General features: G+C 38.7%; 2 protein-coding genes across 3 annotated transcripts; one reads left to right on the top strand and one right to left on the bottom strand.

Moving 5' to 3' along the window:
• Positions 1–17979: 17979 nt before the first annotated feature.
• On the bottom strand, positions 17980–63285 carry LOC146307994 (pre-B-cell leukemia transcription factor 1-like). 2 transcript variants are annotated; one of them, XM_084746294.1, is made up of 10 exons: positions 62545–63285; positions 58993–59066; positions 37519–37760; positions 35640–35830; positions 34265–34400; positions 32123–32152; positions 25772–25937; positions 23332–23409; positions 20579–20632; positions 17980–18744 (listed from the first exon to the last, which is right to left on the bottom strand). In XM_084746294.1, exons 1-9 carry the CDS (start codon positions 62724–62726, stop codon positions 20589–20591), a joined length of 1143 nt encoding a protein of 380 aa, XP_084602420.1. In that variant the 5' UTR covers positions 62727–63285; the 3' UTR covers positions 17980–18744; positions 20579–20588. The 2 variants fall into 2 exon arrangements, with proteins under 2 accessions (XP_084602420.1, XP_084602421.1); XM_084746295.1 differs by lacking the exon at positions 32123–32152.
• A 6616-nt stretch (positions 63286–69901) lies between these two features.
• Positions 69902–94588, top strand: mapkap1 (MAPK associated protein 1). Its single transcript, XM_084745888.1, has 12 exons — positions 69902–70082; positions 73922–74416; positions 77216–77305; positions 78412–78560; positions 78810–78982; positions 79064–79240; positions 80887–80996; positions 86601–86708; positions 86873–87013; positions 90569–90706; positions 91417–91514; positions 93561–94588. The coding sequence occupies exons 2-12, from the start codon at positions 74134–74136 to the stop codon at positions 93681–93683; spliced, it is 1590 nt and encodes a 529-aa protein (XP_084602014.1). The 5' UTR covers positions 69902–70082; positions 73922–74133; the 3' UTR covers positions 93684–94588.
• The last annotated feature ends 17214 nt before the right edge of the window (positions 94589–111802 follow it).

Genomic DNA, 111802 nt, shown 5'->3' with positions numbered 1-111802 from the left:
TTTTACTTTACTTTTACTTAAGTATTTTCTATGTACAGTAAAAGCTATTGCCCAGCTATTGTTCTATGAATATTTCCAAAACTACAAACCATGATTCTACCAACAGGCCATTTACAGTAAAACATTACTCCAGCAACACAGTAATTTTTCCTTCTTTCAGTGGCATCATGTTCACTGTAGGTAGTGTTATGTTTTCTATATTTACAGTGAGAGTCAGTGTGCCTTTTTATGCTGTATGACACAACAGAGCCACCATAGTTTAGAGGTGACATGCAGCTCTGTGTGCTTTAGCTGTGAAATGTTTCACAAAGCACCAGACGAGAGCCTCAAATAACTCACATTTAATACAATCTGTACAACAATGTATTAAGTGCCAGAAGAAGTGCTAGTTTAAAATATTCTATTTCAGCAAATAGTTTTTTGCGTTTTTGCTTTGCAGAGCTCCGGGGAGTTCTGGAGGAGAGAGCCAGAGGCAGAACTTCAGGGCTTCATGAGGAACAAACACCTTGAGTCACATCGGATTCTGTTTTGATCCAATGTATTCTACTTTGTGAATGCACAGACATACAGTGAGGAGAGGAGGAAAAAGAAAAGGAAAGTAACTGGAGGAAAAGAGTCTGTTGAGTACGCCCCCAGCCCAGCATTTCAGAGCAGATAAAACTTCAGATTTGTTCATGATTTTGAGACCTAATTTTATATACTTGGCAGTTTCTTTTAACCATTCCTATTTGGCTGGGTGGTTAATGTTTCTGTGCTGTGACAAACTCAGAACACATTTATTGCTGCTTTACACCAGGCATGTCCAAATGATTCCATAAAGGGCCATGTGGCTGCAGGTTTTCATTCCTACCAAGCCGGAGCACACCATCCTCGACTCATTTAATCAACTGATTTCAGTCTCAAACAGCTGATTAGTTGAAACAGGTGTGCTGTTGACTGGTTAGAACAAAAACTTGCAGCCTGTCTGCCCTTTATGGAATAGTTTGGACTTGCCTGCTTTATACAAACTATGAACACTTTGGACGATCCCATTCCGAGAGCAGCAAAATATGCACAAATAATTCATATTTGAATGTTTATCATCAATCATGTCCACATCAGTCCTAAACCATCCTCTGCGCCTGGTATACACATTTGTTTTCAGTGTATTGAGCTGAGTTTTTGTGCACCACAACTTCATACATCTGGAGACAATTAATGTCTGTTGAATCAAATAGAAGCAGGGACAACACAAAGGTCAGTCATTATCAGCCCACTTTAATGATAAACAAATCTACTAAATGCCATGACCTCAGGCACCGTCTCCATGGAAACTACCTATGGTATGAACCTCAGTGAAAAAGGCTCACAAACAAGATTGCGTGCATGCAAGGCTGTGAGGAATTTAGAGACAAGCCCACAGAATCAACAGAACAAGTTTCATGTATTGTGAATGCAATGTGGCATCAGTAAAATGTTAATATGAGTGTTGGGTTTAAGGTCAGTATGATATTCAATCAAAAGCATTTCTTCATTAAGATGTAGTATAGCAACAGGAGCATGAATCTTATTATCTTTCTATTAGCAGTTTGAGTTGTATGATGTTTTATTGATTTTAATCTAAGTTTTGCCAGTCTTTGGTGGATGAATTTCACTGTTAACTTAAATTAGGTATTTGCTTATAATTGTGGTGCTGAAACTGTGGCAAGAATGATGCTGTCTTGCAAAGAAGAACTATGGTAAACATGACAAATGTGGATGATCTTGTCTGCAGACCTCAGGATGAGATGCAGCATCTTAAGCCAGCTGCTTGCTGTCAACATGCTTTTTGGTGTTCAGCTGTTTGGTGACAGATTTTCTGCTAATACTTGATAGCTCTTTATCACCAGGCAGTTTTCCTATTACCCTAAAAACTGCATTCATCAAGCCCGTCCTTAGGAAACATTCACTGTTTAACTGAAAAAGATGCCTACCAGCAACTAAGAAACTTTTTTATAACAACTCTGTATCTGTATTTCAGCCCCACCACACCCCTAAGACTCCTCCTGTGAGCACACGACAGACACACTGTCCTAAACTGATTCAGTTCCATCTTCAGGACCATAACTATTTTGTCTTATCTGTCAACTCTCCATCCAAGTGGACCATCATGATCTGGGGAGTTCCCCAAGGTTCAATGCTTGGACCTCCATTATTTAACATTTACAAGCTTCTGTTTGGCCAAAACAAAGACAAAACAAAGATTGTCACCAAGCAAACTATGCTGTAGATTCCCTCTGCAAATGCAGGGAAGAATTCACTGAATGTATGTTTCTGACCTTCTTTCAGTTAAACAGAGACAAATGTCTTTGAACAATTTTGAATCTTATTTTATATCACAAAACCCCAAAATCTTGGTTAAAATATAGACTCTTTGTACTTTTTAGAATAGTAATGGTGAGTTACATTTGTATTTCAGTACTGATGAAACAAAAAACAAGAGGGTTGAGAAATTGGAGTCATCCATGAGTTGTATATTATGACAAAGGGCAGTTTGTTGATCATATCTGAGTTAACTTTAAGGTATGTGTCAAACAGACATGGCTGGTCCTCAAAGAAAAAGTAGCAGAAGTCTACACAGTCTTTAATCCAGTAGAAGTACAGACAGCTGTGTAAAAAAAGACTCAACAAGTTCAATTTGTTTATTGCAGTATAAGAGTAAAAAAGTTCAGGCTCTGAAATGTACTCAAAGTATAAAAGTAAAAAGTCGTCCTCTGAGGGACATTTGTGACTGCTTCTGTGCAAAGCTAACAGAACCTTTTCTGCACACAGTCTCCTGTCTGTTTTGTGTTTTTACGTCCTCTATGTGTCTTTGTCTTGTAATTTTTTTTGATTGTTACATCTATTACATCTTGTTATGTCTGATTCATGTTTTTGGTCTTATGTCCTTTTCATCTTTTTCATGTCTTGTCTATCATTTTTCTCTTGTTGTTTCTTTTTCATCTTGTTTAGTAGTTTTTTGTCTTGTTACATCTGTTACATCTTGTTACATCTTTCATCTTGTTATGTCTTTTTCATCATTTGTACCTTCTTACTTCGTTTTTGACTTGTTATGGCTTTTGTCTTATATTTTTTGTCTTGTTACATCTTTTTCATCTTCTGTTATAATTTTTTGTCTTGTTTTGTTGTTTTTGCCTTGATACACGTTGTTACATAATTTTTCACATTATTATATCTGTCATGTACTTATGTAGCTATATCAAGAAATTGTCTTTTCTATGTGATATTGTAACATCGCTTTAGGTTGATATTGGTCTTGATGCTGGGGAGGCAGCACACAATGATGCACAATGAAAGTAGTTGACAATTCCAATAAAAGTTAAAGTAACAAACCTGTTTTGAAAATGTTATGAGTAGTAAATACAGATATTTGTGTTAAAATGGGGAATAAAAGTAAAGAATTGTCAGGAACATAGATATTCAAGTAAAGTACAGATACCTGAAAACTCAACTTATATACAGTAACAAAGTATTTGTAGTTTGTTACTTCCCATCTCTGAAACAAACCAATGATTCTGTCTTTCCTCCGTCCCAAACTGCCATTTGGACCAGCTGATGGTTTGTAACCGGTTTGACCAGTTGTCTTCACTATGAGCTGATTGGCTGTCGAACCAGGTGACGTTCCTTACATTCTAAAATCAGTAACTGGTGACTTGACAAGCTGTCACAGATGACGCCAACAGAGACAAGAGTGGAGCTGAGATGTCCCAATTCATGACACGGCAACTTTCCCAGCCACGTTTGTTTTTCCACCCTGACCCCCTTCACTTTCAACCCATTTTACACCTGCTATTAAAATGTGTTCTGCATCCAGATATGTTATCCAGATTGTTGTACAGCTTGCGTTTACACCTACCTAAGATCTGAATACAGTACAAGCCAGACTATCTCCAGATGTGGTCTGACAGATCTGATCACATTCTGGTCACCAAGCATTAGCAGCTCACATTAACAGGCATTTTTCCATATCTGGATGACTGATCTGGATACAGATCACATTGTAATACCAGGTGTAAAAGGGGTGTTTGATGACCTTTTTGCATGTGTTTAAAGGTAATTTCTCTTACCATTACAAAAGACACATTTTTCCTCATTTCCTGCGTGGCATCTGTCCCCAGGTTGAGAGTTTTGAGACATTCTTTCCCCTCACACAACACAAACTGCAAAGTTTGAATGTGATGGGATAATGAGCTTGCTGCTTGTCGGCTCACTTGTCATTTTGTGTAATTAATGCAGCGGAAGAGGCCTTCCTGATGGTTCCTATTACTCATGTACAGAGAAGACTTCACCAGCAATAATAATTTATTTTAATTATCTCAGTCTGGTATATTGTGGTGCACTGGCAGGATAATTTATTGTGCCGCCATTTAATGTAGTGATATTAGTCACTCAGCCGCTGTGTGATTTATTTATTCTTGGTTTGAGCCTTTTGCTATTAATGTTTCAAGAATGAGTACAACAGTTTGTGGAGTACACTTATTTTTCTGAGAGTGAAATATTCAGTTGGATATCAATCTCATATCGATGTGTGAAGTACAGGGCTGGAGTCATGAGCTGGATAGCCTGAGCTTAGCATGAAGGAGCAGGGAGAAACAGCTGGATTGGGGCACATTTCACAAAAAGTGATTTGTGGGCACTGCTTACATGCAGATTCAGAAACATTGCTACATTTTTGTTTTAATCTTTTTCAGCTTTGTTGCTGAAACACATATCATCTATAACAAGCACTCAAAAATAAAAAAAAAACATGGGATTCAGGTTAAAGCACAGCAGACCTTAAGATGATCAACAACAACACTGCATCTTTTTCAGCGACCCAGCCAGACCAGCACCCAAGCAACCCAGCTGGGACCAGCAAATATCTAGTCAGAAAAATTAAATGGACAAAATGGGAATCAGGCTGGCCAGGCAATGGGAAACCAGTGGTTGTACTGGTTGTTTCCACATCTTTACAGGGACCTGCTCCACCACATCCCTGATCAAGTCTTTGACAGAAGAACTGAGTTCTGAGCCAACTCTGGCAGGACTTGACAGGACGGGGGGAAGCAAACTCTCTGTTTCTGTTTACATCAATGATGTTTGACTGAACTTTCTGTCATTACAGAATTATTTCCTGAGTGTATATGTGCATATGTGTATAAATAATTGTATATATTATCTTATTTTAATTGATTCCAGTTTATCCTTTTCTATTAATTATCTGCATCTATGTTCTATGTGTGTGTAGCATGGACTACAACTTTCATTTCGTTGTGCAACTCTGTGTTGTGTGATAAATAAATTACCTTGCAGTTTCACAAATGATCAGACCATTGGAGCATCAAGAGAATTCCCAGAGGACTGGCCAGCTGACTGTCCTGACATGTCGGGCCAGTGTCAAAAATGCAAAATGAAATGTATGATTGGTCGCATTAACTACAGATTGGGGTGATGTTCAACTAATGTTGTAATATTGAGGGACAGTTAGGAGACACTGAGTGAATGTTAAGCCTCATTTGAGGAGACTAAATAAACAAAATGGTTATTTAGTTTCCTCAAATGAGGCTTAGCATTCACTCAATGTTAATTTACATACTATAGCCACATAAATTTAAATTTAAAGTTTCTGTACCCCTCGATTCAATTTCGACACCAAACAATGCTTAAAAATCAATAGTTTAAAGATCATATAAAGCAACCACAGAAACATGTTATTAACCAGCCAAATTCAAATGATAAAAAAATTACAAAGGATCTAAAATTAGGTCTCAAAATCATGTACAGTGTTTCTGCTTCGAAACACTGAGGGTGTGTCCACTCCGCTGTCTCAGTGTCAAACACCACTATGGCCTGAGAACAACCTGAAACATGGACGCTTCATCCAGCAGCTTTATTGGACATGTCCAGCCATGTTTGAGCCACCAGAGCCAGAGGATGGTGACAGGATGGTATTTTTTTTCTTCAGTGTCGGGTTGTTGGAACTGAAGTGAGCTGAAGTGAACTGCTGGGCTGATTTGGACTGAGAAAGTCACTGATATGTAACGGATCATTAGGAAGGGTGAGAGGAGGTGGAGGTGGTGTCATCTGTCGTGGGGTTTATATAGTCTTGGTGGACCACAGCTCCAATATGTCACAGAGCCATGTTTCAGGTCTGCCCAAAATGTTCATGGTGCTCTATGACACAGATAAACAACATATAGCCTATATTATAAGGATTTGATTATGTACACTGTACTTGTTAGGATACTTTGATGGGTTTGATCTTTTCATGAGATTTGTTGACAAGAAGAAAAATTCAGGCTATCATCAGACTTCATTACTTTATTTTCTATACTTCTACTTTCAGTGAAGTAACAAGTTTTGACATTTTTTCTGTTATCAATCTTTTCTACACATTCTGTCTGAGTCACAGCCTGTTGTACTTCTCCTTCTTTAAACTGTGTTTTGCTCTCTTCTTCTACTAAAGGTTGTTTGAGAGGTGAGTGAAGATGGTAAACCTGGCCCTTAAATGGACCAGAACTTCCCATCAGGAGCTGGAGTAATGGAAGACACTCAGCTCATCTTGAGATACGGATCTTCCCTGGCTTTGAGGACTGTCCTGACCTGATCTCAGGCTCTCAGGCAGTTCTGCCTCCCAGACTGTGCACAGCTTACAGCGACACCCAGCAGTCACATGGTTATGCTTGGATGTATTTTTTCAGAGATGCTCTAGTTGGTGTTAGGGCCATGGTCAGATTAGAGTCTTCTAGTTGTATAATGATGAGGAATTTGAAAACAGCCTGAGAAGCAGAGCTGCCTGAAAGGGGTTCATCAGGGCAAAAATGTTCCAGTTTTTTACCCTGCCCACCCAAGCACCAGCCGAGCCCAACAGGCAGGCAGTAATGAGATTCATAGGGCAGCTCCACTGCACTGTGACTGATAGGCCCTTCACTTGGGGCCTCGCTGGTCACTCCTCTCAGACCCCCTCCCCTCAGCTACATTATCCCCACCACCCCCCCAGGGACCTGGACCAGGAATGCTGATCCAATATAAATGATGCTGTGAGGAGGCCAGAGAGAGAAAAGACTGAGAGAAGAGCAACAGCAGCAGGTAACGGGTCAACGTTACCATGTCACTGTGCTGATTTACTGAACAACTGAGCATAATGCATATATACTGATTGGATTATTTTGAGTGAGCTTGTATGAGGTCCTTATCCATAGTCAGTGTGTTACCTACAGTAGAAGGAGGTCGACACGCCCCAGTTTAGAGAAGCACCATGGATGCTACTCTGCTATGAGCTGGGTCAGCAACAAAACATGTTTTAGCCACTAGAAAGGTCCACTGCTTTACTTTGCCGTCTGACAGGAAAACATTGGTATATAAGCCAAATATTGCTCCCTACAGACCAGCTAAACTTCATAGGCGAAATTAGTCATTTTACCTCAGAGAACATGGGACTTGGGTGTCTACTGCAACTTCAGTCTCTTAGTTGTTTGCTGTGTGACTTCAGTGAGTCCAAACTATCCTTTTAAAACACTGAAGACACACAACAACACAAACAGACTAACCTGAAATTCCTGTATTCTGTGAGTTAAAATGACTGATTTTGGAGTTTGGTTGGGTTGGAGAGAACAATATTTGTGTTATATGTAAAAGTGTCAGCTGGCAACTACTGTAGCCAATGTACTGACTAAGGATAAGGAACTCATGCGACCCCACTTTACACGATCCAAAACTATTCCTTTCATCTGTCTTGATGGAATGACACTTAGATGCAGCAATTCTGCAGTAAAAAGAATGTGGAGGAAAGGCTTGTCACCAGGTTAACACCACATCTAGAAATCAATAGACATTTCTATCTGTCAAATGCAGGAAAAAATGTATAAATATGAAAATTAAAACCCACTGCTTGTCATTTAGAAGGTTTCCATATTGCACATGTGACATTTTAAAAAATAGTATCACCAATCCACAGACTTATCACTTTGATGAATCGACATAAACGTCATTTAGCCTGACAATCCTGACATGGGATTTTGAAATATTGCTCACTAATCTCCCAGATTTATGGAGGCATATCAGGTCCATGGAGAACTGTGGCAGATTTATGGTCCGGCAGCTGGAATTATTAATGACTGTCAATTTGGTGAGGGTAACGATAGTGCACAGCTGTTCATGTGTTGTGGAATCAGCAGAGGTGGCCTGAAGCTTTCTCCTGGATTACTCTCTTTATATGTTGTGATTTATTATTTTTACTAGTTACTATAAAGACTCAGTTTCACATTCAACACAAGATAAACTTATAACTAAAGCTTATAACTGTCAACAAATCATTAACTGCACATTTCAAACAAAGAGATCCCTTAAAATGTTTTTTATTTAAAGGATAATTACAATTTTCAGACTTATTCTTGTAGATTTGTCCATCATTATTGTCAGTAATTAAAACATTGTCCTTACCAGCTCAGAAAGTCATCAGTCAAGGCGGATTTATCAGTTCAATATTTGACTGTTTGTTCCTTCTTTTCACAAAGACCAGGGGGGGACAATTATTTTTCATGGGGGGCCACATGAGAAATTGATCAGGCTGCTGTGGGCCAGACACAAATGACACAAGGTTCTAATAATGGCTAAATCTCTAATAATGGAATGGTCCATTATAAGGAATATTCTATATGGGGAACTTGAGCTGTTGAACTGTGGACTAAAATTTTGTTGGCAATGTCCAAAACTTGATGTTTTACAGTGTACCATGCATGCTGCATACAGGTTGCAACAATAGTCACAGCAAAAGTAGAAGAAGAACAACATACATACGGATACAGTTCATTATCATTATTAATGAACACAGCACTAAGCCCTTTCAAAATAAAGGTCTGATAATGGTTTAATGGTAAGCAAAATGCTACTGACTGTCTTTGCTAGATTTTTAATTTTTGGTATTTCCATGATGGCTTTGCGGGCCACATGAAACCTTTCAGTGGGCCACATCCAGCCCATGGGCCCCATTTTGCCACACTGAAATTGAATTGAATTGAAATACCAGATTTTACAGCAGAGTTCAGGATGACATTAACAATCATGTAATATAGCAAAGAAGCCAAGTTAGCCCTAATGTGCACTAACTACAGTAATGAAGGCTCCTAAGTGCAATATTTTTTGCTGACACTAGATATCAAACAAAAGCAATATTAAACTCTCTTCTCCAAGCAGCTGGCTCAGTCTCAATTGCTGCATGTCCATTAGTACAGCAGATAAGCAAACAAAAAAAATCTTTCAAGAACCACCTAAATTTCACTGATTAAACCTCTTTTGTTACTCCTTTGGATTTTTTTTTTTTCAGCCACCTACATTTTTAAAACGGTCGCCAGTTTAAAATGGCTTCCAGCCATGGTTCAAATTACAGGGGAGCTAAGATGAGCTCATCTCCCCTAAAAAGGACATGAGCTCCCCTGAGAACCTACTTTAAGATATTCAGAGAGAGCTCTAAAACATGATGTTCCTGATATAAATAATCATGATAAAATTAGCCCATGATGAGTGTTGGTTCGCTCATTAAATCATTATTCAAAAACATGTCTCTTAATTAATGAACACAATGTTGTGTGTGCTGTTTGTGTGCCACCGATGCAGCTGCGCTGTCCATGGTCCTGACATGAAGCGGAGGACAGGTTTAGCCCTGCTTGCTTTTTGTGGTTGTATATAGAACTTTCAGCCCTAATTCCATTTCCCCCTGATAATAACAAAGGGACAATATACATGAATGAACATGCAAACAAATATAAATGCACCTAAGGTACCTAAAGACTAGTTTTCATTATTAGTCCCTTTGCTAGATGTTGTTAGGCATCCTGGAATAATAAAAAATTATACATTATATACAATAATTTACTTCATTGTGGTAAAACACTGCCTGTGCATGTGTGTTTGGGAGTATAATCCAGGCTTCACTCAGACTCACCCTCAGTTGAGCCTGATCTGCAGCTGCCTGCCTGTCGCAGACATCTTCACCAAGCAGACAGGATGACTTGACATAGGAGTGCTCACTCTGCAGCTACTTCTAAAGCAAGTAGAAGCAGCCTGCTTGACTTTAAGAGTTTCAGTGGACTGAGGCTGTCTGATTGATGATTATAAACTTTCAGGGGGCAGCCCAGGTCCATACCAGGTTAACTGGTTAGCTCTGGGAGCACAGCCACATTCCTAACAAGAAGTCAGACAATCAGACTGGAAACAAACCCTCTAGGTTAGTTCAACTTTAGACTTAAGACTTAATCATTTAAAATCTTTTTTTTTTGGTAAGATATGATTTGTCCATTCTTTTTGTCTATTCTCAAGAATGGATGCTGGATCAACTATTGTTTTTTTTTCTTTACATCATGTGAGAATTTTTAAGAAAAAAAACAATATTATGTGTGTGCATAAAATCACACAATCATAAAAGTATATGGAAAAACAATAGTTAGCAAATACACTGATTTCAGGAACATTGTAGTAATGATTCTCACACACTGCTTTATAATTCTTGAATCTTGACAAGCATCTAACCCTTCTGCACTCTGACCATGGCCATGGTCTCATCTGTCCTCCCCTGGGACACAGGACCCAGCAGCTCTGAAAATGGAACACGGGCTGCTACACTCTCACATCAACATGACCCGAGGCAGCCGGGGGTTTGTGACAGGTCAGCACTCCAATCCACCCTTTCCCTCTCAGCTCCTCGTGCTCACAGGGCTGACTCACTGGAGAATTTACTTGACGTGAAAGATCTTAGACAAATTGTTTACTGCTGGGCTCAGACAGACATGAATGGAGGTGGCACTTTGCCAGTTTGCGGCAGTGTCTCCCTGCAGAACTGCATCGTTTTGACGCTGCAGCAGAGATATGCTCCTGCTGAGACTCATGCTATGTTTTGCCACAGGCGAGGGTTGTAAGTTTGCAACTATCCAGTCAGTGATTCTCAGAGTAAAAGTAACCCAGAACGCCCCGGAGAGCTCTCTCAATTCAGTGGCTTCAAAACACCCTGAGAGGAAAGATTTCTGTATGTCTGTTTCATGTGAAGTTACACGACAGCTTCTTATTTCTCAGATCTTCCTGCTAAAACACTCCCACATAATTCTGCTAACATACTGGCAGTTTTATCTTGATCTGCTTAATCAACACACTGGCTGGTGGATTTTACAACAGCCAATCACAACACAGGGGTTTTTACAACAACCTGTCACAATACAATCTTTGGTAATGACTGTAATAAATCATTCATCCTTGAGAACTGGGACAAAAACAAAATGATTCATATCAACACTTCAATTCTAATTATTTTGGTAAAAATTTATTCTTTAATGATTTATATGTTTGATATGTCATGTATGACATGTTCTGGCTTTCTCTGCACCTGAAAACAGCCTTGTACCGGACAAGAATTCACAATTTCAAACAATTTTAAAATGTGTTAAAAGCCTTATAAATCTAAAAAACATTATCTACTGATAACACAGGTGTAAAAATGTGTTATCATAATCATCTTTGTTTTAAACTTGAATATTTTGAATGAAAATTTTGGCCCTTTAAAGTTTTGTCCCAGATTTCTGTCAACTCTGTCAGACTTTTACAAAAAACATGAGGCATAAAAAGTGTTAGCTATACCCTAAGGACCCCTGTCTCACTTCCTGGTTTAAAAAAGGCAGGAATACTGTTCAAACACTGGTAAAATTTTTTGACAAATTCAGTAAAAAATATTGCTGTCTCAACCATAACATGTTGACTCTGTAGTCCTTCTAAATCAAAGCTAAACAAGAATTATTGTTTTAAAATGTGTATTTTGATTAGCATTAAGAGAATGTAACATTTTGTCAACTCCATCAGATAGAAAATCTGTTAATGTCTACATTTAATAATAACAACAAAAATAATAATTTCATCACTAGGAGGTTGGCTCGTTACAAGGTTGAATATCCAAGAGTTTGATCTTTTAAGATAATATATTTTCCAGCATAATCAAGATCAAGATTGAGTGAAGTAATGTCAAAGATTGATCATTTCTAACTCAAAAAGATTCCAAAATAAGTACTTTTATTACAAGTTGTTACAAGATCATTGCTTCCTCATCATTTTTGTCAGACATACCCACAGCTCTATGGACACCAACCATGTTCATCAGCACATGTTCCAAAGTTTTAAACATGACTCAAGACAGTCAAAGACCAAAGTCCAACATCCAGTGTGAAACCAAAAGCAAAAAGAACACCGCAACAAAATTCAGAGAGGAATTACATCAACATGACAAACACATACATGTTTGTATTGTTGGTACTTTAATAGTATAATAGTAAAAGACCTACCTTTTTAAGAAGGTAAACAAACCTTCTCTGCAGTTTTTGGTATGTAGCATATTTGGTTCGGGGTATTTTTCGAAATTATTTCATTATTATTGTTCTCAAACATTTGATATTGGTAATTTGTTGCTGTTTTCTGAAGTGCTCCATCTCTGTGAAACATATTAAACACAGTTATTATTATTATTATTATTATTAACCTTTGATTTTCCTTTGAAGCTGTTCTATAAATCATTGCAGCATGTGCCTACACATAAATTAACACAGCTGTCATCCAAATTCTCAATATTTGAAAATGTGCCCAGGCTTTAAGGCTTTTATTCAAGAGTTTGCTCCACTCCCACCGCTGACAGAAAAATCAATACACATGCCACCAGCAAATAGCTCAGCCAGAGCAAATTGAGAAGTGACATCTTGTAGATAAGAGGCTTTGAGAGGGTGAAGGCTGGCTGATTTCTCCAGAGAGAATGGGCAGTAGGGCGAGGAGAAAGAGACAAAGACAGAAGAGCTAAGAGGAGTCAGAATGGATTTAAAAGGAGGGAGAGTGGAATGGTCAGGGGCAAAGGAGCATCAAATACATGTCATGAAGCTGCTGTAAAGCTTGAGGAGAAGATGAAAGCCTGTGAACGTGGCTTCAGCCAGGCTCTCAGCTTCTGACAAGCAGATGAAGGCCTGCCAGGAAACTTGATTAACTTATTATTGACACTTAAACGGTACATTGGCAAATGAAGATGAGAGCTTAGTGGCAACACTCGCATTCATTCAGGTATCTTTAATAAGCCAGCTCCACTCACCAGAAAACACACACTGTCTGAAGAGAATCACTGGAAACACTCAAGGCTGACTTGTGTGGACTTACAAGGTAACCCAGAATGGATTTTGTGCCAACCAGTGGTGGTGGTGGAGAATTTGGGTCAGGCTCATACCTAGTTAAAAGAACTTTTCCTTGTATTACAACACAAAACTTATTACATCACGTGTTTTGATGTTTTTTAATGCGAGAAAGGCACTATTTACATTTAAAGTATGTGGCCAGTTTATCCAAATAATACCTGTTTGAAAATTTCCCCTGGTGTTTTAAGAGATTTTATGGCCTGATTTACACCAGGTATGACTGTCACATTACAGCTGCGCCATGTCAGCTGGAACTGCTCGCTGTTGTTCTACACAATGCCCATGATTACAGGAGCAGTGCATCCCAGAAACAGATCTCTGCTCTGCTTCAAATATGCACCAAATGTATTTTTGACAGATCTGCATCTATCTACACAGAACAGATAGAGCAGGCAGGAATCTGGTAAATTTTTTCAAAATAAAAGACCCTGTGCTGATTCATGATCGTAAAGACAGACAGTGCATAAAGTATTTCACTACATAACCTGCTTATCCATGGTAAAAACACATGAAAATAGAGTAAATATAATCAGGCAGGCAAAATGCTCCACTGCTGAAACACCTGTGAAACACCCCATGTGAAGGATGGATCAAACCCGTGATGCAGACATGCAGTGTCCAGTGGAATCAACTGTTTAGGATCTGCCAGACAATTTGGACTGACAGGTAGCAGCCTGGCTTATAAGATCCAAGTCCAAACTCAATGTTCTCTGTATTCAGAAAGGACCATGGTTTATTCTTAACACATTAGTACCTTTTTTCACCAACTCAACATTCCTTTCACAATATTGTGACTCTTGCTGTTGGAAGGAAATACAGTGTAATAACTTCCTGCTGGCGTGTCCAAAATATTCCATGAGACTTCGGTCATTTGATTAGTAGAATTATTTATGTTCTTGTACTGTAGTTGCAGTGTATTCTGGTTACCAGTTATCTGTAGTGCACATCTGTCAACAGTTGGACTTTGCTTGCCTGAAATACATGTTTGTACTTCTGGCTGTGAGACTCTACATAGTTTGAAGGATGTCTTCACAGTGGATTAGGTTTTGGGGCCACCAATGGAGCTGTATTACCCCTGGTGTTAGAAAGTGCAGACCCTACTGCTGCCTTTTATTCTATCAGAACAGAAACCTTCCTCTATTCTGCCTGCTGTGACTCAGACAAGCAGAATTAAAAACAGCACCATGATTCCCATGATCTTCCAGCAGGTAGTGGACGACTGTCCCCACCACATCATGACTACAACACACTATAATGATACAGATTCATGAAGAGTGTGTCATTCTGTGTGAACTATATGTTTCTTATCCCTGCCAGCTGGGAGGGGACTATGCGATCGTTTCTGTGTGTGAGTGCGTGATCACTGGACCTACAGCTTGTCCGGAGATAATCTCCAATAACACCAGACCGATGAGCCTATATTATTCGTGCTCATTCATGACTGTATGGTGAAGGACCTCTATAATTCAAAATTCTTGGAAAATCTTTTTTATGACTTTTATGTTTTCATGGCTGGAGGCATTATGTTTTCAGGTCATCCCATTCTTGATATCATGATATCTCAAGAACACCTTGCGGAAATTTCCTCTTGACATAAATGTTCACTTGGACTCAAACTAATTAGATTTTGGTGGTCAAAGGTCAAAGTCACAGTGACCTCACTAAACACAATTTTTGCCTTAAATCAAGATTTAATGTACACAAAAATCTAATAGGATAAAATAATGAGGTGATGATATTTTATGTCCAAAAGACCAAAGGTAAACTTTACTGTGACACTATATTGTTCAGCTCTTGATCAGTCTTGTAAATAAATATTCTCTAAGCGAAGACAGCATGTTTTCTGAGTTTGAAATCTTGTTTAACTATTTATGGGGGTCATGTTAAGTTTTACCTTGCGAGGTAGCTGGATTTGCAAGGTCACAAGATCACATGAGAATTCATCTTGCTAGGCTTCAAGTTATGGGTTTGTGTCAATCAGTGTCCTAGGAGGGACCAATGACAGCTTAATGGCATGGTCTTCAGTATGACAACAATGAGAAGTGTCTTGTCTTGAAGCGACTTGTCTCAAACAAACAATGTCGGCTCCTGAAGAGGTTGGCACAGTTACTGTGATAGCATCAATTATATGAGAACTGGAGAGTATTTCTTCACTGAAAGAAGAGCAAAGAACGGCGCTGAAGGCCTTTGTCCATGGAAAAGATGTTTCCATTCTTCTCCTGACCAACTTCGGCAAGAGTTTGATTTACCAACCGGCTCCACAGGTAGTAACCTGACATGCCAGGTGGTTTGTTACAAAGAAACTGAAGGATTCTCATGTGATCCTGCAAATCTTGCCACTTCGCAATATAACCCTCCTACTATGTCATATAGTTCATTGATATGATTGGTTGATGTTAGCCTGTGTTAGATGTGATAGACAGATGGTTCATCCAATCACCTGCCAACTGTTTTTTGAAAGTACCTGCCCTTTTCCAAACAGTTTCTAAGGATGGTTCTGTGTAACAAACCATCTGGTCTGTCAGATTAGTTAATGTTGGCAGAACTTTGCTAATTTCAGCTGGTTGCATCTGACAATTGTGGTGACATTGCAGTAGGTGCTTCACCATCTGTTGCTTGGTGGGGATCTGCACTCTACAGAGTGCTCTCTTCTAGTTTAGTATGATATTTGGCATCTAACAGCACTCTTCTGATGAGGCTGTGAACAGACAACAATAACTCCCACAAACTAATTAAAGTATTTAATACTTTTCACATTTGCACGTTTCACGAAACTATGTGTAAGAATGATACAAGTTCTTCAATGATATGTTAAACTATTTTTTACCTTTTCTGAGAGATAATAAAGGTATTCAGAACATTTAAGAAAAAGTTTATTTAATGTTTGAAAATACATGGTGACTAACACAGAGGACTCTGGTGGTTTTTAAGTTCTCCATAAGACAGCATAAAAAATGAAGACAATATATTTACTTGAATACAGGCACAAATATTCACTCAAAATGATGTACAATAAAAAATGAATTGGAAGAAAAAAAACAGTTTCACTCTGTCAAACAGAGCGTGTATTTACATGTTTGGTTAGTGAAACCTCACAGTTTAGTTCATTTATGAAAGAAGTACAAAAACTCAGCAACATTCAAAATGTTCTTCAGTATTTACAACACTTTGATTGAATAATAAACCCAGAAACAAAACCTGACAACAAGATAAAAGCAGCCACTTTCAACGTGTTGTATCTAATGGCATTGTTTTGTCTTAAAGAATAATTCTGGTTTAAAATGGCAGAGAGCTGCATTCCCAGATTTCAGCAACTAACCCGGTGGGATTACTGATACAATAAGAACAAAACTAAAATGACTATCCTTTGCTGAAGTGGCTAAATTGACCTGTAAGCCCACTAACAGGCTTTTTGTCAGACTGCAGTAATGCAGCCATTTGTATGAAACTGAGACTTTGCACAGTGAGACTGTAATACAGTTGGGATTTAATACAATCCTGGCGTTATTCAGTATTTTTTGAGTTTTGTCAACAAATACATGTAAAATGTCTCTCTCAATACTCTGTGGCTGTCTGCTATGGTTCCTCCTGTAAATAATTTTTCAAAAATACATGGTTTTGTTTTTAAGAAAGACTTGATAATGTCCCAAAACAGCTGTGTACTAGTGTTTATCCAACATTACTCAGGAGGAAGTAGTCAAATTTGTTGAAGACTATTTTCACTGGCAGCTTAATCTACATTTAGGACTGGTATTTCTGGTGGCAGGACTGTGACTTGAAGTAAATTACAGTGTGTTTGTTAAGGTCAGTGTACTCCATGGTGGCACAAACACATATTTAAATTAAATGTAATGTATTTCTTGGATCATTTAGTGCATCATTAGAAATGCCCCCATGGCTCCCTTATCATTTCAACACTGATCGTGGTTCACTGATGTGTTTTTTTTTTCAACATGTTCTCCCAATTATTGAACACAGCACACTGGTCAGCGGCCCACGGCTTCAAACTATGATTCTGTAGGTATCCCTCTGGCGTCAGTTTTGCATGTGCAGGGTCTGCACCAGGGTTCTGAGCGTTACTTTAAAAGTGTATTCTGATACAGTTACTAATTACCTGTTTTTAAAAAAAGCAGTTGAAATTCTAATCCAAGTAGTATAATTTTAAAGTAATGTAACTTGATTAATTTCTGATACTTTTGGATTACCTCAATATAAAATATGGTTAAATCGTTTACCCCAATATAATGTCTTAGCGTCATTGTTAAGTTTTTTAGTTTGTCCAACTATGCCTTTCCCCGTTGTGTGTAGTTTATTGATTGATTGATTGATTTAAACACCAAAAAAACAAAGCAAATTTTCCAGCCACAGCATTTTTTCACTAGAGCCCATGATAATGACTTGGCGACAGAAAGATTAGCTATGGTTTCACACAAGATTTTAAAATGCATTTTAAAGTTGTAATCCTGCTAATAATCCCCATTTTTTCTAATGTAAGGCACATGTTACGTTACAGGGTATCTACAGCATGGCTTGAAGCACAGGGCACTGACCAGTGTATTTGACATGGGAGTGAAAACATGCTGATTTTCTGTGACACAGAGGCTAGAAATAAGATGTATCAGGCCTTAGATATAAACACAATACTTGTTAGTGGATATACTGGTTGTTGGCTTGGCTCTGCACATGGGAGAAGAAACATATAGAAATAAATAGAAAAATATCATCAGTTTTAAAAGAAATGTAAATAGTGATACTTGATGAAGAGAAGAAGAAGAGGTAGTATGAGTATTAAAATGGAAGTGAAGAAGCTTGATGAGGATGTTGTAAACAGGAATATAAATCATGATTTATTTAGACTTGTTCACTTTTATGTCAGTGTAGTTTTTGTTTTGAAAGATGTTTTAGCCATCTTTTCAATGTTTCTCAGGGTGTGATACTATTAAAATTGTGTAAATTCCTCTGGAGAACCTACTATTGAATGCCATCATGTCAGATTTTTCAGAATTAAACATTTCACCATGAAACCAACCTCAAGCCTGATAAAAGCTCCTGCTAAAGCACTCATTTATTGCAGAATGATGCATCCTGATTTGCTGTGCTGTTTCAATCCATACTGTGAGTGGTGCAACTCAGTGCATTAAACAAAATGCAGGTGGACACATGAGGCGAGGTAAGGAAGGTGAGAGTTTCCCTTGAATCGAAACTCACTTCTGACCTCAATCCTTCATCCTAAATGTAAAAAATCAGCTTCCGTAGTCTGTGTATTCAGTCACTGTAGTTTCAATAATGTCCTCTGATCCATCCAGAGAACACCAGACCTGAAATATCCAACTGTTATCACCATCACAGCTGAGCCTGTCGACTGCTTCAGCTGGACATTTGGTTAGTTGAGGCGGAGAAGTTAAAGGTTGTGGTCCATGATGACATTGTGCCGAGGCTGGAGAGATCAGTTTGAGGTATCAGAATCCATACTGGCTGGCAACTTGTCAGGGCGGGTCACTGAAGGAAGTCCTCAGGCATCATGCCAGCCCCCATTAACCTGGCAGAGAAAGAAAGTTCATGTTATTAACTTGTCGTATTCAAAGTGCTGGCTCTGTTCTGGTCTCCACCAATTCCTGAGAAAAATTTCTCAGCAAGCATCAGGAATATCAGAGAGGTGAGGTGGCAGAACCCACAGAATACTAAAAGACAATAACCATCCAGGGCCTGTTCACCCTGCTGCTGTCTGGAAAGAGATACAGAAGTATCTGCTGCTGCACCATCAGTTTACAGAGCAGCCACTTCTCTCAGGCTACTTCATTCATCCCCAGACCTCCACCTGATTTTTTTTTTTTTTTCGTTTTGTTTTGTGTTTAGCATAACAGGATTACAGCTTGCATTTAATTAGCTTTTTGTTTGTTAGCTCATGCAGGCATACAGTTCAGTGGTAATTAAATTCCTACACCAAATGGTGCAGCAGTGGTTAGAATTTCTGCCTCACAGTGCTTGCGTGGGTTTAGTCTGGGTGATCTATAAATTTAAAACAGTCCTTAGTTTTCCTGCGATATTTGCTGCAATCACATTACAGTGCATATGGAAATGGTACTAAAAACAGCCTCTCTGATCCTTAAATCATCTTTTAAATGATGCTGAGCAGCTGAGGTTGTCTGCTGATTGTGTTGTATGGCTATATCAGTGTGTAATACACATGCACCAAATACTTTAGACCACACATTATAGATTGTTTAAATAGGGCCCTAAATCTCACTGTACATTGTACTCTGTACGATTATTTATATATATACATATATATATATATATATATATATATATATATATGTATATGTATATGTATATGTATATAAAAACTAAAAACTTTACCAGTTACTACCTGTGCCATGACAATGGTCTAGGACATAGAAAATGTAAGTTCTCTGTGGTAAAGTTCAGTTAATTCAGCTCCTGTAGTTATTGCAATGGTGGTGTCTAGTGATCAACTAATGAAACTTTTCATTCAAGATGCAGAAATGAACTGTCCATCTAGTTGTCCCTGTCATCAAGACAATCCTTAATTGCAGTCATTAAAGAACCTCATCTCAATTGGTGTGTCATCTGCATATTAGTAAAATGATCTAGCATAAGAACCTAGTTTTACTTTCTCCTATGTGTAGATATCTAACTTTCCATAACTTGGACGCCATTTGTTGTATTCCTGCTATTAGAGAGACTAGCTCTGAGCAGTTACCTTCTCTCCATCCCTCCTCCGCTGTAGCTTTATGAATCAGCTGTGTGACCACAGCACATCTTTCTTGCTCTGTCTAATCCTTGGATTAAATAAGAAGTTGTGAGTCCAAACGGCAGGAAAAGAAAGCCAAACTATGAACTTGAAGCTGCTTGAGCTTGGCATATTGTCTCCACTGCTCAAGGCGAGACGGGGCACTCAGTAAAACCAAAATGACACCATGGTGTCCGCATGCATCAGATCATATGACTTTATTCTTCTCTTATTGTTGTATGAGGATGTCTGCTGGCATGTCAGCTTAGTTATTGGGTGACAACAAATAAGGCTGAAAGGAGAAGAGGCCAGGGTGATTTATTTATTTACTTCTGTTTTGAATTATAGCATCAGCACACACCCATCATTTTACTGTAGAATACTTTATGAACAATAAAAAATCATCAGGATTGACTGTTGTTGTTTCTCTGTGTCCCCTGTGTGTTGTACTACAACATACTTCACTACTCTGTTTTTTCTTGCTACTACTTCCAGCTCCCCTCAGTATGCCATTATCATCATCATCGTCATCATCATCATCATCACCATCACCACTGTCATTATCACACTTGTCATCTTTGCAGTGCAGAAATTTGTTGCTATAGCTACTTGTACTTACGTTGAGGCCATCACTGTATCCTGTCAGACTGATAACATGGTGTATGATACCCACCTAGAGAGAGGACAGAGGAAATGAAGTGTATATGTCAAAGGTTACATGTTATACAACCTGTACTTGTAGGGACAGTTCACCCCAGAATCAAAAATACATATTTTCCTCTTACCTCTGATGGTATTTATCCAGGTGTGAGTTGGAGAGTTTTGGAGATACCGTGGTGCTAGCTCACACAGTGATACGGTTGGTGGGTGTAGTTCAGTGCAAAGAAAATAGTTCCTATGTGAAGCTGCTAACAACAAAGGCCATCTAGTTCCATTATATTGACGAGAAGACATCTATACACATGATATCTCCAAAACTCTGCAACTCACACCAAAACTATCTAGATGGATAAATAGCAGTACAGGCCAGGGGAAATATGTGTTTTGATTTGGCTTGAATTGTTCCTTTAAAATAAAGAAAGCACACATGGGTGCAAAGGTCAGACATTGCAAAGGAGCACCTGACACCAAAAAACAAGGGAAAATGAAAATGACATGGATCACAAAAATGGGAATTTCCAGGCCAAGAAGGACATGAGTCACAGCCGAGTACAGCAACAGTCACTAGTATTGTCCCATGTTGGACAAGGACCAGATTGTTCACTTTCAGTGTGTCAAATATGCCCTGTGCTTCACGCTCTGATGCTGTCCCTTCTCATGTCATTTCTGCAGGCGTCCATCTAACATGATGAGTGACGTAAAAAAAAAGAGTGAGAAAGTCTACATATGGAGGAGGTGGGGTGGATGGATGTGTCAAACAAATACAGGACTTTCATCCACTAGACCGGGGTTAATATCCCATACAATGGTGGATAAAAAGTGACCCGTGGCCAGTGGTGGACAAAGTACTCAACCACAGTACTTGAGTCAAAGTATAGATACTCCTGGTCAAATATTACTCAACTACAAGTGAAAGTTGCTGAGTCAAAATTTTACTTGAGTTAAAGTACTAGAGTTCTTGCTTTTAAAAATACTTAAGTATTCAAAAGTACGTTTTTAAAAATACTTAAGTATTCAAAAGTACAAATTACAAAGTACATTTTCAAATATCAATACATGCTGTATTGTTTTCATGATGCATTTACAGAAGCTTGTAACTCTCTGAAACCATCTAATGATGCACTGATGCTTGTAGAACCACTCTGCTACACAAAGCCTATAGAAACACCTATAAAAACTTCAGCATAGAAATACAATCAAAAACTAAAAGGACAGCTGTTGTCAATTCCTCATGTAGCTGTATTAAAATCACATCATAAAATTAGATTGAAGATAACTGTGAGGAGTTCAACAGGTCTGTTAAATAACAGATTTCATTCTGTCTTCAGAGGCAGTATATATACATGAATTATGTGGTATTTTTCACTCCAATAAAACAATCCAACTCTAAAAGCTACCTGGAATAATGAATAATTCTAATAACATCTTGAGATTTAATTTTGTCTTTCTCCTGCCGTCACCATTACTGCTTTTTGTTTGACTGACAGAGGGAGAGCTTGCTTGTGCTTGTTAGTGAGCCTGGACGTATTTCTGCTTTTACATCAGTCCCATTTGGGAGGAGCGACTGTGATTGGTTTCCTTCTGTGAGGAACACAGCATGTGACCAACTGCATTTTAGAAAAGAAAAAACACCAACAGCTGACTTCAAAGCTCAGTCGAAAAGTAACAACAACCTTCCTACAAATGTAGTGGAGTCAAAAGTACAATATTTGTCTTTGAAATGTAGTGGAGTGAAAGTCAGAAGTTTCCAAAAAACAAATACTCGAGTAAAGTACAGATACTCAAAAAATGTACTTAAGTACAGTACTCAAGTAAATGTACCTCACTACTGTCCACCACTGCCCGTGGCTATAGGTAGACAGTGGACCAAACCACTGTGAGGCATGAAGAGGAGGAGGACGCAATCTTTCAAAACTTGAAAACATTGTTTTACTCTGACAGAGCAAAAATAATTTTCATTATTTTTTTAATCAAAATTATTGTGAAGGACAATTCAATAATACTTGGATATTGATAAGGACATGTCCCTACCTGATTCTACGCCTTTGCTTATGTATGTATGTACTTTACGTTCACAAGATGCAAAAGATATGTTCGTAATAAACATCAGTTATGTTGTGTACCTTTATTTATATATCTAACACACTTATTTGAACTCTACTGTGATCTTTTTTTAAACCTACCCAATTTGTTGTTGTACCTTTATTTTTCAAAGTCTGCATGGACACTGCATATTCATTATTGCTAACTTGACCTGCACATGCAAAACTGATGTTAGATGGATACCTACAGTGTCAATTTGAAGCATAGGGCCACTGACCTGGCTGCTTTATTTGATGAGCTGGGAGTGAGAACACGTCTCAGGAACACTTATATTTGAGGGAACAAGTTCAAATTTTGAGTTGGCATTTCAACATGTTCTACCTGGGACTGCACACTGGCTCCAACTCAAGCCCTTGTTAATACCCTGTATGCTTGTGAACATATTTAGGAGGTAAAAAGAACCAGGAGAACCTGTAGAGGCTGGACATGAGAGCCATGCACACACAACATAACAAAACAGGCATATACAAATGAACAACCAAACTACCACCTCCAAAATGAAAACAGAACCAACATGAAGTGACTGCGCTGGAATCAGCATGGAGCAGGGACAGATGGGTGTTGTGTGGGCAGGACATGTAGGATGTTGTCTTTGTAAAGGGACAGTACCAGTGAACATGCTGGTTAACAGGGAGGTTTTGCTGTCAGCAGCATCCAGCTGGAAATCCTCATCTTTCATTTGGAAGCCTGGGGAAAGAGAAAGAGAAATCGTGCCGGCTAAAAATCTCTGCACTCAACACAGTGATGGAACATTAGTGAATATTTTTTCTGTACACAGAGAACATGAAGACAGCAGACAGGTCAAATCTTCCATCAGAAGTTAAAACAAAACCACAGTTTATTACTCTTGGCTTTTATATTTGTAGCTCTGACCAATGATAACATTGCACTCTTAGGTTCAGAATTGTAAAAATAAAATTGCAATCAGTAATTCTGTTTGCTTTTTGATTTGCTCCGCTTTATAATTAGGGACCTTGCATATGCTTGTTGTTATTTATATTATTATTTTGTTTTTGTTTTTTAATATGTGATTAATAAATCAAAACATAAATAAATAAATTTAAAAAAAAAAGGCACATTCTGGGATCTGGGAAAATGGCAACATTGCAAAACATACATACCATAGAGCTAAAAAGATATTTGGAGTAGTTTCTGGTGTGTGGACCTATTTTTGTATTTTTGTGTTCTTAGTGTTCGACCTGTGCTGTACTGACTGTAGTTGTACACGCACAGCTTTCCTGGCTGTGAGGGGTTACTTTGAGATTTTAATGTCCGGATAAAGAGACTCTGATGATCTGGACAAACTGTTGTTTTCCTTTAAATCCAAGTTCTGGATGGTATTGATTTTGTCACTGAAATCACAAGGTGATCTGATTTCTATGTTATAACCAGATATTTTCATATTATTATAATATATAAACTTATCACATTATAACAAGAAACTCTTCTTGTTGTTACAATATACTATTTACCTTTTTATGACATTAACATAGTTTGTGTTATGACATGACAACGTATATTGTTTGAATTAAAACAATTTCAGTTATCACATTATAATGTGATAACTACTATTGTTATAACAAGTTGTTACATTATATCATGAAATGTTTGATGGTTGCAACAAGATAAATAATAGATACTCAGTACTCAGTATCATCATCTGTCAGATACTAAGCACAATGACTGAACTGGACTGGACAAAAAAGTGTGATCCAGTAAGATCCATTAGCCTAAACAATCACTTAAATGCTGAACTAAACAGTAGGAGTGTCACCATGTCAGCTGTGTTGAGTTATTCTCAAGGAAGAAAAAAAGTAAAAAAGCTCATTCATGTCAATTGTTGAAATGTAATTTTGAATGTTTGAATGGTGATGACCGATTGTAAAATGCTGCTTAAGGTTGAGTGACAAAGTTTCAATAACAAGAAGCAGCAGTATTGATAAGTGAGTCATGTTGTGGCTTTGTGTATTTCTTCCTTTAGGTTGAGAAAAGTAATGTATTATTAACAGATAGATATGTACTGGCAGATCTCAAGGTCTTTGTACTGGACATAATAAAGTGGTATCAAGCCATCCCTACTGAATAGTATTTCAATAACATAAATACTCTAACAAGAAGTTTTTTATTGGGGTGCTCCTGTAGTTCAGTTGGTAGAGTGTGTGCCTCACTGCACAGAGGCTGTCAGTCGTCTGCAGCAGCTGCTGGTTTCACTCCTGCCTGTGGCTGTTTGCTGCGTGTCGCCTCCTCTCTCTACCTGCTTTCCTGTCTGCTACTCAACTGTCACTATTCAATAAAAGCAAAAACCTCCAAAATATATATTTTTTAAAAGTTTTTTATTATAACGTGACAAGTTTGTATGTTGTATGATATCTTGCTATATCAATAAACTTTTTACATTGTAACTGTGCTGATCCATCTTTCTTTTTTCTGGCGTGGCAGCTATACACTGCTGCAAACAAGATACATTTCATTGAGAAAACAATATTAACATGATGACAAGACAGTGAGGCCAATGTGATAACAATAAATAACAGATATGACAAAAATCTATTTTAAAAGCAATTTTTTTGGCTTTTATGTGATGTTGTTGCTAAACCATTTTCATCTTTCTTTTCTTTCTTTATTCCTTGTATTTGTGTTTATTTATATTGATATTTCTCTTTATTTTTATTTATTCAAATTGACATTTTATTTCTATTTATCTTACTTACATGTTTGTTTTTTTTCCTGTCCTGTTTTACTATATTTTAGTGTCTACTTCAATTTTAGATTCTGTTTGCTTCTATTTGGCCTGCTTGTTTTGGCTTTGTGTTGCCTTGTCTGTCAAAGCACTGTGTAAACTCTGTTTTTAAAAGATGCTATTTAAATAAAGTTGTTATTCTTCTTCTTCTCATTATTATTATTATTATTATTAGATCCTTTTGACAAAAATAGGAAACAAAAACAGAAAAACTTACTAATCTAAAACATATATATATGAGTCTATGAAATATATGAAATTATAGGGATAAAGACATTAATTGGATGGATGATTATTTTGCTGACCTACCTGAGTTGGGTGTGGGAGGAGAGTGGTCTTGACTGTTGTGGACAGCAGCAGCTGCTGCCTGGGCTGCTGTCACCGCTGTCTTTGCTGCGTAAAGGTTGGCCTCCTCCTGGAACTTGCCAATATTCTTCTTGTACCGGATCCTCTTGTTACCAAACCAGTTGGAAACCTGGTGTAGAAGAAAGAAAGAGAAGAAGAAGACAAAAAGCAGCTTTCTCACATCTGTCATTTCAACACAAACGCAACTTTGTCTCATGGTTTTAGCATGTTGACAGTGTACTCCCTGAATTCAACTTAAAATCAAAACTACACTGGAGACGTGTACGTGTGTGTGTGTGTGTGTGTGTGTGTGTGTGTGTGTGTGTGTGTGTGTGTGTGTGTGTGTGTGTGAAAGGGAGCATTGTGGTTAAGAGAGGGCCGGTGTTGAGGAGTCAGAGTATTTCAGGTCATACACACAGGGCTTGTAAAGAGCAACCAAGGGTAGACAATAACAACACACGACAGCTTAAAGGTCACTGGCCACTATGCATGTGTAAGTGTGTGTGTGTGTGTGTGTGTGTGTGTGTGTGTGTGTGTGTGTGTGTGTGTGTGCGTGTGTGTGTGTTGGGCTGGTGGCCTTTGTGTGGATGCAGTGACATTTACTGAACAGTTCTCCCTAGAATGAAATTGCCTCCACTGCCTTTTACAAAACATCCCCATTGTCTTGGTGAACGGACGGGTTACTAACTAATCAGCAAAGATATCATAACAATATAGAATAATACTCTATAACAATAAATGTCAATCTTTATTAAAGGGACAGCTCCGCCCAGAATCAAAGCTACATATTCTCCCTCTTACCTGTAGTTCTGTCTATCCATGTAGATTCTTTTGGTGACAGTTGCAGAGTTTGGCAGATATCAGCCACCGAGCTGTCTGCCTTCTCTCCAATATTATGAAAGCAGATGGCACTCAGATTGTGGTGCTCAGTGCACCAAAAGAACACATTTGAAAAACTCACCAGAAATGTCTTTCCAGAAATCATGATTTCAGTGTGAACAGTTTCATGCAGGAACTACTTTTTTCTGCAGTAGAATCTACTGGAACTACTTTCTTTTGACTAGAAAGAAACTTGTTCCTATATGAAGCTGCTCAGAGCAAGGTCTGTGGATTATCTTGAGGATCATGTGATGAATGTTTCAAATGTTTTTGGCACTTCAGACTTACAAGCTGAGTGCCATTTTGTCCCACTGTATATGAGAAAATGCACCAAAAGAATCTAGATGGATAAATAGTACTACAGGCAAGAGGAAAAATGTGTTCTTTTTAAATTTTAAGCCCGATTCACACCCGAACGCAGCACAGTCTGTGTCCTCGTGAAGTACCTGCTGCTAGAAACTTGTGACAAACTGTACTGACTATTTGTGGCGCTCGCTGGCAAACTACTGCAGATGGCGAGCCAACCACCAACATACCAGTTAGAGACAGAAGTTCACAGAGTTAATTCAACATGTACTTCCATCAAATCAACTCTTATAACTGTCTGTAAACTCTGCTTCTCTTGTGAAGCAGTTTATACTGTGCAGCACAGCTAATATGCCACATCAACTTCCTCTGTATTGGACTTTACTGCTCTGTTCCCTAAAGTTAATCACTGTTAAGACAGTTTGGAACAAATTTCACCAAAGTTGAACTTAATGCATGAGTTAGTTCACCCTGTGAGGGTGACTGTTTTGGACAAAAGACTTTTTTTTCCCTGGAAATGACATTTAAAAAAGTGAGTGTTATATAAATATTTGAGGACTAGATAATTCTGTCTTCACAAGATCGCACTTTTTTGGAGAGAGTACTGGTGTAACTTCTACAGAATGCATTTTAAGTTGTTTGTGTCCATAATGTTGCTAGGCTTGTGAGGGTCTTCAAGTCAGTTTATAGCATGTCTTTTTGCAACATGTCCTCATACCTTAACTACAGAACAGGTTGATTACCATGAGTGTCAGGGGATACTTAGATTACATTTTTATTGTAATGAGCATCACAACATGTTGAATTTGCAACTCAAGGACTGTTATTTAGTTAAGTTTTCAAATAGGTAGTCCATTACTGTTAAATTTTCATCACTGAAAGAACTACTACTAAATGGGACAGACAGCTTATAGTCTTTGAGGACACTGAAATCACAGAGTATCTCCAGTCAGGTCTCCAAATGGATCTATAACAAATTATTCATGATTAAAACTTTCTTTAAGTCAATACTTCAGCATCATTCAGACTAGTGCGCTTGAGGATAAGTTTTTCAGACTTGTAAGTCTTGTCGGAGGAGCTGACTATCTGTCATGTTTTGAAAAACGTCTCATGTGTTCTAAAGCAGTAAATTACGAGGAACATTGGTTGGGTGAGTCTACGTGAACTGAAAGTCCTGTGCACTTTTAGAATTTGTATGTAGGCACATGTTTTAAGAGGCTAACTGCTTCATTAGCTGCATGATGAAACATGATGTTCTGTACGCTGTACAAGCTGGGTTTTATTGTTTTCATAGAGGCAGCTGTGTAATATGTCTTTGCCTAGTTTGCTCTTAGACTGGCATGACAATATAACCAACATGTGCAAGGAATTACAAAGTGGTTTTCACTTTTGGTAACGCAAAAGTACTCCAATGAGTTACTTTTCTCTGTAGGCAATTCTGTGAGCTAGTGAGTCACTTTTTAATTGCAGTAATCTTGTAATTTGACAGGTTACTTTTAAAAGTAACACCACCCAACCCTGATTACTCCTAAAACAACATACTGTATATCACCACTGGAGAATAACGACAATAAGCGACAGGCGTACCAGACCTTAAGTAAATGGCATAAATCACATTATATTAAACATATAGTTGATGTGGTAAAACAGCAGCAGTTTGATTAGATTTAGGCTTATTACACCACTTGGTTAGGTTTAGGAAAAGACCATGGTTTAGGTTAAAATAAGTATGTTATTGTTGGTCTGTGTTACACGACAGAACTGACGTAACAAAACTGAACTTAAAAGTTTAAAAACTCCAAACTCCACTCTCCTGAGTGAAAGTCCTATGTTTGACTCATCCATCCACCCCGATTTCGTCCTTACATGGATTTTCATTTTCTCGTTCTTCATAGTTCTCAAGTCATAACTCCTATGGCCACTAGAGGTCACCACCTAACAATACACATAAATATGAGTTGTGATAAGATGCTTAGAGTACCATGGAAAAAATAAATGAATTGAACATGTGTTCAAAGCATCTCCTGGCATCTAATAATCAAATGTGTCATATATTCAGGTCAGTGCAATAAATTGTTTTTTAAACGCTGATGTAACTGGGCCTTCAGGCTGGAGTACTGAACTTAACCTTTACTGTCTGTTATGATCTATATTCTTTCTTACAGTTATCTGAGATGTCTTCCTCCTATAGTTGATGTTGGTGAATAATCCCTGTTGATCCTACTGATATTATCTCTATCAGTGACACAGTGACACACAATTGGTTTGCATCAAAAATCTCAACTTGGTTTGCTTGAGTTCCTGTCAATAGTCTTTGTTGTATTCAAATACGAGGGCTTCCACAGAGTCAGTCCTCAAACCATATCTCCTTTTAACTTCTACAGTTTTTTTAAGGACTTTATAAGAGCGGGTATTTATCAAATCTTGCTTCATCACTATGCAGATGATAATCCAATAAAAACATGGACAAGGTCATTCCACTCCTTAGCATAATCTCAGAGCACTGGGCCTAATGCAAGAACATTTTCATATTCTTATCTTAAATTCTCTTACTTTTTTGGTACAAAGGGTTTGTATGAACACACTACGTTAGATTCAACAAACACTCGTAACTTCAGATAACTGTGTTAATCATCCACCTGTGTGTATTTGAGTGCATGTGCATGAGACTTGTAAATTAGCATAATTAAAGCCCCAATAATACCACATATGGCTGCACTTCCTGCCCCATATGTCAGGAAGTGTTCTTCATGAAAATGGTATCAAAGAGAGTTTGAACTTTGACTCCCTGCTTTCAGAGATCTATAAAGGAAAATCTGGTTCTCTTTTAAAAGCATCAGCAGTGAAATTAAAAGACCTGCTAAAGCAAAGAAATGGGAAGAATGAGTGCTGTAATGCTGTCGAACAGGGTCGGACTGTCACTGAAATAGAGTCTTGTCTCGATAAAGAGTCATGTCTCAATATGAAAATGACTTCAGAGAAAAAAACAGCGGACAGAATAAGTGAGGATGTTCTCCTGGACAGAGACTTCATAAACCTGCATGTGCAGATATACAACAATACACCTGACAGCAGGTAATAACAGATCATTGAATCTATGATTATAGACTTTATAAATAAATTTGCAACTACATTATAATTTGAAATGTGGTCAAACAGGATAATTATGAAGTGTAATTTATTTTTCAAACTAAGAATGTCTCCAAACTAATGAAATATACAGTCATTAGTGAAAAACTTTAGTTTGTATAAGAGCAGACTGACTGCACATGACTCTAGAGCAGGTCTGGACCTTTTGAATTGTGTTTGTATCTGAAAAAAAATTCAAAATACAATAAAACTGGTGAATGCAACAAGTTCTCCTAAATCACTTATACGCATCACTTAAGAACAAATCTTTTTGTATGAGTGGTTCTTAAAAGAGGCCCACTGTCCAGCTATTACCAGTAAGTTGAACTTGACATGATTATATTAGCTCCCTGTAAACCGGCAGCCATTCTAAACTTTTGGTCTGTTTGAAATGCGGCTTTAGGGATCCAACTGATTCAAAGCAATGAGATCATATTTGCCCCTTTTTTTTTGTAAGTATATGTTTCAGGGCCTTTCTCATTATTCCACAATATCATTGAATGTGTTCTGAGAGCTAATTTGAGTGAGGAGATACTTTTGATCGACAAACACAACAATGTATTTACTATGTATTTTTTAAATATGTAAATATGTAAAATAAATATAAATGAGACTACTATTATATTGTATATACTAAAGACCAGTGTATCAGAAGACCAGTATGAAAACACATAGACACATGAATAAAGGGGGGGCAAACAGAGACGGAGAACCATGGAGAAACTGGGTGAGGTGAGGGGATACTAGACATATTGTGTCATACTGGGACCTGACAGCTGTAACCTCTCCACTTCTCTGCAGGAGAGAAACCACACAGCTGCACTTAATAATTTAGGTGCATACACTCCTCCTTAATATTCTTCTGTCCTCTTCACACTCCCTCATCTGGGGATAAATACTCACACCATGTACCAACAGCATGATGGCCTGAGGTATTAGTGTTGCTCCTGAGATTTCAGCCTGACTGATACATTTTCGAAAAGTCTGAATGAGAGGACTGTGGTTGTTGGTATTAGTTTAGCTACAGAATTTTAGTCTTTTATTAAGTTTATAGAATGGAAAATGGACAAATCCATGTTTGTCAAAATCAAAACGATGGGCAGAGGTGCCTTTGGTGAAGTGTGTGTTATTAGTGTTCAGGGAAATAAAGTGCAATTGATTTCAATCAATCAATTTGGCCAATAATTAATCAGTTGTGAGCAATTCATTTGAAACATTAGCATTGTTAAAAAAAAAAAAAAAAAGAGCAGATTTTAGAAACAACTCATATCATGATAAAACATGTAAAAGTGACCTAATATTTGTTCTTTGAATGTTCTAAGGACCAGTCAGTCAAACCACTGGGTTGTGACCCAAAAGTGGGTCACAGGAGCTTTTATTTGGGTTTCCAAATAAAATAAAAGATTATGGAAGAAATTCTGCAAATTTAAAAATTATATTTGCAGTTCACCTTTAATAAAGTGTTTAAAATGTGTATATTATATAAATGTATTTATGTATGTTGGTTTCCTGATAAGAGGAAATAAAAACGATTAAAAAATTATTATTCAATTATTAATCAAGTATTAAATGATCGCCAACAATTTTCATAAAGGATTAATCAGTTTGAGTAAATTTTTAAGAAAAAACATCCAAATTCTCTGTTTTCAGCTTCTTAAATGTGAATATTTTATGTTTTCTTTACTCCTCTCTGACATTAAACTGAATATCTTTGAGATGTGGATGTGGATTTTGATCAACATTTTCTGACATTTTATGGACCAAACAACCAATAATCAATCGACAGGTTGATTGACTATCTATAAAGTATTTTGATTTGGGTCATGATGGTTTGTCATTTAAAAAAAAGGGTCCCCAGAAAACCTTTACATATATACAACAATGAGAGAATTATTATTGTGATTGTTTGTGTTTGTTAGGTCAGGGGCTAATATGAATCTGTTAAATGAAACGATCAACATTATAATAGACAGCAGATGATGAGAGAGAGTTGTGACATACCTGTGACACTGTGATGGTGCTTCCCCCGCCCTGAGGGCAAAAAAGAACGGGCTTTTTTACAGTACTGGACTCTGCAGACCTAACATTTCACACCCCAACCCCAACACAACAGATACAACACGTAACACTGACACTTGTGTTGACAGCAGGGACAGGCAGTGTATCACACAGCAGGTGACATACTACATGTGTAATTCCTGTTCACATGCCAAGACAGACCACCCTGGCATCATCAGTAAGGTGTGACTGCTGTGTGTATATGGTTGACACAACACACACAGATACACACAGTACAGCAGGATAGGTGAGAGTACATTTACAATGTAAATCACACTTTGATTGCCACAAGCTTATGCACTGTTTTCTAATAAATTCTAAATTGACCTGTGATCAGTTGTCTATAACTGGCCATAAAAAAAGAAAGAAAAATCCTATGCAGCAGGTGATTTGTTCATTTTTAACAGGCAGGGGTGATGAGAAGACTGGTTCTTTTAAATAACCTGCTATATAAGCTATACAGTTAAGAGAATAGATCCAAGATGAAACTGAGAGAAGGGTGGGAGTCAGAGAAAAAGTATAATAACAAATCTGTCTGCTACTTTCAGCACCACAGACAGCTCCATGGATTTCTCAACAGCACAGTTACAATGCTGATATGTCAGAGCCACAGATTCTAAATGTTATTAACTGCAGTCAGATAAAGTATCAGTAAGTCAGGTCAGACTAGAAACATATTCAACTAAAAAAACCTCTGCCCTTGCATTCTCTCTATTACTAAGGGATGGAGAGGAGGGATGGCAGTTTAAGTGGGATGTATTTTGGTCATTTCACAAGATTGTGAGATCACAAGATCAGGTAATAATCTATATTGTTAGTTCTACAGAACTGGAGATTATTTCTTTATTGAAAGAGGAGAAATTGGTTGAAGTTAGCCCATGTTAGACATGATAGACTGATGGATCACCCAATCACCTGCCAAATGTATTTGACAGTGCCTGCCCTTTTCCAAACTGTTTCTGAGGATGACTTTGCAGACAGTTCTGTTCAACAAATCATGTGGTGTGACAGGTTAAAGCCTTGTGGATAAAGTACAGTTTGGTACATGTCTGGAGAGTCAACGTTTAACAATCGAAGCCCAAATCCAACAGACCACAATGGGATTCAAGATGACATGTGGTCTAAATGGCTGTTGGAGGGTCTTTGGCAGACCGAAGTTTTGTGTTTTGTTTGGATGTTTTTTTCTGTGACAGTGTTGTTTGAGTGCGGTGGTCTCTATATGCTATCTTATTTTGCTTTTAATGCATTTTTTTTCTGCTGTCTTACTGCGAAAAGAAGTTTTACCAAGTGTGGAAAATAGGTGTGAAACTGGTTGTTTGTAATACCATCTGATGATTTAAGCTTCATTTTGAGTATTCACAGAGTTTGGAGCAGTGAGCCCAACATGGAAAATAAACCTGGATAATACTAAGAGTAGAGGCTTTCTGTGGGATCATTCTGTAAGGACAAGAACATTTATCAGATTGGACAGTTCTAATGACAGTAATCATAGAGCTGCTAATGTTAGACTTTGATTATTTAAACCTGTCAACAGTTAGCTGCCCAGTGGATCCACAGATTCCTCCTTGTGGCCACTGAACAGCTCTGGGGAGGAGAGTTTATAGAGGGAGCCAACACAACCACCTTCAACCACCAGCCCATATTATATACCAATAACTAAAGTTCCAATGTATAGACATCTAGGCAGACTCTTAATTATCATATTATAGTTATTATAATATATTAATGAACTATTTTGTTTTTGCAACGTATAAAGCCATTAAGAGTTTTATTTAAGACTATTCATTATCCATTATCTTTGCATATCAAATAGATTTTTTTAAGTGTTTAATGTGTATCATTGTGATGTCTCAATCACAGTATCACAAGACACCTTGGTCATGATATTATGAGATGAGAATATTGTTATCTTAGATTAACAATGTATTTGCCTAAATAAATCTAGAAAGTTCTAACCGTGAGATAACATGCCTTATAAATATATTAGCGCACATTACTTCCATTATATTGTTAGTTTGGAGTGTGTGTGTGTGTGTGTGTTTACGTCTTTATTTTTTTCCAGTGGTTATTATGATTTTTTCTCACCTGGGAAACAGTGATACTGCACTTTTTAGCGAGCTCCTCTTTGGCCTCCTCACTGGGGTACGGGTTACTCAGGTGTGAATAAAAATATTCATTCAGGATTTCCGTGGCCTGTTTGCTAAAGTTCCGCCTTTTCCGTCTAAGAGAATCAAAAGAGATGCGACAATGATGAGATACTAGAATGCATGTTGTTCATAAAACAGACAGAAAGCATACAAGCACCCACATATGTCAATATTAGCACTGGGGACAATAAAGTTAGGAATTTTGAAATTCCAGTTTATCAGGGATTGATTTTAATTTAACTGTATATTGTTTTTTGTATTTACTATTATTATTTAGAGGGGGTTAGGATTAAAAAAATCACAGGGGGTCCCCAAAGCTTTGTCTATTCTGAGGTTGTCAGAATTAGATTTGTACATGATAAATGAAATCACAATTTACACAGTCTTTATACAAAACTATTTAAAAAGATACATTTTTGTCCTCAATCAATAATAGTAGATTACTTAGCCTACCACAACTCTGTGATAATGAATCATTATGAGTGTCTATAAGCCTTATTGGTTTGTTAAAAGATAAAATGTGAAGAAAAGAGACGTTAGAGACGTTTACCAAAGTTAAATGTTGTTAAAAGTGAAACAATTATGATTTGAATTAAGTAATTTAAAACTTTGTAATGAATAACTTATACTTCATTAATCCCTGAGAAGAAATTACATTTACACATATATATACACACATATATATATATATATATATATATACATATACATATATATATATATATATATATATATATATATATATATATATATATATATATATATATATACATATATACATATGTACATATAATGGTACCTCTCCAGCTACCAGTCCACACTAGAGTGGACCCTTTGGACCCCAGCAACCCTTTGGTTCCCAAGCCCAAGCAAAGTCCTTATAGACTGAGCTACTGCCACCCCTCAAAGAACATGCTGTCTGACATGGGTGAATTATAAGAAACTGAGCCCTTGGGGACAGACATGTAAAAGGCCCCACAGACTGAAAGAGTTATTTTATCTCTCTGCATTATACTTTTGTGTCCCTTTTTAGTTGTTTTGCATCTCTTTGTGGTTATTTTGTCTTAATTGTGGAATGACTGACCTTCACAAAGGAAGGTAGCTTCAAACAGACACTCTAGCCTCAGGGCCACCTAATGCCTTGGGCTCCTGGGCCTCTGCCCAGAGGGCCCATTCCATAATCCATCCATGCTGTCTCAGGACAACAATGAAACAATGAATATACAAAATACTCTGTTGTATTTTCAGACAAGCTTGGCTTTAGCATCTTCAGGATGTAAGAAAATAAGATTACACATAGACTGCACACTCACCTCGCATCCAGGAACCTGGAGCGCAGGATCATGACGGCCTCACAGGTGCTCTGCTTGAGCTGCATTTGGATGGAACTGAACTTGCGGTGAATGATGTTCACCATGCGTTCAATCTCTTTGGGTGAGATGGGCCGTGTCCGAGACTGCTCTCTCAGCAGGTTCATTACATGGGTGGTGAATTCATTGCAGGCCTAATAAAATACCATGGAGATACAAAGTCATGCCATGAAACCCCTCCACCACATTCTTCAGCAGTACTGTAAAGGGCCGTCCACATCAAGAACTAACTCATCCACTTGAGTTAGAAAAAAAATTTACTTACAAAATTTTTAGAACTATATTTTTTATAGTTATAGTTCTTGGTGTGGACAGCCTGTAAGTGCAGGTAGGTCTTTATGCTGTATGTAATATGTACATATGGGCTCACCATGAGTAAAAAATGAATGAACTTCGATAGGCTTTATTTGACTAAAAGTTTGCTCTGAAATAATTGCAAATCCTAATAACACTTAATAGACCGTCTAGTTTTCATTTTAAACTTACAGTTTTCAAAGTTTTCCCAAATTCTTGACTGTGTTGGTTTTAGAATTTTTGCAGCAATCAAAATTAATGGAAATATCAGTGAACACTATTTCATGGCTGGCCAACTTAACAACATTACAGTCTCCTCTGCCTTCGACTGTAGGAGTTTTGTAAACCCAATGATGCATTTGTGACAAGCAGTTTCCTACTTTCAAAAGCTGTGAGGGTCACTGGCTGCTACAGGAAGACAGATTTGTGTGTCATCAGCATAACAATTAAAGATTCGATCTAGGGGCAGAAAGTCTACACTGAACAAAAACAGTCTGATGGACTGATCCATGTGAAACTCTTTTTAGCTTTTCAACAGGTATAATAATAGTGTGTCTATAGAGCCTTTTAGTACTGATGTCATGATTACATTACAGTGTTAGCTGGAGGAAAAACAAAGGAACAAGTGGAGGCAAACAGGAATCACCTCAGAGTAGCAGACCACCTATTAACAAAGAGAAAATGTCACCTCGCTGTGTTGTTGGAGCCCAGAATCAAAGTAGTAATGGATCAAAATTAAAGTTTTATTACATACCAGGTTGCCACTGGCAGTCAAAAAAAAACTGAGGACATAAACGGTTAAACACAAAAAGATGAAAGCTGGGAGATGTGTGTCAACTGTAACAAAATGAACAAAATGAACTCACAAAATGTCAAGAAATTAAACACCGTCACACCTATTTTCCCTATTAAACAGAAAAATGCAACCGATCACCTTCTGAATTCAAGCTTCTCTCTTTCACCGAGTTTTAATTGCCTTAACTCTGGTTTGGTAGAAATAAATCCTTAATTCACTTTGTTAGATGTGAAAATATTGTCTCCACAGTCTGTTTTCCTTACCCTTTGGCCCAGTGGCTGTGTCCTGTGCTGCTGAGTGAGTCACTGAGCAGCACCTCTCACTATCACTATTAAATGTGCTTGTCACCATTAAATTAGCAAAATAAATTTACAAAAATCATCCCCAACAAAATACAACCGGCTAAAACTCAGCCAGTCAGGGATATATTGGTCCAATCACCCAACCCTATGGCAATTCTAGAAAGATGGTCCATCCAGTGAGTGAGCATGTATGGGTCTGCTGTCATTGGTTAGTGTGAGGTTTTTTAACTAACACTTGTGCGTCCAGAGAGTGAGTGACCATACGTAGTCAAAAGAGCTTGTATTTTCTTCAGCCATTGTTAAGAAACAAGCCAACAAAACCTGCTAGCTAATGTTAGCTGTTTCTGAAATGTTTTACCTCCAAACACACAAAAAATATCATAATGATTACCAACAATAATGTGTCTATTGTTCTAGAGCAGTGACTCACCTGTTCATATTTCTCTAGTTCTGTGTGATATATCTGTCTGATCTGTGTCAGCTTGGCCCTGTAGTCAGAGTGTTCGATGGAGTTATCAGCCACACCGCCTGCTGCAGCTGCTGCGGCTGCAGCCACTGCTGCTCCACCCCCTTTCTCCGGTCCAGCCACCCCCTCCGCCAACAGCATGTTGTCCAGTCTCATCAGCTGTGCGTCTGGGGGGTCTTCTTCCTGCGCACCACGGATACTCAGACCTGACACACAAAGACAGAAAACACTGATATTACTACACCATCATGGTACTGCGTGGAACTGGGTCAATGCAAACAACAGACAACATCAGGGTGGAGTCAAAGTAAATGTTTTAAATGTATAATCTGCAAAAGTTTCCTTAAAAACACATTGTATAGATTGATAGAAGTGTGTGGTGGCTGAATCTACAGAGACCCTGCCCTCTGCCTGTATTTCCTTATTTTTTCTCATTGTTTTGCTGTGCTCAAGACCTTTTAACAAGTCAAAATGTTGGTATTTGACATCTTCATGTAAGAACAGCTTTAACAAATCCTACTGACTCTACCAATAATGCAAGGATTGGACAGACAATGCAATTCTGGCATCTTTTTGGAGACTTGTACTGTCACCTACTATGAAAAATAACAAACATCTCTCTCTCTCACCTCATGTTTGAGTCAAAACTGTGATAAGAAAGACTCAAGCCTGAATCAAAACACCCAAAAGAATAAGACAAGTTAGAGTCAAATCACATTTTGAGTGAAGTCTGAGAGAAAATTACCACGAGACTGAGACAAGTCTCAGTCAAATAACCCAAAAGACAGAGACAAAACACTTACTGGACAAGGCAAGGCTGAGTGGATGGGATGTGTGTGTTGAGACCAGTATCTGCCTGGTGTCTATGGAATCAAACTCTGCATGAGTGTGTGTGTATGTGTGTGTGTGAGAGAGAGTTCAGAGTCATTGCACTATTTTTCTGTGTCCATTGCAGGGACTGTATCACTGGAAATGCACCGAGCAGAGCAGCACTGTTCTCTCTCCTGGCTGTAATCCCATCAAGATGAAAGAAAACAACATTCACACCTGATCCCACATCCTGTTCACCACCTCCTCTGCTGTGCACATTAACAGCCAACCCATGGCCATTTTCACAAATGACTTCTCACTTCACAAGCTCTGGGCATGAGATGCTGCACTGTAGTTTTCATTGCATAGTTCAGTTATACTTTTGCATATATAAATAGAGTCATCACCAAATGTTTCTATTTTGAAAGAAATAACACAAACACACAACACAATTTCCAACAGACGCAGTTGTCATTTTCATGCCCAGTGCGAATGTTGTGTAAGTAAGAAATGTACTTGCGCTCATCTGTGCACATATGGGTGTTTTGGTCATAAAATGAAGTGGTGGCATTGTTGATGTGTGGCTATGTTGAGGCAGCAGAAAGCAATTTGCTCCATCAACCAACAAAAACCTGGTCCTGCTGATTAAACATTAATGACATTTGGAGCAGTGGTATTACTGCTTGCACAGAAATGTTTAACATGGCTTAAAGCAGCCTCTCTAATCATTACATTATCTTTTATATGATGTCAAGCTTTCTAGGTGGTTTCTCTATTGTGTGTTGTGTATTGATGTTTCAGTGTTTTCTTTTACTTTAATGATTAGACAGGCTGCTTTCAGTAGTAATGTTTTCATGTGTGCAGTAATGTTGTTGCAGTCATGCTGCTGTTTCTATTTGTTGATGGGGAGACACCAAACGTTCTACCAAGTCAGCTACAAGGATCCCAGACACAGATGAATTTAATCACTGTATGTCAGAGAACGGGGGAAAATACAGTTCATAGAGCTCTCACCTCCACTCACTGCTGCTAATTACACATATTGCTGGGAGTTCATGGTAATATCTGATCAACTCAGATCTGTCATCTGGATTTTGGCAGTTAGAGGACAATGTTCAGACAGGGTTTAAGAAGAAAATCAACCTGAAACTATAAAAGTGAGGGGCACAAAAATAGGAAAAGTGAGGGTGGCACGCCCCTCTCACATCTCCAGTGTGTTTGGAGTAGCTGACACTTCCAACCTCACTCTTCTCTCTCCTGCTGTCCACCTCCTTCTACCATACAGCACTGCTGTGCTGCATCCAGCCAGGCTCTGATTCTCATGTCAGGTATATTAACTGTAACAAGGAGCCCTGATGTGCCGTTCCCCCCATCCAGCTGTCACTTCCACTCTCACTGCTGGCTGTTTGAGACACTTCACAGGAGGGGGGATTGTGATTGTGTCACTGGGGCTCGTCCAGCTCTGCACAGCCTCTGCTAACATGAGGAAAGTAGGTCACCCTGTAGGTGCCATGTGTGATAATTTACACACAATGAGCATCAGGACCAGGTGACATGGAATGCTTCACTGCTCCATTCTGGAACAGAAATGTAACGTGCATCTACTGAAAAGGTGAAGCTATGCTGAACTAATATCATGATAGGTAACAAGGTTGACGGCCCAATACTGGACCAGTTCATCCTCCAGACAATCCCACCACTTATCAGAAAAAGGAGATCTTCTTCTTCTTCATTTCTTTTACATCCAGTCTTTTTCAGTCTATGAGTTGGGAGCAGTTCAACCAGGTGATGTTTCCTTCTCAGACTATGCTGATTCTCACAATGAAAATGTTTGAATTGTTTTGTTTTTTTTTATTTCTCTTGTTAATAAATAAGTCTGATAATTTTCTGTGTTTCTTATTGCCAGCAAATCTCTTATGTAGACTCAAACCAACAATCAATGTATCCTACTCTATGAAGTGTTGTCACAATACAAAAATGACACTTCCCTGCAGCATAATGAAACAATACTGGTTTGATACCTAAGGGATCAGAAACAGAACGTTTACACGAGATATTAACTCCAGATACACAGTATGTTATTATAAAGCCATGATACCTGCAGTGCACACAATACCTTTACAAGGAAATGTTACATATTAAATGTTATTTTTATACATATGAGGGGAAATTGCTAATTAATTGTTATATTTTTTGGGGTCAAATATTAATGTATTTTAAGATTGGACAATTGGAAGAATATATCACCAATCAATGATGGACTGAATCCATTGCTGGTTGGGTTTTTTTGGGCTGATTTTGGAGACAAGATCTGTCATTTTATTTTGCAAATGTAATGGTCCATAATTCTACCAAACCAGAGTTGATGATTGTTGGAACAGTGGACAGACTAACAGAGATGATTTAGGTGAGTTTTACATGCTTTTGTGTTGAGTTTGAATTAAATGTGTTTTATAAGGAATTAACAAGCCAGTTAAACTCCTTTTAGGTCAGCAAAATAGAGAAACCTTCTGTGAAGTACACCTGTACACCTTCTGAAGAATTCAAAAGGGTACACTTAAATTAAACAGGATGGATCAGATAGATGGGAGAGGAGATTAAGATATCGCCAATTGCCAATAGATGGCCTGACAATGGTCAGTTGAAAAATGTTAACATATCACCCAACCCAAATGTATTACTGACCTGCCCTGCACAGTGCCAATGTATTATCAGCCCCTTGAGGAAGTTGCTATGTTGCAATCGCAACAGTTAACACAAACTCAACCAACCCCTGTGAATTGTGCATGACCTTGAAATTTTGTCCAATAACTGCCCATCATCATAGCTTCCCACGAGTTCCACCAATCACAGCAGTCCCCCATGCAAACGTCATACACGTATGACTCAATGAGCTGACTTAGTGTTTTAGTATTTACTATTTTTCTGTATTGTTAATGAAATGTTATTGTTTTTGATTATTATAGAACAATCAGAACAGAGCATTCTTTTCTTCTCCCCAGAATAAACTGCTTTTTTTTATTGAATTGCTTTTTTTTATGTAATTTCATTGCAAAAAATCCCTAAACATATCCCAACATGCACCACATTTTTTTTTTTTTTTTTAAAGTTTCATATCGGCCGATATCGATAATTACTGATCATGTAGATGATGATGTGTTGTTTACTCCAAGAGGTGGAAGCAACTGAAGTGAGTTCACTGTATTATCTCTGGGCAATATAGACAAAATAAAAGAACACAATATTTCTAACTAAATACCATCATTTCAATACTGTGACAATATTGTAGGGATGACTACACTAAAAACAAGTAACATAACAGCTACAATAGTCTGGTAAGTTCTGAAAATATAGCATTTTACTGTAATGCAGCCTTCAAAACCAGTAAAAGACAATGCTTATATCACAGTATAACGATATCTCATATCATGATGTGATATATCATCAATATATGCCCGGCCCAATGTGAAATCAGACATTTTAGGCTTTTTTCCCCAAAAAAGCGTGTGAAATCCTGGAGGGACTGTATTATGTGTTTATGGTGGGAGTCAGTGTGCCTTTTTTACTGTCTCGTCTGTCTGACACAATGAGCCACTGCAGTTTAGAAGTGATATTTGGCTGGTGCTAGTAGCCCTGTGCTATTTAGCTAATATCTGTTTTGAAAAGCACCAGAATGAGACTATAGTACTGTAATGTAAACACTTGGAATTAAATTAAAACTGGACTTAGCTAAGTTGCACATGATACACACAAGCACCAAATCCATTAATCTCTCACTAAGTTCTAAAATAAAATAAAAAAAAAAACCTCAAAGCATCAGAACAGAAAAACTGTGGCCATAAACACAGAAACTGTGCATTCCATCAACACAAAAAAAAGAAACACAGGAAAATCATGGACTGGGGGTAAAAATACAATCCCAGTGGCCAAAGATGCATTTATTTTGCAGGTCTTAAGCACACACACATACACACACATGCAGACACACAGATCTAGATGGTGTGGCAGGTGGTCTACGGCTTGTCTCATTCAATAAATTGTGGCTTGTGTGCAGAAAGGGCAGCTGTTTGTCTCTGTGTCCTGACTGGCTCATTGAAATGGACAGGATCATTCCACACATGGCAGCAGCAAATGAGCAGAATGCAGAGGTGTGTAAGTGTCTTTCAGTAGTGCAAAACACAATCAATCTTCACTCTTCTTTTGTCTGTGGAACATTTACAGAGCAGCCACAGACACTTGGAAAAGGTAGAGGGGTTTGTCGCCGCACGCCGCAGCGGTGGATTTTCAATCTACAATTCTATCGCGTTATATTTGCACCTCATTTCTGAGCACGTAGTGGAAAGTTCTGAGAAGAAGAAAACAGTTCTTACACACACAGAAAATTTATTTTGTAGATCAATTATCATCATTAGCAGAAGAACAATTTATCTTGAGCCAACACAAGTGTCAAGAAATCTATTTGCATGTTTTAGCATCCACATAAATGCTCAACAATAACCTCTCTCTCTCTCTCTCTCTCTCTTTGTCATTTGCCCTGTCACAAGTTCCTGTTCTGTGCACTAGCTAACATCTGCACTCTCCATGTCTTTCTCACACTTCTTCCTAACATACAGCCAGCAGGCAAACACTTGTGGATAGAGCACAAAAATTATCTAGAATATACTACAAGCAAAGTGCAGCAACAGGGATAAGACTCAAGGTCAGATTCTTGTGATCTGGTACTATTGACTGGCAATCACAAGTATCCATATACAAAACAGATGAAAATGTGTTTGGGTATGAATGTTTCCTGGACTGAATGAATTTGTTTGAGATGCTCTTTAGATAGGAACTCATGTACATGAAAAACAAGGCGCTCTTGTTTAAAACAATCAAAATAGTAGGATCTATCAGACCTTAAGGTCTAACATGACCACGGTGTAACAATAAAAGTAATGAATAGTTTTAAAAGACTATCTTAGGATGTTTTCACACCTGCCTTGTTTGGTCTGGATTTCTGAACTAAAAGAGCTGGACTCTGGTCTGGCAAAAAGAGGTGGTCTTGGTCTGGATCAAACTGAACCAATGTTGGGTTTATTTATTGTGTGAAAACATTTTTTGGATGGTTCGGACTTTTGGACCAATTACAAGAAATTACAATAGGATATCATCAGAGCAGGAAGAACGGAAAACAACGCACCAAAACAAAATGAGCAACAGGAGCAGATCTGATGACTTTACAAAGAGTCAGATGGAAAAAAAAATGTAGACACTTTTCAGTTGTTGTTTCACTTTGGTGCTGCTGGTAGTAGTCCCATAATAATATTATTATTGTGACAACGATGTGAATCTGTTCATTCATCTCTCTTTCTCTCTCTCACTGAAGTCAGGCAGCCTGCTGACCTGTAAACACGCTGACGTCAGACGCACGTCTGTCTACATAATACATGGAGACACAGCCAAGGTGATGACGATAGGATGTAGGTACAACGTAAAGTTCTTTAGTCCGCTTAAATAATTACAATGTGAAACCAAAACTAAGCGGACAAAATGTGACAGTCACTCCAAAAATTAACCTTGGTTCGGACTTCTGTCTGGACTTTAGGTGTGACAGCATTCTTAGACTTTTTTGTGATTTTTGTATAAGTCTTGAGAATCTCTTACTGATTTGTTATTTTTTGTAGAACATCAACATCTTGCAGAGTTGACAAAATGATCAATTTTTTTTCATTTCACAGCAGAGTCATAGTGAGCAGCCAAATTTATTTTTTAAAGTGTCTCAGAGTCTCTTAATGTTAATCAAAATACACATTTTTAAACCATAATTCTTATTTAGCTTTGATTTAAAAGGACTACAGAGTTCACATTTTATGGTTGAGACATATCTGGTTACAATATTATTTCATCCATTTGTCTAAAAATAGAAAGCTTACCAGTGCTTGAGCAGTATTCCCACCATTTTTTAAACCAGGAAGTGAGACAGGGGTGCTTAGGTTATAGCTAACCATTCTCATGCCTGATTAAATCATGTTTTTCTACAAATATGATGGAGTTGACAGAAATCTGAGACACAACTTTAACATGGGCCAAATTTTCATATAACAAATCCATTTTAAAACAAAGATGATTATGACAGGGCTTGAGATCCGTGCCCGAATCTGATGTGACCCAACAGGTTTGGGGTGGATCGGGCCACATTTTCACATATTTCATGGGTTTATGTCGAGTTTGGGCTGTATTATAATAGGACCTAATTTGTCCCAGTACTCAAGAGTGGGCTTGGACAAGCAATTATTGTGACTGAGTGATACACCTGTGTCACAGTGGCCATACTGAAATGAAATAGTAGGGGAAAGACAGCTGTTACCAATGACACTATTTCAGGTTCCTTTCCATTCAGGTCAAACAAAGTGAAAAGGCTCTGCTGCACTAAATGGAACAGAACCTTAATTGCTATGATTGGTAACATCCTACAAATGTCATACCAATATGGCTGCTGTAAAAACAATCTATTGGTGTTTTTCCAACCCTATTATTTCTTCCGCTCTTTGTGCTGTTGTCTTGTAGAACATGAAGTCGTGTGGAACCGCTGTGTGCTAACGCTCACTATGTAAAAGTAGCTGTATTACTGGGGATGAATTATTTCTGGTTGGCCTGTTGGTAATGCATACATTTTATCAACAGGGGGAAGGTGCCATTAATAAAAATCTAGTATTCATTCACTGCCAGCCTTCTCAATACATAAGCATCTATAGCCCTACAGACACATAAATACACACACATACACACGCTTTGATTAAGTGGGGTGCCTGCAGAACTCCTGTAGCAGTCACCAGAAAGCTGAGGTGTATTCTGTCGCTGGTGAGAAAAACGGAATGTTAGGGGGAAAAGCATGAAGAGAGGAGTGTGTTAGGGTGAAGGAAACATTAATAAATAGTGGATAATTGACATGCAGCACCCTTTTGACACAAGAGCCTATTATTGGCACAGCAAAAAAAAAAAAGTAATACACAGCCACACACCCTCTAAATCACTGGAGCACCCATTTCCAAGTATAATTTAATCTTTTCACAGCGCCACTTGATGCTGACTTTGCCCCAGTGTAATGACATGGAGGGAAAATGAGAGGGAGAAGTGTGGAATTATACAGTGAATGAAAGACCGTGGGAGGTGGAGGATTTCTACACTGAGCCGATTGAAGCAGAAACAACTTACCTAAATGCATATTTCATGCAATACACAGACACGTTTTATTTCTGTAAAGCTCCCCTGTTGTGCTGTGTGGGTTTTTGTTTTTCATGCCTGCTGATATCCAGCATGAGAAAATTAGTCATGTAATTGTTATAGACACACTGAGTAATGCAGCGTGACGCACTGATTATGGGTCAAAGCTGATTTTGCTCTTCTTGAAATAAATTAGCAAGCAAACAATCATTTTGCCTCTATTGAAAATAAAATGGAATTCTAGAAAATGAGGTCTGAGGTGTACCAAATACTGGATTAGTATTTAATTGAATTTTGGGTGTTCTCTCCCTAGATACGATTCGTCCAGGCAGATCAGAAAACAGAAATCATATTAACAAAAGCAACAGCACAGATACCCTTTTGAGAAAGAAGTGTCATTCCAGTCACAAATGCTTTCTGGGGTAGTTCGTTGTGGTGGGAACGTGATTTGACCTCGACCAGACCCAACATGACGTACTTGCAATTTTGACCTAAACAGCTCCACCAAAGCCTGGTGGACTTTGTATAATGGGACGTGGATGAGTGAAATCCACCTTTGCTAGACTGTCTTCAGGACCTTCTTCCATGTTTACTTTATCGCTTCCAACACAAACACCAATGAGAGGAGTGAAAGTCGCTTTATGTTGTTTGAAACTATCCGGTGCACACTAGGAACTGGTCTGATGCACAATCCCTCTGGTGCACACTAAGAAATATCTGAGGCATATTAGAAACAATCTGATGCACACTAGATACTATCTAATCCACAGAACCTTCTGGTGCATGGTAGAAACCTGGTGCTGCTTGGTGCACACTAGGACCCTTCTGGTGCACAAACGTAACTCTCTGGTGCATACTAGGAACTGTCTAGTGCACACAAGGAACCTTCTAGTCCACACTAGAAACTATTTGGTGTACACAAGAAATTATCTGGTGCACATTAACAACTATCTGGTGTTCTTGCTGGCTAGTCTCTTTTTTCCACTGTGTGAAAATCCATCCATACACACATACAGTGCTGCTCACTTAAGATATATGCTCTTGATAAATGATTTGTACTATTTCTATGACTTTAGGTGTATTGATTTGATTTAGCATGAAACAGAGTCTCAGAGTCAGTGACTTGAATTATAATCACAACTGAGCAGCCACTTTTGAATCTGCATGTAGAAAGTGTGTTTTGCAGGAACACACACACAACCATTCTTACAATTACAGTAGCACACAGTGTCATTTCCATCTGCTACCTCTCCACTACATGTACATGTAACCAAGCAACCACAGTCATTGACTCCACTCTCTACCAGGGTAATTAGACTTTATGTTAATTGGTGTGTAAATGGAAGTTGCCATCATGCGTGTTCACTGTAATTCTTATGAACAAATAACATGTTCATCACAGTAGAGGGACGTTCAGAAGAAACAGGTATGATGAAACGTGTCTGTGCTTGATTACGCGAGTACATGTGGAAGCATTCAGAATATAGATTACTGATTAAGACTGACTAATAATTGAACAAACACTAGCTCTGATAGCTTTGTTATGTTAAAACTGAACTAAACTGATAGTGAAATTTTGGTAAACACTCACAGTCCCACACCGACTGCTTCACAAAACTACAGAAACTGGAAGGAAGTTCTGTGGAATTGCTGGAAGCTTTTTCTTCAGCCCAAACATTCCTGCCTCCTTCAGTCATTTACTTTTAACAGCAGTTCCATTTAACATCTTCATTTCATGGTTAAAAAAGCTGTGACAAACAAAATCCATCTATTTTTGGTGCCCTCTTCAAGAGGACATCCCACACAAACTGCAGCACTGTATTCAAAGTGAGAACAGCTTTGAGTACTCTTTTGATCCATTTGTTTCAGACAAAATGTGTCAATAAGGTTCCTCAACACATATAACAATAATTCACCAGTATATGAGTGTATAGAAAGTAGTTTACAGTTGTTTACAGTGAAGTCATGGGGTCATATAGAATAATTGGGATATTGTTTCTCAAAAGACTTATTTGAGCAGCATAAACAAAATTCAATTCATTTACAATGTATAAGTGTCTCACTAGAAGTCCTAAAAATCAAGACTGACTATTCGACTTGTTGTTTATTCCCTGTGGAGCTCACAGGAAATGAGGTCAACAAGTTGAACTTTGTTCAAAGTTTTCTTCTTAATCTTGAAGATGGTGCTCGAGGAAAGCTCATGGAGTGATGAAAGAAGGAAGGGTTCATCCTTTGGGGGAAATGGATTTGCTTTCCTTTAATGTTAATTGTGTGTTTTAGTATATTCTAGTCAGACTTGAATCACAAATTCAAGACCAGTGACTCATGACTTCACTTGGACTTGAGCCTTTTGACTTGAAAGTATTTGATACCTCCCCCAAGCCCAAAAACTAAAAAGTCTATTTAAAAAGTGTGACTCTAAGATTCATTTCCCATCATTTCTCAATCAACTAACATTAACACTATTCATTCTCAGCAAGACACTTTTTTCACAGATCCAATTTGTTTTAACCAATCTGACAGCAACCAATCAAGTTGCAGGAGAGAACCACGAAGAACTTACTTTACATTACTGGGTGTTAGCTGGAAAAAACAATACCAAAGATTTTATTCAAGTATCAGATGGTCAACAAAAAACAAAAAAATGAATTGTAGTATACAAAACATGTGGGTCAAAAATTACAGACTCAGCAAGTACAACATTTGAAGCTGCACAAACAACGGTAAGTCAGGGCTAATGTTAACATAGTTAGCGAACCGATGTGTAATGTTAGCTTACCAACTACGCAACTTTATAAATCAATGAGGTCGGAAACTCTGGGGGCCAAAGCGCACCCTTGAGTGGGTTATGGTGACATCTTGTCTCTTGTCTCAGCCGTCCTCACTATGCTCTGCAGGGCCTTGCAATCTGCTGCTCTGCAGTTCCCGTACCACACAGTGATGCAGCCAGTCAGGACTGTGCCTCTGTAGATGGTGGTGAGTACAGGTGGTGGCAAGCTGGCTCTCTTCAGTCTCTGTAGGAAGTGGAGGTGCTGGTGTGCCTTTCTAGTTACGGAGGTGGTGTTGAGAGACCCGTTGAGGTCGTCTGCAATTGTCACGCCCAGCAACTTGGTGCTGCTGACCCTCTCCACAGCAGAGCCACTGATGAAAAATCGTGTCATCCGCAAACTTAGTAATGTGTTTGGATTCTGACTTGGCAGAGCAGTCATGGGTAAGCAGTGTGAACAAAAATGGGCCGAGCACACAACCATGGGGGGCACCCGTGTTCAGCGTGATTGTGCCTGATGTTCTACCACCAATGCTCACTGTCTGTGTTCTTACTGTCAGGAAGTCCAGAATCCAATTGCAGAGGGAGTTACTGAGGCCCAGCAGGGAACGTTTGTTTACCAATTTCTAGGGGATGATTGTGTTGAATGCTGAACTCAAGTCTATGAACAGCATTTTGACATAAGTGTTCTTGGTGTCCAGGTGGGACAGGGCTGAGTGCAGGGTGTAGGAGATGGCATCATCAGTGGTGCGGTTGGGGCAAACTGGAGAAGGTCCTGTGAGGTGGGGAGGACAGATTTGATGTTTCTCATGACTAGCAGCGCAAAGCACTTCATCATGATGGGGGTCAGTGCCACAGGGCGGTAGTCATTGACAAATGTCACAGTTAAATTCTTTGGCATAGGGATGATGGTGTTTTTTTTTTAACCCTGAAGGGATGACAGCTCAGGGAGATGTTGAAAATGTCTGTGAGGACATCTGCCAGCTGGTTTGCACAGTCCCTGAGCACTCGCCCAGCTATGTTGTTGGGGCCTGCAGCTTTGCATGGGTTGACTCTGGATAGGGTCCTCTTCACGTCAGCTGTGTCCGGACAGAGTACCTGCTCCCCGGGGGGAGAGGGGATCTTACATGCATGCAGCTTCTGGTTGACACGTGTGGTGATGGCCTTCAGAACAGTGACATTCTGCATTTTCCCATATATCCAGTCACTGAATCTGCGTACTCCTCTACACATGTGCTGGTCATAGGTAGCTGCCTCCCTGAACATAGTCCAGTCTGTGCCAGCAAAATAGTCCTGCAGAGTAGCAGTGGCACCTTCTGGCCAGATTCTGATGAACCTGTGTTCTGGCCTGAAGCATTTCAGCAGTGGTCTGTATGGAGGGATTAGCATAACAGATAAATGGTCTGAGTAGCCAAGGTGGGGGCAGGGTATGGCTTTGTAGGCTTCACAGATGTTTTTGTAAATTAAGTCCAACTTACTGTCCCCCCTAGTGGCAAAGTTTACATGCTGATAGAACTTTGGTGCAACAGACTTGAAATTAGCATGGTTGAAGTCCCTGGCTATAATGAAAAAAGCGTCAGGGTGGGCAGTTTGTTGGTCAGTGATGGCACCGTAGCGCTCACACAGCGCCTAGTTAGCATTAGTGCTGGGGGGAATATACACTGCCGTCGCAATGATGGTGGTGAATTCCCTCAGCAAGTAAAGCGGCCTGCACTTCACCACTAAAAACTCAAGCTGTGGTGAACAGTGGGTTGCAACTATCGTAGTGTTTACACACCATTCATTGTTGATATAGACACTGTCCTCCACCACGAGTCTTACCAGAGGCAGCAGGGTCTCTGTCCCAGTAGGTGGATAGCTGTGTTGGGAATGTTGCCACACAGCCATGTCTCCATAAAGATGACCAAGCAGCAATTCTGTGGCTGGGTGGTCATTTGGAATCTCAGGTAGTCCAATTTATTGTCCAGGAGTGGATGTTGCCTAATAAGACTGATGGGAGCATGGGTTAGCTTGGGTTAGCCTTCAGCTTTGCGTGGACTCACGACCGCTTGCCTTGTTTTTGCTTCCTTTCGCACCACTTTCAGCGCCTCCTGAACTCCTCCAACAGTGCTATCGATAGCAGTGGTTTGTCAGAGATTCCTTTGCTGTTCCTTAGGTCAATGTCCACAAGCGTCTTTCATTTGCAGGTCAGACAGGTGGGACAGACATTATCAGAAACATTAATACGAAAACTAGCACCATTTGCAGGAGTCAGAGGGGTCATTGAGCCTGTGTGCGCTGCCATCTTACTAGATTAAGCCTTTTTTTTCCTTGTTCAATTAAGACTTGGGATTTGATTTAGGATTTGTCTGTCTTTACTTGAGACCTCACTCTGGACTTGCCTGTCTTTACTTGGGACTTGAGTGAAAAGTCTTGAGACGTACATGTGACAATGACTTGGTCCTATCTCTAGATTTCTTGAGGAAATGTTGGGGCAAGGGTTCCAAAGGTCAGGGGGTCAGTAAACACATTTCATGAAAATCAATCCATTAGACAAACGGGAACTAAATGAGAGGGAAAATTGAAAGATGATGGTACTAGAGGAATCTTTTTTAAGTCATTATTCCTTCAATAATATAGCCTCTAAGTGGTGTTGGACATAGGGACCGACCAACTGACTGATGGACCTCACATTGTTAAAACTATGCTGTGAGCAGGATTATAACCAAAGAAATGACTGTACAGCAACTATATGTATATGTTCTGAGTATGCATGTTCACACCAGGTCTAGAACTAGATGTCTCCTTGGCATGCATTTGAATTGGATTAAGGATTTAGCTTTGGGCTGATGCATAAGTTGCTGCCTATAAATATCCTCACATGAAAATAAGCCTTGCAGCTATTTTCTGAAGCCCTGCAGCAGCTTGACTCACAGCTAGAGGCCCTTAGATCTTCTCATGGCCACGTACATTTGCCTTTTGGCAGATGGCAGCGAGAAGTCAACTGAGCCCTTCTTTCCAAGAGGATGGATGTTGTAATGAATTAAATATAAGAAAATGTGAGCACACACATCAATGAGAATTTTGTCTCTCTAAAATTGTAACAACTCTTGATGAAATTTTCATGTAGTTTCTGGATATTTGATGCAGCTGTGTCCCCTCCTCAGTTTAATACAGAAATGTGGAGACATGTTGCAAGTGATTGCTGGGGTGATGAAACAGTTCTTAAGTCACGTTGAAACAGTGGCAGTTTTGTTAGGTTCAGGCACCAAAACTACGTTGTTATATTTAAGAAAAGATCTTTTGGGCAGCTGTAAAATGCAAATTTCCCCGGTGTGGGATCAATAAAGTTTTATCTTATAATTCATGTTATGTAGCTCATTTGATTTTAAGGCAAACTATGCAGGTTTTCCCTGAAAAAAACAATACATAGACTCATACAAAAATAATCATTCTCAATCATCAATCTCTATATGACCCACATAAGCAAATGAGACCATCCATGACAAGATTGACTATATACTTTCTATGTATCCTATATCCTCAATGCCTGCCATCAGGTCAGATTCTCTATAAAATCCATATCCATGAAATGAAATGAGCCTGTGCTTTCATTTTCCCAGACAAAGTTACACTGAATAGTACATTAGCCAGTTAAAAGAAATAAGCCACTCTGCTTCTGTTCCTCAGGGGCCTCCAAAATCAACACAATATGAACATTCCTTTTAGTAGTTTTACAAAAGGAGAAATCACAGCCTGATGTGAGGTGACAGACTGAAATCCACTGTGAGGCAGTTTATACAGAGCCTCAGTCATGGGGTGCAGGCAGACATAAAAGTGACTATTCTGTTGGTCAATACATCACCATGAAGGCTTTAACTGGTAATAATTTGGCTAAACTCAGGCTACATGGTTAGACCAAGCTAGCCTTGACAAGGAGCTAACATTACAACCGACACATAGTTAACTTTCCTTTACAACTCATCTGTGGACGTCAACTACAGTTATGGGGGATGTTTGACAGGTCGATAGTAAGCATTATATGTTCCAACTAGTCCTGCCCTACCATGCTATGATTAGCTACTACTACTGAGCTGTGACTGGATAGTTCTTAACGACATGTTTGTGTGATTGCCAGACAGTTGCCATCTGAACCACAACACAAGATCTTTTCCTCAACCTGCCAAAACAGTTTTTATTCCTAAACCAACCCAACTAGTGTTCTTGCCATGTAATGTTACAGAAAATGTCAAAGTATATCCAACATAGGCTGTGTGCTGCCAGCAAAGTCTTTCCAAGACATTACAATGGGAGAAGTTATTAATGTAAGATAATGAAATTGCAGTTCTTGCTGTAGGCAAATGCACATGCACTTAGGCAAATTGGTTACAGCTTTTACTCCGAAGGTATATCCACCACAACATACTATACAGAACTTCAAAAACACCCTAACTGATAGCATTATTCAGTGGCTGAAAGGATTTTCTTGTATTAATTGCAAGACAAAAGACACAACATTGACACGACAGTAAAGACGAAACAAAATGTGACATATTTTCTTTAAACTTAAAAATATCAGTTTAGTTTCTGAATGAGGCTCCACAGTGATGACAGGCTTTTATTTGCACATTGTAGACAGTGGAAAATATCACTATTGCAAATCACAGTGAAATATGGTCTACTGTAAATGTGAATGATCAATAAATGGCTTCAAACTGTTGAAAAAAACGTTCATTTTTGAGTGTTTTCATCAGTGACGATAGTCGTCTTTTAAAGGTCTTTTCAGTGGAAAAATGCTCACTGGGAAGTCTGAAGATTAAATTAAATTCACACAGGACACAAAGCCCAGTCTTCTTGTTTTGATCCATTAATGCACTACATCCTTCTTGCTAAACTTCTTCCAGCTGCCAATATCTACACTTGCACTCACAGCCAATCAGAGTACAGTAGTTGTAGCCAATCACTGCACAGTAATGGTAAGAATTAGGTGAAACAGTCTAAATAATACCAGCAGTGACCTTTAGAAGGCCAGAGCCATATCTGAGCCATCACATGACCTCAGGAGAAAAAGGCAGGTAACAGAACACACTCTTCTTCTCGGCCACAAGTGAAGGCAAATCATCCAAAGTTTTAATGAGCAAAGAAACCACATCAGAGTTTTTTACCATTAATGTTCACATTTGATTTTCTAAATAATGTTCAGTGTCAAAGAAGCAGCCAAAGGCTGTGACAGGATATGACTTAAAAGGGATCGACAGCTTGGCAACATGATGAAAACAACATATCGAATCTGTTTTTAACACGTGTGTCCATACACTTTAAATAATGAACATGTAGACAGATTTATTGGTCTCATTAGCTCTCTGTTTGATTGCCCTGAGACCGAACGCCCCCTCAGGCTTCAGAAGTGCTTACCTCCTCAGTCCTGAGTCAGCTGCTAAATCAACTTAATGATTTCAATTCTGTCTTTCTTTTATTGCAATCTGGGCCCACAATTGATTTAGTCAAATGCAAACACAGATGACGTGCAGTTATGATTCCATTTGCAAATTTCCGTTTGGCAGAATGCTGTTTTTTTGCTCTGCTAGCAGTGAGTTTAAAGATGTCAGTTCACAGGTCAGTTAGTCAGTCAGTCTGGGCGTCCCAGAGTGTTATTAGCATTGTAACTGGCATGTGGTATGAACATTCATGTTCCCCAGAGGAAGATTTCTCATGGTGCTGCTGAGCATTTAGTTATCTTGGTGACTGACTGTCTCCTGAGTTACAAATGTAGCTAAATGTACGCTACAGTGTCAGTGGTAGTGTCCTTATAGACAGCTATCCCACAGAAAAAAATGTCAACATTTTTCAATAATCTTTGTCCTTAAATCAATCAATCAATCAATAAATAAATTGCACACAACAAAGGAAAGAACAGCTGGACAAACTAACAAATCTAACAACCAATATAAAAAACTTAGAGCTGAAATGATTAATCTCTTATTAATCCACTATGAAATTAATCTGCATCTATTTTGATGATCAATTCATTATTTTGAGTTATTTTTCAATAAAAAAAAAAAGGTCCAAATTCTTTAAGTTCAGTTTCTGAAATATGAATATTTTCTTGTTTCTTTACTCCTGTCTGACAGTAAACTGAATGTTTTTTGAGTTGTGGACAAAACAAGACATTTGAGGATGTCATCTTGGACTTTGGGAAACACTGATGAATATTTTGCACCATTTTCTGACATTTCTGACAAAACAACCAATTGGTTAATTGAGAAATTGGTCATCAGATTAATTGATAATGAAAATAATCGTTACAGGAAAGATTATTTTTCAAGTGACAAGATTGTGACAGGGATTAATGAACCGATTAATTCTTTTATTAAAAAAGTCCAAATTCTCAGATTTCAGCTTCTTAAATGTGAATATTTTCTGGTTACTCCTCTCTGACAGTAAACTGAATATCTTTGAATTATGGGAAAACTTTTGTGGACATCATCTTGAGCTACATTTTTAACCATTTTCTCACATTTTTGACCAAACAACTAATTGATTAATTCAGAAAACATTCAAATAATTAATCAGTGATGAAAGTAATGGTTAGTTGCAGCTCCAAAACAAAATATGAGGCTGAACCATTTCACCATATTTTATATCGAAGTAATCCAAACATAACAGTAAAGTAATCACGTTACATTAATTACTATAGTAATAAACGGATTACATTACTGACTACATTTTAACAGGTAATTAGCAGTGGTTTAAAAAGTCCTGAAAATCTGTACTAAAGTACGAGTACTGTTACATTCTGAAAATATTACTTGATTACAGGTATAAGTACAGGTGTTAGAAAAATACTTAAGTAAAACTTATTCTTGTCAAAAACTACTCAAAGTATTAGTTATTTTTAATCATTAATTTAATAGCAGCCATTAAATCAAATGAGCTTCTGTTTCATTCATTTTTAAGATACAAAACACACATTTTTTTCTCATTTTCTGTTTTGTTTTTTTTTTCTCTTTTTTGTCATTTTAAATGAGGCCCTCCAGACCACCAGACATTACTGCCATTTCCAGACTATTGCCTAAATATTTAATTAATACATTTTTAACTGATTAAACTCTTAGAGGCAATAGAACCTGTGTTTTGTTTCTGTATGTCCTGTTTTCATTGATCTGTTTGCAGTCAGATCACCTGATTGTCCACAAAAATGCAGATGAAAGGCTTGGTTATTAATTCAAATTGTATGCAGTATTCAATTGTGATTTTAAAAGTAACTAAGTAGATTACATTGTGAAACGCATACTTAAGTACCAGTGAAAGAACAAACTAAAAAATCTACTCATGAAAGTACAAGTACCCAAAAAACTACTTAATCACAGCAATTTGAGTAAGTTCCTTCCATCCGTGGTAATTAGTAACTGTATCATAATATTTAATATGTATAAAACCTGAACAGTTAAGTTATTAGTTCAGAGCTCAGTTTAAACCAAAAATATCATAAATTTACTTCATGGTGAGAGCTTTGTATTCAGCACAGAGAAGGCAGCTCGTTTTATTTCACAGACTGTGTAAGTGCTGTGAATACACAAACACTCTGCTGCTTTATGGTTTCTCGTCACAGCTCGAGCCTACTCTCTCACACACACACACACACACACACACACACACACACACACACACACACACACACTACAAGCTGCCTGTGTGTGTACACATCACTCTTTTTTTAACATTTGTTTACATGGTTACCAGGCAAACACTTCACAACCAATTCCTGCTGCTTTACCCTGAGAGTCCTGCTTCAGACCAGGAGATGATGAGTGCACCTCTGCTGTCTGAAAGCTTCACAGCACACACTGAACTGTCTGCCACCGCAAACACACTGCGCTCAGTTACTCTGCTGCTCAAAGTCTGCCTGCATTTTCTTCTGTCATTTCTGTTTTTCACTGACTGACTGTTGTTCAGGGAGAAGACTTAGCTCAACACAGATGCTACAGTAGACAAATATAGCCCTTTTCTACTTTATATTGTTAGTCTGAGAATCCTATCAGCAAGATGAACAAATTTAAGCATCAAGTCAAATGGTCACTACAAATTGTAGGCCTAATAACATCCATCCATCCATCCATCTGTTCATCCAGGAACATGCACAGACATTCTAGGGTACAGATGCTCAAGTGAAAAAAAAGACATTCCTCTTATAAAAATTTATAAAGAATAAAGTTACACATTAGTAGACACTTCTTGCTGTCGGTGCACCTAAAACCAAACCCGTAGCTGCCAGTAGTCCCTCCGAGGACACTGATTTGCTCAGAACACCACTGGTGCAGACACAGATGGATAACTTGGAGCCTGGCAAGACAGATTGTTGCATGATCTTGTGATCTTGCAAATCCAGCTGCCTCGCACGGTAAGTCTATCTGTGCATGTGCCTGCATCCATCCATCCACCCCAGCAACGTTTTCCAGCCCCTCCCGGGGTATCCCAGGGGACTCTCATTCTAGATGAGATAATCACCCCAGAGTGCTCTAGGTCTACCCTGGGTCTACTCCCAGTTGGATTTGCCTGGAAAATTTCCTAAGGAAGGTGCATCAGGAACAGATGTCCAACTCATCTTAACTGCTTTCTTTCGAAGCCAAGATGCAGCTCTACTCTCTCTGGACGTCTGAGTTCCTCACCCTATCTCTAAGACTGAGCTAAGATACCCTACAGAGGACACTTTGGGCACTTTTATCTGCAACCTCATTCTTTCAGTCACTACAGAAGCTCAGGACCCTCAGTGAGCACTGGAAGGCACACTAACTGATAACAAAAGTTTTGCCTTCTGTCTCAGCACCCTCTTCACCACAATGGTCCAGTACAACGTCAACATTACTGCTCACACCCTAACAATCTGTCTGTCGATCTCTTGTTCCATTTTACCATCACTCATGAACCAGACCCTGAGATACTCTTTCTCTTGAGGTAGAAACTCACTCATGGAGGGAGAAATCCACAGTTTTCCAGCAGAAAAACCATAGCTTCAGACTTGGCGGTGCTGACTCTCATCTCACCTGCTTCACACATGACTTCAAACTGCCCCAATCCATGCTGAAGGTGTAATAAAACCAAAAGAACCACATCATCTGCAAAGAGACGAAAAGCAACTCTAAGGTCCCCAAAACACTGTACCTTTAGATTCTATCTATGAAGATCACAAGATCAGTAACAAGGAACAACATTTGTGGAGTTCAACAAATGTGTTTGACTTTATGCTGAGAATCCAGACCAAGTTCTCACTCTGGTTATATAATGATTAAATGGCTCGTAGCAAGGCCCTGATACCCCATATACCCCACAGCATCCTTCACAGGAGTCCCCTTGCAGATATCGTCATAAGCTTTCTCCAAACAACACATATAACTCCCAAGACCCCCTAACAAACCCTGCAAGAGTGAAGAGCTGGTCCATGGACAGAAACCACATTGCTCCTTTTGGATCTGAGGTTTGGCAATCAGGGTCTTATTTCCAGAATCCTGGAGTAAGTTTTCTGTGGGTGGCTACACAATATGGTACCCCAATAACTGGAGCGCACCATCTGGTCTCCTGCTTTACAACTGGGAACCGACCCTGGTCTACCATTTCTGTTGTCACTGTCCTCAACATCCACACAATACTGAAAATGTATCAACCAAGACAGCCCAACAATGTCTAAAGGCTCCAGCATCTCAGGACAAATCTCATTCACATCTGGCACCTTGCTGCTTACAAGCCTCTTAACTTCCTCAGAGACCTCTGCCAGGAATATGAGTGAGAGCTTCTTTCTCTCTGATGGTTTCTCACTCGTGTCTCTCTTTTCTCTTTTGGCAGCCAGTTTTTACCTTTTCTTAATAACATGAAAGCTTCAACATTCATCTGAAGTCCTCAGCAGCAGCAGCACAGCTGCCTGTTTGGAGATGGACTTTGTCCACCCTGCTGCAGGAGTGGACTACAGCAGGTGCAACTTCAAAACTGCAGAAAAAAACAGACTTTTAATTCCAGGGTTGTCCCATTTTTTTCTTTGTTGCACTGTTCCTCTCACTACCATGCCCCTGGGAAAAGGTTAAAGGTCAAAAACCAAGAGTCTGTGGACAGCCTGAGAAAACCAGGAAGACATTTACATTACACACACCACAGAGCATCTTTGAACAGAGGCTGTGGTTAATCCATAAATGATCATGTGACTAAAGTTCCATACTTAGGTCATGTGATGACAACTGAGCAAACTCCATCTTACAATGTTTTAAAATTATGAGCGTAAGATGGAGAGTCAAACCTTGTGTACTGAATAAATCCCAAGATATCCTATCAAACTTTACTGTATTGACCAATGCACACGACACGATACACACAAATCTTTCATATTTTGTATCAGCACAGAACTGTAGAACACATTTGAGGTGGAACAAAGCCTTATGTGCAATAATAATCTTCCAGAAGGAAAAAAAATCAAGTCAACAGCTGATGTGGTTTTTCAGATGCGTGCCTGTGAACCTGCACTGATGGACGAAAGTGTACTGACTTTCACACTGACTAGAATGGTCTGTTTGGCTGCCTGCTTTAACAGCCTGGAGTTGTGTATGAATCATTCTTGTGAGATGGACACATTCTGTGATAAATGGAGAGGTGAGAGGAGAGACACTGTGTCACTGAGACAATAAATCACTCACCTGTTTTCTCTTTGATTTCACAGAGCACGCTGAAGAGTGCAGGCTTCATCCTGTGACAGTTCAATCCATGTTTCCTACCAAAACACATCAGAGAACATAAACCAAAGGCCAAGGACTTGACCATTTAACAAGACATATGAGAATTATTCTGGTGCAAACAGATATTATGTCCTGTAAGTTTGGGGAGAAATGCAGAATGAATGCAGACATAGTAAATCAGTCTAAAGGGTAAAACAGCTGGATCTGATCAGACCAAAGTGAAACCGTACGCTCCTCAGTCTGCTCTTACACCCTCAAACTCAGAGTCCATCAAAATGGATTTCAAATATTTATTGGTTTAATCCAATGAAAACACAACTGTTTGAAAATTTGACCTCTGTTTTGTAACTGAGTAGACTGTAACTGACTGATAAATGTCAAGTCTTGACATTTTGGTTGCCAGGGGACAGAGTAAGACATGAGACCAGCATGGCAGGCAGGCCAAACAAGAAGAAGAGTGGGGAATTTTTTCTTGAAGTCGGTAGAATATCAACATATTTAATTCACCATAAAAGATAATAGAGGGTAATTACATTTCTTTTTTTTTTCAGTGTGAAGATCACAGGACTTTTCCACAATTAAATGTTCAACTGAGTGGACATCAGATCTCATGTGACATAAAAAGGCAGCTGATCTTATGTAAGCAGTCATTTCAGTCATAAAATAGTCAAAGGCAACTTGTTACAGGGAGAATGAAACCACACTCTGTTCTGAGTGTTCTGTCTAACCTTACAAAAAAAAAGGCTCAAACAGGACAAACAAGTTCATTTTGTAAATGTGGACTGACTAGACCCAACTACTGTAAAAAAAGAAACAGCAAAGCTAAAATACTTTGTCATAACACTATTATTTAAGTAATTACTGTCATCTGAACAAAGCGGATTATTATTTTTTTTAGTAAAGTTACCGTTAAATTGCATATCGTGTAAAATGAAAATAGACAGAGGACATGAGGAAATTTGTGTCTGCTGCATCTGTGTGTGTGTGTCTCCTTCAAAATGACTGACAGAGTACTCCGACCCCCTGTGATACTTTCAATTAGGAACCATGGTGAATATAATAATAATAATAATAATAATAATAATAATAATAATAATAATAATAATAATAATAGGTCTCTTTTTTAAAATTGTGTGTGGAATTGGGTGCTGTTGGACTGGGGTTCTCCCATGACCCTAATAAATTGTTTTTATATATATTTATATACTCTTTAAGCAGTCCCTCCAGGAAGTTGTGACGCTGCGATCACAACAGTTCATGCAAATTCAGCCAATCCCTGTGAATTCTGTGTGACTTTGCAATTTTATCCAAACTTTTATGCAAATTTGGCCAATCATCATCTTCCTGTGAGTTCTACCAATCACAGCATCATGTCATACATGTACATCTCAATGAAGTGACTCAATGTTTTGTTTTATTAATCACTACTTTTCTGCATCGTATTTTATTTTTAGTCTGTCATAGGTACTGAAAAAAATATTTTACACTGACATTTATCTGTGCGCTTTTAATTTGTAATTTTGGACTGTTTTGACTGAGTTTGAGCTCTTTGTAGAATATTCCTCTGGTGCACTTCTTCATCTACAAATAAAGCAGAGGTTTATATATATATTTTGCAGTTCTGAGTATTTGTGGTGAGGTTACTTAGAACACTCAGAACAGAGTGTGGTTGTGTTCTCCCTAGAACAAGTTGCCTTTGATTTTTAATAAGTTATAAAAAGAAATGGAACTTTCTTTAGCAATCTCCTCTTGGTCCCACAATTTCATTGCATAAAACACCTAAAAACATCACAATATGCATCACAATGTTTTAGAAAAGCATGCATGAAATCAGGCATTTTAGGCTGTAACTATTCCAAAAACAGCCTGTGAAGTCCTGGAGGGACTGATTAAGCTCTAAGTAAAACAGACCCAGAAGAAACTGATATGAAGTCATTAGGATCAAACTGACAATGTCATGAAAAGTTCCTGTGAGATACCACAAAAAGTACCTCTGGGGTCTGTGGGTACCACAGTCAGTAGGATTAAGATTAAGCCTAAATTACGTGGATTTTCATGAGTAGATTTTCACACCTTTACTTTTACTTGCACTTAAGTATTCATTTCACCATATAGTCTGCTTAGTTACTTTCAAAATCATAACTGAGCACTGAGTATAAGTTTTCATCTGCATTTATAGCCAATAAGACTATCTGACCACAAGTCAGCTGATAAAAACCAGGACATACAGATGAAAAAGCTAAACATTACAGCAGCACAGGTTTGGAGTAAAGATGTTAGTGATCAATTCATCATTAGTCAATTCATCAGCATTGGGAATTGAACTAATTAAAACTGTATCTATGAATATTGAATCTATAGTTTATAAATGTCAGTAACTGCACCTCATTCAACATTGTTTTGTCTGGTGGAGACATTTGATGAAGAAGGAAACTAAAACTGAAAAGGACAAAAAATTGCAAATAAAACAGAAAAAAAGCTGAAAATGAAAATGACAAAAATGTTTTTAAAAAACGTGTTTCATATCTCATCGACTATTAACACTTTCAACTATTGGTTAAGGAAAACTGAAAATTTGTGATCCTAGTTTGTAGAGGTGAGTGTGACCACTGAGTGGAACAGAGAGGATGCTGGGAGATCATCATGATCAATTTAGGAGCCTAAGAAGAATTCAAAGATAGAAACTCATCAGCATAAATATCTTTTAAAACATGATAATTAATTACATATTTCCAAATCAAAGATTTTATTTCTCAGCACAGAAGAATCTGCAGTGTATCTGTGTCAACAGTTCAGATTAACCAGTGGTACTGAAAATCTAATAGTCCAAAAACTACTCAGAGTATTAGTTACTTTTAACCGCTGATGATACAGTCACCTCTCCAAACTAGGGTTGCAAATTTTGTGATTTTTCCTAAACACACTACACTAAACACAATCACAATTGATTAATAATTCATAATTTGAAAGACAGAAAACACATTTCCTAATTTTCTTTTTCTTTTCTTTTCTTCTTCTTCTTTTTTTTTTTTTTTTTCGTCATTTTTTTCTTTTTAAGTCAAAGTTAATTTTCCTTATTCTGGCACTGCCTGACAGAAAAATGTAAAAATATAATAAAAATATCCATGAATACTTTTTAACTGGTTCATGGTAATGATTAATCATTAACATCCTCACTCCAAATGTGTGTTGCTGCAGACACGTTTTGTTTTTCAGTTGTGTGTCTTCGTTATCATTGGCCTGTTTGTGATCTCATCACATGATTGGTTACTAAAATGCAAATGAAAGGTTTGGATTTTAATTCAAATTCTACTCAGTACTTACTTACTTACAATACTTAAGTACCAGTACAAATACAGACTTGAAAATCTACTCATAAAAGTACAAATACCCCAAAAACTACTTAACTATAGTAATTTGAGTATTTGTGATCAGTTACTTCCCCTGAGATCAACACTGCTTTAAATTCTATCTGTGTTGTTAAAAATCAGCATCAGAGGAAAGCAGACGAACTTTGCCTGCGCTTCATCCAGACTCTGGTCGGTGATGGTCATGATCTGATGCAGAATGGTCCCGATGTCCTGCTTCCTGCCGTCCCCGTCGGTCCCGTCGGTGATGTGCGGCAGCGGCAGCACCGAGTGTCCGGCCAGAGTCATGCCGCTCATAGCCTGCATCATCTGGCCCTGATCCTCCATGTCTTGCCTGTCGCAGCACAATCGATGAGAGAGAAGAAGAAGAAGAAGAAGAAGAAGAAGAAGAAGAAGAAGAAGAAGAAGAAGAAGAAGAAGAGACGCAGTGGTTTTATATCCAGCAGAGATGGAGCAGGTGGAGTGTACAGATGGCAGAACGAGGTTCAGGCTGAGCCCACATGAGCGCAATATTCGCCAGTGGCTGTGTTTCGTTATTTGCACTTATCAACTTGCACAAACAATGAAGGCTGCTGGCTGTGTCCCTCCTCTGTCCACGCTGTCCACAGCCGCGCTGCTCCACGCTGCGGTTCATCCACCGTCGACTGGAGCAGATACTCCCCACAGAGCGCGGTGCGTCTCCGGTGTGAGCGGCTGCAAACTTCCACTGTGGTGCTGATGCGTCCAAACTTGAGATCCAGTCAGTCTGATGATGATCTTGTGTTCCAACCAGTCTACTCTCCAAAGTTTGGAAGTGAAAACATCTTGATCCGTATGGTTCCAGCAGCAGAGTGACTGTGCGTCTGCGTATTTGGCACCACACTGCAGCCTGACAGAGAGCTGTCAGGAGAGCAGCTGCCTGTGAGACACTGAACAACATGGGGAATCTGAAAGCTCCGCCCACTCTGAGGACTGGAAACCTTTGTCATGAGGACACCAGGAATATTCAGTGAGCATCATTTCAACAATAAGCGTGGGCCACTGAAGGCAGAGGTGTGGACAATACTTGCCAACCTTAAGACTTCAAAAATACAGATGATTCCAAATCCAAAAAAAAAAAAAAGAATTTCAGATACTTTGATTCCTGCATCATAGTGACTTTTAAAGCATGAAAATAATACAATAATAAGTACACTGCAACTCCAAGATACAAATATTTTGGGAAAGCATTTAGAGAATCATACAACATAATCTTGGATAGCAGATGGATGTCACTTTACCAGGGTGATCTACCAGATGGAATAACAGGGAATGACAAATACCTGCTGAAAATATTAAAGGCATAGTTCATCCAAAAATGAGAATTCAGTCATTATCTACTCACCCTCATGCTGATTGAGAGACATTTTCTCTCTTTTTTTCCAGTTGTTTTTTTAAGTTTGAAAATTGGTCACAATTCACGTCCACTTCCACCCTCAATCAAAACGAGGGATAATAACTGAAATTTCATTTTTGGATGAACTTTTACTTTAACTGCAGCAGCAAAAAAAGCAATCACGCATAAATGGTTACAAACCAACCCACCTACAGTAGATAATTGGATTGAAATCATTAAAGAGATCAATGAGATGGAAAGACTGACTTTCCTTCTGAGGTTCAGAAAAGATACATACACCACAAGATGGACAAAATGGATAATATACTTGTCGGAGATCAGTCTTCAGTGTTGTTCTTTGCTCTTCTGTCAACAAAGAAATACTTGCCAGTTCTGATATAACTGATGCTATCACAGTGTCTATGCTAATCTCTTCAGGAGCCGTCAGTGTTTGTTTGTTTGAGACAAGTCGCTTGAATGGACACTTCTCACTGTCATCACACCTAAAACCATGCCTGTAGCTGCCAGAAGTCCCTCCTAGGACGCTAACTGGCTGCACCACTTTTGGTGTAAACATAAATGGATAACTAACAAATAGCTGCACAGCAAGGTAACCTCTGGTGTGAACTTGCATAAACTAATATTCATCAGTTTTCTTTCATTTGGATTTTCAGCAGATTTTACAAAATGCACAAGCCTTTCCTTGAAACTTTTTTTAGAAATTGGGATTCTGCTTTCCAGGAATTCTGTGTAGCTGTATTATTGTCTGGGTGGAAACAGTAGAGTTTTAGAGACAAAGGGCTTATATATGCTGTACAGTGTCAGTCAGAAACAGGTAATGATAAAAAAAAAAGGAAAAAATGTGTGAAATTTTGTCATAAATTGGAAGAAATACAGGAGAGTTGTGATTGTGAGCAAATAGGGAGAGGGCGATGAAAAACGTCCCCTGAGAAGTCAGCTAAGAAAATCGGGAGGGTTGAGTCTGTCGACTCAAGTCACATGACTTGGACTCCAGTCATGATTTTAGACTCAACTTGACAAAATCAAAAAAGACTTGCATCTCAACTTGGAGATTTAACACCAGTGACTCGTGACCTCACTTGGGATTGAGCCTTTTTGACTTCCCCTGAAGACCAGAGATTAAACAGTCTGTCATTTCCCTTCATTTCCTAAATCAGATAACATTAACACTATTCATTGTCAGCAACTCAGCACTTAATTCCACAGATCCAGTTAGTCTGAACCAATCAGACAGCATCCAATTAAGTTGCAGGAGCAGCTGGGAAAAAAAACGATAACAAAAATAATTTCATTCAAAAACTATGCCATGGTCAAAAAAAACAAAAAACAAAAAATGAACTGCAATATGCAAAACATGCACATCAACAATTACAGACAGAGACACAACTTTCAACTTCATTCAACATTTGAAGTTGGATAATGAACAGTAAGTTGAGGCTCTGTTGTTAAAATGGCATTAGATTTGGTAAAGAGCTCTTTATGACTTGAAACTCACTTGGACTTGACTTGGGACTTGTCAGTCTTTACTTGAGACTTGTCTGCAAAGACTTGAGACTTACTAGTGACTTGCAAAACAGTGGGCCTCATGCGTGAATTGTTCCAGTGAAGCGATTTGATCTGAAATTGTGAGTATTAACAATTTAAGAACTTTATGGTATTCATCAATATTTTCGCACTTCTCGTTTGTTCTTAGGTATGAATGAAATTTAAGAGTGCCCTCAACACACGCGCATGCACAAAAGTCTGCTTGCATTTGGTGCTGTGAAATATTAATAACAATGAAGAAAAAGTAATGTATTTTGTTAAAACATGTTAGAAAAATGTTACAATCTGCTGTACCGACCGACCGAGAAACCTCTTGAAACCTCTCCAATGATGCTCCAATCCGCTCCTGTCTATTAAAAGAATTTTATTGTATTTTCTGTTCTGTTTCTTCTCTTCTTTTTTTTCTGATTTAACATCACCTGTCAAATGTGAGGTGCTTGTTAGTTTGTGGTTTGCACACGGCACTTCAGTCTGTTGTCTTTGTATTGATTTACTGTGGCGTTTCCATATCCCTCAACATACTCAGGTGGGTAAGAGTAGACTTGGCTGCTAGCACGTTTCATGAATACCACATAAGAATTTTTGTATTTTCCTTTTACTGCTTGGTTTAAGGACAAAAAGAAAAGAAAAGTAAGAAAACATTTGTGCATGAGGCCCAGTCAGTTGTTGCTAACTCTGCTGACTGGGCCCACTGGGCACAAGCCAGGGGGGTGAAGGGGTCAGGCTGCACCTGGGCCAAAGGCTCTGATTGAAGTCATGGTTGTGATTTCCTGTTGGAAAGTTATTCAAATGACCACAAAGAGTAAGATCGAACTTAAGGCTGGTCCTGACTAATGTCCACGCAGGAATGTGAGACAAACAAAATGGGCTGGTTGAACAACAGGGAACCAGACACTGTTGTGCCTACATCTTACAGAGGCGTGCTTCACCACAGTCAATCTGTTGCACTTAGCAGGCAACATCCTGTTCTATTCTGATTTTAATTTTCTTTATATATTATCTGTATATATTATATATGTATGTAGCATGAGCATGACCTTGATATGTTGATACTTCAGCACCATGGACAGCTCCATGGATTTATCAACACACAGCAGTTAGACTGCTGATATTTCAGAGCTATGGTCGAGGTCACAGGTTCTAACTATCATAAACCTCATTTATATACAGTGGTGTGAAAAAGTGTTTGCCCCCTTCCTGATTTCTTATTTTTTTTGCATGTTTGTCACACTTAAATGTTTCACATCATCAAACAAATTTAAATATTAGTCAAAGACAACACAAGTAAACACAAAATTTAGTTTTTAGATGAAGTTTTTTATTATTAAGGGAGAAAAAAAATCCAAACCTACATGGCCCTGTGTGAAAAAGTGATTGCCCCCCTGTTAAAACATTACTTAATTGTGGTTTATCATACCTGAGTTCAATTTCTCTAGCCACACCCAGGCCTGATTACTGCCACACCTGTTCTCAATCAAGAAATCCCTTAAATAGGACCTGCCTGACAAAGTGAAGTAGACCAAAAGATCCTCAAAAGCTAGACATCACGCAGAGATCTAAAGAAATTCAGGAACAAATGAGAAAGAAAGTAATTGAGATCTATCAGTCTGGAAAAGGTTATAAAGCCATTTCTAAAGCTTTGGGACTCCTGTGAACCACAGTGAGAGCCATTATCCACAAATGGCAAAAACATGGAACAGTGGTGAACCTTCCCAGGAGTGGCCGGCCGACCAAAATTACCCCAAGAGTGCAGCGACGACTCATCCAAGAGGTCACAAAAGACCCCACAACAACATCCAAAGAACTGCAGGCCTCACTTGCCTCAGTTAAGGTCAGTGTTCTTGACTCCACCATAAGAAAGAGACTGGGCAAAAATGGCCTGCGTGGCAGAGTTCCAAGACGAAAACCACTGCTGAGCAAAAAGAACATTAAGGCTCATCTCAATTTTGCCAGAAAACATCTTGATGATCCCCAAGACTTTTGGGTAAATACTCTGTGGTCTGACGAGACAAAAGTTTAACTTTTTGGAAGGTGCGTGTCCCATTACATCTGGCGTAAAAGTAACACCGCATTTCAGAAAAAGAACATCATACCAACAGTAAAATATGGTGGTGGTAGTGTGATGGTCTGGGGCTGTTTTGCTGCTTCAGGACTTGGAAGACCTGCTGTCATAAATGGAACCATGAATTCTGCTGTCTACCAAAAAATCCTGAAGGAGAATGTCCGGCCATCTGTTCGTGACCTCAAGCTGAAACTAACTTGGGTTCTGCAGCAGGACAATGATCCAAAACACACCAGCAAGTCCACCTCTGAATGGCTGAAGAAAAACAAAATGAAGACTTTGGAGTGGCCTAGTCAAAGTCCTGACCTGAATCCTATTGAATTGCTGTGGCATGACCTTAAAAAGGCGGTTCATGCTTGAAAACCCTCCAATGTGGCTGAATTACAACAATTCTGCAAAGATGAGTGGGCCAAAATTCCTCCACAGTGCTGTAAGAGACTCATTGCAAGTTATTGCAAACGCTTGATTGCAGTTGTTGCTGCTAAGGGTGGCCCAACCAGTTATTAGATTTAGGGGGCAAACACTTTTTCACACAGGGCCATGTAGGTTTGGATTTTTTTTCTCCCTTAATAATAAAAACCTTCATTTAAAAACTGCATTTTGTGTTTACTTGTGTTGTCTTTGACTAATATTTAAATTTGTTTGATGATGTGAAACAAAAAAATAAGAAATCAGGAAGGGGGCAAACACTTCACACCACTGTAAAGGGTCAAGGGATCAGTGAGACTTCACTAAAATATTCAACTGAACAACCCCTCTGTCCTGCACTCTAACTGGGTGATGGACGGGGGGATAGTGAGGGATGCATTTTGGTCATGCTAATAAGAAGGAAGGCATCTGCCCTCAAATCAGCTACTGATTGTTGTTCCTGGTGTCTCAGCCACCAACCCAAAACATCGGCATTTGACAACCTTAGACTGAACAATCAACAATCTTTCTTCAGGATGGCTTGTAGCACCATAAAGCTTTGTGCAAACCTGTCCGGGTCGTGTGGATTTGCAGGTTGAAAATTATGCTCTGAGTCTTAATAAATCCTCCAAAAAGATTTTTACTTGAGTTAACAGTCTTGACGCTTATTAACAATAAAACATGGTGCCTACAGTGTTCATTTTAGTCTCAGTTGCACTGTATGGACACCTTTGAGGACCTGCAGTATTTTTTTAAAACACTGTTTTTGTGTAAGGGTGGATTACCAACCAGGCAAATCCACAATGTAAATGGAAATGAACAGGACCTCAAAGTGATACCTGCATTATTACATTAGGTCTTGTCTTGTAGCAGGACTATAAATTAAAGTTTAGATTTAATGCCTTTATATTATATTTTATCTTGCACTTATATGATGATTGCTTTGCAGGAACAGAGTGAAAATTAATAAAATGAAATAAAGGCCCACACATAGTGGAACTATTAGATATGATTGTAAAATACAATGCATGCTGCTGTTACTGATGTACCGTTCCACTTTCTTTCTGTTCTGATCTGATTCTGTCCTGCTAAACTATCTCTAAACTAAGGATGTACTTAGCCAACTGTTCAGGGTCCAGTGCAAACTCCAGCTGTTCATTTAACTCATACAAATAGAATTTTGGGAGACAAAAAAATATGGTAACCACTGGATATCTTTGTAGAACTGCTTGATTACTAATTGATTAATTAATTAAGTGCTACAACATTCTGCCTATGGACATAAAATTGCATTACAACCTTTTGGACTTTAAGCTCCACTTCTGATGGTTAATAAAAAAAAAAAAATCAGAGGACAACCTTCCCAAATAAATGAGAAAAGAACATATCATGACAAAAAATAAATAAATAAAATAAAAGTAAACCAGCCTGTGGTGTGGGAAACACTTTTTTGTTTCAAATTCATTTTTTGTGTCACTGCAGGTAAGCAAATGTTAGCTAGCTAATAGTAACCTCTACCTGATGATCGGTGTGGTGATATTCAAATCTAATTGGTCGCTGAAATTAATTTGACATTTTGTATTCATGTAATTTCTTGAGCACATTAAAAACGAGTAGCTTTGTAAATTATTGTAATGTACAATCATTTACATCATTGATGAATATTTTCATGATATAAGATGTAAAAAAGTGGGAAAAATGCTCATCACAGATCCCAAAGTGTTGTCTTCAAATAGTTTCTTTTGTCCAGTGAACAGTCCACAACCCAAAGACTCTTCATTTATTGTCATGAATGACATAAAAAAAAGAGGAGCTGATTCTCCTATTTAAGAGGCTGGAATCAGGAAATAATCACTGTAGCTCTAAAATTACATAACACACAACACTCAGAGTAAGAGGGAAATGGTGGTCCCAGGCCCACTGCTCATTTTTGCCCTGTTGTCCTGTTCTGGTCCTACATACATGTAGCCAAATGCTATAATGTCTCTGATTACTTACTTATTTTATTAAGTTTCATTGCCATAAAGTTTTGCATATACTTATATAGTTGCTACTTGACCAAAAACTAAAAGGCTGTAAATGGTCTTTTATTGTGAAGAAATGAAACCGGAAGTGAAACCTTGCTGCTACCGCTAGGCTGAACACAGCAGATTGCATTGACTTGCAGTGTATTATGGTTTAACTATAGTGCATTATTACTTATGGACACCGTTCTTGACACTGCTGGGAGGATGCATGGATGAAATGGGATAATGAGGACATTTCTCTCCGTTATCGGATGTGACTTGTAAAGGTGGGACACCGTCATCAACTCACTACTGTGTTCTGGGAGGCTATTATAGCAGCTAGCAGCTAGCAGCTGCCTAAAGAAAGCTTAAGTGCTGTTAGGCTAAACAAGTAGATACAAAGCAGTAGATACAAACAGTGCTACTTTCACTGACATTCGTGCTTCAGTATATTTGTAGTATGAACACGAAGTACTTACCTTGTTGCTACTTATAGGTGAGATGAATGCTGCTTTAACGTTAGCTAACTAATAGGGGAGTTTGAGGTTAGCCAGTTAGCTAGGAAACTGTCGTTTCTACAAGGGAACCCTTCATTTGCAGAACTCTCGCGAGATTTATTTGTGTTATTTCTTTATATTGCACGTTGTATAAGCTAATTAAGTTTTATATTTTGATGAGGCTGTGATTAAGCTCTGTCTGTGATGAGTAGTAGAAAAACACTTAGTTGAGGTTAGGGGAAAAAAAATCACGGCTCAGGTAAAAATAACTTCTCGCGAGATTTCACGAGTCTGGGGTTATCTTCTAGACACAAACCTAGGAAACACAATAGCTAGCATTAGTTAACGTCAAAGCCACTGGGAATCATTACTAGTTAACCAGGTTGTTTGGTGGTGGTGATGTTATTTAGGAGTATCGCCAGTCATTAGAAGCAAAGAAGTACCACTTCTGTCGTTAGATAAGCTATCCATAAAAATGTTATAATTTAATGGTTTGTTTCAAGTGACAAAGCAAACTAGATAAACTTGACATCCCACAGCTTAACATTAGCTGCAGTTAGCATCAGTCGAAGAAGCTCATTGCAGGAACTGACCCTTCTACAAATGGAATAAAGCCCCGCAAACAATGACAGCTATTAAATATCTTTGTAACAACGCGTTGCTGGGCATCTGGTGTGTGTTTGCTAACGTTAGATGAAGTCATAACGCTGCTTTGCGTCCCATTAACCTGCTGTTAGCATGCTAACATAGGTGTCTGAGTCAGGCTAATGTACAGTGACACAGTGGGGTGATATTGTTTTGCCCTCTTCAGCTCTCATCTTCTGTTGAAATTAGCAACAGCTCTGTGTTCACAGTGTAAACACGCAGGACAGTCACTCTTATGTTTGGTAAGAAGCCATTTGTTTACTGGTCAATACAAGTGTGCAGTGATGGGTAACACCCGTACAAGAAATCAGTGACAGTATTGGTACCACAAAATCAAATTATTGAGTGGCCCCAGGCTAGTCCAGATAACCTGACCCTGACCACAGATATTATCTAATATAATAGTAATAATAATAATTATCATCATCTATCTAATACATTATCTGAAATCCATGTAACAAGTTGAATGGCAAATGATTTATAGACACCCTCTTAGGTATAAACTTACAATACAGATTTGCGCTGTAATTCATAAAGTGTCTGCACTATATATTTCACTGTAGGCCAGGGGTTCTCAAGCTTATTAGCCTATTCAAAGGTCTGCATCTGATCTTTATTAAAGGTCAGAAGTGTGATAACAAAGTATAATATAACATATAACTTGCAAGCATCATGCATTCAAGGTTAAGATAGTGATGCAAGTAAAAATCCATTAGAATCGAGCGGGAGAAAGTGTAATGTAGTAGCCGATAGCAAATTCTGATGCAAAGTTAATGCATAAACACTCTGCAGAATTGGTACACAAGACTGTCTGCAGCAGTTTATGTCACCATGGCAGTGATGTCAAGGGTATGGAAATATAAGCCACGTTAATACCACATTAGTACGGAGACAGGATTGCTGTTGATCTCGAGCTACTCTGTTCAGTGACACTTACAATTTATTTAAAAATTGAAAACTTCCATTTTATGATGTATTGTATTCTTAGTAGGAGGTATGGACTGGGTCTGGCTTGACTAGCTGTTCCATCCGCATCAGGACCTTTGTGTGTACTTTTTGAGGAGCCAAGCTCAAGGGCAATTGTTCAGGGAACATGTTACCCATGTTTGATAAATTGAAAATCTATGAAGCCATAATGAGGCTCTCCCTCACTTCTGTTTTTTGCAGGCAACTTTGTGTAAGCAACAAATAAACGACAGCTTTTGATATTTAAACATGCTTGTGGGCATTGTTACTCAATATCTTTAAGGTATTGATTGAAGTGTCCCAGTATTGAGTAGTATTGAAACTTCTCCAGTGAAACAATACCTGCATTCAGTCCTTTTATGACATAGATCTTGAAAATAATGACTATATTGTTTTGCTCACAGCCAGTCACCAAAGCATTCTTTATAAAGAAGAAGCTTTGAAGAAGCTACCATTGATACCATTGCTATCACTTTAAGGGTACTGGTAGCCTTATCATCGCTAACAAAGCTTTAGAATTGTAAATGTTAATACGTTAATTTTTAAGCAGATTCAAGTAGGGCTGGGCGGTATGACCCAAAATTCATATCACGGTATAAATTGAATCCCTTCACGGTAACGGTATATATCGCGGTATAAATGTTGCGGTGTAAAACTTATAATGGAAGTGTTTCTGAAGGGGTTTTGTAGTCCCTTAGCAAAACTAAATTGATTTAAACAACAACAACAAAAAAGCAAAGATATAATGTAATTTTTTGAGTATTTATTGTGCAGAAGAACAACAGAAGTAAGGATAGTGCCTCAGAAGTACAACAATTCTTACAAAAATAAAGTGGATATTGTAAACAGTACTTCAAGTAAGAGAGGTTTTCTGTAAGTCAAATGGCAAAAACAGTGAAAAGGTTCTGTAGTCTGTAAAAGTAAGTAAAGAATGTGAGTATTTTTTCCATCACAGCAGGTCAGTGATCAGTGTTTCAGTGACACATTAAAAACATCGGCACCACGACATGATTTTCTATTTTTGGAGCTGCGCACCTTTTTTTAGAAGGTAACTCTTTATTTGCACAACTCTCGCGAGATTTGTGTTCGTTATTTTTTACTAAAATAATCAAACTCACGCGATCTTTCGCAGGTCTAGGGTTCCCTTCTAGACACGACCCTCTCTGTGTCTCTGTCAGACTACAGACAGCAGACTGTCTGTAAACAGCAGGATGATAAACTCTGCAGTGTTTCACACAAAGACTTTATTTGTGTGGACACCCAGGTTTGGTTTGTCACCAACTTTGGCATTTTTATATTTTTTAATCAGTCCGAGAGGACGACGGTATCAGTGATTGATTAGTGATCAGTCTGCCCTCCTCTCCTCCCTCACCTGTTCACTCTGCTGTGAGAAGGTCTGAAAGTTTCTCACAGAGAAACACAGACTCTCCTGTTTTACGCATAGGCCTCCTTATACAGTTGTTTAATGTTATAAGTGCATCTGGTTGGTGTCGATGTCATTAACCATCACGTTAGTTTCTGTTGTAATAAACTCCGTCATTAACAACAGTCTCCTCCACACGCAGCTTCTCTGCAGTTGGTCTGTGCGTTTTCTGATCAGATAAACCAGCGCCAGAAAGACTAGAATAGTTGCGCCAGTTAAAATAGAAACGTCCCGTAAAAAAATTTAATCTATTAATAATTTATTTGTTATAGGTCCGGGTTCGTTCGACGGCGTCTGGGTCTTTGTTAGTGGTCATAGTTACTCCACACATCTTGCAGCACAGTTTTTTTTTTTTTTTTTTTTTTTTTAAACCAGCCCCTCCTTCTCCGCCGTTACCGTGCTTGCGGCCATTTTCACACGGAGGCAGCTGCGATGACGTCATCGACGGTATGACGGTAGAGCAGAAATCTCTACCGTGGCCAAATTTATACCGTTTTCTACCGTCATACCGTGTATACCGCGCAGCCCTAGATTTAAGCTTAATTCACCATCTCCAGCCTGCACCATATAATAAGTGTTATCTCGTTTCAAACAGGTACTGGCACCCTTCCTGCCTTGGGGCAGAGAGAATAAGCAAGAAAGGGAGATGGAAAAGATGACTGCTCTCCACCTGTCATCAGCCACTACTTCAACACTCTCAGAGAGAGACTGAAAGGAAGTGAAAGGGATTGTCTGGCATACAGGCAAGAGAGTGAGACAAAGGGAAAACATCCACAGCTATAAGCCACACTTAATAAAGCTGAGGAAATGGCTTTCTTGGACAATCCAGCCATTATTCTGGCCCACATCAGACAGTCTCATGTGACCAGTGATGATACCGGAATGTGTGAGATGGTACTAATAGACCAGGATGTGGATCTGGAGAAGTGCCAGCTGGCTCTGGTGCCCGGCAGCAGCTGTGGGTCAACGGGGTCGGGCTCCCTGAGCGAGGGGGGCAGCAGCGTGACAGACAATCATGCCTGTGACCTCTCCCAGTCTATGGACATCACCTCCAGCTGGGACTTTGGCATCCGTCGGCGCTCCAACACAGGTACGGTCATATCCTGGCATTGGCTGGTCAGCAGGGCAGACTTTCTTCCTGTCATCATAGTGGGGGCAGTCAGGAAGCCTGTTCTGCTGTTGTTTGGAGGGGGTTTGTATGTCTAATCTGGGCCAGTGGTTCAGTGAGGCTAAAGTCAAATTGTGTGCTATTGAAGGTTGTTGCCGCACAAGTGGAAATCATGGGGTTAGATTGCAGTTGACTATGTATGTTTTTTTAATTGCTATGAGGTGAGTAGCACAAATGACCGCAGCAATGATTAGACCTAACACCTCTTTTGTTTGCCAGATACTTTGTCAATCAAACAGAGTGTTCTGTTTAGCATGTCATTAAGTAGAGAAGTGACACTTTGGAGAACTTAAAGGTCCAGTGTGTAAGATTTAAGAGTAAACAATCAGGCGGGCAGAACGCTTCGCTGCTGATACACATTTCTGAAATGCTGCTGGTGGCCGTGTGCAGGATGGATCAAACCATGGTGCAGACATTCCATGCTTAGTGGAACCAGCCAGTGAGAATTCACACTTTGATTCTGCTCATCAGGTGACTGATTGATGAATCAAGTTGTACATTTATTTCTCAGTAATTAGTCTAATCAATGCAACAGGTCACAATGTTGGGGGAAAAAGAAAACTTTCTGAATTTTGACAAGATGGGAAAAGTAGAGTTGAATGGCTCCGTCAGTCAGTCAGGTGGTGATGTGACAGAAAAACAAACACTCCTCTGTACTGTAGATAAGACATCAGACTGAAGTTGGAATCACCAACTGGACCATGTAAATGTATTAAGAGTGACTAACCACTGCAACCAAAAAACAAGGGTCAATTATTAATTCTACGTAAGGGAAATTCCAAATCTTTTCTCTGAACACATTATTCCTTTTCAAAACTAGTTGCTGAAAACAGATGAAAAGACTGAGAACTATGTAGTACTGAATTGTAGAGTTTGACTGTTAAAATGTTGGTCATGATGTCTGTGTGGAGGATTTCTTTTGGCTGTCTTAAAACATGGCTTGGTGACATGCTGGAGCCATGGTCCCCCAATGCTATATAAGCCCCACAAACCGACACACAAGCCGCACCACCTCCTCCTCCCCTCACCCTCCCTAACGGTCAGTTACAAATGTACCTTGAGCAAATCTCTCAGTCTAAATCAGCCAGCAGTTCACTTCAGTTCCAACAACCTGACACTGAAGAAAAAAATGGCATCCTGTCATCGTCCTCTGGCTCTGGTGGCTCAAACATGTGTGGACATGTCCACTAAAGCTGCTAGACAGTGTGTCCATGTTTCAGGTGGTTTTCAGGTCGTAGTGGTGTTTGACACTAAAACAGCAGAGTTGACATGTTCCCAGTGTTTCAGAGCAGAGAAAACTGTTCATTTTATGCATGATTTTGAAGCCTAATTTTATATATTCAGCTTTTTTTTAAATAATTAAATTTGGCTGGGTGGTTAATAACATGTGTCTCTGTGGTGTGACAAACTCAGAACACACAGTTATTGTTGCTTTGCACAGACTTTAAGTTTTAATATTTGTAAGATTTTCCCAGAGCAGCAGAAACATAATTGAAAAACGAGTTTGCTGTATTCATATCCTGATGCAGTCTGTGTGTGTGTGCTGTTTTTCTTATTTGATCTGCACTCTACCGTACATTTGATCTGCTTTCATTACATGTCTACTTCTCTTTCATTTGGTTTTGGCTGGGACTAGTTTGGTACCTGTTCGTTTTTTTGTCCCTCCTTACATTTCTTTTCAGCTTTGCTGGATTTGATGTCAGTATGACAGCGGCACTCTCAACTGCATGGACAGACAATTCTACACCTGCAGGAAGAGATGCAGGGACTCAAAGTGGCTGTCAACAGAGGCAGCCAGATTACATAGAGTGTTTGACAACCATATGTCCTGGAATCAATCAGTCAGTTTTCTCCTGTACAGAGATGTAGCACATTTTGTGTGAAAGATAGCAAATTCAGTTATTTTGGTTTTGATGAGACTGAGAAGATATCCAGCACCACATTGACACACTTATGAGGCCTTCTTTATACTAGGCAACAAGTATTGATCTCTTCTTTCTTTCAAGGATATCAGAATTAGCTCCTTAAATCTCCGAGTTTGGTGTCCTAATCAATATCAGATCAAATCAGCCAGTGTACTGTATTTAAGCTGGGATGTGGGTGTGTAATATGACTTGTTGTAAAAAATATACTGAGTTTGAATCAAAAGAAAAGAGTGTGAATCTATTTGAAGCTACATTCAGGTGCTTTATTTTGGAAGATGACGGTGGTTTTGGTGATAGAGGGAGTCCAGAGGTAGACAGCATGTCTCCTTTTGGCTCCCTTGACTTTTGGACTAAGTTTGGTGGAGTGCTGGTCGTGGTTCTGGGTTGTGGGTGGAGACTTTCAGACTTGAGACTGAGTACTGACCTGTGGTGGCTGTCTCATCAGGACATCAAGACAGTCGCGAGAAACCTGGGGCTGCTGGTAAGATAAGAGGGAGGAACAAAAACCATTTTAACTAAGTTTTCTTTGATGTTAGCTCTTCTTTGTCTGTATACTGTACATATCTCTGTGTCTTTATAGGCCGGACCATATCTGTCAAATTATCAAATGGCAGAGAGTCAGTGTGTCTTCCTGAAAACAAATGTCCTTTTCTTCTCATATTTATATACATTTGAACTAAGGTGTATAGTGTACTGCTATTTACATGGTGTGGTTTAGTAATGATCAGTTTTTCTATTTCACCACGTATTTTCATTTGTGTGTGACTGAAGTTTAAAAGTTGTTCTTTCTTTTCAGCTCAGAGACTTGAAAGGTTAAGGAAAGAACGGCAGAACCAAATCAAGTGTAAAAATATTCAGTGGAAAGAACGGTCATCCTCCCAATCAGGTAGAGTGTCTTGCCATTTTAAAATACATATTTAACTAATAAAAATATCTTAAAAGATTAACTTATTGTTTTGCAGCAAACCCTTATGTTTAACTTTTAGCTTATTTCTGTTTCTTTTGGGATTTTTAAGTAACTTTAAATTGGAATCATTACTGAAAACCTGTCGGTCTGGACCCAAGAGATGCAACATAAATCTGAGGTGTTGGGACACAATAAATGGGATTGTTAGGCGCAACTACCTAGGATATGAAGTAGGAAAAACATAATTTAGCCACAGCAATTTCTTTTTTTTTGGTTTTTCGACTTTTCTTGTGAATCACTGGATAATTTTCTCATAACATTTCAAGTAAAACAAGGAGGAAAATCACCCTTTGGTTGAATTGATGGCAACTGGTAAACAGCTATATGTATAGATAATAAAATATGCTGCAGGATGATAACAGTTTCTCCATCCAGACATAGAACTCTTCGGTTTATATGGATCAGAGGTCTGCAACCTGCATTTCCAGAGCTACATGTCGCTCTGTTGTCCCCCTCCCATTGGTTCTCTTTTTTTAACATTTAAATTTTTATTTACCATTATTGTATGTCTAAGTGATTCTTACATTTCCCAATTGTAAAAATGTGTAAATAAAAAATGGTTGGGTAGCAGTGCTTCCTGGACTGCTGCTCTTTTGATAGAGACACGTGTTCTCAAAAATCACAGATAACACTTCAGACTTTAAGCTCTTTAAGGCAGTGTTATGTGATTCTTAAGTAAAACTTTGTAGCCTATTCACCACATTTTAAAAAAGGCTTTAATATTTCATCAAGTAAATTGTGCATCATAGCCTACATCTACAGTTTGATACCTTTTCCTCTAAATTTTGCTCATGGTTAGCCTTGAACCTACATAGATTAATAATGGATACCAAATCCAAAAAACATTTCAGGGAAAAATATACAAATAATTGTGGCTCCAGATAGATCTGTTTCTGCCCAAAAATGGCTCTTTTGAGCGTAAAGATTGCAGACCACTGATCTGGTTCATTATAACGTCATAATTACGTTCAGTGTCGTTAAAAATAACCAGTATTTGTTGCATGTTGTTTCTGCTTTGTGTCCAGTGGAGGATCTGGGCTCCCTGTTTGAGAAACGTGACTTTAAGGACAGGCCACGGACAACAGGTACCAAATCCACCCTGTCACTGCGGCTGGAACAGTGTCCCCAGCAGCTCAACAACCCCTTCAATGAATACTCCAAATTTGATGGCAAGGTGAGTTATTCCACATGCTGCTCTTGTTTTATGCTTATTTGTTTTATCATGTCTCTCTGTTAAATTACCTACTGTGTTTTGTCTTGAATCATCAGTAGTGATGGAACTGGCCAGAGCAGCACAGTATTACAGCAGTGTGACTAACTGTTGATTTCTCCTATAATTGAAGTTCCCCATCAGAGTGAATACTGAAGTTTTATGTAACTTGTGCTGTCACTTTGATGTACTCACTGTCTCTTCACCTTTTAGGGCCATATTGGCACAACGGCTACAAAAAAGATAGACGTCTACCTCTCAATGCAGATGGCTCAGGAGAAATTGCATCCAATGACAGTGGTGACCATTGCCAACGCCCGCGTCCACGACCTCATCGGGCTCATCTGTTGGCAGTACACAAGCGAGGGGCGAGAACCCAAACTCAAGTGAGTACAAACACTATTCGACATCACTTTGACTAAATGCCAGTTTCTGTTTAACAAGCTGTTCTTCACATGTCTCCACAGTGAGAATGTGAACGCCTACTGCCTCCACATCGCTGAGGATGATGGCGAGGTGGACACTGACTTCCCTCCACTCGACTCCAATGAGCCGATCCATAAGTTTGGTTTCAGCACTCTGGCCTTGGTGGAGAAATATTCCTCACCTGGACTCGCTTCCAGACAGTCGCTGTTTGTCAGAATGTAAGTCACATATTTATGCTTCTAATCTTCAATGTGGGCGAATATGTGAATGCTGTGTTTATATCATAATGAGGTGGTATTCAAAAGGTCAAAGGTCAACTTCACTGTGACATCACAGTCCTCTGTCTTCTGTAAAAATAGTATTTAGGGGTGCCTGTGAATATTCTCATTCATCCAGGTCATAGTTATCTTAAGGGATTAAGTCGATCGCAACTGGACTGGTAAAATTGTCTTAGAAGACGTTTCACCTCTCATCCGAGCAGGCTTCATCAGTTCATGCTCATCAGACTAGACTAGACTAGACTAGACTAGAGCTGTCCTATCTAGTCTGATGAGCATGAACTGATGAAGCCTGCTCGGATGAGAGGCGAAACGTCTTCTAAGACAATTTTACCAGTCCAGTTGCGATCGACTTAATCCCTTACGAGTATTTAGGGGTGCAACGGATCAGAAAATTCACAGTTGGGATTGTATCACAGTTTTGAGTCACAGATTGGATCATTTGTCAGATCAGCAAAAAAGAAAAAAAGGGGCATTTAGGGCTAAATTATTTTTAAAAATCCACTCTGTCTGTAGTTAACATCAAAGTAATGAAATGTAATAATAACAATAATGATAATAATGACAATAATATTAAAAAATGTTATATGTTGATAATAACAATAGTATACAGTATACTTCAGATACCATACTCTACTGTAGTGCAATAATAATACAGTACTGTATTATGTATACGCTATACATATAATAGATAATTATACACTGTACATTACCATACACTACTACACTGTAGTTTGGCTCAGTGTCCCACCCACAGCAATATCTAATTGGTTAGAAATCACGAGTAACAGCCAATCAACATAGACATACTCTGTCACAGACAGACAGACACAGGGCTGCTGCAGTGATCAGAAATGAGAGCTGTAGAAGTTAAGGTTCAACAACTATCACAATCTTATGACCTGTTTCTATGACGGCAGCATTGTTACACCAGTGAAAATGCCTGAAGTCATGTTCAGGATTTCACTCAAGGCAATGTGACAGATTCAGTTGCTCTTCACAGAGATGCACCACAGAGTGAAACACAGTGCACATCTGTCCTGTCTTTCACTGCAACTCTGCATTGAGATTTCGGGTATTATAACTGATATAAACATAGTAGTGACAGTAAAACTGTATTTCACACTCTTAGTAATATTTTGTCAGAGAGGGTTCCACCAATCAAATCACAATAGTATGTGTGGCAACTCTGAAGGGATGCATTACCTCAAATATAGATGTTAAAGGGCTGGTGACTGTCAACCATTGCCCAACCATAGTACCAGTGTAATATTATAGTGACTGTCAGTCAGGTCAGTCCACAGGCTCTCCAAATAAAAGGAAAGAGAACTAAACAGATGAGATGGAATATTTATAACATACACACACGCCACAATCACACTCCCTTGTGGTGGTATGTGCCCTCACAAAAGGGAGATTCCATTGCTGCCAGTAACTAAACTCTAGGCCCACGTCTATTCAGTCAGAACTGAAGAATCTATTCCAGGTCAAGTGGAGTGTTTTTCATCACATTTGTGTCTGTCTGGATGATTAAAATAAATCTACAGAGGTATTCTTAATCTTTTCTGCTTTTTTCTCCATTTTAGAAATGCTGCGCATGGTTTCTCTCTAATCCCTGTGGACAGTCTGAAGGTAACCATGAAGGAAATTCTTCAGAAAGCACTCAAGAAGAGGAAGGGCTCACAGAAAGGCTCAGGTAATGACACTTCTATCACCGTCTATCCCTTTAATGTAACCATGGAAGCTATAGAGTGCTGCAGAGATGATGTATTTTTTTAGGCCAATGAAAGAGGTTAGCATCACTCTGGTTCCCACAACAAAAAGCCAATGGGATTTTTCCTATTGGATTTTGGATTTTCACAGAAAATAAGCTCCGTAGCAAACAAACGTTTATGATACTTACATGTTTTGTGCAGCCGCCAGAAGTAAAACGCTAACATTAGACTCTTAACAAACTACACCCTGGTCACATTACTTCAGCATCACCACCACTGAGTGAGTAGTGTTCTGTGTGATGACATTTAGTGTCCCCAACAACTTCTGTAGTCTCATTTAACTACCTGTTAGCAACCACCTTTTTAATACATGGAAAAGCTTCAAACTCATGAGTTGGATATTTTTTTTATCTGATTTTGTTTTATGGGTTTACACTATGGAGTACAAATAAAAATGTAATTTTATTTTACCTTGAATTAACACCTGAGTCTGTTAGACATGAAACTGAAGTTGCATTTGCCATCAAAACACTGTCTCTTCCTCTGTGTATCATATCTGAAGGTGAGTCGAGCTGTGCTTTAATATCTAGAGTAGGATCCATGTATGAAAGATAGTGACGAGGTTGTGGCCCACTGTCTGTGGCAAACTACCCAGATGGTAACCTAATCCACCAACCCACACACACACAAATGTGTGTACTTCCTCACACACAAACAGTGAGGAGAGCGCTGTTGTCTCATTTACATTTAGATGAGTATTGATCATTTACTGTATTTACTCACAAGAGTCAGATTCCTCCTCTCTCTCTCTCATACACACATTCTCTTTTCACAAGGACAGTCCAAGGTCCTATAGTGTTGCTGTGTTGGAATAATGACTTCTGTCTTCTGGCATAGGACTCATGTGAATCCATCTTCCGTCTTTTTTCTTCTTTGTACTTTTTTGCAGACTTGATCTCTTGGATCCCCCATTACAGCAACACAAGAAACGGTCTAAATACAGACTTTTCAAAGTCAACTGTTTTTTTTTATACATTTCTAACCTCTTTAAACCAGCAGTTGTCAAACTGTTTCAGATTTCTCCTCCAGCTGCTGACAATGTTGAATAAGTGGTAGGGATGTGCCATATCATGTCAGTGACAATATATTGCTATTATTTTTTTTATGATAAGAAAATTCATGTCATGATAATTACAATATTACAGTGCAGGAATTGGTTCCAAAAAGGGAAGCAGTTTCAGTAGTGTGGAAGTAGGTTATTTATAGAAGATCCGATGCAGAATAAGCTAAATATGTAAGAATATAAATAAGTTAAATATGTAAGAAGGGCAAGAATACTGTAACAACAAAAAGGGGCAATACAACAAACTAATTCCACCAGTTCAAGCCAAAGAGTACGAGGAGAGCTCAACAGCTATTGTCAGTTTTAAACCAAAAAATATTATTCAGCATTTTGCCATATCGTAATAGTAGTTTAGGGCCATATCGTCCACCCCTAGTCAGTGGGCCAAACTACAGTAACTAACTTGCTGTTGTTTTTAGAACACCAGCGCGCTCCGTTCCCTTTAGCCTTCCACAGTCTTTGCCTCAGCTCACCTACTCCCCCTTTGAGAAGCATACATTAAAACCTCTGGTCTGAAGAATGATTTGAAATGTAATAAATGATTAACTTTGTTCTGTTTGAAAAAACTTCAGACTACATTATATACATAGAAAGGTCTATTCAAAGACATTTATTTGTCTTTGGGGTGTAACTTTGATGTCACACAATCAAAGAGGATGAGTGATTTTACATAATAAAATGTTTTCTATTCTGTTACCCTTAGGGGACTCTGGATAATCCAGTACAGAGTCAGTTTGTATTATTTGTAAAGTGTGTGTTTTACTGTGCAACAGTTATGCAGGTTTAAGGAAAATATTCCTTAAAAAGGAAAACAAATGCACAGTAACAAAACACTTTGGGTCATTGGAACTGGTTTGAAAAACATGTTCCTTGTTCACATTAAGTTTATAGTAATGTATTTCTCCTGAAGAGCAGAGTGCTAATCACAGACTGATTTCTCTCTCTCTCTCTCTGTCTCTCTCTCTCTCTCTCTCCCTCTCTCTCTCTCTCTCGTAATGCCTTGCTAATCAGGTGGTGAATTAAGGACATTTGAAACACTTGAAAATGCACAAAAATATCAGAGCATAATTGTGAAATGATAAAGCCAACACCATGAAGAAACCATGCTAATTTAGTGTCAGGCCGTGGCAGAAGCAGGGATGAAAGGAGCAGACACGGCTGACTGGAAGAGGCTGTGAAATATGATGTGCTGAAAGGCTGCAGTGGAATATAAAACGATGTGGCCTGTGCCAGTAGATAAGGGAGTATTGAATGGTGCTTGTGCACATTATCAGGCAAACTGTGGTGACATTTGGATAGGTGGGTGATGGCTGGGCCTCAGATGATTGGCTGTGTTTGAACTGCAAATGAGCTGCCAGAGCTCAGGGGAAGTTAGAGTGAATGCCTGATGTTTGTACAGTATATTTTCTGTTTGAACCTTTACTAAACCTCGAGTAGAGAGAATATGGACTGTGGGATGTGGAAGGGGCTAAAAAAAAGTTATTAATTAAATATATGCCCACTCCCATTAGATTAAAAATTGTTTGCAGGTTGAGAGTTACCTGTTTCATTCAGCATAGTCCTTTCACAAAGACAGCTGTTTGCAACTAGGGCTGTGAGGTTATGGTTTTTACTGCGACCTTACTAATTAGGTTTGATTGGACTTCATTGAAGCATACTGTCATTAGTGTAGCTCCTTCAAGGAATAGGGCAGTACAAAAGTGTGTGTGGTGTGCAGGTGAGGGAGAGCAAGCAGCAGGTGAGTGATGATGCCACTCATAGTGGAGCAGAAACGTAACACTAAGTTGTCAGTGTGGCAGTAAATGTACATTTCAGGTTACAGTTGGTTAATAAATGCTGCGGCTTCTCAAGACAAAAGTCTCATCTGTTGTTCCTCAACTGCTGAAACAGTAACGGGGTTAACCCCAGCGTACGCGAATGCTAATGCTAACACTAGGGTTGCAGACTTACAACCTTGGCTCTTGGGCAAACGTATTCCTTTCGTAAGCTTTGTAATCCAACCTTGCAGTGCTGTGTCTTCTTGGAGATGTGGTAAAATAAATCTATGATAAATCCAACACCCAGTGTATTCTGTAGGTATTTTTCCATGTTGAAAACAGTTGTTGTTGTTGTTGTTAGCTGCCCATAGGCAATCCCAAGATGCCTTGGCTTGAATCTGCTGACCAGACAGAGTTTGTGTTCCTGACTATTTTGTGATGATCCACAGATGTATTATGATGATGGTAGTAACTATTTCACATCTCTGCTTCCCAAGACATGACTCTCATCCCATGTCCTTTTTAACAGCCCTCTTAGCAGCATGTTTGAAGAAAGCACCTCATGGCTTGACTCTGAATAACATTGTTATCAGGGCTATCTTTAAAACCCTACACTCCTGCAGCATAAACCAACCATTGAAAAATCAAGTTTTAAAAATGTTTATAAATCTAATATTCATTCTTATAGCTCTGTTTTGGTCTCCACCAACCTCGGAGAAAATATGTGCTGTTTAGCATTAGCTGCTAAATGCTCCAATATGTTGCATTGTTAGTATGATAATATTGATTATAGCTGCTTTAATAAAGTTTGAAAATTCATTTTTCTACACAGTCCTAGTCACAGGGGTAAGTTGTGATAAATCTTTGCACAGATGTTTGTTATTTAACATTCAGTACACAAATGTAGGACTGGATTTAAATTTTTAGAATCACAATATTGTTCAGACAAATAAGATATGAAATACTGAATGAGATAATGAGGTACTTTCCTCAAATTGTTCAGCTGTACTTTATTTCTCAAATAAGACCAGAGCAGATTCCTTTTTTTAGTCAGATAAAGATCTTTTTTTTGTGCTGTTTACCTTTTAGATCATGTTCTCCTGGTGGCCTCAGAGGCACGTTCTTTTCTTGTTCACTGGATGACATTTTGGAAAACTGCAATATTTATGAAAGGGTAAATGTTATCTCAAGTCTTTGGCCTGATGTGACTCTTTGCTTTTTGTTGATTTCTATCCTCCTGGTCCTTGAAAGAAGAGAAATGTTGAGGTCCAGCCTGCCTGTCTTCGACCTTGCTGGGTTCACTTTCAGGCAGTCATACAAAATTGCAACATTGCAGTTAAATGGAGAGCAAATAGTTATGACTCCCATTCATAGTGTGTCAGTGTCAGACATATTTATTGAATCACAGAAAAGTTCTTCAAGGTTCTTATGGATCTGCTGGACTGCATCATCTTTCCATGAGCTAGTAGCTTCCATGACACTGTCCACAGCAGTCAAACAGAGTAAAATCATTTCTCTGATAAAAAAAAAAGTAAGATATTGATCCCTGCTTTGTCTGACGCCCCCGGCAGTCCTACCATACCTTTATTTTTTTATTTTCATTTAATGTTTGTTTTTCATTATTGAGGGCAGGTAATTGTATCTTGTTGTACCTGACCTGAAGAGGTCAAACAGAAGTGGGTCCACATTACAGGAGCTCAGAGGAGAGGAGGAGACTGGCTTTGAATCTAATAATGGACAGAAGAAGAGAGACACACACTGAATACAAGCTTTTGTTGGTCTGCCAAAAGAGCTTTGGGACAGAGGTGGAGTTTAGCTGCTGTGACCCAGGTGACTTTGGTCTTTGAGTGTGACAGCAGCCAGAGGGCAGTGGTAACCCACAGAACCAGTCCAAACCTTTTCACTTTGCTCTTACCTAATTGAAGGTCAATTTGTACAACACTTGTAAGACAAAAGATGATATTTATGCATTTCAGTCTTCTTCTAATAATGTGCTTATTGGGTCATTGAACACTGTTGTAACTACAGAGTTACTACTCAAACCACAGACTCGATGAGACATTAGGGAGGCAGTGTGATGTAGTCAGGAGGAGGCTATGATGGCCATTTATGACTGTGGCTATTTTTGTAACCAGGATGAACACTTTTGCCTTCAGACATGGTTGGACAACACATCAGACAGACAAATTGGTTTGAAGAATCCTGAACTCCCAACTCCCAAGTATTGGCAGAGTTTAATGTATCAGCTGCAACAGTTGATCAATGAGGATTTGGTTATTAAATTAAGTGGCAATTATTCTGATAGTAGATTTGACTTGTTTGTTTTTTTTTACATCAAAATTATCTGATTCCAGCTTCATAACTGTGAATATTTTCTTGATTCTTCTTCTTCTTTGGGTTGTGGGCAAAACAAGACATTTGAGGATGTCAGCTTGGAAGTGAGACAGGTCAAAAAAAGTCGAGCAGTCAGACAGGTGGATAGGTTGGAAACAAACTAACTGTTAAGTCTAAGCTTTTGAGCAGGGTTTTATCATTAGAGGTATGAACGATGGCCAAAGACTGAACTGAAAGAAAGCTGTGAAACACAAAATTATCCCTTAAAATGGATGAACAAGAATGGGGACTGCCCCTCACCTTCATCTAAAACTCTGAACAAGAAAAGCTAAGGTGTGTTTCTGTTGTCTGACTCTGTCATTCTCCAACAGGGCCCTTGTATCGTCTGGAGAAACAGACAGAGCCGAACGTTGCAGTGGACCTGGACTCAACACTGGAGAGCCAGAGCACCCTGGAGTTTTGTCTGGTCAGAGAAAACAGTAAGTAGTCCCAGTAGTCCAGTTTGGTTTCAGTTGCACCACAACTGCCCTAACTTCTCAGTGAATGACTCCACGGCTTGATTACTGGTGCAGCCCTACTCTATAGATAAGGCTTGAGTTTAGATTGTTTCCTTGATTGGTTTTCCTTCTGGCTTTCCTTCCAGGCTCCAGGGGTGAGGAGAGCTCAGAGGAAGACCCTCCTATTGACATCACCACAGTCCAAGACATGTTGAGCAGTCACCACTATAAGTCCTTCAAGATCAGTATGATCCACAAGCTGCGCTTCACCACAGACGTTCAGCTAGGTACATACAGTTGACTCTAGGCTGTAAAACTATTTTCATTTTTCTCCAGGTCCAAAAGTTAAAAGAATGTTTCAAGGAAACATTTTGCATAATTGATTTAGTGCAGCTTACAATCATAGTATTGGCAGGTTTTTACAGCTCCAAATTCATGGTCATTTGTGAAACACTGGTAACTTGATTCTAGACTGAGAGACAAAAGTAGCATCTCATTTTTAACAGGCAACTGTCAAATGTCAACTAGCATAGCAGATTTTAACAGCTGTAGCTACATAGCTAATTAAGTAGTTTTCTGCTGACTTTTTAATGTTTGCGTCTGACTAGTTTTAAAGGAGCAATACGTAGCAAAAATGAGTTCAGTAGTAATTTAATAAACCATCTATGGTTGAAACGAGTAGTTCACCCCCAGACACATCAGAGACTGACAGGCTGCAGCTCCACAGGAATGTAGGATGCACCTTACCTTGTGAACTGACAACAACAAGCGATGTCGAGTCCTCCACTATACACTGATCAGCTCTTTATAGCTGATAATTGTCTGTCAATGTAAAGTTGAGCCTGTTATACTGAAAACAAAAGCCCACTTCTCTAAAATAACACATGATGAGCTAAGTTGCTGTCTGTCTCACTGCTGCCAAACTCCATTAACATTTTGCTCAATTTAACAGTTAGAAACGTCTACGTCTTCTGCAAGATTATAAATTATTTCTTACGACTCATAAACAGACACTTACTCATTCTGTGAAAATTCAGCATCAAGTTAAACTCTGATGAATGTGAAACACTGCCGCTGTAGCGTCAATGTAGAGTGAAGTGAGTATTTCAACTTAACATGTTTCCTTGATCTCTCATGACACATTATGGTCATTTTATGATTTATTACTGTAAATATATTGCAGATTTCTCTTTTAAAATAAAACCCCTGCAAAATAGTCCTACATATGCATTTAATGGCTGCTTACATGATAACATGCTAACTCAGCCCCATATTAAAGGACTGAGGCCAAATCTATGTTCACAGTCCAAGTTTCCATTATTTCCCAGACTTCCATGTTTGCCTGCGAGTTGGAAACTGATGCTTCCTTTGATTGACACCTGGATTTATCTCATGTCCCTTGATTTGCAATCCTCACATTCAAAGATGCGATTGACAGCTGACAAAGCTTCCACACACCAGCAGCCGTGTGTGTTGGTGTGTGTAGAGGAGAGTGTTTGGTTCTGTAGTCCATACCTCTGCAACATGAGTAAAGATCATGGAGGTACACTCAACACAAAGGTGTAGTCTATAACCAGATTCAAACACATACAGATATTCTATCATGTAAACACACAGCTGTCTCCTCTGGTGGCTTTGATGGAGCTTGAGGTGTCCCCATTCTGTCAAGTTTCCCTTTTTCATGCTGTTTATTACCATTTAAAACAGCCAAACAGGAAACTAAACAGTGACTATCAAATAAAACTTGGCTTTTCAAAGAATTTACAAGTGGATGTCAGCTCCACAAAAGATGAAGCAGCAGCAGGGAGCATGTTCAATATTAAGCCATAAACTGTTTTCCTGTGTTCCTGTTAAACAATATAATTTAAAATCAAAACAGTCAACAAGAGACTACAGACATGCTAAATAATAATGTAATCCATCTACTACAAAGATAATGGGAAACTAATGCAAACAAATAGGTGGGACAAATCTGTCAAGTCAGTCAGTAGTCAATTTTTTTTTTCTTTTTTCTGAAATAAAAAAAGAAAAGCATGATTTAATCAGGCATAAAGTTGGAATAAGGGTTAGCTATACCCTAAGGACCCTGTCTCACTGCTCAAGCATTGATAAACTTTCTACTTTTTGTCAAATTCATTAAATAATATCAGATGTGTCTCAACCACAAAGTCATATTTGTCTGGTTGCCCAACCACATTATCAGATGTATTATCATAACATTTCAACTCTGTAGTTCTTCTAAATCAAAGCTAAATAAGAATTATCCTTTAAAATGTGTATTTTGCTAAACATTAAGAGAACTCTGAGACACTTAAAAAAATAACTTACTGCTCACTACGACACTTTAAAAAATAACTTACTGCTCACTACGACTATATATGTATATATATATATATACATACATATATATATGTATATATACACGTATATATATATATATCTTAGTGATTTCATTTTTCATTAATGTAGAATGTCTTGCATCTTAGCTGACAAAATGTTCTTTTTTTTTATTCTACAGCAGAGTCGTAGTGAGCAGTAAGTTATTTTTTAAAGTGTCTACACTTTACACACATATATATATATATATATATATATATATATATATATATATATATATGTATATATATATATATATATATATATGTATATATATATATATATATATATATGTATATATACATACATATAGATAGATAGATAGATAGATAGATAGATAGATAGATAGATAGATAGATAGATAGATAGATATTTATTTGTATATATTTATATATATTTTCCCAGCATAACTTAAGAGTATAAATTTTAAAAAAAGTATGGTTTTGTCCTAATTCTCATTAATGAATGACATATAAAGCATGTTAAGTTTCAGAAAACATAAAAATCAGGCGATTTCAGAATTTTTATTGCACAAGTCAAGACTCCATGACAGTAAGGACGTTTGAATTAGATGGTTGCAGAGACAATAAAGCCTTGTGTTGTATGGTATCATACAAAAACATCCCACAATGTTAAAATGCTGATGCTTCCCAGACATAATGTTCACCTTCTTACTCTAGTTTAAATGATGGGCAGTTCTGCAGGTCTCTGAAGTAAGTCAGAAGGCTTAAATTCTTTTGCCTTCACACAAAATTAAGCCTCACTGCACATGTAGCTAGTATCATCTTTGTTAATATTTGCACTTTTGTAGAGCACTGAATTGGACGCTAATAGACAACAACATGCTGGGAGGTTGGTGTTTCAGGGAGAATTTAACTCATTAAATTTAGTAAAAAGATTTATTGTAGGCAACTGGAGTTGCTTGGGTTCTTGAGGACGTTCTGCTTTCTCAGTTCAGAACTGAAGAAGCCTCTTGGATGAGAGGCGAAACGTCTTCAAGAACCCAAAAAAGTCCAGTTGCCTAAGATAAACTTTTTAATGAATTCCATGACCTGGATAACTGAGAATCTTCACAGACTTACTCAACTTAACTTAATTTAATTTTAAAATGTAAAAACAAAGTATTTTGTTGAAATTGAAGTTATGTGTCTAATGATGATTTGCAGACAGGTAACATATTTTGAAACATGGAACTTTGTTGTGTGTTCTTTTAACATCTTATCCTTCTATAGAATTCAGTCACAACATGTCATTTTGGTTGTTCATAGCAGAATAACATCTGATTTTAAGCAGTGAAGAAATAAAATAGGCCCTAATCATTTTGAGCATGTACATGTACATAAGTATGTCATTTACCACAGCTGTAAGGTACTGAAAAAGTTTCAAAATGCTCCTTGAAAAGTGCTTGAATTTGACTTTGGAAAACGTGTTGGAGAGCTGGAACTGACATGCAAATATTTCCTCAGGTATTTCAGGAGAGAAAGTGGAGATCGATCCCGTCACCAGTCAGAAGGCCAGTACAAAGTTCTGGATTCGACAGAAACCCATCTCTATCGACTCGGACCACCTCTGTGCCTGTGACCTCGTAGAGGAGAGGAGCCCCAGTGAGTGGACCACAGAAACATCTGTACATGACACTCACAGTAGACACATACAGTACAGGCTCAGCACAGCGTGGAAGTGACAAATAAATCTAAATCACTTCCCATGCTACAATCAAGAACAAGTGAAAACACAAAAAACACACATCTTAGCGAGCAGATTGTGGATTGGCCCCAGTGCTGATCCTCAGAATCAGCTCAGGTCATCTCTGGTCGCTGTGACATTTTCTGTTCGGTGTTTAACATGCACAACAGGCATAACAGGCTCTGTTTTAGGTAACTGGATTATATTTGATCACGATAAAGCTGACAGAGCCAATGAAGCCATGAATACAGTCACATACTGTGAATATTCACTTTGCCTTTTTTGTCATGTCAGGGTATTTTCATAGTAAGTATCATGCCAGTCTTTTTCTTATTATAGCGTCCTCCTCTCACATGATAATGCCAAATCAAATTGACATTTTACTTAATCTCATTAACAAATTTATGTTCCATGAAGAATCAGATGGCTTTTCTTTTTGGGTCATTCAGATCTTTTTTTCAAATCCTGCTCACATGCTGCAGTCGTTTCCTCAGCTTCGAGGAGATCTGACACTTCATTGGTTCACCTCGCAGATCTCACAAAGACATGACTGAAGGTGTGCAGGCAGGGAGAAAAGGAGCTGTCCATTTCTGTCTCATTAAACATGGTCTTCCTCTGTGTCTTACAGGTCATGCAATTTTTAAGCTCACTTATCTCAGCAACCATGACTACAAGCCTCTCTACTTTGAGTCTGATGCTGCTACTGTCAATGAAATAGTGCTAAAGGTGAGTTCTGGTTGGTTGTTGATGGATTCTGCCTCTTATGAGCTGTCCAGGGCCCTTATTTGCTAATTCAAATATCATATAGTGGCATCTGCTGGATATGACAAAGCAGGAGTGGCAGCAGAGGCTGTTGGTACACAGATGGTTTGAGACCAGATGGTTTTCATCTCATGATTATCATGACCAAATGATCACAATGTGCTGATAATGTTAAAAAAAAATACTGATACACACTGAAAACACTTCATCAAGTTTTATATTAAAAAGTACAAATAAAATTAGGCATATTGCAGATATGAAAAAATCAACCATATGAAAGGACTGCAGTGAGGTCTGAAGCATTTTTTGATGTTGGTGTTTAAACTGTCTGTTGAATGCTTGCAGCAAGAATATTAAAGAGATCCAAAATAAAACTGGTACATAAATAAGATAAAAGAGAATAAGGTAACATTAGTAACACAAGATGAAACTATATAATCTGATGTAAAACTATATATACATACAAACCAGTCTTACCAGTTACCAGAATCTACCAGTATTTACAGCTAGAGTGTTTTATTATTATTAAATTATTATTATTATTGTCCACTCACTCTTACTCTCTCTCTCACACACACATACAGAGTCTGTCTTCTGTGTTGAATTTCAGTAGGCCTGTATGCAGTGACCCCATGCACACTTTACATAAAGACAAATGAGTCTTATGAAGCCCCACAATAACTGACAGGAGCTTTGTCAGGGATCAACAATAAGGATTAACCACATGCCTGGAGCAAGTAAAATGCCAAGTGGGGCGAGTACAGTTCACTTACCCATCAAGGCAAGTTGTAAAAAAGCTAAAATATCAAAATATTTTGTTGATCAATTTGTGGTTAAAGAAAATTTTCATGAAAAATGGCAGAAAATGCTGCTTTCTGCCTCTCAAATATGAGTTTGTGGAGTTGTGTTTCTTCATTTATTACCATATTAACTGAATATATCTCCTTGAACTTGGATGGACATTTTGTAGTATTTTTTTACAGGGGAAAGAAAAACTTGACTTTCAGCAAGTAGACTTAGTGAAAAAAGTGTGTCTGTAGTGTTTCTCCTGTTGGAACACTTTATCAAACAGTTTTACGACTACCAGATTTTAAACAAACAAAATGTGTTGGCTGGGTGAATTAACTACATAAGTGTGCAGATACTACAGTCTCCAGCAGACATGACCCAAAACGTTACAACGTGTAGTTTTCACTGAAAGCACCACTTTACATTACTGACAAGCTGTTCGCATGTTAGACAGCCAAACCATGACATTTCCCCTCATGCTGAAGTCCCAACATCAAGTCAACTTACTCTGCATTTGCTATGCATTAGCAGGTGGTGGTCACAAAGATGACTGGCATCAACTTTTTTTTTGTGGACTTGCTGCAGACCATCTTCAATAAAGTTTTCCTCAGGAAGTTTAGAAAAACCAAAACATGACCTTATGACCCAAAAAAATCCTGACCAGCGCTGTCAATGCTTTCCACCATGTTTTAATTTTCCCAAACAAATCCATGTTGTATAATGTACATGTGCGCCTGTGTCCTGGTGACTGTGTCTGACTGCTGCCTGCTAGAATGTCTTTACCTTTAGTTTTTCATAGGATGGTAATGAAACACCATTTCACTGACAATTAAAATTTGAAACAGTAATATAATAATATGAATATAATAATAGTACCAACAGGAATTTCACCGTGGTTTACCATCAAACTGGAAATCATTACATCCCTAGCTGGTACTTTACTTCAGTATTTTCATTTCCTTTATAATTTTATGGCGCTGCAGTTCTCTTCAGTCACTGAAAACAGTTGTATAACATCTTTTGTGTCTCTGAAATACCTGGTTGAGAAAATAAAATAATATCAGCTGTGGCTTTGAAACTTCAGGTTATGGATATAACCCTGGTTGTCTGATTAGCATAAGTGATTCTGTCACTATAGCTGACCCCGTTAGAGATAATACTGATTGTTTCAAGTGAACATTTTATAACATATTCTGTTTATTTTTCCCTGGTTATTTTCAGGTGAACTATATCCTGGAGTCTCGGGCCAGCACCTCTCGGGCTGATTACTTTGCCCAGAAGCAGCGGAAACTGAGCCGCCGGACCAGCTTTAGTTTCCAGAAGGACAAGAAGACTGGCCAGTAGACAAAGTGAAGCTGCTCAGCCACCTGTCTGTCTGTCTGTATCTGCACAGACAGACACATAAACGAGGCTTGACAGTCTCATACACAGACAGCATCAGGCTAAACAGAAGTGGAGGCTGACAGGAAAGTCCAGTCAGAAGAGATAAGAGGAGGAGTGATGAGCAGAAAACGGACCAGGAAGACGTGTCTGCTTCAGCTGATCGAGGTGGAAGCCTCTCCATGAGCGATGAACAGAGTCCACAAGCAAAAATAAACTTGTTATTCTTTTTTCTAAAAGAAGAAGACTTGTGGGACAGAGTTTTAGCTGCAAAGTCACCGTCAGTTCTTGTTCATTCACTGCCTCTGAGTTTAAGTTCTGTCCTTCAGGATGGATTTGTACAGCTTCAACAAGTTGGTTATTTACACCCAACAAACAAATCAGAGCTACATGCTAAATCTTTGCTTCTGTCCTCCATCTTTAAGAGATTTAACACAACAACATGAGAAGAAAAGCTTCACATTTTTAATGTACTGTACATAAACATTTTACATTAAGCAAATTAAATATTGATCATATAGAAATGAAATAGCTCCGTCTGGATTTTTAAATACTGATGAATACCCTTCTGCCTTGAATCCAGATTACAAATTCTTAACATTATCTACACTCAGTGTTCAGTTTAATAGGTACACCTAGTTAATGCTAATGAAGTCTAATACAACAGTCCTGCAATAAATCCTTCCTTCATGAAGGATATAATGATCAGTTTCTGTTGAAACTGTTTTAGACAGGGTGTTGAGTCAACTTTTGATTTATCTTTGTCAGATTGTCTTGTCTTATACTGGCATGTGTGTTCTTTAGGACACTTTAATTGATATGAATGGAATGGACAAAATAATAAAAATACCTCTATTTGGAACTCAATACACAGGCATCCAACCAGTCTGTCACCTTTCAGCAAGCGCCTGTAGAGATGGAGCTAATCTATTCCCTGCTAGTAACAATACAGCATGAGCCCCAGCCATCAGTCTGACCTGACCTGCTGTGTGGTAAGACTAAAATTAAGGTGCCACAGTAGCACTACCAAAGAGGTTGAAGGTCTGCAAGAGAGAGGATGAGTTATTACTGTGCCCACGAGAGAGGTTGAAGGTCCACAAGAGAGAACATGAGTTACTGCATGGGAGAGGATGAGTTGGTGCGTGAGAGACGTTGAAGGTATGCAACAGAAGACAAGGTACTGCACAATAGAGAAGATGTGCAAGAAGGTGTGCAAGATAGTACAAGTTTCCCTGTGAGACAATGAGTTGTTATTGTGCATGTGAGAGAGATCAAAGCTGTGCAAAACAATGGTTGAGTTATTGTACAAGAGAGGTTGAAGGTGCACAAGACAGAACGAGTTTAGAGGGGTTGAAGGTGTGTAAAAGAGAAGATGAGTTACTGTGTTAGAGATGTTGAAGTTGCACAAGTTACTGAATGAGAACAAGTTATGGTGTGCACAAGACAGTATGAAGGTGCAAAAGATAGAGGAGGACTCACTGCATGAGAGGTTTATAGTGCGCAAGAGAAGGAATGAGTTTCCTTGTGAGCAGTTGAAGCTGCACAGGAGAGAACAAGTTTCCTTGCAAGAAAGAAGGAGTTATTGTCTGTGAGAGAGGTGGAAGCTGTGCAAGATAGTGGTTGAGTTACTGAGTGAGAGGTTGAAGCTGCGCAACAGAGTAGATGAGCTACTCTGCAAGAGGTTGGAGGTGTGCAAGAGAGAGAACAAGTTATTATAATGCATGCGAGAGGTTGAAGGTGCCAAGATAAAGTACGATTTACTGCATGAGAGAGGTTGGAGATACGCAAGAGAGAAAAGAAGTTATTGTTGTGTGCTTTAGAGGTTGAAGGAATGCAAGAGAGAATAAGTTGTTTTTGTGCATGCTAGAGATTTTCAAGGTGTGCAACAGATAGAACAAGTTATAATCGGACATGTAAGAGGTTGAAGATGTGCAAGAGAGAGAATGAGATATTATTGATCAAGTGTTTATTGTGTCAGAGGGGCTGAAGAACTGTTTAATTCTTGTGAAGGGTGGAACAGTTGAACCTTAACCAAGGTGCTTTTCTTTAGTCATTATAATTCAGTTTCATATATAATGCAATGATTTGCAGCAGTACTTCCCAGAAATTAAAACCTGCATGCTGGTTGTTGAAGAGGGTGAGTAAACACGCACATATGATGATCTTGACCTCAACCATCATTACACTGAAATGTCAAAAATGTCGATCACCTGCTGCAGAATTGGGTGTGCAAGTTAAGTTTCTTATAAAACGTTCATCATTTCAGTATAAATCAGTCTCGTGCAGCAACTCAGTCTCTCTCATGAAAAATACCTGTCAGTCAGAAAGCACGAGAATTGTTAGTAAGATAGCTAACTACTGGCTCATTTACAGAGCAAAGTGGCAGTTCACTGGATGTAATGGAATAGAATGATACTCACTCATCCATCCATCTCACCTTTTCAACTCTACCCTGTTTTCATGCCTGAATGCAGTTCTCAGCACCACAAACTGCAGCCAGTGCAGTTGAATCAACACCTCTGTAAAACCATTTCAACACCAACAACAGCATGATAATGCTCATGAAGGTAGGATTTAATGCAAGGCAGTTCTAATAGACTGCATAGTTTTAACTAAGTTTACTTACAAACTGGCTACCAAGGATATTAACAGTGTTAATTCATGGTGGTTTGGAAGGGAGTGAGGCACATTTTTAGGCTTTTAAACAAATGATGCAGACAGCGCAGTACACATTCCTGCTGAGAGTTAAGGTTAGTCCATTGATTGACAGTTGGTTGTGGTATCACATGAAGAAACATAGCAATGCTTCTCTTAATTGCAGGGAAACTGCTGCCAGCCAATCAACATGTAGGTAAAAAGTGCAGGTTTGCAGATAAATGTTTTTTTAACGGAGGAAATGCAACATTATGGTACATTCAAACATTCAGACATATAGATACAGGCTGTACTTTATTGTTGCTCCTGAGTCTGAAGTGTGTTTGCATGAAGCAAATCATTTATGTAGCCAGCTCAAATTTGCCAGTTATTTTCTGACATTGCCACCACACTGGCACACAACAAAGTAGTTCACTTGGTGAGCAATGTGTTTTCACACATCAGTTTCAGGTCCCACTTGCATCAAGCAAGTTCTATCACTGAGAATTGAGCTTTCCTTATGTACATCATAGGCTTTGTCCACCGACAAGGAAACAGCCCCGTTCCAGTTCAAGCACCTAATTTGATCTGTATGGAGAGTTTATTCAGGGGCTGGAGTCTGTCCCAGCTGACACTGGGGGAGAGGCAGGGTACACCCTGGACAACAGCCACTCACACCTTCAGGCAATTTAGAGTCACCAAATAACAGAACCTGCATGTTTCTGGACTGCGGGATGAAGCAGTAACATCACGCTCGGATCCTCAAAAGGCTGGGTCCCACTTTGAACCAGAAAATAGCAGGATTTCCTTTGGAACCAAAGTTGACTCGTCACATTCTACAGGTTGTTGTGTATGATGCAGTGCCCAAGTTGATGACATCCTTGATTACAATGGTTCCACTCAAAAATGGTGAAAACAGTTCAGCTCACTAGCCAAGGTTAAGAGGATCCTGAACAGAACTTGAACCAGAGCTTATTTGGGTTGGGTGTCTGCACTCCATACTTTTAAGGTATCGATTGAAATAACTCAGTACCATGTCGTATCAAAACTTTGCCAGTCAAACAGAAAAAAAGGAATTTGCTTTTTAAAGTTTGCACACAGCCAGTCACCATAAATGTTGATCATTTTAATAGAAGGTATGAGTGGCCTCACTTGTGACATCTGTTAAAAATAAATGCATTAAATGTAGAAGGATTATTTCAGGAATACTACCATTCACTTGGATGGGTTTTGGCATAAGTAGAGGAAAAAGTATCAAATTAAGTACTCTGCTGGTATCAGTATTGCTTTCAAATGATACCTAACCCTAATACATTTAGTGTGCAGTGCGCAAAAAACATTGCATGTAGATGTAAATGGCTACAAGAAAACAAGGTACCTTTGAAGTCCATCTTGATGCAACACACTGTATATAACATACATTCTGTATATTAGACAGTAAGTGGATCAGAGCGGCTTTGACTAGGACCAAATAGTGATGGCTAGATGACTGGGTCAGAGTATCTCCAGAACAGCAGGTCTTGTTGGGTCTTCCTGATATTCAGTGGTTAGTTCCTCCCATGGCATTCACAAATACATTTTTGTAGTCAATGACTACTCCCAAAAATGTAGTCGACTAGTCAGGCGGGATATATCATATTTTTTTCACCCAGTAACCATTACTATTCATGTCAGAAAGGTTTCAAATATAACCAGTAAAGGGTTAACAAAAGTGTATGGGGAACAAGGGTACACACATTCTTTACTCAAGTAGCAGTACGTACTGGTGTAAAAGGAAAAGTACTGATCACAAATACAGTGCATCATACGCACTGATGAACACACCAAGGAATTGTCTTTTCTATTTGTTATTGCCCCCAGATATTTGTGTTAAAATGTAGAAAGAATAAGAAAAAAAAAGTTTTCAGAAAAATAAATGCACAAGTAAAGTGCAGATGCCTTAAAAATCTACTTAAGTATAATAACAGAGTACTTCCCACCTCTGGATGGGACTTACCTGCAGGGTAGGTGAAAAGGCTCTGGAAGGCTCTTTGCAAATGAGCCACGATGTAATTGGACTAAACCCCCAGCAGGCTTGTTTGAGCTGGAGATACTGTTTGGCTACAGTAACAGCACTGCTGCTTTCTTGGAAGGATAGTGGGAGTCTTTCCTTCTCTACATACCATAAATTTTGTTTATTTAACTTGGCTCACCACAGTTGAACGATCAGTCCTCAATGATGCTCTGTTTCGACAAGCAGTTTTGATAGTCAACTTTTCTATGAAACCCTTAGTACCTACCAAAAGTGGTCCAGGGAAGGACAACCGATGAACCACCGTCAGGGTCGTGGGGGCCCAAGGCTCACTGACGTGTGGGGAGTGAAGACAAGTCCATCAAGTCCGATCCCACAGAAGAGCTACAAGCTCTGTAGCGCAAATTGCTGAAGAAGTGTACAGGGCTGCATAGCTGTAGACCATGCTGACCCCTGTCACCCACTGAAAGCCCCAACAATGGACACATGAATGTCAGAACTGGACCATGGAACAATGGAAGAAGGTTGCCTGGAGTTGATAAGATGTTGACTTGGCCTCCAAATTCCCCAAATCCCAATCTGACCAAGTATCTGTGGGATGTGCTCAAACAACAAGTCTGATCCATGGAGGCCCCACCTGGCAACTTAACGTCTTAGTGCCAGATACTACAGGACACTTTCAGAGGTCTGTGGAGCCCAGGCCTCGACCTACAGAATATCACTATATTATGCAGGTGGTGTCAATGTTGTTATTGATTAATATATAAGAAATTATAATAATCTGGAGATTTTCACTACAGCCAATTTTCTTCAGGCCATCCAGTGGGCAGAAGAGGAAGTGCAGTTCCAAGGACGCTGACGGTATCAGCGTTCAGTGCTTGCTGCCTTGTTGTGAAGCAAACAAATCAAAGCAACACAATATCTTTCTAACAAACAGGTTATTGATTGTTCACCTGTTTTGCTGCTTTACGCACTGTGCCAGTGTGTCTCTGCTGCTGCTAATGTTACCTGAATGTGAACTCAATCCTCATGTATCAACATGCAGCAGGTGAAGAACAAAGTCAAGAACAAAGCAGGAACATACACCACTGTACAAGTGAACTGCTCTATGGTGAATGTTTCACACAGTACTGCCATGATTCTGTACACACTGTGGCTTGACAAACAGAGTGAGATACTTTAATGAAAGTGCAATGCCTTCATCAAAAATTCAGATGAGCTTTCACATCTCATAGTTATGAAGTAGCATCTTGCAACAATGAAAAAAGTAACTCATCTTTGGAAATCTTACAGAGACATTATGGTCCAAAAGACTAACTGAATTTTAATTGTATTTTTTATGAAAGGATGATAATATGTAACTTTTTTTTAATCTCCATAAAAGCTGTCTTTTTCATTTGCTTTCAGCCAGCAAGTGTGAGGCTTTGGCCATCTTGTGACAGCTGGTTTTATGTACCAACTCGATCATCTGATTGAGACGGTGGGATACAGTTGAAAGCTTTGGAAAAAGAAAGAGGACGTCCCAATTTTATAAGCACTTTCAAGGAAATTCCTATTGAAATCAAACACCAACAACTTTTTAAGACATATATAATTTCCTACAAGATGAACTGAGTGCTCTGGACTGTCTCAGAACATTACAGGAATCATCTTAAAGGGTTTTCCAACATGGACCATATTTTCTCATGTTTTTGTGTCAAAGTTTCTAATGGGGGACAACAGATTTGGTCCAGTATTGAGGGAGCATGCTGCAGCTGTCAAAATGGTCTGCAATGTAATAATTAAGGGCAACTGTGCGCCATCACATTTGTCCACTAGAAATGTTTGTTTTGCCGCTGACAGGCTCAGATTGTTATTATTGTAATTAAGTGTCTATTATGGAAAGGATCCTCAGTTGGTAGAACGTGCGACTCATGTACTGAGGCTGTTAGCCCTCTGCAGTGGCTGCCAGTTTGGCTCCCAGCTGTGGCCCATTTACTGCATATCATCCCTTATCTCTACTCCCTTTCCTGTAACATTTTCAGCTGTCCCTATCAAAATAAAGGCAAAAGCCCAAAAAATAATATTTATTAAAAAAAAAAAAAAAAAACTTGGCCCGTCAGCCCAGCATGGCAGGGATTTGCATTTCCATTACAACAGGGCTACCCGTCTGATGGGGTGTCTTGTCTCTAAGGACAAGCTGAAGGCGGCTCGAGTCAAGCGACTGTAAAGCGGTGGGTAAACCTTCGTATATGTCTCTAGGATAAACATACTGTTTCCCTGTTGTTATACTATTTTAACTGTTTTATTATGAAGCAACACAACTAGGAAATGTTTTCATTCAAGGGTTTCATCAGCAGTATCTTAACAGACTCTGACACAGCTGAAAGCCAATATGAAACGGTAAAATAATGCAGATACCTGAAAGTACAAACAGTGACACAGTAGAGAAACTATGTTTGAAAACAAGATTCTGTTAGGAGCTACACAAGTAGTGAGAGCTGAACATAAAGAGATTTCTTAAACATTTTTCTCTCTGATCTCCTGCACACACATGAGCTGAGTATCACAACATTTGCTTCTTCATGGGGAAGAAAGGAGGCTTGTCACTGTGATTGGCTGTGGTTGGCAAGACATCACCACATCTCACTTGGAGGAAGGTTGGGCTCGCTTTAGCCCCCTTCTAGAGTTGGTCCATCTGGGTGTGGCTCAGTAATGGAAATGCAAATCAGCATAACATAGTTTGACTCAGCGTGGCCAGCTTAAAGCGCCAGTGGAAAAGTCCCATATAAGTCCCATGAATGGCACCACATCCCCCTCCCCTCACCCTCCCTAACAGTCAGTTACAAACGTACCTTCAGTGACTCTCTCAGTCCAAATCAGCCCATCAGTTCACTTCAGCTCACTTCAGTTCCAACAATGCGACAGAGACAAAAAAAAACATCCTGTCTCTTTCCTCTGGCTCTACTGGCTCAAACATGTCCAATAAAGCTGCTAGATGAAGCGTCCATGTTTCAGGTTGTTTTCAAGTTGTAGTGATGTTTGATATTAGGACAGTGTTTCAGAGCAGAAAAAAAAATAATTTTCCATGATTTTGATACCTAATTGTACACACATTAATTGTTGCTTTATACCATCTTTAAAGAGTAAGATCCTTTTTGTTGAAGCAGACACAGCCAATTTACTGCTCTCACCAAATCCACCAGACTCCATTTAGAGAAACATTTCATCACTGTAAAATACACTTCATCAGAAGAACAGAAACAAAATAAAACTCACCAAAACCTTTACTCAGACACAGAAACATGGGAAAATAGGGTTCAGGTTGAAAAATACAGAAGTTACCCTTTAAGGAATTATTATGAAATGAGTGGACCCTTAAAAGCATTTTTTCACATGATGTACTGTCTAATTTAGTCATAACTGCAAGATGCCATAATTATGGTGTATGAAATTCATTAATATGTGGAAATTGTGTTGAAAATGATGAGTTTCTGTATATTTCTTTGTAAATGTTTATCAGTTATTTGGCTTGTATGCAATCTCATAGGCAGGTAGAGTTTTCTTTGTTTTCTCCTGAGCCAAGATCTTATCTGTGGATTCTGGTTTGCACATACCTCCTCATGTTCAGCATGGCTGTGTTTGGGACTGCCCTGCTGGCTCTGTGGCTAAAGGCCTCAGTATGCTTCACACAAAGTAGTTCGTTCAACATGTTGTCTTACTGTGTCATAGGACAAAAGTGCTCTACCTGTTCAGATCCATTTGAAAAAAGCCTGCTGTCACAGCTTCCTCCAGGCTGCATCCCACTGCCTGTCTGATCTCTCTCCAACAACTGTGTGCCTGAATCCAAATGTGCATCCATTGGTATGGATTATGGGTAACCTTCTGCACTGCAAGCAGACTCTCTGGAAGTCCAAAGTTCACTTGAGGTTCCCTGTGGACATGATGCAGGAGCACATCCATTAAGTCTTTGACTTGTGAAGTGTCAGGTGTGGTGAAGTGTGTACATTTGGATCCAGTGTGTCTTTTGTCTTTATAGTCTTGAGACTTTGTCAGAAGTATACTGAGGCCTTCAGGCACATTCACTGCCATGTTCTGGGCTCAGCTCCAGCCTCCAAGACCTCCAGTACAGTATGTCATACTTCTGCCCTAGTTTCCACTGTCAACTGTCAAATAAAGAAGACTTGCCAAAACATCATCTCAGAAAACATCTTTAATAAAGCTGCACAGATACTTCATAGTTAGTTAGTTGTGCAGTGGAGAGATGAAGGGTTGAAAACATAACTTTGGCTTGAAGAAATCATTTGATTGTCTTTAATTAGACACAGTTAGGCTTGAGAATTGAGACAAATCATGTCCTGACAAAAGTTACTTCAAAAATGATTAATACCAACACTCTAATTCCGATTTTTGTTAAAATGTATCCTTTACGGATTTATATGAAATGTATCTAATTTAGGAAATGCTTTGGTTTGCTTTATATATTTTTTTAATTTCTTAACTTTGTCCCAGACAAGAATTCACAACTTCTAAAAATTTCAAAATGTCTTCAAAATCTAAAACCAACAATAATAAAATATATATCAAATCATAATAATGTTTGTCTTGAAATCTAATTTTTCATGCAAATGTTAGCCTTTTACAGTCCCAGATATCTGTCAACTTTGTCAGCCCCCCCCCCCACACACACACACACACAAAATCATGATTTAATCAGGCATAAAAAAGCATTAGCTATAACCTAAGGACCCCTGTCTCACTTCCTGGTTTAGCAAAGTCATCAGCTGCTAACAGATGTGTCTCAACCATAACATGTCAGCTCTGTAGCCCTTCTAAATCAAAGGTACAATAAGAATTTTAGTTTTAAAATCCATATTTTGATTAGCATTAAGACAACTAAAAAATGAAATAAAATAAAAGTCACTATGACTGCTGTGAAACTAGAAAATGTAACATTTTGTCAGCTCCGAAGAGGTTGGCCTGTTACAAGGTTTAATATGCAAGAGTCTGATCTGTCAATATATATTTTCCAGCATAACTGAAGAGTAAAAATCAAAACCCCCTCAGAATACAATTCGTCCCAATCCTCAAGAATGAGTGAAATTCACATTAAAATCATCAGAGAAACAAAATTTGCATCCTAGATCCACTTCATGTGCTTTTTAAAAATAATTTACAATATTTATGTTGATATTTGTTAAGCAATATTAGTAATATTAGTCAGAGGCATATAATCAAGTATCACTGCTGTCTATCTTGGCCAGGAATATAAATCATTTTTCTATGCCATTTGCACATAAATATAATAATTAGTCTTGGTTCATCTTTAATACAATGACAGTGGAGCCCTGCACTGATTATTGTCTTGGAAAAACATGATTTATACAAACAGTTACACTGCCATCTGGTGGTCAATACCAGTATGAACCACACATGTGAGTTTGTTAGATACACAGCAACACACCTCATGACACACAAATATTGATATATACATAAACATATATAGTCACACACATATGACACACATATGACTCCACAGTTATATGTGTGTCAGGCAGCAGTTGTTAATGGTACAGTGGTTAAGTTAGCACTTACTGCTCGACTTCATATATGACAGTGTTTGAACAGCCTCGGCTGGTCTCAGTTAATCAACAAATTCAAGGCTGTTAGAGTTCCACTGTTCACCTCAGGGTGATATCAGGTCACAGTAGAGGTAGTGATGCTGGATAACGAAGGAGGATTATGTAAATGAAGAGCTTATAATGAGCTGGTGTTCAGGGAGCAGCAGGCTTTCTTGGCCCGTTTTGATCATTAGCTCGTTAGCTCATTTCACTTCTCAAGAACTGCAGAACTTTGCACTGGACTCAACCTTAAAGATCATCAATCCAGAGACACCAACTGAGCCTTACTAAGTGCTGTCCCTGCTGCTGTCTCTCCAGCAGGGACATTCCAGAGAGAGCTGGCAGAAATGCAGGATTCACACTGACAAAAGGTTGTTAAAGGATAGTTCAGTTTTTTACAGTTTTGATCTTTTTATCATAGCGTTGTCAATCCGTTCTATCAATTATAATAACACTGTATCTAACAATGGGAAAACCAAAAACAAAGTTTGAAGGGACAGTTACACTAATAGAAAGATTCTGTGCCTCAAGATTTATGTAAAGTACCAACATTCAATGCCCCAGCAGGAAGCAATGTGTCCTTTCTGCAGGCAGAGAGCTTTGGAGGTCTGGGTGGTGGATGGGTAACTTTATTTGCACTCTTCTAAAATAAAGTTACAAAGTGCTTTACAATAAAAGCAAATGTCAAATAAAACAGATAAAAATGATAGCCATACAATAAAAGTGAGTCTTAAGAAGGGATTTAAAAAAGGACACTGAGTTTGCCTGTCTAAGATCTCCAGGCAGGGAGCCATGGGGGCTGTGGAACGCCTATTGGTGACTAGTCAAGATTTTGAAAGCATCAGTAGAGTCCTGCTGGAGGATGTCAGGTAGTGATCAGGCTCATAGGGAGTCAGCAGATCACAGATATAGGCAGGAGCCTGACCATTTAAGGCTTGTAAAACAACCACTAAAATCTTAAAATTAATTCTAAAACTCACATGTAACCAGTGAAGGACAGCAAGGATTTGTGCAATGTGGTTGCTTCTCTTAGCGTCTGTTTAAAGCCTGGCAGCAACATTTTGTACTACACTCAGTCTCTGGATGTTTCACTTGATTATACCAGAATAAAAGTGCATTGCAATGGTCAAGTCTGGGGGAAATACAAGCATAAAAGCACCTATTCTAAGTCTGCAGGCAAAGGGAATGACCCGATCTCGGTTAGCTGCCTCAGTTGTGTGAAGTAGGACTGTAATTTTTTGGTCATCTGAACATTCTGAATCAAAAATGACCCCTATTTTGCAGGCCTCTTTTCAAACATTGTTAGATAAGTAGATATGTATGGAAATAACTAGAGGACAGATTGTTTATGCTGCAGTGCTGGGGTCAGAGGGGGTCATAATAATGACGTCCAATGTGGAGTCATTCAGCTGCAACAAACTGTTTGACGTCCAATTTTTGATTTCTGACAGACAGAACATAATATTCGAGACATCAGTGGTGCCAGGGCTCAACAATACATACACACATGTGTGTCATCTGCATAACAATGGAAGCTGATGACATGTCTATGCACGATTTGCCCCAAGGGTAACATGTAAACAGAGAATAAGAGGGGACCCAAAATAGATCCCAGGGGCACCCCACACAGGAGAGGTGGAGGAATCTCCAAGCATGACAGAGAAGGTCCTGTTTGACAGATACGAGACAAACCAATCATCTGATGCCAACATTGTTCTTCAGACGGCTAAAGAAGATATTATGGTCGACTGTGTCAAAGACTGAACTGATGAAAATGAGGTACAGAAGAGAGTCAGCTGCAAGCAGCAAATGGTTGGTGGCAACCATGAGATTATCACTGGGTCTAAAATGACTTAAAACAGAGAGATCTAGAGAGGGCTAGAGAGGGTAAACAGGAGCATGTTTAAAATAGGAGGAAAAAATCCCAGTGGACAGAGAGCACTTTATAATATGTACGTTATAATATGTACGTTCCAGGACTGACTGAGAGATCATATTAAAACAGTGGGTTAATGTTGAAGGTGCACATGAGTCAACATCAAGCTCTCAGAGATCACTGTTGAGATGTTGCCCATGAATCCTAAATCCACTGTATGTGTCTGGTGAGGATTCAACTGGCTGACTAAGCAAGGGACCAATCATAGAATTTTGGTTTATAAAGAGGATCCTGGCATTGTAAACTTGTTCAGCTATTTGTTCAGATAAATCAGTGTTCCTTGCCCCTGTGGTGTTACTCTGGTAGCAGAACATTAGATCTAGTCAGAGAAGCAAGGGAAACACTGAGTTTGTCCTTTTTTGATCTTCCTCTCTGCTTTCCTGCATTATCTTTTTAAAATCCTTGTTTCTTTATTCAGCCGTGGCAGACAGAAGTGTTTCAACTTCTTATACCTGACTGGAGTCACAGAGTCTAAAATCATGGTGCAGGAGTCCAGAGTTTGTTTCCTGTCACAGATCCGCGACTAATGATCACTTTTTTAAAGCCATGACCATTATTTCCCCTTACTTTTAACCACACCACAGACAGGTGCCATGGCCAGGTACTGTTTTGTGGAAACAAATAACAATGACACTGTATGTAGGTTTTACACGATGGTTTAATATCCATGTTCTGTCTGTCCGTCACTGTGTTGTTTACATTATACTGATGTCAGCCTGGCATGTTTTCATACTTCTGTGGTTTTTAATTTTAAAAAGGAGCAAACTAGTTCATTTGCACTCTAATTTTCAAAGTAATAGACCTTGCAGCAGGAATTTATTAATCCTGTAGTACTGGCTAGCCGGCCTGTTAACATAATATAAACCCATTGTGTTGTTTTGAGATTATTATTGACATTAAATTATCACAAAAATGCTCTTGTGGGGGCCCTCTGGAGGCCACAGGGGGATAGGCAGGCACTTAGTTTGCTCATGCCTTGGGCCAGCTCTTCTGAAATGTCACTAATAATCTCTCATCACAAAGGAAAACTGTGTTTAAAGTCTCATTTCAGGACCTGTCATTTCTCAGCAGAAGAGGATTAGGTTTGACTCCCTTGCCCTTTAAATGATTTTAACAATCTTTGACTTCATTTAATTTGATTTTTATAGAAATGTGTTATTTTTTTCTTGTTGGTACAATGTCTACTTATATCATCTCATTTTCCAGTCCAAGGAGCACCAACGAGACACGTCACTGTGCAGGGTGCGCTGTTGACATGTGCAGGGCTGAAGCTGGAGAAGCTACGACTCCACAGGCAGCGTGTTGATCTGCTGCCTCGTGAACATGAGCCATATTGTGTGAACAGCTGTTCTGCACAATAAGACACAGCAGAACAGCCTTCATTTGCCCCGAGACATTAGCTCCACTGACCCTCATCCACATACTGTTATACTGTCTGTCCTGAGCTGTGTGTGTGTGTGTGTCTGTGGTTTATGTAGATCTGATGTCTCACCTGTGAAAAAAGTAAACTATAAACTAAAGAAAATTATAAAGTAATAAGTAATAAAGTAATCTGAGGTTGCAATTAGCTTTTAAAGGCACTTTCTTTGATTTATCTTATCATTAAAAAAATTCTGTCTGTTTTTCTTTTCTCTTTTTTCCCTTTTTTCCCTTTCTTAAAGGGACAGTTCACTCCACCTAATTTTCCTCTTACTTGAAGTGCTGTTTATCCATCTAGAAAGTTTTGGTGTGAGTTGTGTGAGTGAGAGTTTTGGAGATATCAGCCATAGAGATGTCTGACTTCTCTCCAATATAATAGAAGTAGATAGCATTCAGCTTGAGGCGCTCAGCCTCAGGAGACTGAGGAGGATACCATTAATACTGTATTTACATCCCATGCTGTCACGAGCACAAGCCTCTTGTCCATGAGTAGGTGCACGCTTCCTTTTGCATGATGATATGTTTGGCACCATTACAGTACAGAACAGTCACTGTTGTTTAAATGTGGCAGGTTTGATTGCCATGTTGGATGTCGCACTTGTGACACTTCTAGTAACGATACCCTCGGACCAATCAGTGGTTGGGAGTGATTTGATGTCACACTTTAGAATCCACTCAACTTGTTTGGAAGTCTCACAGCCTGAGGATAGATGTATAAATGGAGGAACATTTTCCTTTTGAGGACTTAAAGAATAAAGTATGGAAGCTTTTTATATTATATTTGTGTGCTGTTGTTTTGTGACTAGTTGGACTATTTAGCTTTGAAATACAAATTTTAACCAGAGGAATAACAAACCGTAAGACACCACAATGCTAGTATTTAAAGTAAATATGAGAAATTGTACACCACTGCATAAGTCTTGGGCCACCCCTGTCAGAAAAGTCTAAGATGTCAGACACCTCTACAGCCCATTTATCTAGATGGATAAACAGCACTGCAAGTAAGAGGAAAATATTTCTTGGGTTGCCTGTCCCTTTAAACAAACAACTATTGATGAGCCCAAAGGCTGATGAATGGAAGTCAGAAACAAAAACCCCAAACATGTCAGTGATGCTGTTCTTGGCAAACTGAGTTGGCTGAGATTAAGAAGTTGCAACATTTTGGGTTCATATCACACATGTTTTGTCACATTCTCTATATGTGTGTGTGTGTGTGTGTGTGTGTGTGTGTGTGTGTGTGTGTGTGTGTGTGTGTGTGTGTATACAGTCATTTGATCAGTGAGAAGTTGAATCAGTCATATTCAGTCCAAGGAACATGTTGAAGCTCAGCCAAAACATTGAGGCCCAGTCTACAGTCCTTCTCCTTTTTGCCTTCTCTTACTCCCATGACCTACATTCTGTGTGAATACACAAACACACACAGACACACACTAGTGGGTTCTCAGAGCTTTGGTATTGACTGTGCCCACAGTTGAGCTGCTCTCTTGAATGAACTGCAGTGCTCTAATGTGCTGCACTTATCTGAGCCTCCACAGTCCTGTCAGCCCGCCAGCAGCCACAAAAGATGCTGAGCCCGGTGGCTCCATGCCCAGCCTGCACTATTTTACCCTCACTGCTTTACATTCGCTCACTGTCATGGCCTACATACAGTACACACACACACCACACACACAGAGCTGTAACAAAGGCCATGACTGAGGAAGTTCAATGATGTATTGATTGTGAAATCGAAGGTGGAGTATGCATGGAAGTAGGACTGATGGAGGTCATCTTGTCTTCAGAGTCTGAGGCTCCATCGAGTCCCCCTGGGGTCCCTGAAGAGAGACAGACAGACAGAATAGACAGGAAAAGGGACAGAGAGGAGGCAGCAAGGAACTAAACCAGACTGAAGAAGAGAAGATTGATACTGTGGATGGAAAAGCTCAGGTGAGGTCTTGTACCTTAAAGGGACAGTTCACCCCAAAGTCAAAAATCTAGATTTTACCTCTTACTTGTAGTGCTATTTATCCATCTAGATAATTTTGGTGTGAGTTGTAGAGTTTTGAAAATATCTGCCATAGAGATGTCTGCCTTCTCTCCAGTATAATGGGACTAAATGGCACTTTGCTTGTGGTGCTTTAAGTACCAAAATTACATTTGAAATTTTTAAAACTAGTGTCTCTCTCCAAAAATCATGACCTGATTACTCAAGCTAATCCACACACCTTGTTGTGAACAGTTTCATGTAGGAACTATTTTCTTTCTGGTAAAAAGAAAGTAGTTGTGGGAGATTCCAAAAGAAATATCAGAATTCCTATATGAAACTGCTTATAACAAAGGGGTGTGAAAAAAATACACTTGAAAAATTCAAAACCAGTGTCTCTTTCCAAAAATGTTCTTCTTCCTAGTAGTAAGAACGTGGTTCCGGTAGATTCAACTGCAGGAAGAAAGTAGTTCTTATATGAAACTCTTATCAACAAGGTGTATGGATTATCTTGAGTAATCAAGTCATGATTTTGAAGAGACAGTGGTTTACATTTTTTTTTTAGTCCCATTATATTGGATATATAGCAGATATCTCTATGCTGATATCACCAAAACTCTGTAACTCACAAAATGGATATACAGCACTACAGGCCCAGGAAAAAATATGGATTTTTGATTTGGGGGTGAACTGTCCCTTTAAACCATACCATATACAATAGAATCACCTTTGCTGATACTGGTCTTGAAGTAATATCTCCAAAATAAACCCAAAGAACAGAATAAAACTAAAATGAATTCTGATGTTTAGCTGAAGTAAATGAGGCTACAACAGCCTGACTTACACAAATCATGTCAGGCCTTTGTGTTGTGTGTTGTCGCTGAGAAAAAAAAAAAAACATTGGCAATAAACCTACACACACTCATGTGTATCCCTCCACAGTGGCTCTGCAAGGACACGCTGTGCGTAGAAACACAGTAAAAAGACAGTAAATCTGGAAGAGCCTGATCTGATCTGTCCAGGATCCATGACTGTTCTTTATTTTTATTGCTGTCCCACAAGTTTGGGACTTCAACTGCATCATTGCTGGGGTCAGATCCAAATTTGTAAACCAACCTCTGGTATGATCACCTTGGCCAGACAGGAGAACACATCTTCAAATTGGCAAAAAGTCAATGAAACAAAACTCTGTATGGAAATCTGATTTTTTTTCCCCCTCTTTTTTGGTGACAAACTTAAATCACACTACTATTTTATCCTCATTTTCTATTTTCTGTCCCAAGAAGCATTTTCTGACCTGCGCTGATCACAAGTGGACCTCAAACACAGATTAACATGACATTTATTGAAGACATTCATGCTTCAAGGAGATAAATCCTTTGATTTGATTGACCTCATGACCTGTCCTCTAGTGCCACCCTGAGGACAAACCTACTGTGAACCTTACTGTAAAGTTGATAACATGTATCCCTTAACTAACACTTCATACATGCATAGAGTGTTGGACAAGACACATTTGTTAACTGAAGCTTATTATTTTATTAACTGTTTTTTAATGCTTATTATTGTATTCACTAATGTTAGTAGCATCATTACAAACTGTAATATTAACTTTTAGTTAATGCTTATTACTGCATTAACTTATGTCAATTAATGCACCCTTATTGTAAAGTGTTACTCGGATACATCATGTATGAATTTTACTCTTAATCAGGAAAATTAAATTGTTACAATTACACCAACACAGCAACAATTGTGATAAATACACAAGGTTTTCATGCTATTTTTTCATTTCTCATCAAAATGTTATCAATAGGTATTGTTAGTTTTAGATTTTGAAATTGTTTGCTGTTTTCTGGAACAGAGCAAGTTTAGAAATTAAAAAAAAAAAAAGAAAGCAAACCAAAACATTTAAAACACTTCATAAATTACATACATTTCATATATATAAATCCTTAGCACTATAAGTGCCAGAATTCCATAACTACTAGAACGGCCATAAGTGGTCACTTTGACCTTTGACTTCCAAAATCCATTATCTCTAATGATAAATACCAGACTAGGAGATTTATGCCTTTATTAGTTTATCTTTTTAAAAATGAAACATCACCAAAATGTACATTTTGTCAAATGTATATATGTCAATATGCATGCAATTGTGTGTAGTAAACTGTAATGATTGTGTTTATTCATAGCAGTATTTTTCTGTAGGATACAAACCATCAGTGATCTCATTCAAATTTTCATTCATTCATCTTGAATTACTCAGAGTGAGAAACAGTTAAAAGTATTAAAAGATTATATTACTGGTTACAGGTTATTTTAACATTAATAATAACAAATTTCTACCCAGAATGGTCGCAAAAAATAATCATGGCATTTGGGACAAGGCTGGAACTGAGTAGAAAAATAAAACCAAGAAAAGTTGAAAATATTGCTGTTTGTAATAAGTAAGGGAACTTTGTTTTAACATTTGAGAGCTTTAACACAAAAATTCAGTGAGTTATAGGTGCTGAGACA

This window comes from Lutjanus erythropterus, chromosome 20 (genome assembly GCF_056507025.1).
Source record: "Lutjanus erythropterus isolate fLutEry1 chromosome 20, fLutEry1.hap2, whole genome shotgun sequence".
In the NCBI taxonomy this organism is placed as follows: Eukaryota; Metazoa; Chordata; class Actinopteri; order Lutjaniformes; family Lutjanidae; genus Lutjanus; species Lutjanus erythropterus.
Note: the sequence above shows the minus strand (reverse complement) of the source record. Positions and strands in the feature narration are given on the sequence as shown.

What these genes read in the sequence shown, in the direction of transcription:
- mapkap1 (XM_084745888.1), top strand. Translation starts at nt 74,134, where the DNA reads ATGGCTTTCTTGGACAATCCAGCCATTATTCTGGCCCACATCAGACAG. An exon ending in ACTCCAAATTTGATGGCAAG is followed by an intron (nt 78,561 to 78,809) that starts GTGAGTTATTCC and finishes TTCACCTTTTAG; the next exon opens with GGCCATATTGGCACAACGGC. An exon ending in CAGTCGCTGTTTGTCAGAAT is followed by an intron (nt 79,241 to 80,886) that starts GTAAGTCACATA and finishes TCTCCATTTTAG; the next exon opens with AAATGCTGCGCATGGTTTCT.
- LOC146307994 (XM_084746294.1), bottom strand. Translation starts at nt 62,726, where the DNA reads ATGGAGGATCAGGGCCAGATGATGCAGGCTATGAGCGGCATGACTCTG. An exon ending in TGAAATCAAAGAGAAAACAG is followed by an intron (nt 37,761 to 58,992) that starts GTGAGTGATTTA and finishes TTTGTGTGTCAG; the next exon opens with GTCTGAGTATCCGTGGTGCG. An exon ending in TCCTCCCACACCCAACTCAG is followed by an intron (nt 23,410 to 25,771) that starts GTAGGTCAGCAA and finishes CTCTTTCCCCAG; the next exon opens with GCTTCCAAATGAAAGATGAG.